We start from the raw sequence: 144,179 nt of genomic DNA on the forward strand, positions 1-144,179 counted from the left end.
GCAGTCTGGTTCCTTATGTCGATGTTAGATTTTTTTTTTTCTAATATCAGAGCTGTGTCCATGGTAAGCTCGTAAAAATAGTATTTATTTGAATGGGATTTATTTGCTGAAATGTGTGCTGATGCCCGGCTATTAAAAGGGACAGTTTGCTATTTGAGACTGTGTTTGATTTAGGTTTTACGGTACTCTAAAATGCACAAAATGTTTTAATGCATCAAATGTCTCTTGACTACCCAAGTGGAAATGCTTGGCATCTCTTCTTTTTTAACATAACTTTGTCGCCCAAAAATGATTTCACCTAATTTGAACATTTTGTCATAAAGACCACATGTTCAACTTAAGAAAAACATGTTTTCCCACCTCAAGAAGTTAAATTTAAAAAAGAATATAGTAGGTGTCTATTAAGTGCCAAATAAAGTAACAGGGTTGACGACTTCATCTTAAATCAGACATAAATACCATTGTGACAGTGAGAGTGGAAGCTTGTTGTGTGCAACAAGGAGTGGCAATAGAATGCAATCTTCACAAAATTGCAACCCCCTCTTCGTTTTTCCACCACAAAACACCAGAAAATTGCCAAAAAGAGTAGAACCAGCTCTCCTGCTTTTATACTATGACACTTTGACTATAAGATGCTCAATGTTTCTTTAGAATAAAAAAAGGAATAGTTTAACCATATTAAAATGAGAGTCCAGTTCACATAACAGGATTAATCTTAAAATGAAAGACAGACATTTCATGTGATTAAATCACTAATCACAATTAAATAAATAATCATCTTCAGAAATGACTTTGTCAGTGAAAGAAAAATAACTAGGGCTTTACAACGATAGTAAAAACTTGGAGAAAGTTAATGTTAAGTGGGTTAAAATCTTTCTAAAAGTCACAGAGGGTACGCAGAGGGACGTGTCAAATCCATGACATTTGGCACTTTAGAAAGTCCTTATTCATATAAAACAATCAGATGAATTGAATTTCTCATGTATTCTCTATTAAAGGGCACTTTATTTAATTTAACAGGATTTTAAAATTCAATATTGGTGGACAATTTCTACTTAAAATATCAGGTATTCTTTTCATGGAACAACCCATTTGCCTTGTGCTTTTGTGGTCTGATTTAAACAATCTGAGACTTTGGGGTTAGTATGTAAGACCAAATAAATGTAGTGCAGTATGTAGCCTAACAATTCTTTAAATATATTCTGGCATTTCATATCTTCTTCTTCTTCACACATTTGTTCAGTGACTATATTCATTAGGGAGGTCAGGTGTGTGTGTTTGTGTTGGACTATCATCTCGATTTCTGTACATATCTGCGATTGCCCTTAATAATTCATTGCAACTCCATGTTTCCAACCCAGCGGATTAAAGCCAAAATACAAAGATCATGTATAGCTCCAAGGCCAGTGAATTCGGTGTCAGTGAGTCATGTGTGGTGGCTAGGGTCTGTTTCACATACAGAATGCCAGTCCTCCTGAATCCCATGGCCCTCTCTGGCAGGGCAATACATTTCAGACTTGGCATACATATTGACAGCGATTGAATATTTGAAGATATTTATGAGTTGGAGGGGAGAAGTCAAAGTAGTGAGGGGTAATGAAAGTTGATGCTGCTTCTCTGTCAGAACAGAAAACTGTTGAGGTGAATAATGTTACTGACTTACTTGAAGTAGCCTAATCTAGTTTTATGAAATAGAATACATATGGATAAAAAACAAAAACAGGATAAATATGGTAGATATATTATCTATTACGCTTTGTGATAGATATCCATCTTAGGGGGAAGTTAATTCAATTCTCCAGAGGTCAAGTCTTGATGATGTGAAATGAAAAAGGGTAGACAGGCTGGAGGCTGGAGATCTGGAGACTAGAGATCTTATCCTTACTGGCAGCCAAGGAAGAGAGCTTCCAGAGGACAGAACCACACAATGGCTTGGATAAATCCCAGGACTCGGTATCTCTCCTGGACATAGGACAAGCATGTGCTGAACAGATTCTGGATGTATGTTTGTCTGTCTGAAACAAACATCACAAATTGTGTACACAGCATCAAGTCAAATGTTCATAGCATTGGTACAATTAATTTTCCTTGCTGATTTTCCATCGTGGAAATATTTTAGATTTTTAGCAACCCGGTGTCACAGGTAGAGTGCAATAATGTATAATGTACACTGAATTATGATAAAACCAACATGTTAGAATTCAATCATAGTTACACTGATGTACAACTGAAAATCAATGTGGTATTTGTCTCATTTTAGAAGTTTCCCACAACTTGTATAATATAAGAATCCCAGAGCATAAAATCAATTGTAACCTTCATTAGTGTGCAGCAAAGACATTTGTGACACTTTCCTAGTAAATGTAGATCACACTGTATTGGATTGGAGATGGATATGAACAGGCTCCATATTATATCTGTGTGGGGGTGTCTGCCTCCCACAACATGCCAATAGTAGAGACTCGTGTTTCTAACTAATGAGATTAGAGCATATCTGCTTCAGACATGCTGCTCTCACCCTTCTACCTCCACAGGGCTCTCAGAGCAATCCTGATAAGGTGTAGTAGGATAGATAACATTCTCTCCATCACACATACTCTCATTCTCTCACTCTCCCTCCTCCCCGCTTTGTATCTCCGTCTCTTGTGTAATGCACACACAAACGTACACTCATTCATTTGCAGTAACTTCCTTTCAAACCACAGCACTTACAATATCAAGCAGCAAAGTGATACAGATAGCTACTCTTACAAATGATGTGTCACGTTCTGACCTTAGTTCCTTTATTATGTCTTTGTGTTAGTTTGGTCAGGGCGTGAGTTGGGGTGGGTAGTCTGTTCTTTTTTCTTTGTTGTATTTCTGTGTTTGGCCTGGTATGGTTCTCAATCAGAGGCAGCTGTCGATCGTTGTCTCTGATTGAGAATCATACTTAGGTAGCCTGTTTTCCCCATTTTAGTTGTGGGTGATTATTTTCTGTTTAGTGTTTTTTGTCACCTTACAGGACTGTTCGTTTGACGTTTTGTTCAGTGTTCAGTTGTTTTATTAAAACAATGGACACTTACCACGCTGCGCATTGGTCCGATCTGTCATACTCCTCATCAGAGGAAGACAAATTTTGTTACATGATGTTACTACATGATGAGCGCTATATCAAATCAAATTTTATTGGTCACATACACATATTTAGCAGATGTTATTGCAGGCGTAGTGAAATGCTATTGAGCAAACAACTAGACCTGCATGAACACATATTGTGGAGCTTCAATCTAAGAAATGATAACCATGACCTGTTTGGAACCTCTTAATGTGTATTGTAATGGAAGCACTCTAAATGCTACGTAACTTAATGCTACAAAATAACATCCATCCAGTACACATGTAATACATGGAGCAAACAGCAACTGGTGGCAAGTAGCCAACACTATCTCCACAATACGGATATGAGCTGGGTCTGTCAAGGTCTGGTGCTTCTTTTATACTTCTACCTTTAGTCTTAGCAGTCTGGTATCTGTTGTGGGCTTTGTTGGCAGTAGATTGGTGTTTGTGTGGGCATGTGAACTTGGCAGGGCAGGGGGTGAGAGAATGCACAGCTACATTCCATTTTCTTTTCAGTCCCAAGACTGTGCTAGGCAGTTCAGCTTGGGTGGTATGTGTTTCTAAGCTCTGCTGTGTACTTATCATCCAAAGGCAGGATTAGAGAAGTACATGCAACAGGATTTGGATTTCCTTTGAATGGCTCAATTTTCCTATCTCTTAGACCAAGACGTCAGTCTCAGGGTTCAAGACAAGGCACAGATCACAAATGCACACATTGATTTCTGGGAACTTGTCTATCCCATGGTGATTGTGTTCAAAATATATATTTATTTTGCACTGTAGCCTACTTAGGCTACTTAAGCTTGACAACAATGTTTTCAAAGAAAAGTGTATTTTCAAGATGCCGATACTCTATAGCCATTGATTTATGACCTACTAGAAAAATCCCTGAAATTAATTCGCACCTATAGAAATATGACAGGGATATAAAACATGCATAGACAAGAAACAACACAGAGGACAGAACATGGGTTCATTACCCCCATCATGTCTCCTGTTGTTTTTTTCTCACAAGGGCGTGTCAGCCAGCTAACTACACCGACGTAACCTACGTACTGCATGACAACTCGCTGGTCTAACCTACCTCTGGGATAGACCATGGGCAAGGGGATGGGATCAGCTGATGCTGCACGAGGCTCCTTTATGTCTCCATAATTCACATTGTCAGCTGAACCCAGCGCCAACCCATAGCTGTGTCATCATCACACACAGTCAAGGGCCTGGCCTGTCGCTGCAGATGAAGCCACCAGCTCACCACTGTCCAGGAACATTGAGACCTATTTCGCGTTCACATGTAGACAGTGCTCACTAAAGCCTTGTTCACATTGGCAGTTTGAAATATTTTTTCCCCATATCTGATTCTAATCTGTTATTTTTCCTGCAGTCTGAAAAGCCAAACCATATGGAATTTGATATTTCAAGCCACATTTATGATGTCAGATACAAATCTGATTCCTGGCCATGCAAACGGTCAAATCTGATTTATTTGCCCTCAAGTGGTTTTTAGACTGTTAATTGGCATATCTTGTTCCTTGCCAACTTCTCTGTTAACAATCTGACAACAACATGTGGTAACTAACTGGCTTGTTAATTGTTTACAAACAAATGAGTGAATGGCTAGAAAGCTAAACAACTACCTTGCTGGCTAGTTGACTGCTGTGGCAAGATAAAAAATGATCTCGTTTTGAAAGATGGATCATCTTATCATCTTAACTTATCCTTTGATGCTTTAATAAAAGTTAAATGTTCTTAAACTATGATTTCTTTACACTATAATGTTGAACATTCAAAGCAACTGAGAAATGTTTATGGCAGGCATTGTTGTCACCTTAGCTTGCTTCATACAGTACCAGTCAAACGTTTGGACACACCTACTCATTCAAGGATTTTTTTTTATTTTACTATTTTCTACATAGTAGAATAATAGTGAAGACATCAACACTACCAAATACCACATTTGAAATCATGAAGTAACAAAATAATTGTTCAACACATTCAACAAGATTCTTCAAAACTGCTACCCTTTTCCTTGAAGACAGCTATGCACACTCTTGGCATTCTCTCAACCAGCTTCACCTGAAATTCGTATCCAACAGTCTTGAAGGAGTTACCACATATGCTGAGCACTTGTTGGCTGCTTTTTCTTCACTCTGCGGTCCAACTCATCGCAAACCATCTCAATTGGGTTGAGGTCAGGTGATTGTGGAGGTCAGGTCATCTGATACAGCACTATATCACTCTCCTTCTTGGTCAAATAACCCTTACACACCATGGAGGTGTGTTCGGTCATTGTACTGTAGAAAAATAAATGATAGTCCCACTAAGCACAAACATGATGGGATAGCTTATCACTGCATCTCAAAAACCAAAAATCTCAAATTTGGACTCATCAGGCCAAAGGACATATTTCCACCAGTCTAATGTCCATTGCTCGTGATTCTTGGCTCAAGCAAGTCTCTTCTTCTTATTGGTGTCCTTAGTAGAGGTTTCTTTGTTACTTCAACTCCATGAAGCATTTATTTGGGCTGCAATTTCTGAGGCTGGTAACTCTAATGAACTTATCCTCTGCAGCAGAGGTAACTCTTGGTCTTCCTTTCCTGTGGTGGTCCTCATGAGAACCAGTTTCATCATAGCGCTTGATGGTTTATGTGACTGCACTTGAAGAAACGTTCAACATTTTTTAAATGTTCCGGCTTGACTGACCTTCATGTCTTAAAATAAATGATTGACTGTCATGTCTCTTTGCTTATTTGAGCTGTTCTTAACATGATATGGACTTTCGTCTGTATACCACCCCTACCGTGTCACAACACAACTGATCAAACGCATTAAGAAGGAAAGAAATTCCACATATTAACACAAGACACACCTGTTCATTGAAATGCATTCCAGGTGACTACCTCGTGAAGCTGTTTGAGAGAATGCCAAGAGTGTGCAAATCTGTCATCAGGCAAAGGGTGGCTACTTTGAAGAATCTGAAATATAAAATACATTTTGATTTGTTTTTTGGTTACTAAATGAGATGTTTCTCCAACTTGATTGGAGTCCACCTGTGCTAAACTGACTTGATTGGACATGATTTAGAAAGGCACATACCTGTCTATATAAGCTCCCACAGTAAGAGCAAAAACCAAGCCATCAGGTCAGAGGAATTGTCCATAGAGTTCCGAGACAGGATTGTGTCAAGACACAGATCTGGGAAAGGGTACCAAAACATTTCTGCAGTATTGAAGGTCCCCAAGAACACAGTGGCCTCCATCATTCTAAAAATGAAGAAGCCTCAATAAAGTACTGAGTAAAGTACTGAATACTTCTGTAAATGTATTGCAAAGATGTAAAAACATAATCGATGACCTATGATCAAGATTATCCTACCAAAGGGACATTAAAAACTGTAATATCTTGTCTTTCACTGAGTCGTGGCTGAACTACGACAAGGTTAATATAAAGCTGACAGGATGTTCCATGCACCGGCAGAGCAGAGAAGCTATGACTGGTAAGATGAGGGGTGGGGTTGTGTGTCCAATTGTCAATAACAGCTGGTGCGCGATGTCTAATGTTAAAGAAGTCTTGAGGTATTGCCGGCCTGAGGTAGAGTACCTTATGATAAGCCACACTATCTACCAAGAGAGTTCTCATCTATATTATTCGTAGCCGTCTATTACTAGTACAGAACAATGCTGGCACTAAGACAGCAGTCAACCAACTCTGTAAGGCCATAAGCAAACAAGAAAACGTTCATCCAGAAGCGGCACTCCCAGTTCCCAGGGACTTCACTGCAGGCAAACATAAATCAGTTTTACCAAATATCTACCAGCATGTCACATGTGCAACCAGAGAGAAAAAACTCTAGATCACCTTTACTCCACACACAGACATGCAAATAAAGATCCCCCCGGCCTCCATTTGGCAAATCTGACCATGATTCTATCGTCTTGATTCCTGCTTAAAAGCAAAAACTAAAGCAGGGAGTACCAGTGACTCGCTCAATACGGAAGGGGTCAGATGATGCGGATGTTACACTACAGGACTGTTTTGCTAGCACAGACTGGAATATGTTCTGGGATTCATCCAATGCATTGAGGAGTATACCACCCCAGTCATCTGCTTCATCAATAAGTGCATCAATGACTTCGTCCCCACAGTGACCGTACATACATATCCCAACCATAAGCTATGGATTAGAGGCAACATCCGCATCGAGCTAAAGGCTAGAGCTGCCACTTTCAAGGAGCGGGACACTAATCCGGACACCTATAAGAAATCCCGCTCTGCCCTCAGATGAACCATCAAACAAGCAGCGCGTCAATACAGGATTAAGATTGAATCTCACTTTACCTTCTCTGATGCTGGTCGGATGTGGCAGGGCTTGAAAAGTATTATGGACTACAAAGGGAAACTCAGACGTGAGCTGCCGAGTGACGCGTGCCTACCAGACGAGCTAAATGCCTTTTATGCTCACTTCGATGCAAGCAACACTGAAGCATGCATGAGAGCACCAGCTGTCTGGACGACTGTGTGATCACGCTCTCGGTAGCCGATGTTAGCAAGGCCTTTAAACAAGTCAACATTCACAAAGCCGCGGGGCCAGACAGATTACCAGGATGTGTATTCAAAGCATGCGCAGACCAACTGGCAAGTGTCTTCACTGACATGTTCAACCTCTCCCTGATCGAGTCTGTAATACCTGCATGTTTCAAGCAGAACACCATAGCCCCTGTCCCCAAGGAAGCGAAGGTACTAAACACCTACCTCTGCAACTAGATACTGGACTTCCTGACGGGTCGCCCCCAGGTGGTATGGGTAGGCAACCACATGTCTGCCACGCTGATCCTCAACACTAGGGCCCCTCAGGGGTGTTTACTTAGTCCCCTCCCGTACTCCGTGTTCACCCACAACTGTGTTGCCAAACACGAATCCAACACCTGACAACACAAGTGATGGGCCTGATCACCGACAACGATGAAACAGCCTATAGGGAAGCAGTGTGGTGCCAGGACAACAACCTCTCCCTCAATGTGAGCAAGACAAAGGAGTTGATCGTGGACTACAGGAAAAGGCGGACCGAACGGGACCCCATTCAAAACCGACGGGGCTGTAGTGGAGCGGGTCGAGAGTTTCAAGTTCCTTGGTGTCCACATCACCAACAAACTGTGGTCCAAACACACAGACAGTCGTGAAGAGGGCACGACAACACCTTTTCCCCCTCAAGAAACTGAAAAGATCCTCAAAAAGTTCTACAGCTGCACCATCGAGAGCATCCTGACCGGTTGCATCACTGCCTGGTATGGCAACTACTCGGCATTGGACTGTAAGGCGCTACAGAGGGTAGTGCGTATGGCCCAGTACATCACTGGGGCCAACCTTCCTGCCATCCAGGACCTATATAATAGGCTGTGTCAGAGGGAAGCCCAAAAATTTGTCAGAAACTCCAGTCACACAAGTCATAGACCGTTTTCTCGGCAAGCTGTACCAGAGCACCGAGTCTAGGACCAAAAGGCTCGTTGTACACTGCTGCTACTCGCTGTTTATTATCTATGCATAGTCAATTCACCCTAAAGAACAAGAGGTGGGAGGTTGATCATTAGATTTTGGAGCATTAGATTTTTTTGAGCTATTTTAGAAGTTTTAGATTAACTGTCTTCAAAGTAATGACTCGGGACGTCGGGTTTGATATGAAAGCTTCTTTTAGTAATAATACTTGTTCACGTTACATTTAACAACTTTAGATTCTACAGAGCAATGCAGGTAAGATGCTAGCGGAAAGGTCAGCTTAACCACTTTGCACCTGCACATAACTGGCGCGTTATCTCTCTCATTCCTGTCGCAAGGCATTCTGGAACTTGCAGACAAATGCGTAGTTCAATACTAACCAATACAATTACATATGTAAATAACTGTAAAGAAATATCTTTAGATACCTCTCAATTAATTAACTTGAACATTAACTCTGTAACACATTAAAGTTACAACAATAAGTAATAATGCGAATTCATGGAAATACATATTTTCTCTTGGACATCACCAAGTTCCTCTAATTCTTAATTAACTGCCTGCAATACCATAGTGATGTATGAGAATGACCCTGAAAGGCCATTAAAAAAACACATCTCCCCAGTTGCAAAAGCGTAAAATAGATTGTTAGGAATGGCAGATTTTTAAAAATCACAACTCGCTATTAGAGGGGAGAGAACAGCTGGTGTTGCTAACACTGAAGTCCTGCCTACATACATGTCACATTCTCCTGCCCAGGAGATGCTGACACCTGTCAGATCTTACAATGCCTGAATAGGTATTTTACGTATCAGATAACCACATCATATGTTAGAGCAATCTGTCAGTCGATGACACAGTCGATGACGTGGCACGCAACCATTGGATGATGCATGCAACGTCTGAGCAGGGGAATGTGACCATAGCCTCCACTGGGACTGAAACAAAAAGGGAGCCTTTTAACAGAATATTTAAAAGCTTGTGCTAAGCAATCTAAAATGCAAGCAGCTAAGCCAAATTTGTTTGGTTGAAATTTAATTCAAGATATTGGTTTGTGGTGTTTGAATGACAAGTTTGAAGATTATGTCAAATTGAGGATAATTAACTGTATCAACACAACTGTTGTTGTACAAGTCAAGGAAATCATGCTGCTTGCTTAGTGAGTACCGCTTCTTCCTGATTCTTCTCATACCGACGCTTGAACCCAGGATCTCTTCCTCGCAAACACGTGACCGCCTTACTGAAGGTCTATACCCAGTCACGCCACCTAAATGCTAGCAATTATGGCAACGCAAATGGAGAGAAAGAAGGCTGAAGAGTGAGTTTCACCTTTCCCCATCACCGCTACCCGTAAGGTCATCAGCTGAGGTTCAACATAAAGCTGGTAGATTGTTTTACATAAGCTCACAAATATATAAAGTATTTGTTTTGGAGTGTCTTCAAATAAAAAACTATCAGTGAACAAAAGCTTTGAAGAAGTCATATTGAAAGAGTTGCATCTGTTGAAAAGGTTGGTCTTTGATGATACCCCATGACTATGCCTGTTGTAACTTGTGGTAAATGGTGTTATTATTATTGAATGATCCCAGACACAACACTTCAAAGCAGCCAGATAAATACCAACTGCTGTGAAGAAGGTGATACTACCTTCTACTAAGCAAACTTCTTTTCAATTCCCAACTCAACAGCTACTGTATATTATATAGGCTGATTCTATCAACAATAATCAAATTTGATTGGTCACAAACACGTGTTTAGCAGATGTTATTTTGGGTGTAGTGAAATGCTTGTAATATTATATTGTAATTTTTATATTGCTGAAGTAATCACATTGTTTATTCTTAAACCATTGTTAACTGGCAGAAGACGTTCATAATATCAATGATTCAAGAAGTCTTAACGTGAACACATTAACCAATTAAGAAAAACTGTGTTGCAAATCATTATTTGTAAAGAGATGATTGATTTGAGAGACCCATCTCCCCTTTGGCTTGACACAGAGAGGGATACTGCTCTTTGCAACGAGAGGCACAGGTGCATTTGAAATAAGTCACTGTAAAAAACAAATAGCAAAACAATTATGAAGTTGGCAAACATGGCCACTCCTGAGGGCTCTTGAATTTATGAGGCCGATCCAATTTGTGGCTTATCGATGTACAAGTTCCCTCTCTGCCACAATGCTCTCATTTTTATTGATCCAAGAGCTAGAAACTATTCCCTTAAGGTCATATAAATGTAAAATATTGCCATAGTTTGACCTGTAGCCCACAACTCAGTGCCAAGGGCTCAATATTCATTGTCGAAAGCTTATTTGTTACAGATTACATTTCACTCCTTGTTCAAGTCACCATGATCTGCAACACCTATTTGCCTGACAACAATGGCTTTGTTGAAGAGAAGCAGTACAAATTAATGCTAATGCTAGTATAGAGCCAACATAAAACAGTCATGAATTTGTCTCGTCATAGAGGACCAGAGAAATCTGTGTAATCCTGCACCTCAAAAGCAAACTTGTTTTATATCTTATAATATAATACATTATAACACAAGAACAAGCTGTGTAGGGCTGTCAACGAGCTGCATAACGCCATAAGCAAACAACAAAATTCAAACAGAACCATGGATTAAAGGCAACGTCCGCGATCCTACCAGGTGAGCAAAATGCCTTCTATGCTGGTTTCGAGGCAAGTAACACTGAGCCATGCATGAGAGCACTAGCTGTTCAGGACAACTGTATGATCTTGCTCTCAGTAGCCAATGTGAGTAAGACCTTTAAATAGGTTAACATATACAAGGCCGTGAGGCCAGATGAATTACCAGGACGCGCTGACCACCTGGCAAGTGTCTTCAGTGACATTTTCAGCCTGTCCCTGACCCAGTCTGTAATACCTACATGCTTCAAGAAGACCACCATAGTCCCTGTGCCCAAAGAAAGCAAAGGTAACCTGTCTAAAAGACTATCGCTCAACACGGGGGCCCCTCAGTGGTGCATGCTTAATCTCCTCCTGTACTCCTTGTTTAACCACGGCAGCGTGGCTGCCTTCGACTCCAACATCATAAGTATGCAGACAACATGACGGTGGTAGGCTTGATCACTTTCGATGATGAGACAGCCTATAGGGAGTAGGTCAGTGACCAGGCAGTGTGATGCCAGGACACCAACCACTCCCTCAACGTCAGCAAGACAAATAAGCTGATCGTGGACTACAGGAAATGGAGGGTCGAGCATGCCCCCATCCATATTGACGGGGTTGAAAAGTTTGGGCCTGGGTCCTGAGATCCTCAAAAAGTTATGCACCTGCGCAAATTGAGAGCATATTGACTGGCTGCATCACCACTTGGTATGGCAACTGCCTGGCATCTGATCGCAAGGTGCTACAGAGGGTAATGTGTGTGGAACAGTACAACAATGGAGCCAAGCTCCCTGCCATCCATGACCTGAGGCGGTGTCAGAGGAAGGCCCTACAAATTGTAAAAGACTCCGGCCATCCAAGTCATAGACTGCTCTCTCTGCTGCCGCACGGCAAGCGGTACCAATGTACCAAGTCTGGAACCAATAGGAGGCTGAACAGCTTCTACCCCCAAGCCATAAGACCCCTAAATAGTTAACCAAATAGCTATCTGGACAATCTGTATTGACCCCCTTTTGCACTAACTCTTTCGAATGATGAAGTAGGCTGCTGCTACTGCTTATTGTCCATCCTGTTGCCTCATCACTTTACCCCTACCTATATATACATATCTACCTCAATTATCTCATACCCCTGCACATCGACTCGGTACTGTACCCCGTGTACAATGCCTTCAGAAAGTATTCATACCCCTGCACATCGACTCGGTACTGTACCCAGTGTACAATGCCTTCAGAAAGTATTCATACCCCTCCATATCGACTCGGTACTGTACCCAGTGTACAATGCCTTCAGAAAGTATTCATACCCCTGCACATCGACTCGGTACTGTACCCCGTGTACAATGCCTTCAGAAAGTGTTCATACCCCTGCACATCGACTCGGTACTGTACCCCGTGTACAATGCCTTCAGAAAGTATTCATGCCCCTTGACTATTCCACATTTTGTTGCGTTACTGCCTGAATTCAAAATGGATTACATGTATTTTTTCTCACCCATCGACACTGTACAGGCTTCCTTCTTTTCACTCTGTCATTTAGGTTAGTATTGCGAAGTAACTACAATGTTATTGATCCATCCTCAGTTCTCTCATCACAGCCATTAAACTCTGTAACTGTTTTGAAGTCACCATTTGCCGCATGGAGAAATCGCTGAGGGGTTTCCTTCCTTTCCGACAACTGAGTTAGGAAGGACGCCTGTATCTTTGTAGTGACTGGAGAAATGATACACCATCCAAAGTGTAATTGCCCGGCTTTGCATTGGAAAATCTCCCTGGTGTTTGTAGTTTAATCTTTGTCTGAAATACACTTCTCGACTGAGGGACCATACAGATAATTGTAGGTGAGGGGTACAGAGATGAGGTAGTCATTAAAAATTATGTTAAACACCATTATTGCACATGGATACGAGTCCATGCAACTTATTATGTGACTTGTTAAGCAAATGTTTACTCTGAACTTATTTAGGCTTGCCATAACAAAGGGGTTGAATAGTTATTGACTAAAGACATTTCAGCTTTTCATTAGTATTAATTTGTCAAATAAAAATGTAAAAATAAAACATAATAGCACTTTTTCCACATTTTGTTGTGGTACAGCTTGGATTTAAATTGGGATTTTGTGTCACTGGCCTACAACCAATACCACATAATGTCAAAGTCAAGGGCTGTAAATACTTTAAGGGAAAGAATTGTTACTCACTGTGTATTTCTTCTTCATTATTGTTTTTCTATTATTTTTCTATTTTTCTCTCTGCATTTTTGGTAGGTAAGGAAGCATTTCACGGTTTGTTTATTAACAACAAATGTAGACTATGTGACAAATAAAATTTGAATTGATTTAAACAATACTATTAGGTTTAGATTTGTAGCGATTCTTATGGTCTACATGACCCAAAGGCCTTTGCTCAACATGGGATTAACTTTTACAGTCACACTATGAAACACATCATTCATAATGACTTATACAGTTGGAATACCAGCTTCAAAAATAATTGTTTGTTGAGCGTGGTCATATCTATCAGTTTTGACATGCCCCTCAAGAGCTGTGTTTAACTTATTACCCATGGGACTACGGCACCTGAACAATCAAACACATTCATCATGGGTTTACTGGAAGACCCACAACACTACCTTAGAGGAGAATGCTAAAGACAATAATATATAGGCCTCTATGATTCCTGTCAAAATTCCACTAAACCTAGTCACAAGGAAAAGCGTAGAAAAAGACTGGGCTTACAAGAGACATGGATAAGATCACTGAGACATAGTAGCTCAGAGCTACTTACTGTATATCTGTTAGAATAATTGATGTATTCAGTCCCTTACACACACACTACCTATTAAGCTTAGACATGTCCTTGGACTGTTTTATTGAGTTAGGTCTTTGCATGTCATTGTTCTGCAGATGGCGCCAACAGAAATGGTCGCCTCCCTTCGCGTTCTTAGGAAACTATGCAGTCTTTAGTTTTTTTATGTATTATTTCTTACATTGTTACCCCAGCAAATCTTAAGTCTTATTACATACAGCCGGGAAGAACTATTGGATATAAGAGCAACGTCAACTTACCAACATTACGACCAGGTATACGACTTTCCCGAAGCGGATCCTCTGTTTGGACCACCACCCAGGACAATGGATTTCATCCCAGTAACAGACCCAAACCAACAGCGCCGCAGAAGGGACAGACGGAGCGGCCTCCTGGTCAGGCTCCATAGACATGCACATCGCTCACCTCTCTACTCGCCAATGTCCAGTCTCTTGACAACAAGGTAGATGAAATTTGAGCAAGGGTTGGCTTCCAGAGAGACATCAGAGATTGTAACATTCTCTGTTTCACGGAAACATGGCTCACTCTGGAAATGTTATCAGAGTCGGTACAGCCACCCGGTTTCGTCATGCATCGCGCCGACAGAAATAAACATCTCTCTGGTAAAAAGAAGGGCAGGGGTGTATGCCTTATGATTAACAATTTGTGGTGTAATCATAACAACATACAGGAACTCAAGTCCTTTTGTTCACATGACCTGGAATTCCATACAATCAAATACCGACCGCATTATATACCAAGAGAATTCTCTTCGATTATAATCACAGCGGTGTATATCTCCCCCAAGCAGACACCTCAACGGCCCTGAAAGAACTTCATTGGACTCTATGTAAACTGGAAACCACATATCCTGAGGCTGCATTTATTGTAGCTGGGGATTTTAACAAAGCTAAACTGAAAACAAGGCTCCCTAAATTTTATCAGCATATCGAATGCGCGACTTGAGCTGGCAGCATTCTGGATCATTGCTACTCTAACTTCCACGATGCATACAAAACACACCCCTGCCCTCCTTTCGGCAAATCTGACTACGACTCCATTTTGTTGCTCCCTGCCTATAGACAGAGACTAAAACAGGAAACGCCCGTGCTCAGGTCTGTTCAACGCTGGTCCGACCAATCGGATTCCACGCTTCAAGATTGCTTCGATCACGTGGACTGGGATATAGCCTCAGACAACAACATTGATGTATACGCTGACTCGGTGAGCGTTTTTATTAGAAAGTGCATCGGTGATGTTCCGGCGGTGACTATTTAAAACTTTCCTTAACCAGAAACCATAGATTGATGGCAGCATTTGCGCAAAACTGAAAGCGCGAACCACTTCTTTTAATCATGGCAAGGCGACTGGAAACATGACCGAATACAAACAGTGTAGCTATTCTCTCCGCAAGGCAATCAAACAAGCTAAGCGTCAGTATAGAGACAAAGTAGAGTCGCAATTCAACGGCTCAAAACATGAGACGTATGTGGCAGGGTCTACAGTCAATCACAAATTACAAAAAGATAACCAGCCCTGTCACGGACACCAACGTCTTGCTCCCAGACAAATTTATCGACTTCTTTGCTCACTTTGAGGACAATACAGTGGCACTGACACTGCCCTCTACCAAAACCTGTGGGCTCTCCTTCACCGTGGCCAACGTGAGTAAAACATTTAATCGTGTTAGACCTCGCAAGGCTGCCGGCCCAGACGGTATCCCTAGCCGTGTCCTAAGAGCATGCAAAGACCAGCTGGTTGATGTGTTTATGGACATATTCAATCAATCTCTATCCCAGTCTGCTGTTCCCACATGCTTCAAGAGAGCCATCATTTTTCCTGTTCCCAAGAAAGCTAAGATAACTGAGCTAAACGACTACCACCCCGTAGCACTCACTTCCGTCATCATGAAGTGCTTTGAGAGACTAGTCAAGGATCATATCACCTCCACCCTACCTGATACCCTAGACCCACTCCACAGATGACACAATTGCAATCACACTGCACACTGCCCTAACCCATCTAGACAAGAGGAATACCTTTGTAAGAATGCTGTTCATCGACTACAGCTCAGCACTTAACACCATAGTACCCTCCAAACTCATAATTAAGCTTGAGACCCTGGGTCTCGACCCCGCCCTGTGCAACTGCGTCCTGGACTTCCTGACAGTCTGCCCCCAGGTGGTGAGGGTAGGAAATAATATCTCCATCCGCTGATCCTCAACACTGGGGCCCCACAAGGGTGCGTTCTCAGCCCTCTCCCATACTCCCTGTTCACCCATGACTGAGTGGCCATGCACACCTCCAACTCAATCATGTTTGCAGATGACACTACAGTGGTAGGCATGATTACCAACAATGACGAGACGGCCTACAGGGACATGGTGAGGGCCCTCAGTGTGGTGTCAGGAAAATAACCTCACACTCAACGTCAACAAACAAAGAAGATGATTGTGGACTTCAGGAAACAGCCGAGGGATCACCCCCCTATCCACATTGACGGGACAGTAGTTGAGAAGGTGGAAAGTTTTAAGTTGTTCGGTGTGCACATCACGGACAAACTGAAATTGTCCACCCTCAGGAGGTTGAAGAAATGTTGCTTGTCACCGAAAACGTTCAAACCTTTCCAGATGCACAATCGAGAGCATCCTGTCGGGCTGTATCACAGCCTGGTTTGGCAACTTCTCCGCCCACAACTGTAAGGCTCTCCAGAGGATAGTGTGGTCTGCACAATGCATCACCGGGGGAAAACGTCCTGCTCTCCAGGACACCTACATCACCCAATGTCACAGGAAGGCCAAAAAGATTGTCAAGGACAACAACCACCCGAGCCACTGCCTGTTCTCCCCGCTATCATCCAGAAGGTGGTCAGTACAAGTGCATCAAAGCTGGGACCGAGAGACTGAAAATCAGCTTCTATCTCAAGGCCATCAGACTGTTAAACATCAACATACAGACTCAAATCTCTAGCCACTTTAATAATTGGATGTAATAAATGTATCACTAGTCACTTTAAACAATGCCAATTTATATAATGTTTACATACCCTACATTACTCATCTCATATGTATATACTGTGCTCTATACCATCTACTGCATCTTGCCTATGCTGCACGGCCATCGCTCATCTATATATTCTTATTCATCCCTTTACACTTGTGTGTATAAGGTAGTTGTTGTGAAATTGTTAGATTACTTGTTAGATATCACTGCACTGTCGGAACTAGAATCATAAGCATTTAGCTACACTCGCATTAATAACATCCAATCACATGTGACCAATCACATTTGATTTGATTTGACTTCAAGACGGGAGATTCAAGGCAATCCACTTGTACCCATATTCAAGGTGCTGCGAAGTTATTATTTTCTCTGCCACCAAGCTGCAGTTGGTTCAGATGAAGAAAAATAACCATTTTATTTTAGATTATAACATTATCGATGTAGTTATGGTGTAAATTAAATTCATACTGCATTGATTTATCGAGACCCAGGGCCTGGATGTTGTAGGCGGGCATTGGAATCAGGAGTCTTGTGGCAATCTCAAACATAATTATCCCGGTGGGTAGTTACATCCTTCTCAGTATGGTAAACTGTCTACGCACGTCAAGAGAAATCACAAGCCTATGCACAGAAAAAGTGTTTACTCCTTGATGATAGTATTCAAGGAGGGACACACATGCTCATTCTGTATGTCAGAATCATACCACTGGCTGTGGAGCTCTTTTACATGGCATTATTATTTTTTAAGGATCTTCAACCTAGCTAGGCCTATGTTTAATTCAACAACTAGTTTACGTTTGTAGTGCGTCACGTATACATTTGGTGAAAGTTAGTTTGCATGAAAATATAGTTGATGTTGCCTATAGATGGGTTAGCTGACAACGTCACGAAAACAATGCATTTGCTTCAATGGGGCAGATGTCTGTTCCTGTGATTCTAGATATCCAGATAGCTAGCAACAATGACAAGAAGCTGCCTTGTGGGGAATTGTAAGTGACTCGTTTTAGCTTGTTGTATCTTGTAATTGACATCATGTCTTGTTTTGAGGTGTTTTGATTGATGTCATGTTTATGCTAATATGGCTGAAATTCACTAGCTAAACAACAACTGTAACAATGTATTTGAGAAACAACAAGTGCTCATTGTGCAAATGTATTTGTTTTCAATAAACATTGGAGACGAAAACTATACTTAATTAAAAATAGAAACGCACCATGCAACAATTTCATAGATTTGACTGAGTTACAGTTCATAGACATCAGTCGGATAAGACCCTAATCTATGGATTTCACATGACTGGGAATACAGATATGCATCTATTGGTCAAATATACCTTAAAAAAAATGTAGGGGCGTGGATCAGAAACCAGTCAGAATCTGGTGTGACCAACATTTGCCACATGCTGTGCGACACATCTCCTTGGTCAGGCAGTTGATCAGGGCCTGTGGAATGTTGTCCTACTCCTCTTCAATGGCTGTGAGAAGTTGCTGGATATTATCAGGAACTGGAACACGCTGTCATACACGTAATTCCAGGGCATCCCAAACAGGCTCAATGGGTGACGTCTGCTGAGTATGCAGGCCATGGAAGAATTGGGACATTTTCAGCTTCTAGAAATTGTGTACAGATCCTTGCGACATTACCATGCTGAAACATGAGGTGTGTTCGTTGTCCATAGTTTATGCCTGCCCATACCATAACCCCCACCATCGGGCACTCTGTTCACAACATTGACATCTGCAAACCGTTCACTCACACGACGCCATATACGCTGTCTGCCATCTGCCCGGTACAGTTGAAACCGGGATTCATCTGTGAAGAACACACTTCGACAGCATGCCAGTGGCCATCGAAAGCGAGCATTTGCCCATTGAAGTTGGTTACGAAGCCGAACTGCAGTCAAGTCAAAATCCTGGTGAGGATGATGAGTACGCAGATGAGCTTCCCTGGGATGAAATGCTTTCATTCTTTCATCAGCTGTCCGAGTGGCTGGTCTCAGACGATCCCACAGGTGAAGAAGCCGGATGTAGAGGTCCTGGGCTGGCGTGGTTAAACGTGGTCTGCGGTTGTGAGGCCAGTTGGGCATACTGCCAAATTCTCTATAATAACGTTGGAGGCGGCTTATGGTAGAGAAATAAACATCTGTAGTCAGCATGCCAATTGCAAGCTCTCAAACTTGAGACATCGGTTGCATTGTGTTGTGTGACAAAACTGCACATTTTAGAGTGGACTTTTATTGTCCCCAGCACAAAGTGCACCTGTGTAATGGCCATGCTGTTTAATCAGCTTCTTGATATACCACACCTCAGGTGGATGAATTATCTTGGCAAAGGATAAATGCTACCATAGACTGCTAAGCAGTTGCTAAGCAACAAACCAGTCTATGGTAAATTTGAATATTGTGATGAAAAGAAACATGTTATTGTTCTTATAACAGTGTAATCTCATGACTCACATCCCTAACGAGCAGACCACTTCAACCTCCACCCCTCTTCATTAACATAATTGTATTACCATTACCTGCCAGTGTAGCGTGAACAGATTGATGCCTTTTTATTATAAGATTTATGTCATTCAATCTCGTTGGGTTTCATATCTGTTTTAGGCATACCTAATTTAGGCATACCTAATTGAGTTCCTTAACAAACTTCCATGTCTATTCCGTTCTTCAATTCCCACAAATAAAGATGGTTTCCAAAAGCTGGGCCCAATTGATGTCTACAGTTTAGTGATTGATGAAGCTAACCTCTGATAGTTCACGTCTCATAATGTTGTCTGGCGATACAGAGCAGATACCCTATTAATAAACCTGAGTGATTAATTTCAAAACCTCCCTCCTGTCTCCCCTCCCTTGTAATGTGTTGAAAAGGTGCCCTCCTAATTAGTCAAGCCTGATTGAGTGTCCGTCCTCCCAGAGTCAAAATTCATATTCAGCCTTTTGTGTTGTGAAAATTGGATATTCACACTAGAGGAGAAATGCAGTAAACTCAGAAGCCAAACTGAAATAGAGGATGAATTTGTTCTTCAGGAACAATAATGTCCTTGCACATGGACTCCCACAGATTGGATGATTTCATATGTAGAGGGATCATAACATGTCTTTATCCATATATTTTTATGTATTTATTTATTTTATTTAACCAGGATAGTCTTTATCCATGTATGACTAGCTAGGGATGCTGGAAAATGTCATACTTCCATGTCCACTGAGACTTCATTCTCAATCATGCATAAACCATATTTGTGATATACTGTAGCTAGTTTAAGTTATAACTAGTATAATACCTGCTAGTTAGTGTTTTAACAATCTAGTAATATGCTGGTAAAGTCCTGCCTGGGCTTAAATATTATTTTATCAAATTCATGAAGACTATAATCGTATTTGTGGATTAGTTTCCTTCTACCTGATGCCTTGCATGAAGGTTTTTGATTGAATTTCCTTTTTGTTAATCGAAAACCTTCATAAAAGGCATTGAGTAGAAGTAAATTAAACCATGAATAGGAATATCATTTTTTACCTGCAGTGCAAATTTTGTTGTGTTACGGCCTGAATGAAAAATTACCAAAATTGATCAACACATAATACTCCATAATGTCAAAATTGATTTTTTTTTGTCGAAAATCTTCTAAATTAATCAAAATGAAAACCTGAAATGTATTTTAAGTCGATAAGGATTCAAACCCCTTTGTTATGGCAAGCCTACAAAAGTTCAGGAATAAAAATGTGCTTAACAAGTCACATAATAAGTTGAATGGACTCATTATGTGTTCAATAATACTGGTAACATGATTTTTTTAATGACTACCCCTTCTCTGTACCCCACACATGTCCCTCAGTCAAGTAGTGAATTCTAAGCACAGATTCAGCCACAAAGACCAGTTTTTTTTCTATGCCTCGCAAAGAAGTGCACCGATTGGTAGATGTGTAAAATAAAAAAATAAAAAAAGCAAATACTGAATATTACTTTGAGCATGGTGAAGTTATTAAAAATCTTTTGATAGTGTATCAATTCGCCCAGTCACTACAAAGTTACAGGTGTCCTTCCCAACTCAGTTGCATTAGAGAAAGGAAACTGTTCAGGCATTTCACTATACGGCCAATGCTACTTTTATAAACAGTTGCAGAGTTGAATGGTTGTGAAATGAGAAAACTGAGGATGTATCAACAACATTGTAGTTACTCCACAATAATAGTCTAAATGACAGAGTAAAAAGAAGGAAGCCGGTGTCATGCTGTTGGTCTGGGGGTAGGTTTATGACAGTCAAAAATACCTCTTCCCCCCTTTTTCCTCTCTCTACCCTACTGATGTGACATTTGAAAATCCCTTGGTTAACATAGAGATTCTGGGAACATCAGAAGGTGGGGGGTAAATGAACTATATTCTGGTAATCCGACCAATTGAACATATATGCGGTGGTCCTAATGAATATGATGTCAGTTCGGTTGTCATCGGAGACATTCTCATCGATGATAGGATGACAAACTCTACAGTGGAAAGTCTACACATCAGAGTTATCGGATTCACATGGAATTGTTGTTCAACTTAAATGTTTGAATATAAAATTATTGGTGAAAAGATTAAATGTCATTTTAGCTTCCAAATGAGAGATTTGGGTTTTCATAAGGTTAGGGCTCTGCTCAATCAGTGGCCCGCCCCTGTGAAGAGACATGGGTTATAAAACTTTTCAAACACACCCTTCTCGCTCCACAATGTAAAGCCTTGACGAAAATGTAACCTCCTGTTCCAAGTACGTGAGGTCTGCAGCCTCTGCGTTAAAAGGACTAACATGTCAACTACAGAACTAAGCCAACCTCAGCGTGAGCTTGGGTTGCGACTGGTATGAACTTTGAACTCTTATTCCCTACAGAAGTGATACCTCCTAGCCGTTGAGTTAGCAACAGCAGCTGCAAACGTGGTCTAGGAAAGAACAGACAGAGTATCCCGTCTACCACACAACGACGTTACTACAACGTATTCAATTGACCACCAGAGACATTCATCAAAGGACAAAGGACTTGGTTTGGCAACACGGCCTTCCATCTACCACCAACCTACCGAAGAGCAGCTCAGAGTAAATATTTGTTGCATTTTCCTTTTCCAAATGGGCGGTAATTTAGAATGCATAAGATACTGTATTTACGATAGCACAGCTTCTCCCTTTGTCCCTCAGTCTTCCCGCTCTTTCACTAACACCCAGCCCCTTTTCTTTTGTGTAACCAGCTGTCATATAATTAAACCCAATTTTGTATTGCTGATTCAACTTGTTAGCCAGGGTTCGTGAAGATAACCAAGAAATTACAACTTTCAGATGAGACTGATTAAAGTGACGATTAATATTGACTGCTATTGATGTAAAATATTTCTAGGTCTTTAAGAGTTTATTCGGAAGATAACAGCTCTATAAATATTATTTTGTGGTGCCCCGACTCTCTAGTTAATTACATTTACATGATTAGCTCAATCAGGTAATATTAATTACGGAGAAAGGATTGTATAGAAGAGCATGTCATATAATTTAATCCGGCATAGCCAAAGACACGACACTGGTACAGAATAATAAATATTCCAAACATGCGTCCTGTTTGCAAAAAGGCACATGCGTAATACTTTTTAATAATAATTTTTTAAAAAAGTAATATTTTTTGTCCGGAATACAAGCATTATGTTTGGGGCAAATCCAAAACATCACATCATTGAGTACCACTCTTCTTATTTTCAAGCATGGTGGTGCCTGCATCATGTTATTTTGTGCTTGTCATCGGCAAAGATTAGTGAGTTTTTTAGGATAAAAAGAAATGGAATACAGCTAAACACAGCCAAATTCCTAGAAGAAAACTCGGTTCAGTCTGCTTTCCAACAAACACTAGGAGACAAATTCACCTTTCAGCAGAACAATAACCTTAACTTATTGAGTAGCTTGAATGAATAAATTTCCCAAACTAAACGGCTTGCTCCTCAGTCTCAGTTGCTAATATATGCATATTATTATTAGTATTGGAAAGAAAACTCTAAAGTTTCCAAAACTGTCAAAATATTGTCTGATATTGCAGGCGAAACCCTGAGGAAAATCAAACCAGGAAGTGGCTTCTATTTTGAAATCTCCATGTTCCATAGCCTGCCTTTGCTCCATTTAAAGCAATATCAACCAGATTCCTTTTCCTATCACTTCCTCAAGGTGTCAACTGTCTTTAGACATAGTTTTAGGCTTTTATTTTGAAAAAATGAGCGAGAAAGATAACATCGCGCCATTGTATGGCCGGGTGCCAGTAGCGTTTTGTATGAGTAACAGAGTTTTGGCAGCCATTGACTTTCCCTCTGCGACTGAAAAAGACAGTTGCAGTTGATATAGTATCGATAAATAATTTTAAAAACAACCTGAGGATTGATTATAAAAAACGTTTGACATGTTTCTGTGGACATTACGGATACTATTTGGAATTTGTCTGCGTTGTCGTGACCGCTCTTTCCTGTGGATTTCTGAACATAACGCGCCAAACAAACTGAGGTATTTTGGATATTAAAATAAACTTTATGGGACAAAAGGAACATTTATTGTGTAACTGGTAGTCTCGTGAGTGAAAACATCCGAAGATTATCAAAGGTAAACGATTAATTTGATTGCTTTTCTACTTAATGCTAGGTGTACATAATGTTTTTCAGAGCGATCGATAAACTTACACAAACGCTTGGATTGCTTTCGCTGTAAAGCATATTTTCAAAATCTGACACGACAGGTGGATTAACAAAAGGCTAAGCTGTGTTTTGCTACGTTGCACTTGTGATTTCATGAATATAAATATTTGTAGTAATATTATTTGAATGTGGCGCTATGCAATTCAGCGGTTGTTGATGACAATTATCCTGTTAACAGGATGGCAGCCAAAAGAAGTTAAACACAAGGCCAAATCTACACTGGAGTTGCTTACCAAGATGACATTGAGTGTTCCTGAGTGGTCTAGTTCCAGTTTTGACTGAAACCAGCTTCAAATCTATGGTAAGACTTGAAAATGGGTTTCTAACAATGATAAACAGCCAACTTGACAGAGCTTGAAGAATATTAAAAAGAATAATGTGCAAAATATTGTACATTCCAGGTGTACAAAACTCTAAACCACTCTGGGCTGGATGGAACGGTACGTCCCACCTGGCCAACATCTGGTGAAATTGCAAAATAATATTAAACATTCATGAAAATACAAGTGTCTTACATTGTTTAAAAGCTTAACTTCTTGTTAATCCAGCTGCTGTGTCAGATTTCAAAAAGGCTTTACGGCGAATGCACACCATGCAATTATCTGAGGACAGTACACAGCATACAAAAGCATTACAAACATTTTCCAACCAAGCACAGAAAGTCAGAAATAGCGATAAAATAAATCACTTACTTTTGAAGATCTTCCTCTGGTTGCAATCACAAGGGTCCCAGCTACATAACAAATGGTCCCTTTGTTCGATAAAGTCCTTCATTATATCCCAAAAAAGTCAGTTTATTTGGCGTGCTTGACTCAGTAATCCACCGGTTTCCCTCGTTCAAAATGCATACAAATGAATCCCGAAAGGTACCAATAAACTTAGTCTAAACAAGTCAAACAAAGTTTCTAATCAATCCTCAGGTACCCTAATATGTAAATAAACGATAACATTTAAGATGGAGAATAGTATGTACCGGAGATAAATAACGAAGTGTGCGCCCTCACCGACTCACCACAACAATACAGCCAAAATGGGAGCCACTTAGAAAAAATACAAATTATAGCAAAGTTTTTCAAAAAACAAGGTTGAACTCTTTCTAAAGACTGTTGACATTACTGGAAGCCATATGAACTACAATCTGGGAGGTATTCCATTGATTTCCCCATAGACAGGCATTTTAAATGGTGTCAACTCCCCAAAAAATTATTCAGGATCGATTATCCTTGGGTTTTCTCCTGCTATATCAGTTCTGTTATACTCACATACATTATTTTAACAGTTGTGGAAACTTACAAGTGTTTTCTATCCAATACTACCAATTATATGCATATCCTAGCTTCTGGTCCTGAGTAACAGGCAGTTTACTTTGGGCAACTCATTCATCCAAACTTCCGAATACTGCCCCCTAGCCAAAAAGAGGATTTATCCAGAAAGACTGGAGGTGTTTCTAACATGTATTTTGTCTCAGGGGGGTGAATACTTATCTAATCAAGATATTAGTGTTTTATTTTCCATTATCTTTAATAAATCTTATAATTTTTCTTCCACTTTGACATTAGAGTATTTTGTGCAGATTGTTGACCAAAAATGACAATTAAATCCATTTTAATACCACTTTGTAACACTAAAAAAATGGGGAAAAGGTCAAAGGGTGTGAATACTTTATGAATGCACTGTATATCTTAAAAGGACTTTCCCAACATATTACTCTTAGATCATTTAAGCTTACCTGTGATCTATAAGAAAATGTTACAAACAACTTTGTTAGAAAGCTATATTAAGATGCTAAAAACAACTAGCTAGCTAAGTTAAGTTAGTCTGCTACCAAATCATGTAAAAATGTGTCAAATGACTCACCTCAGCAAGCCAAAAATACTTGAGTCAGCTTTCTAATTCTTGGTTTGTTAGTTGACAGTTCATCCATTGCACAATCATCTCTTTTTGCACCAAAATCTAAATTACCTTTGAAGCGTTGGAGCCCCCATTGTCTTGCGTCAAGATGAGCATTAGGTAGAAGTGAAGCCATCTGACATAAGACAATGTCGAGCTCCCTCAGAAGGTGAGTGATGATGTCACAGCTCCATATTATTGGTTGATAGACCAATCAATCAAGCATAAAGAGCAGATGATGGTAGCCTACCTTATACGCATGTAGCCTAAAAAGTATCATGGGAGATCATATGTGTCTGAGATCATACCTCTGAAGGTACATTATGTGTACCTTCAACCCGGGGAACAAAACTGTGACCTAATTTTTGAATGTGTAAGAGCAAACTATTTCAACCTTTTGGGCAGGCTACTACTTTTAAGTATTACTTCATGCCCAAATAAGAATCAATCATAAGTGAGTTTTTTCACCACACTAAATGTTATGCATTTAGTTAAGCGAAATGCATAACAATAAGTTTAGCTAAAACAGAAAAATTCTAAATAAATTGCTTGTGCAATAAGCAAAAGCTAAAGTGAAAGCTGTGAACGTGTATTTCTGGAGTAAGGACAGGCCCACTTTACTGACACTTTATTTACAAATAGCTTCAGTGGTTGGCATTCAAACGCTGCGTTGGCCACTGTCTGACGAGCTTGGCATTTCTATTTAATTAGGAAAATGCTCAGTGCTGCTCAACCCCTAATTACACACTATTCAGAGCATTGGGCTGGTGTGAGTGGCAAGGCGATAGCAACCGACTGTAGACGAAAGTCTCTGAGTGAAGTCGGGGGAGGTGCATCTGCGACAGCCGAAAGTCAGACAATGATGTGGTTTTCCAACAGAAAGGCTCAGTGCAACATGGTAGTGTTGCCATCGTTTATAAAAGTTGTTCTTTATAATGTAGAAATAAACTCCAACCCTATATCACACACTCCCAAACTGAAGATACATGTGTGTACATTGTACAATCAATAAATTGCATCGAAGTTGGTTCCTGTTTCAGTTACTTCTTTGGTCACGTTCGCGTGGGTTAATCAAAAACATCCTAATGATTGGTTGCTAATAGTACCTTCCACAAAGCAGGTGATGGCTAGAGGATGAAGTTGGTGAAGAGCAACTGCAGAAACTTGCAGTCCATGGCAATCAAAACTTCATGACCTTTGATCACATGATTGTTTTGTAAAGTTCATGCAGTTGACATGTAGGCTCAAGTCGGACAATTTTTATCCTCATAATGAAACACACTTTGAAAGGCGGTGAGCAAAGATGGTCAATAACTATACAAAAGTGATCTGCTCAAAATTATCTGTAATCTCCCAAAGCCCTCCAAATGTCACAGGGTAAAACGATGCACCAACCTTAAAGCAATGTTCAGAATCCACCTGTTTTTCTTATGTTGTTTAAAGTGAAACCAACAAGAAAATGTGCAATTACGTGAAGAGATTCAAATGTAATGACGCTATATATACTGTAGCTTCTCTACATACTGTACAGGTAACTGCCAAAATAATGAAAACAGTTGAGTAAATGAGGGATAAAATGTATATTGATGTCAGGTGCTTCCACACAGGTGTGGTACCTGAGTTAATTAAGCAATTAACATCACATCATGCTTAGTTATGTATAAAAATGCTGGGCAGGCCATTATTTTGGCTACCATAGCTATGCCCACATAGGATGATAATGCGCCCATCCACCTGGTACAAGTGATCACTGAATGGTTTGATGAGCATGAAAATGATGTAAATCATATGCCATGGCCGTCTCAGTCACCAGATCTCAACTCAATTGAACACTTATGGGAGATTCTGTAGAGCCGCCTGAGACCGTGTTTTCCACCATAATCAACAATTGGGTTGAGAAATGTATCATGGAAGAATGGTATCACATCCCTCCAATAGAGTTCCAGACACTTGAAAAATCTATGCCATGGTGCATTATAGTTGTTCTGGATTGTGGTGGTCCAATGCTCTATTAAGATACTTCCCACTGGGCACAGACTTCAATTCAATGTTAATTCTGCATTGGTTCAATGTCATTTCATTAAAATGATGTGGAAACATCGTTAATTCAACCAGTATGTGCCCAGTGGGCTTACGTTGGTGTTCCTTTATTTTGGCAGTTACCTGTATGTCTGCATAGATTTTATTCCACTCGTCCGTATCGGACTGTCATGCCCTGACCATTGAGAGCCATTGTTTCTCTATGGTGAAGTGGGTCAGGGCGTGACTGGGGGTGATCTAGTTTGTGTATTTCTATGTGGTGTTCTAGTTTGTTTTCTATGTTGGTGATTTGTATGATTCCCAATTAGAGGCAGCTGGTATCGTTGTCTCTAATTGGGAATCATATTTAAGTCGCTGTTTTTCCCACTTGTGTTTATGGGATATTGTTTTGAGTTAGTGCACGTAGCATCTCTGTAGTCACGGTTCGTTGTTAGTTTGTTTATTTGTTTTTGTCTTTGCTAAGTTTCACATTATTATTAAAATGATGTGGAAACCATATCGCGCTGCAGCTTGGTCCGACATTGGTCCGATCGTGACAGCCACGTTATGTTCATTAGGTTAGGAATGTCTAAAAATAAGGCTTGAGCATGCATACAGTAGGCTGCATGAATTGCATGCACTGGTTTATAGTTATAATTCAAACTAATTAAGATGAAGGAATATATTGGGCCTGTGTGTGTGTGGTCTTCTAGTTAATATGAGCAGCAGTGAAAGCTCTTGAACACTACTCTCTCTCTGATGTTGAAAAGTGATTACACGCAGCAGCAGTGCTTTGTTCTACAAACTGATATGGCAAAAAGTAATCCTTTCTGGATCCCACTGACTAAAAAGCCTTGCTTATCATTGACGTGTGAATCCCGGGAGCACAGCTTTCCCAAGACGTATTGAACTTTGCAATCCCTGCATGAGATTACATGAGGGAACTGTCTTCGACCCAATTAGGCATTACTATGTGTTACCCATGCATGTAAAAAAATCAACTGCATAATACAGCACTTACATATCTGTAATTCTGTCACCCCTCTCTGAAATTTGGCCAAGTTGTCAAAATGATTTACAATAGCTGTGTTGACAACACTCTCAGAGTGGGGATGCTGAAAACCATCAAAGCTCAAATGGGTGTCAAGAATAAATCCCAGCCTGTAGGCTGCTTTTATATACTAGATGTGCCTTATTATGAATATTAAAAGGTCAAATGGTGCTGGGAAACCTTTATCTGTCTGATGTGGCAGTTGAAAAGACCATACTGTAGGTCACATATTGTATGTGTGAAGAGAGAAAAAAAAGTGTCTCTTTAAAGCAAACAACTTGCTGCAGTTAACATTTTATTAAGTTAGTTTTAGAAAATCCAACACAAAAGCACCAGACAATGATTCACATGCACAATTTTAGTATACAAGACAAAACAGTTACTTTTCAATATGAAACGCAGTTCTATAGGTCAGTTATCTCATGGAGATCATGGATTAATACATCAGTATTAAAATCAAGGGCCACAAGTTGTATAAAATATCAGTAAATTGTCTTTGTAGGCCATCTTTAAAAATATATATGCAAGCTATTTACATTTGACCAAGCACATTTGTCAGAACTAAAGCGCACTCTAAGTAACCAACATCAGAGTTTATCATGTCATGTTGTAAAAATGTAAACTCAAACGCAACTGACCTGATGGCTACAATAATTTTCTTGGATTGCATTTTGTACTAATTCACAAAGTACAATCCCAAAAAAGGTACATTATTTCTCCTATATATTACAGTCAGCAGTGTGTAACATACATGTATATAGCTATGTAAATTATAGGATAGTCTGGCCAAATTTGACAAAGGACTTATTTGTAAATCCACATACTCTAGCGCTGCGTGATGTGAAGGTGAACTGGTAAGTATATACTATTCTACTAACCAGCATACAGAAATAATGAGCAGGGAATTGGGCATAGGAATTAGGAAAAAGGTCTAAGAGTTATACTATTTCAATTAGACACTGTTACTGTGTTGTATCCTTACACTTTTTGGACACCTCGCTGTACTTTTGTTTTACAGTAGTATTATTACACAGGCTAAGTCCCCAGACAGTTTGACACCTAAAAAGCCATTGTTCATCATTTGTAGAAAAAGAAAAGATTAGAGTTTTTCAAAAAAGAGCTCAACAGTCAAAAATACATTACAAAAAAGGAACATGACAATTTTCCTCTCTTAACCAACTCATAACCTTTAATGATGCTGTTAATTTTCATATGAATTTCAGTAAGGGAATTTATAAATGTGCAGCACTTCAAATCCATTAAAGGTAGTCGGAACTAGTAGGGGGATGTTACCTAAAACATCAGTTTGTCACCGTAGCTCTTGTAAAAAAAAACATGTAATGTATATTACATTGTATTATTATGATTTTGACTTGTCTCCTCTGGATGGGGTGGACACACAGACAGAGAAAGACTAGGGGAGGACATCTCAAATAGTAACCAACAAAAAAATGTGCAATAGGAAGCCCCAGCATCAGTCAATCAAGCAGCCCAATTGTGACAGCTGCAATAATGGGACAGGGGAAATCAATATCCCATTGACTGGGCTGCAGCAGTCTAATCAATGAGCACAGGCCGTTATGAAACCACTGTAGGAGCAGATAGGACAGGCTGATTGCGTCCACTGTTTGAGCTTTACGGGCCTCTGGGGCCTGCACACCTCTTCTGGTGGCTAAGCAGGGACAGAGTCACAGTTACCTTGGATCACTTCCTTCTGCTTTCATTGGACGTTGCAGATGACGGGAACAGTCCCACAACCACCTGATCCTAGGTCAGCCAGCCCTAATCAGTAACAAAGTTCAGTGAAGGCACAATACCTTATAGCAGTAATCAGTGGACCCATGATGATGGACCCATCGTACAAGAACATGAACAGGAAACAGTTTCTCCCTCACCATAAGGCTTGTCACAGTTCTTTAAAAGAGTACTGTAGCAGTTCTCTAGTCTTGTACTTTATACACTCTTAAAAAATAATGTGCCATCTAGAACCTAAAATGCTTATTTGGCTGTCCCCATGGGATAACCCTTTGAAGAACCCTTTTGGGTTCTGTGTAAAACCCTTTCCACAGAGGGTTCTACATGGAACCCAAAATATTTCTACCTTGAACCAAAAAGGGTTCTCCTATGGGGACTGCCGAAGAACCCTTTTTTCTCAGAGTGAAGTTTGAGAAATGACATGACAGCAGCCAACTTTTCCCTTATTAATTTCCAGTCATGGCTCCATTGACATGACATCATTTATTTAGATGCTTTAATAACTGCTAAATTATGCTGCAGATTCAATCATACATTTATTATGCCCGGGATCTCTCAGGAATTAGGAAAAGTATAGACCCCCCCCCCCCCCCCAATTAATTTTCCAAAAACTGATCCAGAAAGAGTGGATATGTCCGTCAACTGGTAAGACATTCCAGTGAAGGCACTTATATATGTCCTTTACTTAAACATGTATGATTTATATATATTTTGCCGACTGATGGTCGGAATTCTGAATAATCAGGAGGTCAAATGATAGACGTATTTAGCATTTAGAGATCATTTAAATGCAGAACATTACAAGTGGGATTTGTTTGACACAATAACTCTACATGATTCTATTCTCGAGAACGTTAACATTTCACTGTGTGCTGAATGCAGAGTGTGATATGCATCAATTATTAAGAGGAGCATGAGATACAGAACAAAATGTCAAGTCCCATCAGATTGTTTTAAATAGGGGTCTAAAGCTCAGGAGCCAACAGCTCTGTAAGGCGCCTAATACTATTTCACTATGCAGAGATGAGTGGCTTAGAGGGACAGGTGACCAAACTGGTATTCAGTTAACACAGCTCAAACACAAATCATTCAAGGTAATGGTTTAGCTACAGCTATAAAATCACTTGATCAAATTATTATGATTGAAACAGTTATCATGTAAAACTGGTTTTATCTGCTATAGTGGCCAATTTGACATTAGTTTGGGCATGTTGTCAGTTAGATAATTAGTTGTACTTCTTCAACCTCATAATAATAACTCAAGATGCCATGTACAGTTAGTTATATCAAAGGACGTCCAACCCATATAAACCACAACACAACTCTCCATTGAGCAGCTGACACCACAATTATCTAACATACCTTCATTAAAAACTCACATTACTTTGAAAACACAAGATAACTAAATCTTTTTTTTGTCAACTACTTTGGTATGTAAATGGGTTTAAGGCATTAGTAATCTTCAAGGATCAGTGTCAAACATATATACAGTTGATGTCGGACGTTTACGTACACAGGTTGGAGTCATTAAAACTCGTTTTTCAACCACTCCACACATTTTTTGTTAACAAACTATAGTTTTGGCAAGTCGGTTAGGACATCTACTTTGTGCATGACAAGTAATTGTTTACAGACAGATTATTTCACTTAATCACAATTCCAGTGGGTCAGAAGTTTACATACACTAAGTTGACTGTGCCTTTAGACAGCGTGGTTTTAGAAACTTCTGATAGGCAAATTGACATCATTTGAGTCAATTGGAGGTGTACATGTGGATGGATTTCAAGGCCTACCTTCAAACCCAGTGCCTCTTTGCATGAAATCATGGGGGAAAAAAAAAAATAATAATAATTTGTTTTTAAATCACCCAATATTTTTTTTGTAGTCCTCCACATGTCTGGTTCATCCTTGGAAGCAATTTCCAAACACCTGAAGGTACCACCTTCATCGGTACAAACAATAGTACGCAAGTATAAACTCCATGGGACCACGCAGCCATCATACCGCTCAGGAAGGTGACGCGTTCTGTCTCCTAGAGATGAACGTACATTGGTGCGAAAAGTGCGAATCAATCCCAGAACAACAGCAAAGGACCTTGTGAAGATGCTGGAGGAAACAGGTTCAAAGGTATTTATATCCACAGTAAAATAAGTCCTATATCGACATAACCTGAAAGGCCGCTCAGCAAGGAAGAAGCCACTGCTCCAAAACCGCCATAAAAAAAGACAGACTACGGTTTGCAACTGCACATGGGGACAAAGATCGTACTTTTTGGAGAAATGTCCTCTGGTCTGATAAAACAAAAATAGAACTGTTTGGCCATAATGACCATCGTTATGTTTGGAGAGAAAAGGGGAAGGCATGCAAGCCGAATAACACCATCCCAACCGTGAAGCACGGCAGCGTCATGTTGTGGAGGTGCTTTGCTGCAGGAGGGACTGGTGCACTTCACAAAACCGATGATATCATGAGGAAGGAAAATTATGTGGATATATTGAAGCAACATCTCAAGACATCAGTCAGGAAGTTGAAGCTTGGTCGCAAATGGGTCTTCCAAATGGACAATGACCCCAAGCATACTTCCAAAGTTGTGGCAAAATTGCTTAAGGACAACAAAGTCAAGGTACTGTAGTGGCCATCACAAAGCCCTGACCTCAATCCTATGGAAAATGTGTGGGCAGAACTGAAAATGTGTGTTCGAGCAAGGAGGCCTACAAACCTGACTCAGTTACACCAGCTCTGTCAGGAGGAATGGGCCAAAACTCACCCAATTTAATGTGAGAAGCTTGTGGAAGGCTACCCAAAAACGTTTGACCCAAGTTAAAAATTTTAAAGGCAATGCTAACAAATACTAATTGAGTGTATGTAAACTTCTGACCTACTGGGAATGTGATGAAATAAATAAAAGCTGAAATAAAGAATTCTCTCTACTATTATTCTGACATTTCACATTCTTAAAATAAAGTGGTGATCCTAACTGACTTAAGACAGGGAATTTTTACTCTGATTAAAAGTCAGGAATTGTGAAAAACTATATTTGGCTAAACTTCCGACTTCAACCGTACATATATAATGTAGACATCAGTACTCCCAAATAGAAGTACATTCCATTGGAAAAAAAAGATTTCCAAAATAGTTTTACAGCATGACAGCACTTATGATATGAGAGGAAACTGTTAAATATCATGCACACAAATTCATGTTTTCTACAGAACATAATTTATATCCTCAATGCATGGCCCCTTCAAAATTCCTGTTCTGTCCAGCACTGCCACAGAGGGTTGCATCCATGCCTATCTGAATGCAGGAGCAGGCTGCTAGAGGAGAGGGAGTGAGGAGGGCCACTAGGAGGGCTGTGACTGTGTCCAGACATCACCAGGAGGAGTTGAGGAGGAGGAGAGCGCTGATGAGGAATGCGGAGAGATGAGACAGAGATAGCGGATTGAGACTAGATGCTCCCGAACCTCGTGCGCCCATGCCTGAAACCACAAACCAGCAGTCAAAGAAGCTCTTCAAGAACTGAAAATTCCACTTTTCAAAAAAAGCAAAAAAACGAAGTCGGGGCAGTTTCTGTCTCTATCTGCTAAATTTGATGACAAGTCGTTGTAAATCAAAGGGCAACTGTGAATTACATAGTGCTTTCCATATCTCTGTTTTAATGGCTTTCAACAGGATAGACCAAGTACACAGAGATGATGAGGCTTATATCACATCAGAGAGCAGATCTCTTTGGGGGAGGGGGGGGCATTGTACTATTTTATATGCCGCAGAGCTGGAAAGTCAACAAGGAATAATAACCCAATGGCAGAGATGGATTGCACCACACATGCATTTCTAAAAAGGTTGCATTTCTTGCACCCGAAAGAAGTCTATTACACATGGTTGAAGAGGGATGCAAGAGCCCAAAATAAATGTTCTGTTTGGCTGATTTAATCATCATTAAAGCTTCATCAAGGAGAGAGAGAGGAAATGGCAAACATACTTAATTTGTGGATGTGGATGGGTTCGCTGCCTACACCTTCACCACCCTCACTCAGGGCCTTGATCTGGATCAGGTAGTTGTCGTTGGGAGACAGCGTCAGCTCCATCCTGGTTTTGTTTGTTATGATGCTGTTTACGTCATTGTACCGGTGTCTTCTCAACAGCACCTAGAAACGGCAATGCAAAACACACAATCAAAAATGAAAGATCGCCTGAAATGAGCAGTGAGGAGTGAGGGAATTTAAACTTGATTTGCTGATTGGATGATAAAATGGCTCCTAATGCTTGGTGACAGTACAGTGAGGTTTGCTGGTTGGAACTATGGATGTTTTGTCCCTGTGGAAAACCTTACCAAAATGATGGAAAGAGTGGGTTGGAGATGGTTGTGTTGTGCTTGACAAAAGAATAGAGCCACAGTGACATGAGACATACAAGATATCCGATGACCTCTGCCTCTGTCTCCATGGCTATCACAGGACCCCAGTGTAGAGTGAGCAGAGAGCCAATCATGGTCCACTCTACATTCAAAGGAGGCTGGCCTGGTGCTAAGAGAGAGAAGTGATGATGAAAGAGAGATGTTCATATAATACTTGTATACTTTTACAAAAGAATGAGTTTCTGTTCCCCCTAATTGTTTAAGTAAAAATGTATATACAGTACAATCCTCCAAACAGCTGAAGGAAAATGTACTTACTACGACTGTGATAATTGTAGATTCTCACCTAGCCATCTTAAGATAATTGTAAGTCGTTCTGGATAAGAGCAACTGCTAAATGACTAAAACGTACATGGAAATGAGATTCACTCACCTGGCTTCTTGGTGGTGGCGTTGATGTGTGTAGACTGTGGCCCTGTCCCTGCAGTGTTAAAGGCGCACACAGCTAGATAATACTGTGTGTTAGCGCTCAGTCCAGTCACATTAACCGCCGAGTAGTTTCCAGAGGTTCTGACTTTGCCTAACTGTGTCAGGCTTGGTGTCATCTTCCCAGTACACCACCTGTTAACCAATGGAAAGAAAACAACAAGAGGTTGAGATATCAGACACAAGCAATTTAATTCTAGCCAAAGGGAGTTTTTTTAAACTCACATTATTAGAACAGCCTCATCATTAAATCTGTAATGCCATTTGGTGTGCAGTGGAGGACTGGCTTCCCAATCAATGATATATGGCTCTTCAATTTTTTGATACAAATCATCTCTAGCCCATGGTCATTCTACAAAGGCACCCAAGAGTAACCTCAATAAGTCAAATGACAAAGGGCTTGTTTAACACAGTATAGGGATATTCTTGTCACAATAACGTCTTTAAGATCCACTGTTTTTGGTTCAATAAAATGTATTCCCCTTACAAATCTGTATTTTCAATGATAAAAGTACAGTTTCTGTACTTAGAAATGAACACATCCAGCTACAGCATGGAGGAATATCGTATTCTCTTTAACACTCGACAGAGCAATTCATTACTTTCCTTGGGGGTATTAGCTTTCAATTAACGGTGCAGGTGAAGAGATATTTGATGAAGCAAATTAAATAATCCAATGCTAGCTTAGGGTCATTTTCAATATTTATGTTTCGGGTATTAAGTGACATAAGAGTAAAGTAAATAATGTGAAGAAGAAAATGTGAAGTCTGCTCTTGGGATAGGCACATCTATATTCCTGTTATTGGCCATGCAACTAAATTAACCTATCAGATACAAATTTTTCAAATTTAACCTATCAGATACAAAACTTAACAATATACCATACTGGAGTAAAAAACTAGATCCATACTGTAGATCTAGATCCATACTCAGTCTGGAACGAATTGCAAAAATTGCTAAATTGCTGGAGACTTACATTTCCCTAAGTTTAAACATCAGCTATCTGAGCAGCTAACAGATTGCTGCAGCTGTACATAGTCCATCTGTAAATAGCCCACCCAATCTACCTACCTCATCCCCATATTGTTATTATTTACTTTGCTGCTCTTTTGCACACCAGTATCACTACTTACAAACCATCATCTGCTCATCTATCACTCCAGTGTTAATCTGCTAAATTGTAATTACTTTGCTACTATGTCCTATTTATTGCCATACCTCCTCATGCCATTTGCACACACTGTATATAGACTTTCTTTTTTTCTAATGTGTTATTGACTGTACGCTTGCTTATTCCATGTGTAACTCTGTGTTGTTGTTTCTGTTGCACTGCTCTGCTTTATCTTGGTCAGGTCAGTTGTAAATGAGAACTTGTTCTCAACTAGCTTACCTGGTTAAATAAAGGTTAAATAATATATATATATATATATATATATATATTTTTAAATTAGATGATGGGCATATTATCAGTTTAGACCTATCCTGCCAGTTTGGCTACTAACACAAACAATACTAATGCATCTGTCTGTGAAAGGTGTCATCTCTTTCAGAATCCTATGACCTCCACTGTACCCAACCTCTAAGGCTCAAGATGCATACTAACAGCTTACCCCCTTAAAAGCCCCTCTCTCTCCAATCCTGTTTGCTGACCTGATAGCACTATTGTATCAACACAATAAAGCCAGTGCCATGGCAACCAAAGGGTTTTGTTCCAGGGGGCAGAGGTGAGCAGGATTGAAAGAGCACTGGGAGAAAAGGAAAATCTCTTCTTGCGTACTTAAATGGATGGATGAGAGCTTTTCTCAACCGGCTTTAAAAGCTGCTGCAGCTAAATGGTGGTGGTCGTTAGACACAGCTACTCTAAGCAGTGCTGGGACAAATACAGAACGTATAGGAATCAACATATTAACAAAATGTTGTCAAGGTTACAGAACCCCTCATGATATCTTATAACGTGAGATGTTACAGTACACAGCACCCCAGGTGATATTTCAAGAACTGTGTGTTCAAATAGAATAAATTAAGCTACTGCTTTATATATAAACACTAGAAATGGCAATGTGCATGTGTTGTTTTATTGAGGAAATTGAGTGAATCCTACCTCATAACCCAGCACTCTTTCAGGGGTGACGGGGAGGGCTTCCCAAATCACTTCAACTGTAGCTGCAGATACACTCCTGCCCCAAACCCTCTTAGGAGCCTCACTGGGGACTGCAGAAATAGAGAGCTGGTGAGCACCCCACAGACTCATTCAACACCATCAAACAAACCAATAGGAAAGAGAGGAAAGCAGAGAATAGACCTGTAGATTCACTGGATAGAGCTTTAGCCTCCGCTTGGTTGTTAATGGGATCTGACTTGCATGGCAAATTCAAATAACACAGTACCTCACTGACAGCCCAGTGTAGTAAGTGTCTGCTAGGATTTCCTGTAATCTACCCCTGCAATAACTAATATCAAGTTGACACTCCCAGCTTGAGGGGGAATATGTCTGAACCAACATATTTCATCTTTACTATGGAAGGTTGTGCCTCCAGAATGAAAAGATTAGGCGCGGTTTCAGCGTGACTTCCACTGGCATCCGTTTCCTTTACCTTCCTCTGCTGAGAACACTGTGGCTATGGAACTGAAGGGGCCTTCCCCACGGTTGTTGTACGCCCCAACCTTCACATCGAACGGCGAGAAAGGCGGGATGGTGTCGTTGCGGAAGATGTATCGGGCCACCCCGGGCGTGGAGATGACCACTCGTGTCCAGGTGATGGCACCCAGTGGCCGGAAGGCGATGATGTAACCGAAGCCCTCTCCATTCTGCAGTTCCTCAGGCACGGGCTGGGAGCGAAACACAAAACTATAGTGATATTAAAACGCATACAGACAAATACACTGACACCCCTGCGTTTGTCATCAAGCACCTGCCAAAGAGGTCTTCAACCTTGGTTGCAATGATTAGATGTAGTGTTTAAACAATGGTTCCCCAAATGGCTGTGATTTTATTTGGCCCCCTAGTTTTCTGAGCAAAAAATTATGAAATGTATTTTTATTTATAAAAAAGACTAAAAACACTAGCAAATCAGCTCCAAGTGATTTTAATTTAGGAAATCTGTTCTAAAGTACTCCCACGCATAATAGAGAGATATATGTGATCATATACAAATCTAAGCAAGGTTTGAAATGATTATGTTTTAGTCAAATATGATATCTGTTTGGGCTTCTTGCTGTCAATTTGCAGTCCACAAATGATTTGTAATGATGTTCAGGCCCCCTGACCATTGGCCGGCAGCTGAATGTAGTTGATGATCCGAAATCACTGATTGTTTCATTTTTTCTCTCCCTGCATTAGCACATAATTGTGGATGAAGTGGGCTTCAAAGAAACAATCGCTGTCCCTCAGTTGAATCACATTGGAAGGGAGAAATGGCACTCCATGGCCAGCACAGAAGAGAGGGCTGGCTCTAGTGCCGATCATAATATTGCTCCATTCAATTCTGCACAATTAAGCAAAACCATTACCTGGCTGTGGAGAGAACAGTAAAACCATTACCTGGCTATAGAGAGAACAGTAAAACCATTACCTGGCTATGGAGAGAACAGTAAAACCATTACATGGCTATGGAGAGAACAGTAAAACCATTACATGGCTATGGAGAGAACAGTAAAACCATTACCTGGCTATGGAGAGAACAGTAAAACCATTACATGGCTATGGAGAGAACAGTAAAACCATTACATGGCTATGGAGAGAACAGTAAAACCATTACCTGGCTATGGAGAGAACAGTAAAACCATTACCTGGCTATGGAGAGAACAGTAAAACCATTACCTGGCTATGGAGAGAACAGTAAAACCATTACCTGGCTATGAAGAGAACAGTAAAACCATTATCCAGCTATGGAGAGAACAGTAAAACCATTACCTGGCTATGGAGAGAACAGTAAAACCATTACCTGGCTATGGAGAGAACAGTAAAACCATTACCTGGTTATGGAGAGAACAGTAAAACCATTATCCAGCTATGGAGAGAACAGTAAAACCATTACCTGGTTATGGAGAGAACAGTAAAACCATTATCCAGCTATGGAGAGAACAGTAAAACCATTACCTGGCTATGGAGAGAACAGTAAAACCATTACCTGGCTATGGAGAGAACAGTAAAACCATTACCTGGTTATGGAGAGAACAGTAAAACCATTATCCAGCTATGGAGAGAACAGTAAAACCATTACCTGGTTATGGAGAGAACAGTAAAACCATTACCTGGCTATGGAGAGAACAGTAAAACCATTACCTGGCTATGGAGAGAACAGTACAACCATTATCCAGCTATGGAGAGAACAGTAAAACCTGACAGATAACTTACCTCCCAAGTTATCACTAATTCAGATTTTGTGCCTCCTCCGCCTCCAACATCAGTGGGAGCTGTATCAGGCACTGTAAGGCAAATCCCAGAAGAGAGCAATTTTAAGGCTTTTAACATAGCTGAAATACAGGACTATATGCCATACGTCTAGTCTCATGACACAGCTTTACAGATTTTCCCAATTGTTTACACACTAAAACTGGCCCATGAGGCACAATGACCCAAACCTGTAACTAATTTAGTTGAACCAGACACCAGATCTGCAATACTATTGGCACATGTTTTGCTTTACACACAGATTGCATTTCCATAACATTTGACAAAACACAACACACAATTCTCTACCTTTGACACAATATTCACAACTAAAATGTCTTGTGTGCAGATGAAATGCAACAATGTTCAACAAGCTAAGCTCAATTACCAATTGATCTCTTTCTCTTTTCAAACACTAATTGCGAAATGTGTCACTTTGCAATCAGACCTCTGGCATGGATAAAAAGGCCACAGGTGAGTACTCATGTATTTGGTGAACAATGGAAGCAAACTTGGCAGAGAAAAGTAGAGGTAGAGGTGGAGGTGGAGGTAGAGGTGGAGGAAGACCAAGAACAAGTAGAATAATCTCTGATGAAATTCGGGCAACTATGGTGGACCATGTGGAGTGGCTGACCTTGAGAGAGGCTGGGCAGAGAGTGCAGCCCAATCTGAGCCACTTCACCGTAGCATCAATCATCCGGACATTCCAAAATGAGAATAGTTATGTACTGCAGACATTGGACCTATCTACGACTTTTACTATTTGACAGTAGTACCACATAAAGCCCAGTAAAGACTGTACATTCCAATACATACTGTAAGGGGAAACAAAGTACATGTTTGGCGTATTAATGTATGTATGAAATTGAGAGCTATACTACTTTGTAACATGTTTATATTGTGTACTGTACTACTGTAGTGTTTACTGTACTGCATGCTATTTTGTTTTTGTAGAACTGAAAGACGACTATTTACAGACGAATAGGAGGCTGCCATTGTGCAAATGGTAGTTAAAAATTATGCCATAAGACTGCAGGAAATGTAGCAACAGATTATTGAAAACCCTACCATCTTCCACAACAACAGTGAGCTTATCAACCATAGCCCGCATCCTTCAGAAACACCATCTCCGTATAAAGAGTCAATCACCCCGGAGACATCCTTTCAGGAATACCTAGGATAGGATAAAGTAAACTTAAAAGATTTAGATGCACATTGTAAAGTGGCTGTTCCACTGGATGTCTTAAGGTGAATGCATAAAGCAAATCAACTTAAATGTAAATGTAAAAAACCCAGAAACCCATTCGAAAGGAATTCCCAAAGAGTAAAGGATAAATGGTACGAATATGTGCAAGTAAGTAATGTAGTAGTATTACACTCTTGAAACATTAGAGACTCACTGATGTTGACAGTGAACTTTACTATACAGCAATTACAGTATTTACTGTCATATCAGAGAACAATGGAGTTGAATGCAAGTCCCATGCCCCCTGAACTCATATTCATAGATGAGGCTGGATTACACCTGCATTGCTTGCTGTTTGGGGTTTTAGGCTGGGTTTCTGTACAGCACTTTGAGATATCAGCTGATGTACGAAGGGCTAAATAAATACATTTGATTTGATTTGATTACATTTAGCAAAGAAGAGGAGGAGAGGAAGGAACATCCATGGTCTACGCGCCATCATTGAGGTATTGTACCTGGCCAGCGCGGGGAAAATGTCGCCATATGTTCAGCTATGAGCCACAATGGGGTCCTCCACAGAACACTGCCTATCTCCTTAATTTCCTGAACACCTTACATGACAATCTTTTTCAGCTAGAGCAAAGAGGGCCAGGTGATCCTGAGCGGCAAATGTATGTTCTAGTTTGGGACAACGTGCGTTTCCATCTGGCAGCTCTGGTCCGCAACTGCTTCCATGAGTACCTGAGATGTAGTATCAGCAAACGTGTGTTAACAATTGGGAAAAATTGTCAAATCCATTCACAATATTATTTTATTTTACACCCAAGAAACTTCTCCCTTGATATTATCGACCCGGCATGTTTTGGACTACATTGTCCAACTCAAATGCCAAATGTCACAAAGAATAAAACACTTTTTTTTAGATTTAGCTGTTCAGTTTCATATTCAGAAAATGCCATTTTACTTGACAACTGTTTCGTGCATAACACTGCAGACCGCGCATGTGCATCCTGATTCCAGCCCAAACTAAATGGTCCATCACAAGACATCTGGTTCAAGCAGCCTTTCATGTAAGATGTCAGGGGTCTGTGTATACTGTATCTACAGTATTTATGTGCATGTGTGTGTTAGTGTATGTTAGTGTGTGTGTGTATGTGTGTTAGTGTGTGTATGTGTATGTTAGTGTGTGTATGTGTGTGTTAGTGTATGTTAGTGTGTGTGTGTATGTGTGTTAGTGTGTGTATGTGTTTGTTAGTGTGTGTGTGTATGTGTGTTAGTGTGTGTATGTGTTTGTTAGTGTGTGTGTCTGCGTATGTATTTTAGAAAGACTAGAGGAGAAACACTCACTGGTATCCTCTGTCCTGGTCTTGGCTGAGGCTGGACTGGGCTCTCCCATGCCCACACTGTTGCGGGCCACCACCCTGAACTCATACTCCACCCAGGCGTTCAGGCCCACCACAGTGGCTGTCAGCGTGTTGCCATTGATCACCTCAGGAACTGGAAGTGGAAAGTAGACCAGTATTATCATGATGGATAAACATAGTTATGGTGTGCTTTGTTATGTACTGTATGGTAGATGTATAAACTACCTGTGTCCACAGCCTGCCAGCCCACAGTGAAGGGGGTCCGGGCCTGGATGATGTAGCCTGTGATAGGACTGCCGTTGTCCCTGCCGGGGCTCCAAGAGAGCTGGGCCGTGCTATCTGTGATCTCCTCCACTGCTACTGTGTCCGGGAGCCCGGGGGGACCTGACTCAATCAGACAATTAGCAAAGTGAGCCTCCACACCGCACCACCACTCCCACCACCACCATAAACACCACGCCCCCATTAACAACTCATCACCCTCTTGCCTTTACAGCTGGTCCAATGCCATCACACTCCCTCTTATTAAGCTCTATGTCCTTTATCCGGCTTCACAGGGACATTTAATGCAGACATGGGATATGTGAGGCTGAGAAGTGATTAAGAGCATGGGATCACTAACGCCAGACAGGAACATGGGAGGGGACAATTTGTGAAACATATGCGTGTGTTAGAAAGATGGACAGTGAGAGGAAGTGATAGAGAAAGAGCGATAGAGAGCGAGAGACAGATTGAGTGAGAGAGACCGCAACACTAAGAGGCAAAGAATGACAGACAGTGTTCATGGATATCTACTCCAAAGATGGTTGCATGCCATGATGTTGTTGTTTGCTCCACTCTTCCATTATTCAGATGTTTCTATGGTATTTTGTCGGTATGTAAATGAGCCAATTAAAGTTCTATGTAATAAACAATGGCTTTCCAAAACACCTGGGACTGCTATTACAGGGTGTTATGGGTGTGCATACCAATGTAAATCACTACAGATAAGCTACAATAATGAGAGATGATACACTACTCCAAACACATATCAACTACCACTGTGGAAGCTGCGTTCACAAAATGTGTGCCTTTTTCAAATTCAGAGATGTCAAATATTGTCTTTCCATTATTTCAAAAATATGTCATAAAAATGTTGTTTTCATTACACAAATACAACATGCCATGTCATGAAATGTAAAAAGAAATATGTAAGATATTTATAGATATTATATACATGTACATTTGTCTGCACAGTTCTCACCAAAATATGAATACAGCATCATATTTGTAATAAAGGTAGCTTGACAGCAAGTTTAATTAACCATAATTCTTCATATAGGCCTATAAAATTAAGTATGCCTTCTAGATTCCAATTTCAGCTCCAATTTATTGCGTGAATCAATTTTAATTCTGCCCAAGTTCTTACAAGATTTTTCATTGCAAGCTCTAAGGTCAAGTATTCACAGCCGACACTATATTGTATTTCAACATTCAGACTTTTCTAAAGAACTTAAAATGTCATCACTTCGGAGAAATTAGTCACTGTACAAATGTGAATCTCATAGCCAGAGTGAATTGAACAGGAATTCCATAAAGGAACCCTTCCAACCTTTACAGTCGGTTCTCTTACCTTTCACAACCAAGATGGCCGAAGCGGACAAGCTCTCTACGTCGGTGTCGATAACACAGACATATTTCCCCCCGTGATTCAGCTGGATGTTACGAATCATCAGATCTCCTGAAATGCTCTACAAGGGATAACAAAAACACAATAACAATAATATCTGGTGTAAGATCAATAAATCTAAAGGAAATACACTCTGAACTGTTTCATCATTCTCTCTGAGCAATTGCATGTGTGATCCTACTGTAGGTTGACTAATAAATAGATGTATTACATCAGAACAATAGGGGGTGGCGCCCCTACCTTATTTTTCTTTCTAAGTGTGACTGTAGCTTTAACATTGAGGAAGCTCTGTGCACAGAGCTGCATGTGGTCCTCAGGCCACTGAGTCTTGTGACACACAGGAACCAACAAGAATGTCAGCTGTGTTCTAATCAAACAATCCTGTCGGCTACCCTTCAGGCACTGCATGTTCCCCTACTCAGCCTCGCACAGGACCCACAAAACAAACAAACACATTTCGGCTAATTGGCAAGATGATCCTAATTATTCCATAATTACATAAACCAGATTAGATAAGAAATTAGTATTTCTCACAGACTAGGAGCTAATATTGTTCTATATAAAACTGTGTGCTCTTTGAGATCCTAAAACTGATAAACTGTTGAAAAACCCAAAGATGAGCAAGATGTGATGAAACAGCTTCTGTACATTTTCCCGTCTGCCATGGAGGTTTAGTATAGTTACATAACTTAATGTGGAAGAGTGATACAAGTAATAGTATTCATATTTTAAAGTGAGTGATATGGATCATATTTACAGTGTCTTCAGAATGTATTCATAACTCTTGACTTATTCCACATTTTGCTGTTACAGACGGAATAAAAAATGTATTAAATATATATATTTTTATCCATCTACACATAATACCCCATAATGACAAAGTGAAAACATGTTTTTAGAAATGATAGCTAATTTATTGAAAACATATCTCATTTACATAAGCATTCACACCCCTTTACTATGACACTTCAAATTCAGCTCAGGTACATCCAATATCCTTGAGATGTCATTACAACAACAAAAAATCCAAGATGGCGTAGCAGTCAGACGTCTTTGTCTTTGTCCTGTCGTGTCCCTTGTATATATATTTTTATTCGCATATCTTTAAAAAACAACAACTTTTAAATGCTATCCTGCAACCTGCCTCACCCAATGCGGCATGGATCTATTTTTTTTCTAAAGTATTTCTACTTACTTCAGATCAGGAATCCCTCAACTGAAGCTAGCCAGCTAACTACCTACCAGCTATCAGTCAGGAAACCATTGCTAGTGGTCATCAGCTAACCTTTAGCTCGGAAAGCTCTCGCCAGTTTCGTACAACGTGACTCAAACCAGAGCATAACGGACCTATTTTTTTTCTCGCCATATCCCCGGATTCCTACCGCAAACTCTGAACATTTTCATCTGGATTTTCACAACTACCTAACTGCAATCCCGGGTGACTACTCCTGGCCAGCGTCTCCATCCCGGAGCAAGCAAAGGTTAGCTTGAAGCTAGACGGGCTAGGGCTCTTAGGCTACCACTGAAGACCACTCCTGGGCTACAATATCCGGACCCCTTCTACTGCTGGTTCGGGGCACGGAACCCCGCCGATCCTCTACGACTGAAATATCGACAATCTGCCAGGGGATTCCAACAGGCCCCTCGGGCACGACGTCCGCTGAAGGCCCATTCTGCTAGCTACCTAGAGCTACTTGGAACCCTACTAATCCACAACTGGTCTATCGACGTCACCGCACAAAGAGGCAAAAACGGACTTACCTCCATCGCTACGTCCCCCAAAGGCCCTTCTGTTAACTTGCTTGCCCCGGTCTGCTAACTGCTAGCTTGCTTGCCCCAGTCTGCTAACTGCTAGCTTGCTTGCCCCAGTCTGCTAACTGCTAGCTTGCTTGCCCCAGTCTGCTAACTGCTAGCTTGCTTGCCCCGGTCTGCTAACTGCTTGCTTGCCCCGGTCTGCTAACTGCTAGCTTGTTAGCTCCGGCCTGCTAACTGTCAGAATCGCCATGTCCCCAGCCAGCCCAACCACTCACTGGACCCATATGTTCACTTGGCTATGCATGCCTCTCTCTAATATCAATATGCTTCGTCCATTACTGTCCTGGTTAGTGATTACTGTCTTATTTCCCTGTAGAGCCTCTAGCCCTGCTCAATATGCCTTAACCAACCATGTTGTTCCACCTCCTACATTTGATGACATCACCTGGTTTAAATGTCTCTAGGGACAATATCGCTCTCATCAATGCCTAGGTCTACCTCTAATGTACTCACATCCTACCATACCTTTGTCTGTACACTATGCCTTGAATCTATGCTATCGTTCCCAGAAACCTGCTTCTTTAACTCTCTGTTCTGATCCGGCTAGGCGGCCAGTTCGTATAGCCTTTTGCCGTACCCTTATCCTACTTCTCCTCTGTTCTTCTGGTGATGTAGAAGTTAATCCAGGACCTGCAGTGCCTTGCTCCACTCCCACTCCCCAGGTGCTCTCATTTGTTGACTTCTGTAACCGTAAAAGCCTTCGTTTCATGCATGTTAACATTAGAAGCTTGTTTTAATCACTGCTTTAGCACACTCTGCCAACCCGGGTGTCTTAGCCATGTCTGAATCCTGGCTTAGGAAAACCACCAAAAACCCTGAAATCTCCATTCCTAACTAACATTTTCCACCAAGATAGAACTCCCAAAGGGGGCGGTGTTGCAATCTACTGCAAAGATAGCCTGCAGAGTTCTGTCTTACTATCCAGGTCTGTACCCAAACTATTTGAGTTTCTACTTCTAAAAATTCACCTTTCCAGAAACAAGTCTCTCACCGTTGCCGCTTGCTATAGACCACCCTCTGTCCCCAGCTGTGCCCTTTACACCATATGTGAACTGATTGCCCGCCATCTATCTTCTGAGCTTGTGCTACTAGGTGACCTAAACTGGGACATGTCTAACACCCCGGCCATCCTACAATCTAAGCTTAATGCCCTCAATCTCACACAAATTATCAATGAACCGACCAGGTACAACCCCAAATCCGTAAACACGGGCACCCTCATAAATATCAACTAACTCCCACTCCAAATACACCTCTGCTGTTTTCAATCAAGATCTCAGCGATCACTGCCTCATTGCCTGCATCAGTAATGGGTCTGCGACCAAACGACCACCTCTCTTCACTGTCAAATGCTCCCTAAAACACTTCTACGAGCAGGCCTTTCTAATCGACCTGCCTGGGGTATCCTGGAATGACATTGACCTCATCCCATCAGTAGAGGATGCCTGGTTATTCTTTAAAAGTGTCTTCCTCACTATCTTAAATAAGCATGCCCCGTTAAAAAATGTAGAACTAGGAATAGATATAGTCCTTGGTTCACTCCAGACCTGTCTGCCCTTGACCAGCACAAAAACTTCCTATGGCATTCTGCATTAGCACCTCCTCCCAGCTGCCCAGTGCTCTGAGGCTAGGAAACACTTACCACCGATAAACCCACTATAATTGAGAATTTCAATAATCATTTCTCTACGGCTGGCCATGCTTTCTACCCCTACCTCGGTCAACTGCCCAGGACACTCCAGAGCAACCCGCCAAAGCCCCCACCATTTCTCCTTCACCCACATCCAGATAGCAGATGTTCTAAAAGAGCTGAAAAATCTGGACCCCTACAAATCAGCCGGGCTAGACAATCTGGACCTTCTCTTTCTAAAATCATCTGCCAAAATTGTTGCAACCCCTATTACTAGCCTGTTCAACCTCTCTTTTGTATCGTCTGAGATTCCCAAAGATTGGAAAGCTGCTGCGGTCATCCTACTCTTCAAAGGGGGTGACACTAGACCCAAACTGCTACAGACCTATATATATCCTACCATGCCTTTCTAAGGTCTTTGAAAGCCAAGTTAACAAACAGATTACCGACCATTTCGAATCCCACCGTACCTTCTCCGCTATGCAATCTGGTTTCAGAGCTGGTCATGGGTGCACCTCAGCCACACTCAAGGTCCTAAGCGACATCATAACTGCCATCGATAAGAGACATTACTGTGCAGCCATATTCATCGACCTGGCAAAGGCTTTCGACTCTGTCAATCACCACATTCTTATTGGCAGACTCAACAGCCTTGGTTTCTCAAATGATTGCCTCGCCTGGTTTACCAACTACTTCTCTGATAGAGTTCAGTGTCAAATCGGAGGGCCTCTTGTCCGGGCCTCTGGCAGTCTCTATGGGGGTGCCACAGGGTTCAATTCTCAGGCCGATTCTCTTCTCTGTATACATCAATGATGTCGCTCTTGCTGCTGGTGATTCTCTGAACCACCTCTACGCAGACGACACCATTCTGTATACTTCTGGCCCCTCTTTGGACACTGTGTTAACTAACCTCCAGATGAGCTTCAATGCCATACAACTCTCCTTCCGTGGCCTCCAACTGCTCTTAAATGCAAGTAAAACAAAATGCATGCTATTCAATCGATCACTGCCCGCAGCTGCCCGCCTGTCCAGCATCACTACTCTGGACGGCTCTGACTTAGAATACGTGGACAACTACAAATACCTAGGTGTCTGGCTAGACTGTAAACTCTCCTTCCAGACTCACATTAAGCATCTCCAATCCAAAATTAAATCTAGAATCGGCTTGCTACATCGCAACAAAGCATCCTTCACTCATGCTGCCAAACATACCCTCGTAAAACTGACCATCCTACCGTTCCGCGACTTCGGCGATGTCATCTATAGAATAGCCTCCAACACCCTACTTAATAAATTGGATGCAGTCTATCACAGTGCCATCCGTTTTTTTACCAAAGCCCCATACACTACCCACCACTGCGACCTGTCTGCTCTCTTTGGTTGGCCCTCGCTTCATACTCGTCGCCAAACCCACTGGCTACAGGTAATCTACGAGTCTCTGCTAGGTAAAGCCCTGCCTTATCTCAGCTCACTGGTCACCAAAGCAGCACCCACTCGTAGCACGCGTTCCAGCAGGTATATCTCACTGGTCACCCCCAAAGCCAATTTCTCCTTTGGTCGCCTTTCCTTCCAGTTCTCTGCAGTTCTCTGACTGGAATGAACTGCAAAAATCACTGAAGCTGGAGACTCACATCTCCCTCACTAGCTTTAAGCACCAGCTGTCAGTGCAGCTTACAGATCACTGCACCTGTTGTGACGGCCCTGAACAGTCTCAGTGCAGCTCCTTCCAATAGGGCGCTTTCCCTTTAATTCCCAATTAAATAGCCAGCATCAGCTGCGCACAAGTGGGGTTGTGATGGAGACGTGACTGAGGATGTGTTCAACCCTCAGTTCCCGAAGCTTCTCTATTCCATTGTTTTGTTGCCGTGAAACGTGTGTTTTGTTGCCTAATAGAGTTTACCCAGGATCGGATCCACTCTTTGCGTCTCTGGACTACACCTCTCTGTTCTTCGCGGATTGGATTGTCTGACTGACCGACTGACTACCACCTTTTTGTATACGGTATTTCATTTGTTTTGATGTGATGTATACTGTGATTTATGTAGTTAGTTGTAGTTGAGGACTTAGTAAGAGTCGATACGCTTTAAAGTTCTGTCTTAAAATAATTGTTATATTGATTGTATGTTTAATACTGGGTTTACGCTACACGGAATGAACGGACAAACATTGCGTGACAAAAGTCACTTGAGTTCACGGAACTCCTTTACCGGGCTGGACTCTTTTTAGGCCCGAGGTACAGGACATTTCTGGAGGAACCAGAACTCATTGTGTTATATTATTATATGTGTGTGTAATCATTGATGTTGTTAATACAACCCACGCAAAAGAATATAGTTGTTTTTGAAGTTCTTTCCAATGTTTTAAGGGTTTATGAAAAGTTTATTTCCATCCTGACTTTTACATAAGTCCTTTGTATTGGTGTAGACTTGACGGACCAGATGGGACTCATTCCCACCCAAACTAAAAGGAGAAACCAATGTTTTCTCTGGTAGGCACAACCTACCTGGCACCCCTATAAATAATAACCTCAAGTCAAAACCGTTACATAAAAAAATGGCACCCCAGATGGGACAGCTCAACATTGAGAACTAACCAAAGCAAATCTTTTGTGTGGAATTAAAACAATGGATTCACCCCAAGATAATGTGCTCATCCATGTAATACCTGTCAATGGGAATACACAGGGCCATTCTGACCATCAAGCTGACAATACAAATCATAATGTGAATGGAGATAATGGAGTTGATTTGGGCCAGAGCCCTAGGAATCTGAATGCTTGGTCTGGACCACAGGCCACAGGAGGTCTAACCAGTTACTCACTTATTGACATGGATCTGCGTGGAAGTACTGAGCTAGCCCTCCCTCTGACACCCAACCTTCCTCCATTGTCTGGTTTATCTCCAGAGGTTGTAGTCTTACAACTTCAAGGTGACATCCTTGATATTCGTCGGACTCAACAACATCTCCATCTCTTATCCACCATAAATTCAAATGTCTGAGAGAAGAGCAACAACAGAGTGCCATGGAATTTAAAAACTCACTGAGCACTCTAACCCACACGCTGACAGAGCTCAGTGAGAATGGAAGACGGGAAATTACTGGTGCCATGGACAGGCAGTTTGACTACCAACGAGACCAACTCACTGCCACTCTCCAATGGCGCCTGCAACATCATCACACTGAGGTCCTCAAGGACGTTAATTCTGTTTTTTCTCCCATGGTTAACACTATAGACCACTTGCAGACAGAACTCTCTAATTGTGTTAAAATGTTGGATGACGTGTCGGTGGACATGGCCTCCATTAGGCACAACTCCTTACACAGAGTTTCTCTGGTGCTCACTTCTGTTCAGACCACTGAGGGCCAAGCTGGCATCTCCGAACAGCCAAGACAAGGCCATGCTGCAACCACCCCTTGCAGGATGCAATCCACCCTGCATCCTGGTGTTCATTTTCATTGTCCGATAACGCCCTCCCCCTCTACTTCCTCAATCCCTCCTAGCTCGTTTGTTCATGGTGATTTGAGTAGACGTCATGTGGGGGCGATGCCCATTAAATTGCAATTTCCAACCTTTGGGAAAAAAGACGACAGTCCTGATCCGCTAATGTATCTAGAAAGATGTCGTGACTTTCTTGTCCTCAATCCCCTGGCTGACGAAGAACTCCTTGCCACATTGAGAAATGTGTTGCATGGGACAGCTCGAGACTGGTGGGATGTGGCACGTCTCACCACTACCTCCTGGGCTGACTTTGAGGCCAAGTTTTCCTCTGCATTTATGTCTGAGGACTACACAGATGAATTGGCAGACAGAGTCAGAAATCGAGTACAAAGAGAGAAAGAGTATCCGTGACTTTGCATACGGTTACCACTCCCTGTGCAGAAGGTGGAAACCTGGGATTGAGGAGGAAGAGGTCATTAAATTGATCTTGAAGAACATCAACCCACTACTAGCCAGTCAACTCCGAGAACGAGTCACCACTGTCGATGGACTGGTTCGCTTAGGACAGCAGTTTGAAAAGGACAGAGAATGTCAACAGCAATATGACCAGAGAAAGAAACAGACACCCAAACAGTTACCCAAGACAGACCATCAACAACAGCCAGAGTCTCCAGTCAAGACCCCTCTCATGTTCTGTTGGAGATGTAGCCAAAAGGGACATTCTTCAGCTACATGTCCAAGACCGTATCAAGTAAACCCTTCCAGAAACCACAAATCACAACCGGCCAACACACCTAACTCTCTTCGCAGGAATGACCATCCTTCTCTGGGTGCTTTAACCAGAGCTGAAACCCCAAGTCCCTGCCTACGCCCCCCCATCGACATCCCCTTCCTTTCAGTTAATACCGCACCAACTGGTGTTACCCCTGTCCATAGGCCCATGGACAGGAAGAGCCATCTTGGATACCGGGTCATCCTACACACTGCTCAATGAGAAACTGTGGAAGGAGGTTAAAGGTCCACAATACAACTTGAAGCCGTGGACAGAAGGTCCACTCTATCTGGCTGATGGTGAGGCTAGACGACCACTTGGATGGAGTGAGGTAGAGTTCCGCCTGTGTAACCGCTCCTATATGATTCCTTCTGTTATCCTACAAACCAAGAACCTTGCTTTTCCTGTCGTGTTGGGAATTGATTTCATGTACTTCAGTGGTGTCCAGATTGATATCGCACACAATTGCTACTGGTTTCCATACAATCCGAGCAAGAAGCATTACTTCCAATCAGAAGCTATGAAATTACATGATTGGGGTTCAAATGGGGCAGTCTTTTCTGCCATTGCTCCGGTACCACTAACCCTTCATAATCCTTCTGACGATCTCCTTTTACAGGCTGTGAGAAGAGCTCAGCTGGAACAGCCAGAGGAGTTAAGGCTGTTGGAACAGCTGCAGAATAATGCTGATGTATGTACTTCAAAGCTAGGACGCACCGGGCTCCTGAAGCACAAAATATTCCTTACACAGGAAATGCCGATCAAGCAAAAGCCATATCGTTTGTCCCCAGCGAAGCTAATCATCCAAAAGGGACTCATTAATGATATGTTAACACAAGATATAATAGAACGTTCCTCCTCTCCCTGGGCTGCTCCTGTTGTCCTCATCCCAAAAAAGACTGGTGGTCTTAGGTTTTGCGTGGACTATAGGAAGACCAACAATGTTTCCCAGACTGATGCCTATCCTCTTCCCACCATCCATGAGATCCTGGAGTCATTGTCTGGCGCTGTTGTGTTCACTACCCTTGACCTCAATAGTGGTTATTGGCAGGTTGAGATAGACCAGGAAAGCAAGGACAAGACTGCTTTTGTCTGTGCTGAGGGCTTGTTTTCCTTTAAGGTGATGCCCTTTGGATTAAAGAATGCCCCTGCCACTTTCCAAAGACTCATGGAGATTGCGTTAGGTGAGCTCAAAGGGAAGATCTGTTTCGTCTACCTGGACGATATAATTATCTACTCTCAGAACAGAGAACAACACTTTCGAGATCTTCAAGCAGTGTTGGACAAGCTAAGAGAAGCTGGTCTGACCTTGAATATGAAGAAGAGCAACTTCTGCCAAACCTCCCTGAAGTTCCTTGGCCATATTGTGTCTTTCGACGGCATTCATGTGGATCCTGAAAAGACAAAGGCTGTACAAGACTTCCCTGTGCCAACCACACTCAAGGCCCTTCAACGGTTCCTTGGTATGGCTGGATGGTACCATCGGTTTGTGTCGAACTTCTCCCAGGTGGCAGAACCCCTCAACGCGTTGAAGCGAAAAGGAGCGAAATTCCAATGGACGGCAGAGTGCCAGACCTCCTTTGAAACCCTGAAACGACACCTCGTCACACCTCCCATTTTAGGTCATCCCAACTTTGATTGCCCTTTTGTTGTTTACACTGATGCAAGTGATGTTGGACTTGGTGCTGTCCTAGTCCAACAGACTGGACTTGGCACTGAAGAAGTGCTAGCGTTCGCCAGTCGGACATTGAATGGAGCAGAACGGAACTACTCCACAACCGAGCAAGAGTGCCTTGCAGTTGTTTGGGCTTTGGAAAAGTGGAGGTACTACCTGGAGGGTAGACACTTCACTGTGGTCACTGACCATTCCTCCCTTGTGTGGGTGTTCAAGACTAACAAACCAACTACCAGACTCATAAGATGGGCTCTACGGTTGCAAGAGTTCACCTTTGCAGTGGAATACAGGAAAGGAAAATACAACACTGTTCCAGATGCCTTGTCCAGAGCTCCTGCTTGTGATAACGGTGGCCCTCATCTTACATGTGCTACTGTCCTGTCAAGCAGTCGAGACTCGCCCAAAACGGACTTTCCCATCTCTGATGAGGCCATATGGAAAGCCCAACAGGATGATCCAGAAGTACAGGCTTTGTACCAGACTATCCTGGAAGATGGAGAAAAGATGGTCAATCCTACCACAAAGCTGACCATCATTGAAGATAAAGTCTACCGAGTTGTACAACTACCTCACAGAACACTCTACCAAATGTACATACCTGAAACTCTACGCCTTCAACTGCTTCAACATTTCCATGAAGACCCATTAGCTGGTCATTTGGGCAGGTTCAAAACCTACAAGCGGTTGCAAGCATTACTGTACTGGCCACATCTGAGCATGGATGTGAAGTCACACATCCAAAATTGTCAGGTTTGTCAAATGTACAAACCAGAAGGTAGAAAGCCTGCTGGCAAGTTGCAGCAAACAGTGGTTACCCGACCTTGGGAAATGTTAGGAGTGGATTTGATGGGTCCATTTCCTAGAAGCTCCAATCAGAATGTGTATATGCTTGTTTTTGTTGATTATTATTCAAAGTGGGTGGAGCTCTTTTCCCTGCGTCAGGCCACAGCAAGGACCGTCTCTAACATCCTTACGAAAGAGATCCTGACTCGCTGGGGAGTGCCTGATTACATCCTGTCTGATCGAGGTTCCCAATTTGTCTCTGATCTCTTTGAGGAGACCTGCCAAAGATGGAACCTGAGACAGAAGTTGACCACGGCCTATCACCCACAGACCAATCTCACTGAGAGAGTAAATCGAACCTTGAAGACAATGATTGCTTCCTATGTAGGGACCCAGCACAAACACTGGGACAAGCACCTTCACGAGTTTCGATTTGCCCTGAATTCTGCTGTGCAAGAGTCCACTGGAGTCACACCTGCAGAGCTGAACCTAAGTAGTCCTCTCCGAGGACCCTTGGATATGGTGCTACAGCCCCAGCAGCTTACTCCAGACGCTGCTTGCTATGACCAGGTAGTCCATCTCCATGACTTGAGAGCTCTTGTCTCAAAGAACATGATCCAGGCTCGACTCAAGCAGAAGAGAAATTATGATAAGAACAGACGAGACATGCAGTTCCAGCTTCGTGATCGGGTGTGGCTTCGCTCTCATCCTTACTCGAAAGCTGAACAATTCTTCTCGGCCAAGCTCGCTCCTAAATGGCAAGGACCATATAGGATTGTGGAGCAGATGGGCCCTTTGAACTACCGAGTGGTGAAAGAGGACACAGGTGAAGATATGCGCATTGTCCATGTCTCACGCCTTAAGGCCTGTTACCCCTCGGCTGAGGAATTGGAGGCGATTGAGCGCCGCAAGGTCCTGGATATCTTTGAAGAGGAAAGTGAGGAGACTTTTCTCAGATTCGAGGACCCAGAAGTCTCACACCTTAAGGCCTGTGACCCCTCAGCTGAGGAGCGTGAGCTCCAAAAAGTCACAAATATTTTTGTAGAGGAAAGCGATGAGGAGACCTTTCTCGGTTTCCCCGACCAAGATGTGCCTTCCAGGGCAATGGTCGGCTTTTTCCAGGGGAGGGGGTGTGTGACGGCCCTGAATTTTCTGAACCGTCTCAGTGCAGCTCCTTCCAATAGGGCGCTTTCCCTTTAATTCCCAATTAAATAGCCAGCATCAGCTGCGCACAAGTGGGGTTGTGATGGAGACGTGACTGAGGATGTGTTCAACCCTCAGTTCCCGAAGCTTCTCTATTCCGTTGTTTTGTTGCCGTGAAACGTGTGTTTTGTTGCCTAATAGAGTTTACCCAGGATCGGATCCACTCTTTGCGTCCCTGGACTACACCTCTCTGTTCTTCGCGGATTGGATTGTCTGACTGACCGACTGACTACCACCTTTTTGTATACGGTATTTCATTTGTTTTGATGTGATGTATACTGTGATTTATGTAGTTAGTTGTAGTTGAGGACTTAGTAAGAGTCGATACGCTTTAAAGTTCTGTCTTAAAATAATTGTTATATTGATTGTATGTTTAATACTGGGTTTACGCTACACGGAATGAACGGACAAACATTGCGTGACAAAAGTCACTTGAGTTCACGGAACTCCTTTACCGGGCTGGACTCTTTTTAGGCCCGAGGTACAGGACATTTCTGGAGGAACCAGAACTCATTGTGTTATATTATTATATGTGTGTGTAATCATTGATGTTGTTAATACAACCCACGCAAAAGAATATAGTTGTTTTTGAAGGTCTTTCCAATGTTTTAAGGGTTTATGAAAAGTTTATTTCCATCCTGACTTTTACATAAGTCCTTTGTATTGGTGTAGACTTGACGGACCAGATGGGACTCATTCCCACCCAAACTAAAAGGAGAAACCAATGTTTTCTCTGGTAGGCACAATCTACCTGGCACCCCTATAAATAATAACCTCAAGTCAAAACCGTTACACTGTACATAGCCCATCTATCTACCTCATCCCCAAACTGTGTTTATTTATTTATCTTGCTCTTTTGCACCCCAGTATCTCTACTTGCACATTCATCTTCTGCACATCTACCATTCCAGTGTTTAATTGCTCTATTGTAATTACTTCGCCACCATGGCCTATTTATTGCCTTAACTCCCTTATCTTACCTCATTTGCACTCACGGTATATAGACTTTTGTTTTCTTTTTTCTACTGTATTATTGACTGTATGTTTTGTTTATTCCATGTGTAACACTGTGTTGTTGTATGTGTCAAATAGCTATGCTTTATCTTGGCCAGGTCGCAGTTGCAATGAGAACTTGTTCTCAACTAACCTACCTGGCTAAATAAAGGTGAAATAAAAATGAAAAACTTGTTTGTAGTCCACCTGTTGCCAATTCAATTGTTTAGAAAGAAACACAACTATCCACACAAGGTCCCGTAGATAACAGTTGAAGTCAGAGCCGAAACTGTACCATGAAGTCCAAGGAACTGTCTGTATATCTCTGAGATATAATTCCGATGAGGCACATGTCTCTGGAAGGTTATAAAACCATTTCTAGAGTGTTGAAAGTTTCCAAGAGCATAGTGGTTTCCAACATCGGGAAATGGAAAAAATATGGAACTACCCAGACTCTGCCTAGAGCTGGCCGTCCGACCAAACTGAGCAACCGGCAAGAAGGACCACTGACAGAAAATCTGAGTTCCTTGGCTGAAATAGGAGAACCTGCCAGAAGGACAAAAGTCTCTACAACACTTCACCACTCTGGGCTTTATTGGAGAGTGGCCATACAGAGACCACTCCTGAGAAAAAGGCACATGAAAGACTATGAGAGCATAAGGCAATTGATTCAGTGGTCTGATGAGCTAAACATGTTACTCTTTGGCCTGTATGCAGCTCATCACCTGTCTAACACCATCCCAACCGTGAAGCATGGCAGTGGCAGCATCATGCTATGGGGATGCTTTTCAGCGACAGGGACTGGGAGACTGGTAGGGATAGAGGGAACAATGAAAGGAGTCAAATACAGGCAAATGCTTGAAGAGAACCTGCTTCAGAGTGCAAAAATGTATGTTCCCAACAGGACAATGACCCCAAGCATACAGTCAAAGCAAGACTTACATGGCTTCAGAACAAGAATGTGAAAGTCCTTGAGTGGCCCATACAAAGCCCACACTTGCATCTCACTGAAAATCTGTGGAAAGACTTGAAGACATCTAACTTAACAGAGCTTGAGAAAATCTGCAAGGAAGAATGGGAGAAAATCCCCAAATCCAAAATCCCCAAATCCAGATGTGTAAAGCTGATACAGACATACACAAGATGACTCAAAGCTGTATTCGCAGTCAAAGGTGCTTCTACAAAGTATTGACTCAGGAGTGTGAATACTTATGGAAATGAGATATTTCTGTATTTCATTTTCAATACATTTGCAAAAATGTCTAAAAACATGTTTTCACTTTGTCATTATGGAGTATTGTGTGTAGACGGGTGAGAGAAAAAAGAGAGGTTCTACCTGGACCACTGTATCTGCAGTTAATTATTAGGCACATATCAAGGCTACCATCACTCTGGGGAGTTGGAACTCACATTCCAAAAATCCAGGGCCAATGTTCACTTGGTGAAGTGGTCTGTTACACATACACAGCATGTCATCCTTTAGGACATGGAGTGTGCTTGTGCAGAGATGATTCACCTGAGGGCTAGCCAGGTTAGACACACTCAAGTCATGCCAGATTTCATCAACTCACTGGGCAGTGACCACAACTTGGCTTGGCTGCAATTGGGTATGAACACTAGAGGTCTTCATAGGTCCAAAAAGTTAGACCTGTTCCGAAATGGACCTGGGGCTTTCCCACCCGGACCCGATATGCATAAATATTTGTTTATATATAGAGAACCATTCTAAAAGGACCTGAAGACACATACCTGAGACCCGTATCAGATCCGACCTAGACCCGGTTCTCGGGTATTCGGGTACAGGTGGATCTGTGAAGACCCTCTAATGAACGGCCTGAGGATCCTCACGTTTCAGAGTCAAAGACCAAGCGGAGCAGAGTGGCACTTATGTGAAGCTAAGGGATGGCATGGCACTACTCTCCTCTGAGAGGTTAACATGCTTATGCCATGTCTACGTCTGACATACCAGCCAGCAGATGTCTGACCGGAGTACGAGGGGTTAAATCCCATGCTTTGGCAGGCAGGAAGCTATGAGGCAGATCTGGTTTAATTATGTTAATTCATTCATTAGAAGCTGTTGAGAGGAGCTGGTAATCTCCTTGGGCATTGGGATATGGACTCTGTGAAAACTCTTTCTCATTATGTGTGTGTCCACATGTCAATGCCATTTGTAATTTCCACGCAGGAGTGAACTTAGCATGACCACAACATTGGAGGGGTTCAACTCCAATACCAACCTCAACTTTTATCCATTCATTAAGTTTTTTTCCAACTATATCCATACAATGAACCTGGGGTGAGGAATGATTCCATAAAACAGTGAAAACATTTCCCTAAAACTATTTGGCAGAGACAAGTGCAGAACAAATGAATATCAAAACTGAACACATATTTTCAACAAAGAGTAGTCTCTTATCGTTAATTCAAGGAATGAGGAATTTTACAGGTGCCAAGGCTTGCCCTTGGTTAATGCCAGCCAACTCATTATAAAACTCTTTCAGGGCACAAGATTCATAAATAGGTATGCAAATTAAATTACAGCAAAGAGAGATAACAAAATGTTCTCCCTTGAGGTGGATGGATGAAAAGTAAAAATACTTTTAATTAATCAGGCTTATTCCACCATAGAAACATTTTATGGATTAGCATGATCTCCTACGAAATACTATGGCTTTTCACCTTTATATTGTCTTATGGATAACATTGCAATTGATATGAGCTGTCCAATAGACAGGGAGACGAAATATGCATGGCAGATTCATTGAAAAAGAGAAACTATCGCTTGAAACAATGGAAATTAAATACAGCCTATTGAAGCAACACTTCAATGAGACTGCTGCGAAGATTTGATCCCAACGCATCCTTCATTTGTACTCTTCTTGAATACACATTTAATAAAGTAGCCTACTGTGTGACAATAGGGCTTTTAGATGTTTTTAAGATGTAGCCAACCTATTATACAGAGATTATACAGTTTCCAAATAAGCCATATTGTTTTGCATAGTCTGCCACACTGTGTGAAAAAAATATCCCACACTCTTATAAACAAGGGTACTATCTAGAACCTAAAAGGGTTCTTCAGCTTTCCCAGTAGGAGAACCTTTGAAAAAGCCTTTTGGGTTCCATGTAGAACCATTTCTACAGAGGGTTCTACATGGATCCCAAAATGGTTCTACCTGGAACCAAAAAGGGTTCTCCTATGGGGACAGCCGAATAACCCTTTTTTCTAAGAGTGTAGAATAGCCTCACAGCGGTTGTCCAATGCTGCTGATGACTTACCCCTCCTACTCTGTCAAAATGGTCGGCATCCCCGTGGAAGTCTATGAGCTGCCCGTTGAATTCCCAGGAGAAAGACACATCCAAGGCTGGATCGCTGGCTATCTGGCAGGGCAGCACGATGCTCTCGCCAACAATGATCTCCATGTTAGCAGGCCTCTGGGTGATTCTGGTGGGCTCTGTCCAGGCAACGACCGTTTAGTATGCATCTTAATACTCTCTGGGTGGGAACCACTAAATTCAAACAACTCTAGTGTTTAAGATTATAACTATATCAAACTGTTATTATGACAAGGATCACCATAGCTACATGTATCTAGCTTCTAGAACTTAACTTTCAAACTATTGTTGCCTAACTAACATTTAACCTTTTTGGGATAGGGGGCAGCATTTTCACTTTTGGATGAATAGCATGCCCAAAGTGAACTGCCTCCCATGTCCCAGATGCTAATATACGCATATTATTATTAGTCATTCAAACAGTTTCTAAAACTGTTTGAATGATGTCTGTGAGTATAACAGAACTCATATGGCAGGCAAAAACCTGAGAAGAAAATCCAACCAGGAAGTGGGAAATCTGAGGTTTGTAGTTTTTTTTAGATTTTTGTTGTTTTGAATTTGCCGCCCTGCACTTTCACTGGCTGTTGCTAGCGGAACCCCAGTCCTAGACAGGTTAACAACATTTCTGGTTAACACTTCATATTTGCATGGTCAAATTGGGGGAAAATGTTTGAAGTAGGATTATGCAAGCAGAATACATTCCCAATGGTGGCTGCAGTGGAGTATGGGCATTGTAAGAGAAAGGTCATGATAATTAAATTCCATTACATTTACATTTAAGTCATTTAGCAGACGCTCTTATCCAGAGCGACTTACAAATTGAACCCATTAGATTAAAGGGTTCAGCTGTTGCGTATGACCTAAAAAAGCTAATGAGAAAAACAATGGAGGTAGTGATGGACGCTTACAATACATGTACCCGATAACTGCACCAACACACTACGTCACCACACCCATAAATAAAGACCTTCACTTAATTGCTGTATAATAACTTGTCTATTTCACCACTCTCTCTAGTGAAATCAATTCCAATTGCTTTAATTGCAAAATTACAACCTTGTCTATGTACAGACAAAATAGTAATGACCAATCGAAGTAGTACGGACAAAATTATAACGATCACTTTCATTAAATGTTAGGCTGGAATTATTGGTACAATAATCAGTACAAGACAGTAGATAAAAATGTCTGACAGTAATGACAGCGGTTGATGTTAAAAATGGCAATTACGTTAAAATCATGAACCAAAATGAATAGTTTTTGGGAGATGCATCGGGCTTATTATGAGAACACGTTATGATATCATACCTGTGATAAGGAGTCTTCCGGTGGCGCTTGCAGTCCCAAACTGATTTTTAGCGATGCATGTGTAGCTCCCCGCATCCCTTCTGGTTGCGTTGACAATCTTCAGTGTCCCGTTGGCAAGCAGAGTAATCCTAGGAGATAAATAACACAGGTTCTGAGCTGTTGCTTGGGTAGAGAATAGAAGAGCCATTTTTGAATACAGTCCAAGTGCTAGGATGCATAATAGCCTTCCGTTTCAACATCATTTCCATTATTCCTTGTATTCTAACAGAGAAAACTGAAAATTTACTTTGCATTTAGCAATTTCCTGTGAAATTGGTGTCCTAATGCCAATCCTTCTACCCAGGCTTGCCATCCAAGAGATGGTTATCTGCATGTGAATTTTTGAATTTAAACAAAATAAGCCTGACTGAAACCTGAATGACTGAAATGTAGGTATTTGCATATGCTAAGCATTCAATAATGCACAGACTCCGCATACAACATTTACTATCTATATCTACATTTTTCCAGGGGTTTGTTTTCTTCTCATAGGCCCCTGTTCATCCACACATCTGCAAATATTCTAATCACACATAGCTGCCCTTTGTTCATGCTGGGTTTCACTCTACCTCTCGTTTTTCTGCACAATCTCATTGCTTTTCTTCCACAGGCTAATTGCCCGGGGCGAGGCTTGGGGCTTGCACTCCAGAACCACTTCACTGCCTGAGCGAGCTTTCAGCAGGGGCTTCAGTGGATTCTTGGAGAAACTGGGAGGTGATGCTTTAGGAGACACAGGGGGGAAGTGAAGAAGACAACTTGAACCAACTCACAGATCAACTGTGCTGAGCTGAGATTGACTGTCATTCCCTCCCTCCTTCCCCTATCCAATGGCATCAAAACCAGGATCTCCATAGGAACTGCTCCAGAGCTTCAGTGATGAAGCCATGTCAGTGATGAAGCCATTTCTCCCCTCCCCCATAGAGACCAGTCCTCACTACACACTATGGGCTTCTCTAAACGTTGGGCTTTGTCTGTCATCATCACATTTTGTCAGTCATCATCTGAGACCCCCAGTGTCATTAAATATCAAGACAGAATTGGATTTCTCATCCAGTCAGTCAGATAGAACTCAGCAAAGCTCTTTGAATAAATCGATATGTAATCTACATGAGAAAGCCCTCTGATACCACTGTGCAATGCGTTTGTAGTATCAAAATCAATATGGTGAAATGATTGAAAGTAAAATGAGACACTCCATCAGATTCATATTTTCTTCTCTGGAGCCGAAGTGGCATTAAATGAGGCTGCGAGTGAATGTTGAAAAGGGCAACGGCAGGGTGCTAGTTTTATCTTTAAGAATATGATCAAACACACAGCAATCTAGACACACATAAAAGCAGAGAGGAAAGCTATCTTACCTAACACCATTAGCTCAGCGCTGGAATAAATAATGCCATGTTTGTTTTCAGCCACACACTGATACATTCCGGCGTCTGACAGGTTTAATGCTGCTATGGAGAGAGCCCCGTTTTCGATTTGCACCCGGCCCTGTGGACGAGAAAGCAAGCAGATCTGCATATGTATTGCTGGAGCAGTCTATTATGTCCACAGGCGCAAATGCAATTACTTGTACACTATGAAGAGACAGGAGAGGGGAAGAAATAACACTTTATAGCACCCTGTTCTGGTATGTATGCTCAGGTTGGGACTGGGAAAGGGTGAGGGACTAGAAAATGCTGACCTGCTGCTTCAACAAAAAGAAAGAAAGTGATATTGTCAATAGCAGTAGACCACTAATAAGCTATGTATTTCCCATGGCCATCAAGTTGGAAAAGCCACTAAAACATTTAGCTGCTGATGTATTACTCAGACTGAATTTGGACCCCATCAGCTGTTCAGAGATCCTGAAGCACAGCACACTATGTGGAGATGCTGATGTGGTTTAACATGCAAAACTCCATACATACCTCTGCCATTAAGTTGTCTCCATTCCTCAGCCAACTGTAGGAGGGCTTGGGTTTTCCGTTTGCCTTACACTCCCAGAACAGGTTCTCCTCAATGGACAGGGCCCCGTCGATCATTGTTTGCAGCCAATGGGGTTTTGCTATGAAAAGAGGGAATATGCAGATGTCAGGGACATGATGTGTCAAAGAAATAATGATGATAACAAGGACAACAGAGCCAAGACTGAAAATAAATTGTTATTGTGGACCGCTGACATAATATCAGAATTGTGCCTTAACAGTTTGAATGAATATTCCATCATTGGATTCTCCATTCACCGAGCTGCCAGGACAGTAGACTCAGGGAAATCGAGAGGGGGAGGGGTATGCCTCTTCATCAACAGCAAATTGTGTGCTGACTTGAGTACAGTGAAAGTCTCGACACATTGTTCACCCATCTTGGAATGTCTGATGGTCAAATGCCGACCCTTCTACCTCCCAAGGGAGCTTTCAGCTGCTATCGTGACTGCTGTATACATCCCACCTCAAGACAAGAAATATAACAAGTTGGCAATTAATGAATTGTTATATACAAGCAGGAAACGGACATCCGGGGTCATTAAGACACAACTTGCCCAACATCCATCAACACGTCAGCTTCACCACTAGGGGCAATTAAGTCCTGTGCAACTGGGTCCTGGACCTCCTGATGGGCCGCCCCCCAGGTGGTGAAGGTAGGAAACAACACCTCCACCTCACTGATCCTCAACACAGGGGCCCCACAAGGGTGCATACTCAGCCCACTCCTGTAATCCCTGTTCACTCATGATTGCATTGCCACAAATGCCTCCAACTCAATCATCAAGTTTGCAGACAACACAACCATAGTAGGCCCGAGCAACAATGACAAGACAGAGTACAGGAAGTAGGTGAGGGACCTGGCAGAGTGGTGCAAGGAAAATAACCTCTCCCTTAACATTAACAAAACGAAGTAGCTAATCGAGGACTTCAGGAAAAAGCACACCCCTATCCACATTGATGGGACTGCAGTGGAGAAGGTGGAAAGCTTAATGTTCCTCTGCGTACACATCACTGATGATCTGAAATGGTCCACCCACACAGACAGTGTTGTGAGGAGGCAGAAGAAATTTGGCTTGGCCCCTAAGACATTTATAGATGCACAATTAAGAACATCCTGTCGGGCTGTATCACTGCCTTGTACGGCAACTGCACCACCCGCAACCGCAGAGCTCTCCAAAGGGTGGTGCGGTCTGCCCAATGCATCACCGGCACACTGCCTGCCCTCCAGAACACCTACAGCACCCGATGTCACAAGAAGGCCAAAAAGATCATCAAGGACATCAACCACCGAGCCCTGGCCTGTTCACCCCACTATCATCCAGAAGGCAAAGTCAGCACAGGTGCATCAAAGTTGGGACCAAGAGACTGAAAAACAGCTTCTATCTATAGGCCATCAGACTGTTAAATAGCCTTCACTAGCCGGCTACCACCCGGTTACTGAACCCTGCACCTTAGAGAATCACTGGTCACTTTAATAATGGAACACTAGTCATTTGAATAATGTTTAGATACTGCTTTACTCATTTCAAATGTATATACTGTATTCTATTGTACTGTATTTTAGTCAATGCCACTCCGACATTGCTCATCCTAATATTTATATATTTCTTAATTCCATTGTTTTACTTTTAGATTAGTTGTTGTGGATTTTTAGATATTACTGCACTGTTGAGCTAGGAACACAAGCATTTAGCTACACCCGCAATAACAACTGCTAAATATGCGTATGTGACCGATACAATTTGAACAGATCCATATACGATGGAATCTCAATTGCACTCCACACTGCCCTCACCCACCTAGATAAGAGTGTCATGACTGTCCTGACCAGGTCAGGTTACAGGAGACCACAACCCTACAGATTATCTCTCAACTCCAACAGAGGAGGAGAGATCTAGGGGTCTGAAGATGTGGGGTGTTTTATGACCCCTCACACCCTAGTAAATCTTAGGCCACAGACAAATTCCTTTGTCCTGTTACTATGGAGAACCAGCCTCAGAACATAAAACATGAAATAAAGGGACTTTGGAACAATGGTTACCCATCAGCTACAATGGTGGTCATGACGATAGATGGAATATGAAAATGTATGTCATTTTTGTTTTGTTATTAAAGGTTAATAGATGACGTTATTACGAAAACATTGTAACGTAAAGAGTTTTCCTAGTATATGTTTGATGTTTATACATTGTACTTTGTGTGAAAAATGTCCAAATCAAAGGGAATGTTTTGGTAACGATGAAATGTTAAGTTAGTTGTCTAAAATTGGATTTGAGTGAAATCTAGACCTTGCCCTCATTAACTTGGTATGCCCAGAGAATTGCCCTAAAGGCGGTTACGCCCACTTCTGACCCAAGGGTATAAAACCTGTGAGTATAGAATTTACATAGAGGACGACGTGACCCAAGCTGCAGCAAAAGTCTAAAAAGTCAACGAACCCAGAACGCAACGCAAGTTTGAAGACAAAGAAATCCTTTTCTACCCAAGCTATGGATGAGTAGCTGTGTCTAAGCGGGTGAATTCAAGTCGAACCACCTAGCCTCCATCTCCCATCGAATCGTGGTATCTAAAGGGTTTCATTCCTATGCTGTGAGCTCTAAGCTACAGAGCTGTCTGTCCACAGAAGACCCCTTCCAGAGCAAAGGGTGAGGGAACAGACTCCTAAGCCCAAAAGGACACTGACATCGGGAGGACGATCAGAGAGGTGCGCCGGAGTAGTGCGTCATCGAGCAGCCTGGACGGTCCATGCAGAGAATAGGTCCATCCCCACGTAATACATCATTATATTCTGACCCATAAGAGCGGCAGTTTGGGGCAAGGCTAGGGTTAGAATAGCATAGCTGACAAATTCACCCAAATGTATATTTCTCTCGTGTATTTTATTTTTTCTCTCTCTCTTTGAAATCCCCCTTTTGGGGAACACGCACCATAGTGTGTTGGCCCGTTATACTAAGTTCTAATCAATAGCCTATAATGTGTTTTTTCTATGTGTATCTTCTATCATCATTTTACCTTTTTAGTAAATAAATATTCAACTAAGATTGGTGTGGTTTGGCTTGGGAATATGGCATTGGAGCTAACCCGGGTTCTTACTTTCTTGTGTTCTTCTTATTTTTTTCTTGTGTGTTTTTGTTCTATCTTATGTTATTTTTAGTGGTATATTGATATTGATTACTGCATTGTTGGGTTTGGAGCTTGCAAGAAAGGCATTTCACTGTACTTTTGCACGTGACATTAAAACTTGAAATTTCACACAGCCAAGTTTTCTAACAGATAACCAAGGCCAAAGCCAGTATTCTGACTCATTGGTGAGACCCGGGTCCGTGCAGATTCACGGGCTATATGACGTTCAGAACGAGATTGGTAGAGGTAACTGGTTAATTAGTGGCTGTTGTAAAATCGATATTCTGATATTCTGAGTTAATTTGGGAAATAGAAACTCAATAAAAACTAGTTTTCCCATGGTGCCCCAGGTTAATGAGTTAATAATTGCTTGATTCAGTTAATCACGCAATTAGAAACTTGTAATCATTCGATGGGCAACAGTCATCACATTAACTAATACAACGTCACGACAAGAGGAATACTTATATCAGAATGCTGTTCATTTACTACAGCTCAGAGTTCAACACCATTGTTCCCTCCAAGCTTGTCACCAAGTTTAGGACCCTGGGACTGAACATATTCCCTCTTCTACTAGATCCTGGACTACCTGATGGGCCGATCCCAGGTGGTAAGAGTATCACCTCTGCCACGTTGACCTTCAACACGGGAGCCCCACAGGGGTGTGTGCTTAGTCCCCTCCTGTACTCCTTGTTCACCCACGACTGCGTGGTAACGTACAACTTCAACACCATCATCAAGCTTGCTGACGCCACGACGGTGGTAGGCCTGATCACCGGAGACAATGAGAGGAGGTCAGCCTACAGGGAGGAGGTCAGTGATCTGGCAGTGTGGTGCTGGAACAACAACCTCTTAGTAAGACCAAGGAGCTGATAGTGGATTACAGGAAACTGGGGGGCGAGCATGCCCCCATCCACAGCGACAGGGCTGCAGTGGAGCGGGTCAAGAGCTTCAAGTACCTCTGTGTCCAAATCACTAAGGACTTAAAATGGTCCACTCACATGTGCACACTCATGAAGACGGTGCGACAGCACCTCTTCCTCCTCAGGAAGTTGAAAAGGTTTGGCTTGGGAATATGGCATTGGAGCTAACCCAGCTTCTTACTTTCTTGTGTTCTTCTTCTTTTTTTTTCTTGTGTGTTTTTGTTCTATCTTATGTTATTTTTAGTGGTATATTGATATTGATTACTGCATTGTTGGGTTTGGAGCTTGCAAGAAAGGCATTTCACTGTACTTTTGCACGTGACATTAAAACTTGAAATTTCACACAGCCAAGTTTTCTAACAGATAACCAAGGCCAAAGCCAGTATTCTGACTCCAAGCCTACATTTACAAATGTGGGTATCTATTACAACAGCACATTGACTCATAAGTGTCCCTGGATTCCTTCAATGTAAAATGGATCACTTACCCTGGAAGGCGATACGACCTCGTGCAGCGTTTTTTCCCCGGCTATTTTCTGCCACGCACTCATACATCCCTGTGTCTTCCTGCTGGAAATGTGGAATTTCAAGAACAGCGTTGGAGTTCTTCATCTTCACCTTACTGGGAAATGGGACACCGCTGGTTCTCCTCCAACTTATTTCTGGGACTGGGCTGCAACACAATGAGGAGAAAAAATCCCTTATGACGACTCTCTGTCAGTCTGAGGTGAAAAAATGTTGATTAACTGTACAGAAGCTTCTTCTGTGTAATGGAATTCAATTTTTCTCTAAAGAGGAGGCTGCCAAAGCCTTTAGAATTAATGTAACCATACAAATCTGGAAATCTGGCTTTCATCCATTTTCACTATATCAAATTTCAACAGCTTTGCCTTCCTGGACATATGAAAGGATGTTTGATTTTCACATCCTCACAATGTGCTACTGCTTTCTTTACTCCTCTGTAAGTCTGTGATACTTGACTTCAAGACGATGAGTGATATCACTAATATTCCAGCATCCTATGAACAGCAAACCTCCTAATTACAAAGACCTGCATAACAAATAAACCTGCACTCTCACAAACACATGCACATTCACTTACTTTCCCAGTGCGAAGCATTCTAGTTTTACCGTGGATCCCTTCGCAGCTGGAACAGTGTCAGGGAAATTAACTTCTATTTTCGGTTCATATTCACCCATTGCTCCTATGAAAGGGAGACAATACACAAACAGCATTTTGGCATCAATGATTAATGGCATACACACTTTACGCCTTGGAAGACATGGCTCAACAATAACATGGGCCCAGAAACACAAAGGTCTTTGTGTGTGGAACAGAAACAATCACTGAGAGGTTGGTAAGAGGGAGAGAAACGGAAAAGGTTTATTAAAGATTCAAAGAAGAATACACCTGGGGGAGGGGATGGTATGTATTCATCTCCTGTGGACACTTCTTTTCAGACTGAATCTAATATTCAAGCTGCTAGGAGGGCAGCAACTCCACCCAATGACTTTTCCCTTTGAGGAGGTAAGGTTACTCAGTCTTTTACCAAGTACAATTAGCATTATAGACTATCAGGAAAGAATGGTCTATTGTAGACTGTGTATAGTCTGCCAATGCTATACACGTTGAGCGAGGTAGACTATTGATGTTTTAGCCTGTGTAGCGCCTATCTCTTTACAAGGGGCTTAATCTGGGCAGCTTGTGCAGTCTGATCAGCGTGTATGTTTACATAAAGGATGGGATCTTACCGTCATTCCTCAGGACCAGTGGTGTAGGAAAGCTGAGGACTTTGCCCTTAGTGATGCTATTGTTGACCACACAGGTGTAGTTGCCCACATCAGAAGGCTCCACTTTAGCGATGTACAGACTTCCTGTCTCCTGGGAGATGAATCGACGACTATCTTGCTGGACAAAGTAGGGGTACTCATTGAAGATCCATGCAAACGTCAGCTCTAGGAGGGAGAGGAATGTGACAGCGGTAAATACAGTTGTAGTACTGAACAGTAACATACATGTATGTAGATGTAGTAATCAACATTGAAAAATGCCCTTTTGAAAATATAATTGAGCATGTATGTGAAATGTTTGTGTAGATATTTCCTATTGTTGAAATACTGTACTAGAAATCAAAATACATTTTCTTCTCTATATTTAAAGTTTAAAGATACCAGGCGAATGCAGTAGAACAGCTATTGCTGCACAAGAAAGAGCGTCCAAAGGAAAGAGAGCACACCAAAATGGATTACAGCACCGCACTGGCACTCTCATGACACATGCCCTGTTCTCTACTCTGAGTGACTCAGGACAGGGCTTTCTTCCAGGCTTGTCTCATGCATGCCATGCTTCTCCTCAGCCAACGGGCCTACCATAATTAAGAACACAGAACACAGCATTACTGACTCATCTTGAAGAGAGCACAGATTCACAGACGTGAGGTACTGTAGCAGTAGCCTATCCAATGTGGTGTGGAGGCGAGAGTGTGTAGGGAGCTACAAGGTGTGTAAGTACTGTCACTCATTTCCTGTCCCCCTGGGAGCAGCAACCTTGGCTGCTGGGATCACGCTTTGGCAGTCGGTTCAATGAAGCCAAAACTAATTCATTCTGATGAAGCAAAGCAAGAACGGGTGTCCCTGACTCTAAGCTATGTGGCCAGTGATGAACAGTGATAGCATTTGTCATGCAAATACAAGTATAGAGGAAAATGAAAATATAGTGCAACAACCTCTTTTCTTATTGAACACAATAGCCATTTATGTAACATGCACAACGTTACAAACATGCCATAGCTGCAACACAAAGGAAACCATCCCATAATTGAGCCCTCGAGAATAAACAAATATTTATGATGGAGCCCTAATGCAGTCACTTTAGCTAGCAACAATATTTAATTTGTGGCCATGTCTATGTAACATGAGATATAATGTGTCATTTGAGAAAACATCTATTCCAACATTTGAAGCCGCTGAGGCAGAATAAAAACCTGCAGGGATGTCTTATAGTCAGTGGGTAACAATGGGCCCAACGAGTTCAAGGTTGTGCGTCACATTCATGCTTCACAATGCAATGAGAGCAGTGCTACGCTTACTGGGTCGTATTCTCTTGTTCAAATAGGAAAACCAAACAAAACACAATACTGCTATGGTGACAACAACATGCCTGGCATAAGATATTTCTGAGCAAGAGGCTGTCGCAGTGTGTTTCAAACTGGCTACACAAGGCCATTATCACCTCCTCCAGCTGTACAGTCCTGTACACACACACACACACACACACACACACACACACACACACACACACACACACACACAATGTGTACTATACAAAATAGAGGAACCTTTTTGGCAATGAGGCCCTTTATCTACTTCTCCAGAGTCATAGGAACCATGTATACCATTTTTTTTGTCTCTCTAGTATGAAGGAAGTTAGAGTTGGTTCACGAGCCGTTAGCGCCATGATACCCATAGACTTCCAGTCATGGAGCTAACGCTAGTAAGCAATTACGCTAGAGTTAGTTAGCAACTTCCTTAAACTGCACACAGACATAAAAATGATATCCACAAGTTCAAATCAAATTATATTGGTCACATACACATATTTAGCAGATGTTATTGCAGGTGTAGCGAAATGCTTGTGTTCCTATCTCCAACAGTGCAGTAGTATCTAACAATTCACAACAATACACACACATCTAAAAGTAAAAGAATGCAATTAAGAAATATATACATCTTAGGACGAGCAATGTCTGCGTGGCATGGACTAAAATACAGTAGAATAGAATAGAGTATATACATATGAAATGAGTAAAGCAGTATGTAAACATTATTCAAGTGAATAGTGTTCCATTATGAAAGTCCATTTCTATGTGCAGTGGCAAGACAAAGTATGTGAACCCTTTGGAATTACCAGGATTTCTGCATAAATTGGTCATAAAATTTGATCTGATCTTCATCTAAGTCACAACAATAGACAAACACAGTGTGCCTAAACTAATAACACACAAATTATTGTATTTTTCATACCTATATTGAATATATCATTTAAACATTAATAGTGTAGGTTGGAAAAAGTATGGAGTCAGAAGTCAGCAAACGTGGAGTCCAATCAATGAGACGAGATTGGAGATGTTGGTTAGAGCTGCCCTGACCTATAAAAAAAAACTCACAAAATTAGAGTTTGCTATTCACAAGAAGCATTGCCTGATGTGAACCATGCCTCTAACAAAAGAGATCTCAGAAGACCTAAGATTAAGAATTGTTGACTTGCATTAAGCTGGAAAGGGTTACAAAAGAATCTCTAAAAGCCTTTATGTTCATCAGTCCACGGTGAACAAATTGTCTACACATGGAGAAAGCTAAGCACTGTTTCTACTCTCCCTAGGAGTGTCCATCCTGCAAAGATGACTGCAAGAGCACAGCACATAATTCTCAATGAGGTTAAGAAGAATCCTAGAGTGCCAGCTAAAGAGATACAGAAATCTATGGAACATCCTAACATCTCTGTTGACGAGTCTACGATACGTGAAACACTAAACAAGAATGGTGTTAATGGGACGACACCACAGAAGAAGCCACTGCTGTCCCCAAAAAACATTGCTGCAAGTCTGAAGTTCATATAAGAGCACCTGGATGTTCCACAGCGCTACTGGCAAAATATTCTGTGGATAGATGAAACTAAAGTTGAGTTGTTTGGAAGGAACACAACACTACGTGGGGAGAAAAAAAGGCACAGCACACCAACATCAAAACCTCATCCCAACTGTAAAGTATGGTTTGGGGCTGCTTTGCTGTCACAGGGCCTGGACAGCTTGCCATCATCGACAGAAAAATGAATTCCCAAGTTTATCAACACATTTTGCAGGAGAACGTAAGGCTATCTGTCCGCCAACTGAGCTCGTCAGAAGTTGGGTGATGCAACAGGACAATGACCTAAAACACAGAAGTAAATCAACAACAGAATGGCTTCAACAGAAGAAAATATGCCTTCTGGAGAGCCCCAGTCAGTCCTGACCTCAACCCGATTGAGATGCTGTGGCATGACCTCAAGAGAGAAGCCTCCTCCCTAAGTTATTTTTACTCACTGCTTTAGCACACTCCACCAACCCTGATGTCCTTGCCGTGTCTGAATCCTGGCTTAGGAAGGCCACCAACAATTCTGAGATTTCCATACCCAGCTACAACCTTTTCCATCAAGATAGAACTGCCAAAGGGGGAGGAGTTGCAATCTACTGCAGAGAAAGCCTCCAAAGTTCTGTCATACTTTCCAGGTCTATAGCCAAACAGTTTGAACTTCTAATTTAGAAAATGAACCTCTCCAGAAATAAGTATCTCACTGTTGCCGCCTGCTATCGACCCCCCTCCGCTCCCAGCTGTGCCCTGGACACCATTTGTGAATTTATCGCCCTGCATCTAGCTTCAGAGTTTGTTCTGTTAGGTGACCTAAACTGGGATATGCTTAACACCCCGGCAGTCCTACAATCTAAGCTAGATGCCCTCATTCTCACACAAATCATCAAGGAACCAACCAGGTACAACCCTAAATCTGTAAACATGGGCACCCTCATAGACATTATCCTGACCAACTTTCCCTCCAAATACACCTCCGCTGTTTTCAATCAGGATCTCAGTGATCACTGCCTCATTGCCTGTATCCGCGGTCAAATGACCACCCCTCATCACTGTCAAACGCTCCCTAAAACACTTCTGCGAGCAGGCCTTTCTAATCGACCAGGCCGGGTATCCTGGAAGGATATTGACTTCATCCCGTCAGTCGAGGATCCCTGGTCATTCTTTAAAAGTAATTTCCTCACCATCTTAGATAAGCATGTCCGTTCAAAAAATGCAGAACAAAGATATAGCCCTTGGTTCACTCCAGACCTGACTGCACTTGACCAGCACAAAAACACCCTGTGGCGGACTGCAATAGCATCGAATAGTCCCCACGATATGCAACTGTTCAGGGAAGTCAGGAACCAATACACGCAGTCAGTTAGGAAAGCGAAGGCTAGCTTTTTCAAGCAGAAATTCGCATCCTGTAACTCCAAAATGTTTTGGGACACTAAAGTCCATGGAGAACAAGAGCACTTCCTCCCAGCTGCCCACTGCACTGAGGCTAGGTAACACGGTCACCACTGATAAGTCCATGATAATCAAACATTTCAGTAAGCATTTCTCAACGGATGGCCATGCCTTCTTCCTGGCTACTCCAACCCTCGCCAACAGCTCCACATCCCCCGCAGCTACTCGCCCCAAGCCTCCCCAGCTTCTCCTTCACCCAAATCCAGACAGCAGATGTTCTGAAAGAGCTGCAAAACCTGGACCCGTACAAATCAGCTGGGCTAGACAATCTGGACCCTCTCTTTCTAAAACTATCCACCGCCATTGTTGCAAACTCTATTACCAGCCTGTTCAACCTCTCTTTCCTATCGTCCGAGATCCCTAAAGATTGGAAAGCTGCCGTGGTCATCCCCCTCTTCAAACGGGGTGACACCCTAGACCCAAACTGTTACAGACCTATATCCATCCTGCCCTGCCTATCTAAAGTCTTCGAAAACCAAGTTATTAAACAGATCACTGACCATTTCGAATCCCACCGTACCTTCTCGGCTGTGCAATCCGGGTTCCGAGCCGGTCACGGATGCACCTCAGCCACGCTCAAGGTACTAAATGATATCATAACTGCCATCGATAAAATATATACCGTCTTCACCGACGTGGCCAAGGCTTTCGACTCTGTCAATCACCGTATTCTTATCGGCAGACTCAATAGCCTTGGTATTTTCTAATGACTGCCTCGCCTGCTTCATCAGTGTGTGAAATCGGAAGGCATGTTGTCCGGACCTCTGGCAGTCTCTAAGGGGGTACCACAGGGTTCAATTCTCGGGCCGACTCTTTGCTCTGTTTATATCAACGATGTCGCTCTTGCTCTGGGCGATTCCCTGATCCACCTCTACGCAGATGACACCATTCTGTATACTTCTGGCCCTTCCTTGGACACTGTGCTAACTAACCTCCAAACGAGCTTCAATGCCATACAACACTCCTTCCGTGGCCTCCAACTGCTCTTAAACGCTAGTAAAACCAAATGCATGCTTTTCAACCATTTGCTGCTCGCACCCGCCCGCCCGACTAGCATCACCACCCTGGACGGTTCTGACCTAGAATATGTGGACAACTATAAATACCTAGGTGTCTGGCGAGACTGTAAACTCTCCTTCCAGACTCATATTAAACATCTCCAATCCAAAATAAAATCTAGAATCGTCTTTCTATTTCGCAACAAAGCCTCCTTCACTCACGCCACCAAACTTACCCTAGTAAAACTGACTATCCTACTGATCCTCGACTTCGGCGATGTCATCTACAAAATAGCTTCCAACACTCTACTCTGCAAACTGGATGCAGTCTATCACAGTGCAATCCATTTTGTTACCAAATCACCTTATACCACCCGCCACTGCGACCTGTATGCTCTAGTCGGCTGGCCCTCGCTGCATATTAGTCGCCAGACCCACTGGCTCCAGGTCATCTACAAGTCCATGCTAGGTAAAGCTCCGCCTTATCTCAGTTCACTGGTCACGATAACAACACCCACCCGTAGCACACGTTCCAGCAGGTTTATCTCACTGATCATCCCCAAAGTCAACACCTCATTTGGCCGCCTTTCCTTCCAGTTCTCTGCTGCCAGTGACTGGAACGAATTGCAAAAATCGCTGAAGTTGGAGACTTTTATTTCCCTCACCAACTTTAAACATCAACTATCTGAGCAGCTAACCAATCGCTGCAGCTGTACATAGTCCATGTGTAAATAGCCCAGCCAATCTACCTACCTCATCCCCATACTGTTTTCATTTTATTAACTTTTCTTCTCTTTTGCACACCAGTATCTCTACTTGCACATCATCATCTGCTCATTTATCACTCTAGTATTGACTTGTTGATGCTACCCATCCCGGTAGCGGGATAATTGTCATCAGCAACTGCTGAATAGCATAGCGCCACAGTCAAATAATATTACAAAAAAATATTAATATTCATGAAATCACAAGTGCAATATAGGAAGTTTAGCCTTTTGTTAATCCACCTGTCATCTCAGATTTTGAAATTATGCTTTACCGCTAAAGCAATCCAAGCGTTTGTGTAAGTTTATCGATAGCACAACATAACATTATGTACACTAAGCATTAGGTAGCTAGGTCACGGAAATCAGAAAAGCAATCAAAAAAATAGTTTACCTTTGATGATCTTCGGATGTTTTCACTCACGAGACTCCCAGTTACACAACAAATGTTCCTTTTGTTCCATAAAGATTATTTTTATACCCAAAATACCAACGTTTGTTTGTCGCGTTATGTTCAGAAATCCACAGGAAAGAGCGGTCACGACAACGCAGACGTATATTCCAAATAATATCCATAATGTCCACAGAAACATGTCAAATAGTTTTTATAATCAATCTTCAGGTTGTTTTTAAAATACATATTCGATAATATAATCAACCGAGTGTGTAGCTTTTTCAATAACAGCGGGAGGAACAATGGCGGCTTTACTCAATTGCGCAAAACTCACTCTGAGAGCCCCCACCTATCCACTTACGCAATGTGATCTTTCATGCTCATTTTTCAAAATAAAAGCCTGAAACTATGTCTAAAGTTGACACCTTAGGGAAGCCATAGAAAAAGGAATCTGGTTGATATCCCTTTAAATGGAGGATAGGCATGCATTGGGGCGGCAGCGTAGCCTAGTGGTTAGAGCGTTGGACTAGTAACCGGAAGGTTGCGAGTTCAAACCCCCGAGCTGACAAGGTACAAATCTGTCGTTCTGCCCCAGAACAGGCAGTTAACCCACTGTTCCCAGGCTGTCATTGAAAATAAGAATGTGTTCTTAACTGACTTGCCTGGTTAAATAAAGGTAAAATTAAAAAAAAAAAAATAGGAACAGAGATGTTTCAAAATAAGAGGCACTTCCTGATTGGATTTTAATCAGGCTTTCGCCTTCAATATCAGTTCAGTTATACAGTTTTGGAAACTTTAGAGCGTTTTCTATCCTAATCTGACAATTATATGCATATTCTAGTTTCTGGGGCTGAGAAATAGGCAGTTTCAAATGAGTACGTTTTTTTTGTGGCCAAAAACGAAAACACTGCCCCCTACACTCAACAAGTTAATCTGCTAAATTGTAATTATTCGCTCTTATGGACTATTTATTGCCTAACTCCTCATGCCTTTTGCACACACTGCATATAGACTTTATGTTTTTCTACTGTGTCATTGACTTGTTTATTGTGTTATTGGCTTGTTTATTGTTTACTCCACGTGTAACTCTGTGTTGTTGTCTGTGTCACACTGCTTCACTTTACCTTGGCCAGGTTGCAGTTGCAAATGAGAACTTGTTCTCAACTAGCCTACCTGGTTAAATAAAGGTTAAATAAAATAAATAAATAAATAAATAAAGTTCACCCCCAAGAATATTGTTTAACTGAAACAGTTTTGTTAACATTGGACATTGTGCAGGTCTGATCCACAACTACAGAAAACATTTGGTTTAGTGCTGCCAAAGGAGGGTCAGCCAGTTATTAAATCCAAGGGTTCACATACTTTTTACACCCTGCACTGTGAATGTTTACACTGTGTTCCACAAAGACATAAAAATATATAATTTGTCATGTGTTATTAGTTTAAGGAGACTGTGTTTGTCTATTGTTGTGACTTAGATGAAGATCAGATCAAATGTTATGACCAATTTTTGCATAAATCCAGGTAATTCCAAAGGGTTCACAGACTTTCTTTCCAATGCATATGGGGCAGCAGCCTCTAAGGTGTAGGGTTAAGTGGATGGATATTTAACAGTCTGATGGCCTTGAGATAGAAGCTGTTTTTCAGTCTCTCGGTCGGTCCCAGCTGTGATGTGCCTGTACAGACTTCGCATCTGGATGGTAGCGGGGTGAACAGGCCGTGGCTTGGGTGGTTGATGTCCTTGATGATCTTTTTGGCCTTTCTGTGACATCGGGTGTTGATTGTCAGTGATGTGTACGCCGTGGAACTTGAAGCTTTTCAACTTCTTCATCTGACTCTGAAGTAGATAAAGGGCGTCCTTGCCAAAATCTCGAATTTTCCCTTTAAAGTGAGTGGTGGTCCTTTGTAGCTCAGTTGGTAGAGCATGGCGCTTGTAATGCAAGGGTAGTGGGTTTGATTCCTGGGACCATCCATACGTAAAATGTATGCACGCATGACTTAGTCGCTTTGGATAAAAGCGTTTGCTAAATTGCAAAGTCCATTATTCAATTCCAAGGAAAGTTGAACTGAGTAGGGTTGCGATCACACACACTTCAATAGCAATCTCAAATGTGCAGAGTCATTCATCTGTACAAGTTGAAAATAGCATGAAAGATAAACAAGATATCCCAGAAAGTTTTTTTGTTTGTTTTTCCTCTAGGGTATAGAATAAATGAGTTTGAAAAATCACTTTGAATTCTACATTCCATTTGAGTTGGGATAAGTTACAATTGATTATGTGATCCAGGTTTTAAAATCACTTTGCTGGGAACGTATTGCCTAAGGATCAGGTTAAGCCTCCAATTTGAGGAACATCTTTTCATTTGCCCCCAGATTTGTCTCTAATTGAAGGAAATAGTTCAGAATGAAAAACAAACAGAGGCCAATCACGCACGGCTTTATTCTGCAGACATCTGTGTGCAATAAGTTTCATTTGAGGTTGCTAGCTGGAATGATTGCTTTGAGGGCTAACAAATACGGTGTTATGAATAAACATATTGTGAACCCCCCGAATAACTTCTGTATATAATACTTAATCAAAGATTTTAATGGGATACAGAAGAGCGGTACCTTTCCAGTTATGCATAGATATCTCTGATAAGGAAAAAACATACCTCCAGAATGCATGGGTGGTCCACATAGCAAAACCACTCCTTGGCTCTCTCGGACATTCACAGCACTCCGTGCAGTTTGGGTCTTGAAGTTATCTAGGTCTAATCAACACAAAAATCAAGCTTTAGTGTTACTACAGAATGGATGAATATGCATAATAAAGCATAATGGACAGTAAGCACTAACATGAGTATGCCTAAATACAGCTGACAACTCAATCAGTATCAGCCAATGTGTTTCCCACTGTGGTTTGAGTTTCACCAATACATGCATCCATTATATTGGTTTCTTCAAAGCTCTAAAATCCATGTGGTGCAGGAAACCATTCACAGGTACAGTGATTGATTGCTTTAGAACACACCCAATGCTATACAATACTTTGAAAGGCAACTGTAACATTGAACATTATTGATGGACTTGAGTATGTGATGTATACCTCACAACACACCGTTGTTATGATAGCAGCAGGAGATTAACTTGCAAAGGGATAATAGAGAGAGGAGGAAACTTGGAAGAACTTAACAAACACAGAGCACATGACGAAAAACAGGATTCAGTGCCAAGAGCAATAACCAACATCATTATTAAATGCAGTGTAATCTTGCACTTAGCTTCCCCATTGATACTCTGGGCGGCATTCATCCCTGCAAATGAAAGGGGAAAAAGCTGACAGACTTGTACCTGGGATGATGAAACGTTACTCTGTTTCAGTGAGTGATGGGCAAACCACTGTACCCCTGTGCCTAATGACTCCGCACCCTTGGGCTGGCAGCCCTGCAGTCAGGCCCCGAACACAAACAAAAGAAAGTCAATGTGACCGTTAAGACAAATTGGGAAAAGAGAAGGATTATAGAGGGGAGTGGGAGAGCGAAGGGAAGATTAATGAGCCAGTCTCTGATGACCGTGGTGAAATCCAACACGGCCAAGTCATAGCAGGATTCTGTCCAGGCCACGCGGTGGGTGGCCATCTTCCAACAGAGCAGTGGAGAATTAGAACTCTCAGCCAAGGTGCTGATTCTAAAGCAGGAGGAGGTAGGCTAGCTAGGCTATCTACAGACAGGTGGTGCAGGCTGGTTGGAAAGCATAAATCACACAGCTGCAGCTGATCATGACGGTAATATTAATTTCAAACAGTGGGGGTTGGTACTGAAATGTAGTAATCAGTTAAGGTAGGGAGAGGAGGCCCTCCTATTCTCCTCTCTCCTCACACAGAAAGTCACAGCAGGGAATGGTGCTAAAATGCAGCACTCTGCAGGCTGGCTCTACCCTGTCTGTAGTAGAATGAGTGCTTCCTCTAGGCTAATGTGTCTCCTCTGCACAGACTCCAACTCTGAGAGCCAACAAGAATGTGTCGGGAGGGAAGACAGAAAAATATATATAGAGAGGTATCTTATCCAACTTATTCAGTTGTGTTACAGTTGTTCAGAAATTCTATGTAAATAGGATGAAGTTGATGGCCATAACACATCACAAAAAAGAAACACATCATTGTGGAGACAGGAAATGGAGGAAGCAAGCCATCCTTGTCTATGGCAGCTTCTTCATTACAAGGAAAAGCTAGCAGCCTATGCAGCAACCTTCATGTATCGCCAATACCTCCTCTGTGCATTCCCCTACTAGACAATAAATATCAAGCAGCTTCCCTCCTCACCTAGGACCCACAAGTGAGATTCATTATCCAGCCCATGAGGGTAAAGGCAGTCAATCTCTTAGGGGGAAGGAAAGGCTCTCTATCTCATGATCAATAGTGAGACGGCATGATCAGTGAGAGGGGAGAGGTGTCTCTACACTGTCTGTCTGTTGGCTCTCTATATGGTAGAGAATCATGCCAAAGCTTCATATTCATATAAATGATTGTGTCTGGTTTGCAAAGTCTTAAGCTTTATTTGTGTTGTTTTCCTTTCAAGTCCAGAACGCAGACGCTGGCATAGATTTGCAAAGTATCAGTCAATACCGAGTGAGCTCAGATGCTGTCAAACCTGGAAACACTGAAACTAATGAGAATCAATGGAGTCAGAAGCTGCCTTACCCATTTTGTTGCATCTGACATTTCATTCAATTAACCCTTAAAAATATATACTTGAAGCAAACCAAACAAGAAATCAGAATGCTAAGGCCACAGCAACAATACTCACACAGACACACACAGATGTGTTAAAAATAGTCCAATCACTTACATGCAAATTGTAGAGTGGCTCGGCAGCTGAGGATGATCCCCCATGTGTTGAAGGCAGTGCACTGGTATATCCCTGTGTCTTGGTCCCTGTCCAGACTGTTAATGATCAGGTTGCCTCCAGACATGTGACGCCGGTAGTCACTCCCCAGATCAATGAGTGTTCCGTTAAGCGACCATCTGGAAAGACGCAAACACAATCAGCAGCCGGGCCTCTGGAGATGCACACTCACAAACATGTATCATATGAATCGATTTGATGGGTGCAGGTGACCATCATTCTGTGAACACCACGAGATAGGAAATATCAAAACATTAGTTTGAATCTTTATGATTCCCTCATGATAAAGACAATTGAATCAAATGAAAGATATTGGTTATAATCACCCTGTAATTGTTGGTGTGTTTAGCATGAGACTTTTCATAGTGTATTGGGTTAGCCTAGCTAGCTGCCTTGGCATTTCAAAGACTGGCCTATTTGTTTCTATTGTACATAATTGTATTATGGGAAAAAATGTACTTCACATCTCACATTAATGATATAAAATAATTATGATATAAAATTATGTAAAATATATTCTTTGTTTTGAGTCATAGCTCAAAACAAATAATATTTTCAAGTTGTCCAAAAACACCAATCACCAGCTAATATAAATACAGGGATATACACTGAGTGAGGTCAAATAAAGTAAAATATAAAATGTTTTGGATGGTTTAGTACTAATGATTTGCTGCAATAAACAATTTACAAATAGGAAAACTAATTTTTGTTTTTCCAAAGTGAGACAGAAACCTAAAAAGGAAAAAGGAAAATGAACGAAGCTGAGAGGCATGATAAGTATGGATTATTTTCCACTTAAGAAAGCAAGTAATTGTGAATGATTAGGATGAGACTTTGAGCCAGCTAGCTTGAACAATGCCATTCTGGGACAGTGAAATGCCAATTCCAATGATGAGCAAAAAAAATCTATATTGTTTTCCCCCTTTTCTGTAAACTAACGAGCAGAGAAAATGATTCCTCACACAGCCTTAAAACCAGCCATGACTCTCCCCAGACTCCCGCCTGACAGACTACAAAAGATATAGCTGTCTTTCATGTTGTTGACTGCATTATTCATCTATCACAGTGTGGTTTTCACTTAATCAGACATATGTTGTCATCATTCCAGATACCAAAATTATTTTCTAAATGTTTGAAGTTACAGTGTGTGATGAAGCCTATGTTTCATGGGCGCACAAATATGAATGCAAAAAACTAGGGAGTTTGATGACTTATTGAATCTCAATTGCTTTAAAAAAAACTGCTTGTTTCTACATGTTCCAAACTGCTCTGTTGATACAGTATGATACATCATGCTACCATAGATATACAGTCTATAGAAGGAGGATCTCACGTGTAATCTTGTCCTAATATTTATATATTTCTTAATTCCATTCTTTTACTTTTAGATTTGTGTGTATTGTTGTAAATTGATACTACTGCACTGTTGGAGCTAGGAACCCAAGCATTTTGCTACACCTTCAATAACATCTACTAAATATGTGTATGTGACCAATAAGATTTGATTTGATTTATAATAAAGTGGAGAGGGGGAGAGGTGGTCTGGTGGCTAATTATATTTGCAGCCACCCCAGAATATCTGAAGTTAATGGGAGAGGACAGTAGACAGGCTGAGCAGATCAGACACCCCTGGAGCAGATGGCTGAGCTCTGCCTCTGCTGGGTGTGATGGTGTCTATGCACGACACAGCCAGTCACATTGCCAGCCACCCAATCTAGCAGCAGTAGCAGCAACACCTTAAACGGCAAGCCTGAACAGTGGGACAAGTTGTCAGAGAGACCCCTCACCTGCCACCACTAAGTAGCCACCAGAAAAGGCCTGGTATGAAACCCCCCTGAGGGTGAAGGCTAGGTGACAGAGCATGAAACTCCCATCACATATAGAGCACCCATTCCATGAGAGTAAGAGTAAAGAACAAGGATAGACCACAGTGCTGCAGCTAGTGTAATTTCACTACAAAACAAGCAGATGTGGAGTTATTTAACCTGAACCAATATAATTGAAATCACACAAATTACCAAGCAGTCATCACACTGAGATGTTATTATCACTCCACCGCTTAAACCCCATGCGGACATAACTATCCTTTGCCATCCACTATCCAAAACATGAATTATCCATGTTAGCATAGTCATATTGTATTTGAGTCGTCACCATCATCATCATATGCAGTGATGTGTATCTCTCTAACAGTCAGTAAAATGGTTCTCATCACCTGTGAGGTTGTGAGCAAAACCTCAAATATAGCAAAAACATTAAATTAGACATATTTTTACTGTGAGAGTATAAGATTGTTGCAAGCAGCATGCTGTGACCTGTATAGAAGTCTGTGCCCTCAAACCTGTTGCCAGCTCCGGACTAATGAGGACTAGGGTTGCAAAGGGTAGGAAACTTTTTGGTAAATTCCCGGAATTCTTCCATGGGAAGTTAAACCCTGGAATTTGGGGTATTTTGCTTAAATTCTTCAAAAAAGTTAGCTTATAACAGTGAACCTTTTTTGTGGGATACACAAGGCAATTCTAGATCTTGTGGCATATTTTGGTTAAACTATCCACAATTCAATGGAATTGCAACCCTCTGCAAGGCACAGTGTATTCTTCCATCACATGTACGGCTGATTCTCAAGATCTTGCACACTAATGAGATGCTATTGAGCCCACACTACTACACTGTCTGAGCCAATGACTACATGCTTTCTGGTAAGTTCACAACAAGCAACCTCTGACAAAAGTCCCTCTACTTCTCTTCGAGGTGAAGATGATGAATCAGACACCTTATCGATAGCAATAGCTCATCGTCCTCCTGCAATCAGATTTGTTTTTACTCAATGTAGGAACGTAGTCAGAGAAATGCTGATGAATGTCTTGCTCAAGCTGTGTATGCAACTGGTTCACAGATTCAGAGTTCAAGTGAAGGTCAAGCAAATCATAGCGGTCAAGGTCAAGCAAATCATCTCTGATGGGTGGTCGAATGTTCGTTGGCAAGGAATAACTAACTACATAATCTCCACCCCTCAACCTGTATTATACACAAGCACAGACACAAGGGACAGACACACCATTCTCTACATTGCATATGAGCTGAAGGCAGTCATCAATGACCTTGGACCCAGAAGGTATTTGCACTGGTGAATGACAATGCTGTGAACATGAAGGCTACTTGGTCTAAAGTGGAGGAGTTCTACCTCACATCACACCCATTGGCTGTGCTGCTCATGCATTGAATCTGCTCCTCAAGGACATCATGGCACTGAAAGAATGAATACACTCTACAAGAGAGCCAAGGAAATGGTTAGGTATGTGAAGAGTCATCAAGTTATAGCTGCAATCTACCTCATCAAGCAAAGTGAGAAGAATAAGAGCAGCACATTGAAGCTGTCCAGCAACACCCATTGGGATGGTGTTGTCATCATGTTTGAGAGGCTCCTGGAGGGGAAGGAGTCCCTCCAAGAAATGGCCATATCACAGTCTGCCGATATGGACTCCCCCATCAAGAGGATCTTTCTGGATTATGTATTTTGGGAGAGAGTGATAAACAGCCTGAAAATCCTGAAACCTATAGCCGAAGAGGATGGCTGACGTTTTACATGCCCGTAATAAATTGTGATATTATGTTCATTTTTTTTGCGTTGTTTGTAACTTGTCTTTTTACTTATTTTGTACATAATGTTGCTGCTATCATCTATTATGACCAAATATAACTTCTGGACATCAGAACTGGGATTACTCACCACGGACTGGAAGAATCTTTTTCCTCAAATCAAATCAAAGTTTATTTGTCGCGTGCGCCGAATACAACAGGTGTAAACCTTACAGTGAAATGCTTACTTACAGGCTCTAACCAATGGTGCCAAAAAAAAGGTATGTGTGTGTGTGTGTGTGTGTGTGTGTGTGTGTGTATACAGGCCTGTACAGCTGGAGGAGGTGATAAAGAAATAAAACAACAGTAGAAAGACATTTGAAAAAAGAGTAGCAAAGCTATATACAGACACCTGTTAGTCAGGCTTATTGAGGTAGTATGTACATGTAGGTATCGTTAAAGTGACTGTGCATACATGATGAACAGAGAGTAGCAGAAGAGTAAAAAGAGGGGTTGGTGGGTGGTGGGACACAATGCAAATAGTCCGGGTAACCATTGGTTACCTGTTCAGGAGTCTTATGGCTTGGGGGTAAAACTGTTGAGAAGCCTTTTTGTCCTAGACTTTAGGGCCTTCCTCTGACACCGCCTGGTTTAGAGGTCCTGGATTCCAGGCAGCTTTGCCCCAGTGATGTACTGGGCCGTATGCACTACCCTCTGAAGTGCCTTGCGGTCGGAGGCCAAGCAATTGCCGTACCAGGCAGTGATGCAACCGGTCAGGATGCTCTCGATGTTGCAGCTGTAGAACCTTTTGAGGATCTCAGGACCCATGCCAAATCTTTTTAGGTTTCTGAGGGGGAATAGGCTTTGTCGTGCCCTCTTCACGACTGTCTTGGTGTGTTTGCAACAATCTAGTTTGTTGTTGATATGGACACCAAGGTACTTGAAGCTCTCAACCTGCTCCACTACAGCCCCATCGATGAGAATGGGGACGTGCTCGGTGCTCCTTTTCCTGTAGTCCACAATCATCTCCTTAGTCTTGGTTACATTGAGGGATAGGTTGTTATTCTGGAACCACCCGGCCAGGTCTCTGACCTCCTCCCTATCTCGTCGTTGGGGCTGTCTCGTCGTAGTCGGTGATCAAGCCTACCACTGTTGTGTCGTCAGCAAACTTAATGATGGTGTTGGAGACGTGCCTGGCCATGCAGTCGTGGGTGAACAGGGAGTACAGGAGGGGACTGAGCACGCATCCCTGGGGAGCTCCAGTGTTGAGGATCAGCGTGGCAGATGTGTTGCTACCTACCCTCACCACCTGGGGGCGGCCTGTCAGGAAGTCCAGGATCCAGTTGCAGAGGGAGGTGTTTAGTCCCAGGATCCTTAGCTTGGTGATGAGCTTTGAGGGTACTATGGTGTTGAACGCTGAGCTGTAGTCAATGAACAGCATTCTCACATAGGTGTGTATAATAATTAATAATAATTACAGAGAACTGATTTGATAAATTAACAGTCTTCAAAGACAAAACAACCTACACCACTTTTAACAGCACATTACTCAACACTAGTGAGACTCATGTCGCCTACGGTAGGCCTACAGTATATCGAAAAACATGATGTGACTCTCCGCAAATAATTACATTTTGAGGATTCTAAATTAAAACCAAAAGCCACCTCATGGGTCTCCCGGTGTCGGCCGGCAAGGGTATCGAACCTGCATCTGTAGCACCATATTTTGCACTGTGGGAGCCCTCATCCACTCCGGAGCCTCCCATCCAAAGTATCAAAATACAGAGAGTTGTTGGTAAAGGTAAATTGTTCTGCTAATAGCCCATAATGGGTCCAGGTCAGGATAACCAAAACATTTATTTATTAAAGAAAGAATGTTGCTAATTATTTATTTTGATCCAAATCCATGAATGTGTGAGTCACTCAGCTTTATGTAGGTGCCGGCTATATGACTGATAATATATAATGATATTTTGGAGGTTATTTCATTTTCCAAAAAATGAAAGAGCGATTGTAATCTGAATGAAGGCCAAAATAATATTTGTAAAGGCAAAAACATTCTGTTTTTAGAGGGAGAGAACCGCTGGGCCAATTGTGCACCGCCCATAAAGGCCAAAATATAGCCCTGCTAATAGCAATAATGGCGCTGTACAACGTGACCATGTGTTTGAAAGAGTATTTTCCAGTAAGCAACAATCTGTTTCATTCCGTGATATTTATTCCCACAGTAATTCGTTATGGATCCATAACTAAATAAACATCAGCATTTTGAAAGAGTATTTTTATTATTAATTTATTAATGAAAGCATAAAGATGCCATTATTAGTTGCATTGTTTTAGTTTGAACCTGCCGACTGTCACTAAGAACAGAACAGAGGGAATGTTTCCCTAGTCAGCGCCATTGTTAGCACAATGTCCCTTATTAAAGTGTTGCCAGTTTGGCGGGGTGGGGGTCCACCCCCCTCCTCCCTTCCCAATGGGCTAGGTTGGTCTTCTGCGCGTGGCTTTGCGGCCCATCCCATGCCCCCTGACCTTGTGCCTTGAACCTTGCGTGCTTTCAGTGGATACACCTGGAGAACTGCAAGGCAGTCCCATTGTGCTTCACTCGGGAGCCATGACCAATATATATTGTCCTGCTAATAACAAGGTTAACAATATATCCTGTGAGAATATCCAACAGGCTTTTATATAATTCTAAATTAATAATAATAATCGCTTTCTTTAGAAAATAACAATATTTTGGAGATGTAAAATGAGCGAGATAAAGGCCATTGTTGAACATGTGTTGAGACAATGTTACTAATTTGTAAATAAAGCCAAAGTTTGTTACTTTGAATTATTTATTTCTGTTTTTAGAGGGAGAAAAACCAAACACCTACAGTCATCTCAGACCTACGGTCTTGCAGCCGAGGCTGGCACGGGTATTGAACCAGCATCTGTAGCAACAGAGATTTTAGACTGCTGCCCACTCAGGCGCTATACAACATGACTGGTCAGGAGTGGCCTACAGTACTACAGTAAGGGCAAAATAATCCTAACAAAATAAAATAATAAAAACCTTTGTGTAACAACAGTTTTAGTAAGTAATACTGAAGTCGTGCACAATTATCAGTTTCTAATTAGGTTTATATCGCCCATTCATTGTCAGTTAGAGACACAGTAGGACCCAAAAGCATAATCAGTGCTCTAACTACCCTTGTGCTGGTCTGGAGAAATTAAGTGGTGATGAAGGGTACCGTACTAAACCTCAAATGACCTATAAGTCCCCCGGCGTAAGCTCACAACTTTTAAAGGAGGAACCACTGTACCTACAGTTTCAAGCAGACCACCACAGTCCCTGTGCCCAAGAAAGCGAAAGTAACCTGCCTAAATGATGACCGTAGCACTCATGTCGGTAGCCATTAAGCCATTAAGTGCTTTGAAAGCTGGTCATGGCTCACATCAACAGCATCCTCCAGGATACCCTAGACTCACTCCAATTCGCATACCGCCCCAACAGATCCACAGATGACGCAATCCCAATCGCACTCCACACTGCCCTTTCCCACCTGACAAAAGGAACACCTATGTGAGAATGCTGTTCATTGACTACAGCTCAGCGTTCAACACCATAGTGCCCACAAAGCTCATCACTAAGCCTGGGACTAGGACCATGGGACTAACACCTCCCTCTGCAACTGGATCCTGGACTTCCTGACGGGCCGCTCCAGGTGTTAAGGGTAGGCAACAACACGTCTGTCATGCTGATCCTCAACACTGGGGCACCTCAGGGGTGTGTACTTAGTCTCTTACTGTACTCCCTGTTCACTCATGACTGAACGGCCAGACACGACTCTAACACCATCATTCAATTTGCCAATCACACAACAGTGGTAGGCTTGATCACCGACAACAACGAGACAGCCCATAGGGAAGAGATCAGAGACCTGGCCGTGTGGTGCTAGGACAACCACCTCTCCCTCAACTTGATCAAGACAAAGGAGATAATTGTGGACTACAGGAAAAAGAGGACTGAACACGCCCCCATTCTCATCGACGGGGCTGCAGTGGAGCAGGTCGAGAGCTTCAAGTACCTTGGTGTCCACATCACCAACAAACTAACATGGTCCAAGCACATCAAGACAGTCGTGAAAAGGGCACGACAAAACCCATTCCCCCTCAGGAGACTGAACATATTTTTCCATGGGTCCTCAGATCCTCAAAAGGTTCTACAGGTGCACCATCGAGAGCACTGGTTGCATCACTGCCTGTTACGGCAACTGCTCGGCCTCCGACCACGAGGCACTACAGAGGGTAGTACAAACGGCCCAGTACATCAACGGCCAAGCTTCCTGCCTTCCAGGACCTCTATACCAGGCGGTGTCAGAGGAAGGCCCTACAAATTGTCAGACTCCTGTCAGACTCCTGTCAGACTCCTGAACCTCTAATCAAATGGCTACCCAGACTATTTGCATTGCCCTGCCACCCTCTCCCTCTCCCCCTCTTTTACACAGCTGGTACTCTCTGTTGTTATCATCTATGCATAGACACTTTAATAACTCTACCTACATATACATATTACCTCAACTAACCGGTGCCCCCGCACATTGACTCTGTACCGGTACCCCCCATATATAGTCTCGCTATTGTTATTTTACTGCTGCTCTTTAATTACTTTTATTTCTAATTCTTATCCGTATTTTTAAAACTGCATTGTTGATTCGATGCCCGTATGTAAGCATTTCACTGTATGGTCTATGCCGGTTGTATTCGGCGCATGTGACTAATAACATTTGATTTGATGAACTCTGGTTGACCTTAAGGTTTACATCAATGTTGCATGAGGCCTCTTCATCAAATACAGGCAGGGAATGGAGCCACGCTCAGAGCTGTCTCCAGCTGCAGACCTCACCTGGTTTCCCCTGAGGCCACACACACAGGCAAAAGTAGGCCTACACACTCACAAGCACACTCACACACACATACACTATATGACCAAAAGTATGTGAACTGGTAACCTGCTCGTCTAACATGTCATTCCAAAATCATGGGCATTAATGTGGAGATGGTTCCCCCCTGCACTTCTATAACAGCCTTGACTCTTCTGGGAAGGATTTCCAATTGATGTTGGAACATGGCTGCAGAGACTTGCTTCCATTATTCGCATTAGTGAGGTCGGGCACTGATGTTGGGCGATTAGGCCATGCTCGCAGTCGGTGTTCCAATTCATCCCAAAGGTGTTTGATGGGGTTGAGGTCAGGGCTCTGTGCAGGCCAGTCAAGTTCTTCCACACCGATCTTGACAAACCATTTCTGTATGGACCTTGCTTTGTGCATGGGGGCATTGTCATGCTTAAACAGGAAAGGGACTTCCCCAAACTGTTGCCACAAATTGGAAGCACAGAATCATCTAGAATGTCATTGTATGCTGTAGCATTAAGATTTCCCTTCATTGTGTTTCCCTTCACTGTGTTATGACATGTGGGGTGCGATGGAGTGACATGTGGGGTGGTGGGGAGTGGAGTGGGGTGGCGTGACATGTGGGGTGGAGAGGTGTGACATGTGGGATGGAGTGGAGTGACACGTGGGGTGGAGTGACATGTGGAGTGGAGTGGCATGTGGGGTGGTGTGGAGTGGAATGGCATGTGGTGTGGAGTGGCATGTGGGGTGGTGTGGAGTGGAGTGACATGTGGGGCGGAGTGGAGTGACATGTGGGGCGGAGTGGAGTGACATGTGGGGCGGAGTGGAGTGACATGTGGGGCGGAGTGGAGTGACATGTGGGGCGGAGTGGAGTGACATGTGGGGCGGAGTGGAGTGACATGTGGGGCGGAGTGGAGTGACATGTGGGGCGGAGTGGAGTGACATGTTGGGAGGAGTGGAGTGACATGTGGGGCGGAGTGGAGTGACATGTTGGGAGGAGTGGAGTGACATGTGGGGAGGAGTGGAGTGACATGTGGGGCGGAGTGGAGTGACATGTGGGGCGGAGTGGAGTGACATGTGGGGCGGAGTGGAGTGACATGTGGGGAGGAGTGGAGTGACATGTTGGGAGGAGTGGAGTGACATGTGGGGAGGAGTGGAGTGACATGTGGGGGCGGAGTGGAGTGACATGTGGGGGGCGGAGTGGAGTGACATGTGGGGCGGAGTGGGTGACATGTGGGGCGGAGTGGAGTGACATGTGGGGCGGAGTGGAGTGACATGTGGGGCGGAGTGGGTGACATGTGGGGTGGAGTGGAGTGACATGTGGGGCGGAGTGGAGTGACATGTGGGGCGGAGTGGAGTGACATTTGGGGCGGAGTGGAGTGACATGTGGGGCGGAGTGGAGTGACATGTGGGGCGGAGTGGAGTGACATGTGGGGCGGAGTGGAGTGACATGTGGGTGGAGTGGAGTTACATGTGGAGTGGAGTTGCATGTGGAATGGAGTGGGGTGGAGTGAAGTGTGGGGTTGGGTGGAGTGACATGTGGGGTTGGGTGGAGTGACATGTGGGGTGGGGTGGAGTGACATGTGGAGTGGGGTGGAGTTACATGTGGAGTGGAGTGGAGTTGCATGTGGAGTGGGGTTACATGTGGGGTGGGGTGGAGTGACATGTGGAGTGGAGTGGAGTTACATGTGGAGTGGGGTTACATGTGGGGTGGAGTGACATGTGGGGTTGGGTAGAGTGACATGTGGGGTGGGGTGGAGTGACATGTGGAGTGGGGTTACATGTGGGGTGGAGTGGAGTGACATGTGCGGTGGAGAGTAGTGGTGTGACTTGGGGTGGAGTGGAGAGACATGTGGAGTGGGGTTACATGTGGGGTGGAGTGGAGTGACATGTGCGGTGGAAAATAGTGGTGTGACTTGGGGTGGAGTGGAGTGACATGTGGGGTGGAGTGGAGTGACATGTGGGGTGGAGTGGAGTGACATGTGGGGTGGAGTGGAGTGACATGTCAGGTGGAGTGGTGTGACTTAGGGTGGGGTGAAGTGACATTTGAGGTGGAGTGGAGTAGTGTGACGTGGGGTTATGTGCGGTGGAGTGACATGAGGTGTGGTGGAGTAACATGTGGGGTGGAGTGAAATATTGGGTGGAGTGGAGTGATGTAGGGTGTGGTGGAGTGGAGTGACATGTAGGGTAGTGTGGAGTGACATGTGGGTTGGAATGACATGTGGTGTGGATTGGAGTTGTGTGACGTTGAGATGGGGTGGAGTGACATAGGGGGTGGTGTGGGTTGGACTGACATGTGGGGTGACATGTGGGGTGGAGTGACATGTGGGGTGACATGTGGGGTGGGGTGGAGTGACATGTGGGGTGGAGTGGAGCGGTGTGATGTGGGTTGTAGTGGAGCGGTGTGATGTAGGGTGTCGGGTGGAGTGACATGTTGGGTGGGGTGGAGTGGAGTGACGTTGGTTAGAGTGGAGTGGAGCGATGTGATGTGGGTTGTAGTGGAGCGGTGTGATGTGGGGTGTGGGGTGGAGTGACATGTTTGGTGAGGTGGAGTGGAGTGATGTGGTGTGGAGTGGAGCGGTGTGACGTGGGTTGTAGTGGCGCAGAGTGACAAGTGAGGTGGGGTGGAGTGACATGTGGGGTGGAGTGGAGTTGTGTGACTGACGTGTGGGGTGGGTTGGACTGACGTGTGGGGTGGGTTGGAGTGACATGTGGTGGAGTGGTGTGACGTGTGGAGTGATGTGTGGAGTGGGGTGGAGTGGGGTAGAGTGTAGAGTGACGTAAGGAGTGGTGTGGCGTGTGGTGTGGGGTGGAGTGACGTGTGGGGTGGTATGGAGGACGTGTGGGGTGGTGTGGTGTGGGGTGACGTGTGGTGTGACATGTGGGGTGGGGTGGAGTGGAGTGACGTGGTGTGGAGTGGAGCGGTGTGACGTGGGTTGTTGTGGATCGGTGTGATGTGGGGTGTGGGGTGGAGTGAAGTGTGGGGTGGTGTGGGGACGTGTGGGGTGGTGTGGAGTGACGTGTGGTGTGGGGTGGAGTGACGTGTGGGGTGGTGTGGAGTGACGTGTGGGGTGGTGTGGTGTGATGTGGTGTGGAGGACGTGTGGTGTGTGGGGTGGTGTGGAGGACGTGTGGGGTGGTGTGGGTGACGTGTGGGGTGGTGTGGAGTGACGTGTGGGGTGGTGTGGAGTGACGTGTGGTGTGGGGTGGTGTGGAGTGACGTGTGGGGTGGGGTGGTGTGGAGTGACGTGTGGGGTGGTGTGGAGTGACGTGGTGTGGTGTGGAGTGATGTGTGGGGTGGTGTGGTGTGGAGTGACGTGTGGTGTGGTGTGGAGTGACGTGTGGTGTGGTGTGGAGTGACGTGTGGTGTGGAGTGATTTGTGGGGTGGTGTGGAGTGACGTGTGGGGTGGTGTGGAGTGACGTGTGGGGTGGTGTGGAGTGACGTGTGGGGTGGTGTGGTGTGATGTGTGGGGTGGTGTGGAGGACGTGTGGTGTGGCGTGTGGGGTGGTGTGGAGGACGTGTGGGGTGGTGTGGAGTGACGTGTGGGGTGGTGTGGAGTGACGTGTGGTGTGGGGTGGTGTGGAGTGACGTGTGGGGTGGTGTGGAGTGATGTGTGGGGTGGTGTGGAGTGACGTGTGGGGTGGTGTGGAGTGACGTGTGGTGTGGGGTGGTGTGGAGTGACGTGTGGGGTGGTGTGTGGGGTGGTGTGGAGGACGTGTGGGGTGGTGTGGGGACGTGTGGGGTGGTGTGGAGTGACGTGTGGTGTGGGGTGGTGTGGAGTGACGTGTGGGGTGGTGTGGAGTGATGTGTGGGGTGGTGTGGAGGACGTGTGGGGTGGTGTGGAGTGACGTGTGGTGTGGGGTGGTGTGGAGTGACGTGTGGGGTGGTGTGGAGTGACGTGTGGTGTGGGGTGGTGTGGAGTGACGTGTGGGGTGGTGTGGAGTGATGTGTGGGGTGGTGTGGAGTGACGTGTGGGGTGGTGTGGGTGACGTGTGGTGTGGGGTGGTGTGGAGTGACGTGTGGGGTGGTGTGGAGTGACGTGTGGGGTGGTGTGGAGTGACGTGTGGTGTGGGGTGGTGTGGAGTGGGGTGGTGTGGATTGACGTGTGGGGTGGTGTGGAGGACGTGTGGGGTGGTGTGGAGTGATTTGTGGGGTGGTGTGGAGTGATTTGTGGGGTGGTGTGGAGTGACGTGTGGGGTGGGGTGGCGTGGAGTGACGTGTGGGGTGGTGTGGGTGACGTGTGGGGTGGTGTGGAGTGACGTGTGGGGTGGTGTGGGTGACGTGTGGGGTGGTGTGGAGTGACGTGTGGTGTGGGGTGGTGTGGAGTGACGTGTGGGGTGGGGTGGTGTGGAGTGACGTGTGGGGTGGTGTGGAGTGACGTGGTGTGGTGTGGAGTGATGTGTGGGGTGGTGTGGTGTGGAGTGACGTGTGGTGTGGTGTGGGTGACGTGTGGTGTGGTGTGGAGTGATGTGTGGTGTGGTGTGGAGTGATGTGTGGTGTGGTGTGGAGTGATGTGTGGTGTGGTGTGGAGGACGTGTGGGGTGGTGTGGAGGACGTGTGGGGTGGTGTGGAGTGACGTGTGGGGTGGTGTGGAGTGACGTGTGGGGTGGTGTGGTGTTGATTGATGTGTGGGGTGGTGTGGTGTGGAGTGACGTGTGGTGTGGTGTGGAGTGACGTGTGGTGTGGTGTGGAGTGACGTGTGGTGTGGTGTGGTGTGGAGTGATGTGTGGTGTGGTGTGGAGTGACGTGTGGTGTGGAGTGACGTGTGGTGTGGAGTGACGTGTGGTGTGGTGTGGAGTGACGTGTGGTGTGGAGTGACGTGTGGTGTGGTGTGGAGTGACATGTGGTGTGGTGTGGTGTGGAGTGACGTGTGGTGTGGTGTGGAGTGACGTGTGGTGTGGTGTGGAGTGACGTGTGGTGTGGTGTGGATTGACGTGTGGGGTGGAGTGGTGTCGTGTGACGTTGTGGGGTGGGCGGGGTGAGACTGGTAATGAAATATACAAAATAAAGACTGTACTAAAGAGCATCACTTTAATGGTAAAAAATGAATTGGAACAGACAAAATATCAATTCTTAGATCTTGTGATTCCAGTATTATTTGACAAGAAACTGAGTAATATTAGTTGATGCGTTCCTGCAGAATCGTGGAGGTCAAAGCTTGTCCATTTGCAGCTCTGAGGGACAGCTAGGGCAGTTCATTGGGGGTATTTGAGGTCTTGAGTATTTTGTGTTATGAAACGTAGGCCTATCGCTAAACATTATTGTTTCGCTTTTAATCATCAAGACAAAATTCCTTTCCTTGCCGGAGGGGACACAAGTCAAGAACAGTCAGTGTCAAACATACACTCTGGTGCAAACCAAATAAAGCCACAAATGATCCCTTCTCTCGCAGTGAGTCCAAGGTCTAAACGATGCAGGCTTGGGGGTTTGCTTCATTATTAATAAAGTGACTCACTTCTATTCTAAGACCTGTGCTCTGTATTCATTTTGTTTTATTACAAATAGCTTACGTAAAATGTGGGCTTGAAGTCCTGCTTTTCAATTGATTGACTTGGGTTCTGTCTATGTTCACAACGAAAGCGTGGACTGTCTTTCATTTGTCTTGGATTGGATTTTAGAACTGACATTAATCATGTGAAATAGCTCATTTAGACACACTTGGAGTAAGTTATTAGCCTGCATAAAAAACAATCATAATATGTTTTATTGCTTATGATGACTAATGTTTTATCCATCCAATATTAAACCAGCGATAACATATCGATGTTACTTTACTAATGCAGGAAACTTTTGAGCTGCACTTAAACATCTAAAGAGTATTTTACTCACAGCATGCAAGAGCTATTCCACTTTATGTGTCACAGTTGACTATGGCATAATTTAACAACATATTCATAACCACAATATATGCTTGTACCTGTGCAGAAACATTTAAGCCTGAATAGTCAGAGCAGTACTAAAAGTCACAATTGTTTAGCTTGATGGTGGGAACGCATCCACTCAATTTATTTTTCAAACAGTTCAAGTTGTAATGGTTCAGCTCATCCTTGGATCGCTCAGCTTGCACAACAAGTATAATGATAACCCCTGCTGCTGCTCTAAGACCATGTTTTCAGCACAGACGCATTAGAGGAAATGTAAGCATTTAAGAAGGGAATGTCACTCACAAGGTTATTGCCTCTCTCAACTGCTTGCTGTGCATTTACATGATGCTGACCAAGCTATGAAACACAATCTACCACCAAACCAGTGCGGGCTGCCATTTACAGGCACACTCACCACCGGGGAATAACCGGAGGGATATTAGAGAATCTAGTCATTGAAATCTCCCTACATTACTAATGATTTCAGTGCAGCACACGTTAGCTTCAATCCAAGAGCAACCTAAATCAAATCTGTAATAAAGATAACTACACTCACATATCTGAAGTAGTTATAAGCTAATGGTTGGCGACTTCCCTTCTAAATCATAGCTAAACGCGTTCGTTATTTTAAAGTTCCTGTGGGTTTTGGAATGAGCATGCCCTACGAATCATTTTCTCTGTCTGGTTAACTGTCTGGCTTGGATGTTATGTTCTTCATGTTAAATGAATGCCAATGTCAGTTCCACACTGACTTGTGGAATTATAATGTAAATAGATGGAATCCATTACCTGTATTGTGGGGAGGGTTTCCCCTCTGCCTCACATGTAATGGTGGCTTCCTGGTCAGGGGAGTTGTTGGGGAGAATGAGGTCACTGGGCTCTGTTCTCCATCTTGGCCCTTGGAACAGGACATCTTGTGCATGAGCTGGAGAACATAAGAAACACAGGCTGTGATACTCAGGCGTTAAACAATTGGCTTTCGTCAATGTGTGACATTTCAGTCATCTAACATCTAAGGATAACAAATTAGTCTGAACAAACAGGTAGAGGGTGAAAACTTGCGAATCCTGACACGCCAGCACTCACCAACAGAGGTGACAAAAATTGATGACACATTTGAAAACCATGTTTTTGATTACAAGATGGTAATACACTGTACAAGAGCGACAGGGCCATTAAAATATTTGATTTTGACGAGAGATAAGGAAACCATTATTTTATGAAATAGTATGCTACTAACCCCGATGATTCTAATAATTCTAATCCATGAAAAACCTTCTTGTTGGCAGAACTAATTCAATGTTGGCACCACAAAAAAGCATCTGAGCAGTGCAAAAACCATGGAGACTTTATGTGCCGTTGAAACGTCAGTCACATGCTTGCAGCCGTGTGAATCCATTTGGAAGCAAGACGATTTATGATAAGCAACAAATCTCTCCCGCTTTGTTAGTGTTACATCACTCTGCAAACCTCAAAATATGTTGGACGTTTTTATTTGTAATCTAAGACCTTATGTTTCGGATACTTGTGTTGATTGTTGAGACCCTTAAAGCCTACACATTCAATGTTGGAATGCTGCATCATTCGGAAGAGTGCAGTCCATCAAAAGTGGCCCATCAATAACTCAACACTTTTTGGCCATCCGATTTCGATGTCTCCAAACCCTGCTGCATCAATCTCTCCTATAGGACAGTATACTTATTGAAGAACATTGGAATCCCAGTGTGCAGCGGCTCTTACATTTTAAAAAGTAAGGAACGGTTTCAACATGATTTACACATGTAATACCTAGTGAGGCTGATTGATCTCAATATCCTCTGGACCTTTTCACATACAACCCCAGTGCCTGCAGTGCTGCCTTCCCCAGGAACCATTTGACTGAGGTCATAGATATTAAAGTCACATGCTAAGTTTGATGGTTATATTAGCTATGCTGATTTAGTCTACACCACCTTCCTTTGAGAAATAGCTGTGAATTAGCTATAAGCTATGTCAAAACTGTCACACCCTGACCATAGTTTGCTTTGTATATGTTCTATGTTTTGTTTGGTCAGGGTGTGATCTGAGTGGGCAGTCTATGTTGGATGTCTTGTTGGTCTGTTTCTGTGTTTGGGCCTGATATGGTTCTCAATCAGAGGCAGGTGTTAGTCATTGTCTCTGATTGGGAACCATATTTAGGTAGCCTGTTTGGTGTTGGGTTTTGTGGGTGATTGTTCCTGTCTTTGTGTTTGTTACACCAGATAGGGCTGTTTTCGGTTTTGCACGTTTCTTGTTTTTGTATATTGTTAATTTATCATCTTCATTAAAGATGTATCAAAATAACCACGCTGCATTTTGGTCCGCCTCTCCTTCAACGGAAGAATCCCGTTACAGAATCACCCACCACAACAGGACCAAGCGGCGTGGTGAGAAGCAGCCAGCATCACAAGACGCATGGACTTGGGAGGACGAGTTGGATGGAAAAGGACCCTGGGCAGAGCCAGGGGAATATCGCCGCCCCTTAGCAGAGCTGGAGGCAGCGAAAGCAGAGAGGCGGCATTACGAGGAGCAGGAGAGGCAGCGATGTCAGGATTTCGGGACATGGGAGCAGAATCTGGACTACACAACTTGGGAAGAGATAGACAGGTGAGCGGTCGACCCAGGGAGAGTGCCGAAGCCCGCCTGGGATTCGATGGAGCAGTGCGAGGAAGGTTACAGGAGAATGAGGTTGGCGAAGCGAGCACGGCGGCGCGATAGTAAGCCCGAGAGTCAGCCCCAAAAATGTATTGGGGGGTGGCACACAGGGAGTATGGCGAAGCAAGGTAGGAGACCTGCGCCAACTTCCTGTGCTTACCGGCGAGAGAGACCGGGCAGGCACCGTGTTATGCTGTGGAGCGCACGGGGTCTCCAGTGCGGGTGCATAGCCCGGTGCGGTATATACCAGCTCCTCTTATCGTCCGGGCTAGAGTGGGCATCGAGCCAGGTAAGGTTGGGCAGGCTCGGTGCTCAAGAGCTCCAGTGCACCTGCACAGCCCGGTGTATCCAGTGCCACCTACACGCACCAGCCCTCCGGTGGCAGCCTCCCGCACCAGGCTTCCTGTGCGTGTCCAGAGCCCAGTACTCCCCGTTTCTCCTCCCTGCACTCGCCCTGAGGTGCGTGTCCTCGGCCCAGTACCACCAGTGCCGGCACCACGCATCAGGCCTATAGTGCGTCCCGCCTGTCCAGCACTGCTAGAGCCTTCCTCCTCTCCAGCGCAGCCGGAGTCTCCCGCCAGTCCAGCGCTGCCAGAGCCTTCCTCTCCAGCGTTGCCGGAGCTGCCCGTCTGCCCAGCGCCATCAGAGTCGGCAGTCTGCACAGCGCCGCCTGAGCTACCCGTCTGCCCAGAGCCATCAGAGTCGCCAGTCTGCCCAGCGCCGCCTGAGCCACCCGTCTGCCCAGCGCCGCCAGTGCCGCCAGTCTGCAAGGAGCCGCCAGTGCCGCCAGACAGCCAGGAGCCGCCAGTGCCGCCAGTCAGCCAGGAGCCGCCAGTGCCGCCAGTCAGCCAGGAGCCGCCAGTGCCGCCAGTCAGCCAGGATCCGCCAGAGCCGCCAGTCAGCCAGGATCTGCCAGAGCCCCTCTGTCCCGAGCTGCCCCTCTGTCCCGAGCTGCCCCTCAGTCCAGTGGGTTCATTTAGAAGGGTCGCCGTGGTTAGGAGGCCACGGAAGCGGACAATGGGGCGGACTAAGACTATGGTGAAGTGGGGGCCACGTCCAGCACCAGAGCCGCCACCGCGGACACATGCCCACCCAGACCCTCCCCAATAGGTTCAGGTTTTGCGGCCGGAGTCTGCACCTTGGGGGGGGGGGGGGTACTATCACACCCTGACCATAGTTTGCTTTATATGTTCTATGTTTTGTTTGGTCAGGATGTGATCTGAGTGGGCAGTCTATGTTGGATGTCTTGTTGGTCTGTTTCTGTGTTTGGGCCTGATATGGTTCTCAGTCAGAGGCAGGTGTTAGTCATTGTCTCTGATTGGGAACCATATTTAGGTAGCCTGTTTGGTGTTGGGTTTTGTGGGTGATTGTTCCTGTCTCTGTGTTTGTTACACCAGATAGGGCTGTTTTCGGTTTTGCACGTTTCTTGTTTTTGTATATTGTTCATTTATCATCTTCATTAAAGATGTATCAAAATAACCACGCTGCATTTTGGTCCGCCTCTCCTTCAACGGAAGAATCCCGTTACGAAAACAATCAAAATGACATACATTTGGATTTGCAATGTCATTTGCACACACTAAAACAATTCAACCTCCTATTTGTTATAGCACTTTGATATTTATTTAATGTAATGAATAGCACTATACAAGTTTAATATATTATTATTATTATTTATAATTATTATTTGCTGTGGTTGTCTTTCAGTGGAAAAAGAGAGAAAGAGAAAGAGAGAGAGATTTTCATCCCAATCCCAGTTGACCACAGGGTCAGTGTGGCAAGTGGTTTGGGATGAAATACAGGCGTAGTTCCATCCCAAGGATTCTGATAAGGATCTCTGACATCTCATACACAGGAATAGGAATGGAATCCCAGATGTCCCTGGAGGTGCAAATGCAGTAGGCTGCCCAAGAGATGGCTGAAGGGCAACAGGGGAAGTAGCCTAGCGTAAATGAAAAACTGCATTTTAATCAATTTAACCTTGTCTGTATAAAATATAACATGGTTGGTTGCAAATACTAGGCTTGGAATCTGCCTGCCATCCAAAGTAATGCAATACAGAATCTGTAAAATTGTGTAGTCAGTGCTAGAATGGTTCCTTTTAGTTCATAGCACGCTGTCAAGCCGAATACGGAGAATGCATATAGCACTTTAAGATGATGTAGGCAACACCATAAGCATGAGATCTCTTACATTTCCATATGAGACCAAATAGACAACATAGGGCACACACATCAGTGTCATACTGTCAACTTCAAACAGTGCTCCATTCAGCGGTATTGCAGTAAACTTGCCAAAAATGTATACCAGTTTCTCATTTGTAACAAAAAGAGCAATAAGGCCTACTTACATTTTGCAAGTAACAACGTTAATATAAACATGAATCATTCCACTGATGGAAAATCATAAAGGATTAGGAACTTGTAGAATGATAACTGTAAATACCTCTTCCTGAATAAAATGTGTAGTAGAACATCTTACCGGCAAGGCAACCAATGATTGATAGCAGCAGAAGTCGTTTCCATAGTAACATCATCTTCAGTTGCCAAGGGCAAATACGACTCTCATCCAATTGCTTGTGAATGGAATGTTCTCCCTTGATTACGAGAATCTTAATCTAAGGGGAAAGTAATTATAGAAATAATTAAAATAAGACATTTTGAGCCAAATATGACAAGCATTCAACAACAGAACATGATTCCAGTATTGCAAAAGTTGCACTATTCATGTTCTTTATTCTTCAATAGTTTTTAGAAGACTTGAAGTAAAAAACAAACAGTGAAAGCAGTGTAAATTAAATCCACTCACTAAGGACAACACATGCACATTACAACATTACTGTATGCAATGGTTGATTAATTACATTATTAATTATAGTGTATGCCCTTTGATGACTAAATGTAATGTAAAATACAAGTGTTGACAAATTGAGGGTAAGTAAGAAAGGACATATATATGTATAAAAAAAAGCAAATAGGCACGCATCACGTTTCAATACCAGATGGATGCATAGCCAGCCATCATGGGGCGGCAGGGTAGCCTACTGGTTAGAGCGTTAGACTAATAACCGGAAGGTTGCAAGTTCAAACCCCCGAGCTGACAAGGTACAAAATCTGTCGTTCTGCCCCTGAACCCACTGTTCCTAGGCCGTCATTCTAAATAAGAATTTGTTCTTAACTGACTTGCCTAGTCAAATAAAAGAAATCAATAAAAATATGTGACACTTTAAAATGTTCTCCATAATACCTGGTCTAGACAAACTCTATGGAAGATAATATGTATCAAACTTGGAAAAAGTGTGGATATGATTCAGCTGCAATGAATCAAAGCTTAAAAAAACAGTACCTATTCTATGGAACTACTGTTTATCTTGGGCAAAGTAATGGAATAGTGACACAAATAATTGCCAAGTGGGCTTGTTTTTTCATGACTAAACCATCTCAGTGGATTTCTTGTGAATCTGATCAACAAGCACAAATATGCTAAACATCACAGGAAAGAGGGGGTTGGAAATGATTGACCTCAAAATGGACTTTCCTCAGCCTATTAATAGAAACTGGCAGACACCAGATACTAACATATAGCCTAATATGTGGCACATACTGTAGCTGGTACAGCATACAATGAGATAAACTTACGCATTTGTGAATAAATACTATAGATAAATGTTCCTTTCAAAACACTACCGGTCTTCTGTATCTCCTTTGACTAGCAGAAAAAAAGTTTATTCTCTCAATATGCATCCCATTTTTGCAGAGGTGGGATATATATATATTTTTTAATTGAACAATACGTTTATAGATTTTTATTTAACAAGACATATATAAGCAGAGATATTACAGGGGAAAAAATTATAGCAAAACCACATCAAAAGTTAACAGATACAAAAAATGTAAATAAATAAATGATGAAACAACTAAGACAAAACAAAAGTGTTACAGAAGCATGAAACCACCAAAATCACATTTTACAGTGGTCTGATCCAATAGGATAGAACATAATTGGGACAAATTTCAGATGAAACACAGCGCCACAAGCCAAATCGGATATCTCTCACCACCACCCCACATGCAAAAAAACTAAACCTAACAGAACCCCTTCTGTCCACTTTACAAAAATACGATCTCAACCTATTGTAATGATAATTTCAGCTCTATACAATATGCTAGAGTCTGGCTCAACTGAATCCTCTGTGCACAAACTGAACTCTTGGAAGGAATAGTACACTACCCAGAGTTCCCTTCATTAGCCAATATTTCACACACATCGCTCTGCTCAACAAAATCCAAAAATGGCCCCCAAATCTCTTCAAAAGTGTCTTGTTTACCTTTAACCGTATATGTTATCTTTTCCATAGTTAGGCAATACATTTCCCTAAGCCATTGGGCAATGCTAGGCCTGTTCACACTTTTCCAGGCAAGAGCTATCAAGCGTTTTTCTTGCAACAAGCACATATCTATAAGTGTTTGAACTTGATCCTTTAGATGATGACTGATTGGGTACAACCCCAGGATAAACACTTTGGGATGGAGAGGCAATTTTACGGACACTATTTGGGATATCATATGTGATACATCCTTCTAAAAATCTTGGATTTTCTCACAGTCCCACAGACAATGAAACAGTCCCTTTAGACTGATTACACTTGTAGCATATATCTGGAATTGTACTATTAAACGTATTTAACTTAGCAGGGGTTACATATGTTCACAAAAACCAATTGTACTGCAATAGTTTTAGCCGAGCATTCACAGTTTGTGTCTGAGCCTTAGTACATACATGTATACTACTCCATTCGTCCAAGTCTATGTCCTTCCAAATATCTTCATTCCAAGAGTTTGGTGTGTGCGCAGAGGATTTGGTTGAGCATATTGTGTAGAGCTGAAATTCTACCCTTACCATTACAATGGGTTGAGATCGTATTTTCTAAAGTGGACAGAAGGGGTTATGTTAGGTTTTGGATTTAGGCAGCTGTGAGGAAGCTCCTTTGCTGTAAATATTTTTAAAAATGTTTTCTAGGAATGTCATACTTTGCTATGAGTACTTCAAGTGACATAAAAATATCGTCTTTATACAGGTCTCAAACTTTCCTTAAAACCTGTTTGGGATAGGGGGCAGCATTTTCACATTCGGATGAAAAGCATGCCCAGAATAAACTTTCTGCTACTCAGGCCCAGAAGCTGATATATGCATATTATAAGTAGTATTGGACAGGAAACCGGCTGAAGTTTCTAAAACTGTTTGAATGATGTCTGTGAGTATAACAGAACTCATATGGCAGGTGAAAACCTGAGAAAAATCCAACCAGGAAGTGGGAAATCTGAGGTTTGTAGTTTTTCAACTCATTGCCTATCGAATATACAGTCTCTATGGGGTCATATTGCACTTCCTAAGGCTTCCACTAGATGTCAACAGTCTTTAGAACATTGTTTGAGGCTTCTACTGTGAAGTGGGGGCGAATGAGAGCTGTTTCAACCATGAGCTGATCATGCGCACACCCGTGAGAGCGACCTGCATTCCATTGCATTTCTAAAGACAAAGGAACTCTCCAGTTGGAACATTATCGAAGATTTATGTTAAAAACATCCTAAAGATTGATTCTATACATCGTTTGACATGTTTCTATGAACTGTAATATAACTTTTTGAACTTGTCGTCTGAACTTTCGCCTGGACTTGGCTGCGCCTCGTGAGTTTGGATTTGTTTACTAAGCTCGCTAACAAAAAGGGTGTATTTGGACATAAATGATGGACGTTATCGAACAAAACAAAAATGTATTGTGGAACTGGGATGCCTGGTAGTGCATTCTGATGAAGATTTTTTAAAATCTGACACAGCGGTTGCATTAAGGAGAAGTATATCTACAATTCTGTGCATAATCTTTTATCAAAGTTTATGATGAGTATTTCTGTAAATTGATGTGGCTCTTTGAAAATCCGCCGGATGTTTTCGACCATAATGCGCCAATGTAAACTGAGATTTTTGGATATAAATATGAACTTTATCGAACAAAACATACATGTATTGTGTAACATGAAGTCCTGAGTGCCATCTGATGAAGATCAAAGGTTAGTGATTAATTTTCTCTATTTCTGCTTTTTGTGACTCTTCTCTTTGGCTGGAAAATGGCTGTATGTGTTTTGGTGACGAGGCTCTAACCTAAACATAATTATATGGTGTGCTTTCGCTGTAAAGCCTTTTTGAAATCGGACACGATGGGTAGATTAACAAGAATGTAAGCTTTAATTTGATGTATTGCACTTGTGAATGTATGAAAGCTAAATACTTCTAAAGAATATTTTTTAATTTCACGCTCTGCCTTTTCTGCTAGTGGAACCCCTAGCCCTAACAAGATTATTAAACGCTTGCTGGCCCATAGTTGGAAACCTGGATCAGCTCTCCCAGGAGGGAAACTGTGGTTTCACCAGATAGGACTAAAATGTGAGGCTGGACGGGCGGGCAGGTGCGGGCAATGATCGGTTGAAGAGCATGCATTAGTTTTACTTGCATTTAAGAGCAGTTGGAGGCCACGGAAGGAGAGTTGTATGGCATTAAAGCTCGTCTGGAGGTTAGTTAACACAGTGTCCAAAGAGGGGCCAGAAGTATAAAGAATGGTGTCGTGTGCGTGGAGGTGGATCAGAGACTCACTGGCAGCAAGAGCGACATGATTGATGTATACAGAGAAGAGTGTCGGCCCAAGAATTGATCCCTGTGGCACCCGCATAGAGACCGCCAGAGGCCCGGACAACAGGCCGTCCGATTCGACACATTGAACTCTATCAGAGAAGTAGTTGGTGAACCATGCGAGGCAATCATTTGAGAAACCAAGGCTGTTGAGTCTGCTGATGAGGATGTGGTGATTGACAGAGGATGAAGCTTTCCAGGTTTTAGGAGCAGATTGATCAGAACTGCAGGAAACCATTTTCATAAGATTCCTAAAACATATCCAGGAGGAGAGTGCACAGTTTGTTTTTAAATCTTTTGTAGATGTATGGGCCAGATGCCCTTCCCACCCTCATACTATCAATTGCATTGGAAATTTCCGACAGTCAGCTCAGCATTAAAAATATCCTTAGATTCATCAGAAATGTTGGGAAACTCCAATCTATCTAAAAAAGCTAGCCTGGGTATCAATTTCAGGAGGATACTCTGATGCATATCATTTTTCATAAAAGGATTTAAAGGTATTATCTGCCAAGGGTCTACCGTCACAGCTCCCACTGCATCCTGAATTGAATTGATTGCTCTCTCGGTTTAGTGCTGTTTGAATCGCCAGGCCAACAGCTTCCCAGCTTTTTCACCCTGGTCATAATAAAATTGGTTTAGTCTCAATAAGCTTGCTGCAGCTCTACCCATAGAAATTCTGTTATATTGAGCCCTGAACAAGAGAAACTTCTTGTGTGCACCTGTGGAACTGGTGAGGAAAATTTCTCTCTCCAGAGTTTTAATTTTAGTTTCAAGTCATTTCCTTTTTTGACGAGTATTTTTTGATTTGGAGTTGGTGAAATGTATAATTTGACCCCTTATGAAACCTTTAGAGGCTTCCCATCTAGTACAAGTTTAAGTCTGTTGTATTAAATTGAAAAGTATACGTCAATTTGCTGTCCAATGTTTTCTGTAAAACTTGTATCTTGCAGCCATTTAGGTTGGAAGCGCCGTTTAGGTGGGTCACCTACTAAATTAGAAAATATAACAATGCTATCATTAAAGCAATTGTAGAGCGTAGAGCGTAATGCTGCTGAGATCAAACAATTATCGATTCAGGAATAGGTCTGGTGAGTGCTAGAGTAACAGGAGTATTCCACATCATCTGGTTTCATTTCTCACCAAATCGTTGTTAAGTTTAAATCCTTCATAAAGCGTAATTGTGGGAGTAGTTCGAACCTGAGGTGCGATCTTTAACAGGATCCAAAGTGCAATTAAAGTCTCCTGCAACAATACAATTACCTGGAAGTGTGGAAAGGTTTAAAAACAAATCATTAAAGAATTCAGAGACATCTTCGTTGGGAACAGAGTGATCTTCGTGAACTGCTGGGACAGCAAGGTACATAATAATAATAACATATCTGCCGGCGGGATCACAAATTGTTTGCAATATCTGATATGGAATGGACTTATGGGTAAGAATAATAACTCCCCTTACATGGGAACTAAGTGAGGCTGCAATGATTTGCCCAGGCCACCCAGGCATATCTTAGGAATGTCGCCAGATAATAGATGTGATTCTTGCAAAAATATGATCTTCGCCTGAAGTTGTTTTGATCTACTTATTACCTGTTTTATTTTGGCGATTTTATTTAATCCCATTCAGTTCCAGGATGTAAATTTAACCTTAACACTATGAGTCATCGACTTTACCAGGTACACATGAAATAGAACATTGCCCCATAAGAGCACATTGGATCAGCCTAATATACCAATAGACCTCTGTTACCACCATAAACAAAAACACAAAGGACGCTTTAAAGCACGTCAACGTACAAAAACACATGCCTAACAATCAAGCACAAACGTGTGATTAACCATCTTACCTCAGTCTCTAACAGACCTCCCCCTCACAGTGACACTCTGTATAAGGTGCTCAACAGATCCACACACAGGTGAGTAACGTCGTCCATTGCAGACAGTACATTTTCGAATTTGATAGAGAATTCTGCATATCTTTGATGGCCTTGAAGATATCTTTGGAGCTAACGGCACTGCACATGTTTGTCGCCTCAGTCCTGCTTCCACCTCTAGCACATGAAGCTAGCACGACGCCTTCGTCCTCAGACGTTAAACTTTCACTTATTAAGTCTGCCTTTTTGGTATGACTTTTCTTTGTCGGCATTGTGGGTTTACGAAGCTAATAAACTATCACTGCCTTTCCTGGTACATTAAGCTTAAGAGTGAACTTATTTCAGGATGTATTTCAAATTTGTAGCGGAGCTGAAAAAGATACGACTGATCAGCTCTGCGCAATACTGGAAGCCCCTTGCTTGTCATTTTAATTTATAATCCATCCCTGCTCTGATGAAGGTCTCATGACAGAAATCTTAGCCCAATTAAATGAAATGTGTGCTGAGTCCTGAGTTTGTGGATATTTATTCCATTACCTCATAATCCATTGAAATGATACATCATACATATATTATTACATGAAATCACTCCTAAATTATTTGATTCTTTTTGCATTGGGTTACTTACTAAGGTTTTCAATATTCCCTTTCAAAAGCTTTCGAACCTGGTTTCACAGTCAGAAGCTAGAGAGAAGTCTTTCCATTGAGCCTATGCCATGCTCACGAAGTCTGAACTAAGCATCAATACAGGACTAAGATCAAGTCGTACTACACCGGCTCTGACGCTGGTCGGATGTGGCAGGGCCTGCAAAACTTTACAGACTACAAAGGGAAGCACAGCTGAGAGCTGCCCAGTGACACTAGCCTACCGGACAAGCTAAACTACTTCTATGTTCGCTTCGAGGCAAATAACACTGAAACATGCATGAGAACACCAGCTGTACCGGAAGGCTGTGTGATCACGCTCTCCGCAGCCAATGTGAGTAAGACCTTTAGACAGGTCTACACTCACAAGGCCGCAGGGCTAGACGGATTACCAGGACATGTACTGCGAGCATGCGCAGGCCAACTAGCAAGTGTCTTCACTGATATTTTCAAACTCTCCCTGTCCGAGTCTGTAATACCAACATGTTTTAAGTAGACCACCATAGTGCCTGTGCCCAAGAACACTAAAGTAACCTGCCTAAATGACTAACGACCCGTAGCACTCACGTCTGTAGCCATGAAGTGCTTTGAAGGGCTGGTCATGGCTCACATCAACACCATCATCCCAGAAACACTAGACCCACTCCAATTTGCATACCACCCCAACAGATCCATAGATGATGCAGTCTCTATTGCACTCCACACTGCCCTTTCCCACCTGGACAAAAGGAATACCTATGTGAGAATGCTATTCAGACTACAGCTCAGCGTTCAACACCATAGTGCCCTCAAAGCTCATCAATAAGATAAGGACCCTGGGACTAAACACCTTCGTCTGCAACTGGATCCTGGACTTCCTGATGGGCCGCACCCATCCTGATGGGCCGTAAGGGTGGGTAACAATACATCCGCCACGCTGATCCTCAACACTGGGGCCCCTCAGGGGTGCGTGCTCAGCCCCATCCTGTAATCCCTTTTCACTCATGACTGTACGGCCAGGCACGACTCCAACACCACCATTCAATTTGCCGATGACACAACAGGGGTAGGCCTGATCACCGACAACAACAAGACAGCCTTTAGGGAGATGGTCAGAGACCTGGCCATGTGGTGCCAGGACAACAACCTCTCCCTCAACGTGATCAAGACAAAAGAGATGATTGTGGACTACAGGAAAAAGAGGACCGAGCACACCCCTATTCTCATCAACAGGGCTACAGTGGACCAGGTTGAGAGCTTCAAGTTTCTTGGTGGACCACATCACCAACAAACTAACATGGCCCAAGCACACCATGGCAGTCATGATACGGGCACGACAAAACCTATTCCCCTCGGGAGACTGAAAAGACTTGGCATGGGTCCTCAGATCCTCAAAATGTTTGACAGCTGCACCATCGAGAGCACCCTGATTGCTACCCAGACTCTTCGCATTGCCACCCCCCCTCTCCACACCAGTCCTGTTGTCATCTATGCATAGTCACTTTAATTAACTCTACCTACATGTACATACTACCTCAACTAACCAGTGCCTCCACACATTGACTTTGTACCAGCACCCCCCTGTATATATTGTTATTTTACTGCTGCTCTTTAATTACTTGTTACTTTTATCTCTTATTCTTATCCGTATTTTTTGGTTAGGTGTTCAGTTAGGGGCTCGTACGTAAGCGTTTCACTATAAGGTCTACCTGTTGTATTCGGCGCATGTGGCTAATAACATTTGATTTGAATGCACATGCACCACACATAATATTGTCTGACAAGTTTAAAGCATTTCTGATCTGGAACTTGTGCCTAATTTCTACAATTCCAATTCAAGCAATATTCCAATGGTAAAAGCTTTCTTTCCTAAAGCTTTGACCGACAATACATCCCTATTACCACAGGTAACTGATATTCCTCTCAGGATTAAGCACCCTATCCCTTCTCCACATTTTTAGAACGTGACACTTTTGTGGATTAACCCAATAGGGTACTACTATCTTTTGCATTCTTAATATAGCAGTAACATGGCATATAAAACTATGGTTTCATAGTCTTAAAATGTTTTACAAACCAAGACAGAATTGTGTATGCAGTTTAAAGGGAACAGTATAGTCACTGAGTCACATTTTGCAAGAAGCACCAGCCTCCTGAAGCCACCTACACTGTCACCTAGAACACACTCTTCAGGGGGGTGATCTCATTTGGTTATAGATTACATAATCTTCCGGCCAGTGCTGGTTTAGCACCATGGTCCTAGTGCCAGCAATTGTTCCTCATCTGCTGTAATTACGGGGCACAGTGTGTCTCAGAGTGTATTTCCTGGTGTCTTTCAAGTTTTAGGGGGCATTTTGCCACTGTAAAATTGTGTCACATTGGATTACACGCTTTGAGATCATACTGGGTAGAGATGTGTGCCACATTCCTCAGTGTGTCTGGTTTGCTCTGCTCCCTCCCAGTCATCCCATCCTATCCTTCCCGGTCTAATGCAGGGACCCATGGAGGACAGACTGTACCTCTAGTATTTTCAAGATGAGCTCTTTATTTTGACTACCTCAGTGGAGACCAGAGTATGTGAGCGGAGTTAAGCTGTTGGAAATCCCGCTCATTGCTCATGGAACGGTGCTTGGGCTCCATGTCCTTTCCTACCACTCTGCTAAAAGCCGCTCCATGCTCACAGGAAAAACAACTCCCGCTCCAAATTCAATCCATTCATTAAAATCCCAATTTAACCAACACCCATCTATTTGTGTGACTACCTGGATCTACAAATAGTTAAAGTATTGAAACCAAACCATATGGATTTGAATGAAAAGCATTTGAAGGTGAAGGTGAAAGGTGAATTTAAGAAGCTCACATAATTTCAAATAGGTTACATGTCATATTAAACAGCATATAAACACTCTAAATAGGTCAGGAGGCCGGACAAGGAGCCTAAGAAGGGGGAAAACTGAATTATTTAGGCTAAATTATTTCAATTATTTCAAGGCTATAGCCTACAAAGAAATACATTGTATTTATAATTGCGACACAATAGGCTGGTAGGGACATAAACGCGCAGCATTTAAACAACATTTCATTGTATTAAATCATTATAGTCTATAAATTGTGCATATAGTCTGTGACTTACTTAGAATTAAATACAAATTAAACGAAAAATGACTTATTAGTGACTTTGAATTCATTTTTAGAATTCATTTTTAGAAACACGAGTTTGGCCAGTCTGTGGCTTCAGGCTCATGCGATGGTACCTGGAGAGCCGGTCAGCAGTGGAGAATATCCTCTCCACATTTAGCCACTGGGGATGCTAAACACCCTTTTGGCCACTCTTTCCAGGCTGAGCAGAGAGGTTGGCCTAAATGGTTTTCGCTCACATACTCTGGTGAAGACTTTGCTTGACATGTTGGAACCCCTGCTTGTGGGAGAAATCAAGTTGGGCAGTCAACATGTCAAGCAAAATATCTCCACTGAGTTCATCAAAAATGAAGAGCTCATACTGCAAATACAAAACATTAAAGACACCTGCTCTGTCCATGACAGGTAAAACCGGGTGAAAGCTATGACCCTTTATTAACGCTACTTGTTTTAAAACATTTAAAAAATAAAAATGTATTTAACTAGGCAAGTCAGTTAAGAACAAATATTATTTACATTGACAGCCAACACTGGCCAAACCCGGACGACACTGGGCTAATTGTGCGCCGCCCTATGGGACTCCCATTCACAGCCGGTTGTCATACAGCCTGGATTCAAACCAGGGTGTCTGTAGTGACACCTCATGCACTGAGATGCTGTGCCCACTCGGGAGGCCCAAGTGAATCCACTTCAGTCAGTGTAGATGAAGGACAGGAGACAGGTTAAGAAGCATTTTTAAGCTTCGAGACAATTGAGAAATCGATTGTGTATGGGTGCCATTCAGAGGGTCAAGACAACAAATGTAAGTGCCTTTGAACAGGGTATGGTAGTAGGTGCAAGGCGCACCAGTTTGTGTCAAGAACTGCAACGCTGCTGGGCTTTTCATGCTCAACAGTTTCCTGTGTCTCAAGAATGGTCCACCACCAAAAGGACATCTAGCCAACTTGACACAACTGTGGGAAGCATTGGAGTCAACATGGGCATTGGCACAACTGTGGGAAGCATTGAAGTTCACATGGGCCAGTATCCTTGTGGAACGCTTTCGACACCTTGTAGTGTCCATGCTCTGATGAATTAAGGCTGTTCTGAGTGCAAAAGGGGGGTGCATCTCAATTAGGAAGGTGTCCTTAATGTTTTGTACACTCAGTGTAGGTATGCATTATAATGACAGTCTGTCTTCTATTTGGCCATGTACTATAATGGTAAGGATGGCTGGATATCATTATGCACTGGCGGAGGTGAAGTGAAATTATGAATACGAGATTGCTCTGCCAAATGTAATGAGGCATCACAGTTTCACCTTCACAATAGCTAAGCCTAATGAAAGTCAATGGCTAAACGTATTCCAGAGTAAATTAGATGACTTCTTGGTTAGAGGGGCTGTTGTTTGGTGCATAAATGATAGGAGAGGTGGTTAAAGGCATTCGTTCTCCCCTGAGGGGATGCATAACTCCAAAGAATCTAATAATGGCAGGAGTAAAGGAGAGAGGTTCCATCACAACATGAGAGAGAGGGTGAGTTGTTTTCTGATGCAACATGACCTATGGCAAACAAAGCTGGACCAGCATATACTGTAGTGTACACCTCAAAAGGAGACACTGTTAAACAGTTAGATTAGAAAAACAGATCATAGGTAGGCTATTCACTGTATGACAAGACAAGCCCCATCTAAAACCTCATTCATATTGAAGATTGTCTCTTTTTAGAACAGGATACATATAATTGTGCTGTAATCACTATTATTGCACTCCGTTGGAAAATCTCTAAGGCCAGCATCGACCAGAGACATGATTTCTGTTCTAAGTTCCACCATGCGCTGTGATTAAGATAATGAGCTCATCTTCATCTGAGTGTGCCTCACTGTTTAGTTTATCCAGCGATCCGGCTACTGAGTAGACTTCATTTCATATGGGCCAATGAGGATGAATAAATGTTGCATTGCACATGGTTAGGATATCAAAGTTGGGTATTAAAGAACGGAACAAGGGCATTGAAAGAAGTCTTTGAGATTGTTACACAATGATGTTCTAAATGCACTGAGTAACTGAATGGTGTTTGTCCAAGACCATTTCAATGTAGTGACTTGGAATATATTTTGTAACCTCTTACTTTACTGCCTCTCTTGCTCTCCTTAAAACTTTGTTCCATTTCCATCCAATTAAATAATGGTTTTACATAATCATATGAATGCCTCTCCTGAGATGTCTCTGTCTGCTGTTTTAAGTGCAGCTGCCATGGAAGCTCATCACATAATGCAGAACACTGAGACGCTCCATAAAGATGACTGATTGACATGTCGTTAGATACATGCGCGCATAAGATAACATATGATTAGAACGGACAAACTGGCTGTGACTAAGACCAATAATGCACAGATCACATCGATGAGTAATATAGACAGAGCCCAAAAAGAGGCGAATGTTATTACGTTTCTCACTTCTGTCACTCAGAGAAACATTATAGTGACGTTGAGTCACAATTGTTTTATGTAGCTACAGTACAGTATAACAGATGAATGGTTAACTGAAAATGAGAAAGTAACGCCAAACCTCAAAATTTAAAATTATTTGTAAAGATTAAGGTTTTTAATCAACAATATTGCATTTGAAGACAATCAATATGTCACAAATGTAATCCATTAAACTACATTTTATGTAGCAAGATATTTTCAGGGGAAGAAATTAAATGTTTTCACACATTAAGTGAGAGAATTTGTTTAACACCCCAATAACAGCTGTGCACAAAGGGTGGGGTGATTGACAGTTATCTGGTGAAAAAATGTTGCCAAAGAAGGAAGGTTCTTATAACTGTGAAAAACAAAATAATTCCTGGAAGGCCACACTGTTCAAAAGACAACAAACAGTATAATCCAGCCATTCCCTCAGATGTTAACAAAGGGTCCAATGCATTGGTGAACCCAGCAGCTGCTGCAAACCATGGGGCCAGGCAGAAGAGTAAATGCACTTAAAGAGGCAGTCTGGGATCTTAAGCACTTACAAATGTGTAACATATCGTACGAATAGCAACGACATAACATATCATATGAATGGACAAATGACGTAGTACACAACTGTGCACAATTTTCGAGGACCTGTTTTGGCTCGTGAGCACTGCTTTCAAGACTGCTGGCTGAAATTATACAAAACCTCTGTAGCATCACTTTATCAGACAGTGAGAAGTGATCCGTTCCACAACCCCATCATTGTGGTCGCATATCTCCAGACCCACATCCCAATAGCCATAGATACATCACTGTGTTGGAGGTGTGGGATGTGTGGAATGAAGAGGTAGAGGGACAGATTATCTCTAGACTAGAGCTAGATCTCTGTGCATCCATGTACAGCACTATATTCAAAACAGAAATGCACTTACTGTAAGAAGATTGCCTCTCTGATGTTCTTCAGAAGGGATTTCAAAACCAATTGAGCTCAAATAAAGGGACACAACCCTTTCCTCTGTAGTAATAGATGTCAGGGTTATATTGCAGTGTTCAGGAATAACTCAGCACCATAGGCGCTTATGATGTTTTCACCTCTCATTTGGCTGTTCTTGTTAGCCACAAAATGAGATGAGCAAATCATGCTAAAGAAATCTATAAATAAACATGAATAGAGGAGAGGGATCAAAATCCCCCATGAATAGCTCATACTTTGAAGACGTGTATTGGCTGAGCATATGCAATTCTGCTGCAGCTGGTGTTCTATCTTTTTTAAGGGGTCCACTATATGGTCAAAACAGAAGAGACAGAGTTTTGAGACATTCATATATGCATTTAGCTAGAGAAAATAGAACAAACGTGACACGGTTTTGGTCACAAAGGTCCCCCAGAGGGCAGCCTGTAGACAATCATTCCACACAGTTAGAGGAGTCAAAGTACTTATCAGGAAAAATACAATACAAAATACAATGCCAGCAACATAATTAAAAGCATAACAACATAATTAAAAGCATAATTGAATTATGTGTTGGATGACTAATCACAGTTTAATATGGAAAAGATTGTGTTCAAGAGACACAAGGTGCATCTGACTATGTGGAGAAAAGGGGCTCTGTTGCAACCAACCTCAGCATTATAGCCTATCTGCAGTCAAGAGTTATGAAGACTACTGTACCTTCCCTGGCCGCACCGCACAAAGCAAAGCAGCCCCTTGTGCCCTAGATGAGTTAACAGAGCTGCCTGAGCACCAAGACAGATCTCAGTAGCCTGAAGCAGCCATTCACGGCTCAATTATGCATGAGATGATCATGCACAACCATTATATATCCCGTCTGATGGTTCCCCCTTACACACTTCAATATATTTTGTTTTTAACATGAAATAGCTTTTTCTACAATTCAGAAGACAGGAAGTGTAATAAATTATTGAATCAGGGGGTTGTTTCTGTTTCACCTTTGCCACTGCCCATAAGTGAAAATGTGAAGCAAGAAAAAGATTGCCACTCTTCAGAAGGGATTTCAAAACCAATTGAGCTCAAATAAAATGGACACAATCCTTTCCTATATGTCAGGGGTATATTGCAGTGTTCAGGAATAATTCAGCCCCCTAGGTGTTTTTACCTCTCATTTGGCTATTCTTGCTAGCCACAAAACCAACCATAACAATGGACCGTGTGATTTACGTTGCAGTTGCCATAACATTGCTAACTATAAAATAATTCGGATATTTCTCACTGCCTTTTCATTTATTGAAAATTAAAAATAAACTTCCCAGCATTTCGAAAAATACTTGTAGTCTAATAGCCTATGAGGAGCGATTGTGGAATGCATAGACACTCATACTGACATGCACTGTATCCACTATTATGAGAGACATTTAAAGTAGCCTTTTGACATATGTAGAAGCTTATCAAGTCAACTAATAAATACTTACTGAGTTGTTAAACAGAATGTTTTTTCCTCCTCATGAAATTGTATGATCAGAGAAATGAGCCGGACATAAGTGGTGGTATTTATCGAGTGTCTCTATGTCCTTTAAAAATATATATACATTTTCGTAGCAGCTTTGGCTCTCTCATTCAGAATCCCATCGAGAGGTTGCGCGTAAACGCTGGTCCACAGAATCCCAGTCCGTGCACACTACATTCGTAAAAGGTCCCGCATATGCCTCTCTCCTCTTGGTTTGGTGGAGATGCTCCTCGATGTAATCCCGAGGCACCCAAACAATTAGCTCAGCAGTGACAGAGCTTCAACTCCGACGTCGCCTTCTCACTCACAGGTGCTTTGGTTTAGTCTTTCAACAACCAAGACACTCAAAAAATGCTGCCAGTCTGGAGGAATACTGTGACAGAGTGATCTCTGAGTCGAGATGTATTAACATTCTGCGCATCCCCGGGCTTCAGCGGTAGTGCAGAGGTGGTGAAGCGCTCACTGATGACACGTGAAAACGCGTGCAAATCAAATGCAGCACCGGTCAGGCTCTCAATACACACCCTGCATGCTCTAATTTCCACATTCAAAGCCAAATAGATCGTTTTTTTTATTACATGGCACACGGTCATTTATATGCGTTGGCCATTTGGAATTAGTCACAGCCATCCAAATGGAGGGAGTTACAGCTGTAGTTTAATTTCACGACTGTCAGGGTAATTTGTGTAATACCTCATGGTAATTGCATAGTGAATGTTATGAGCATATCTTCCTGAGATGATTATTCAATTAGGACCAGTATTCAAAGTCAACAAACCAATTCAAATATATTCCACTGTAGGTCTGGTGCATCTAGTTATATCTACTACATCTATTTATCTCTAGGCCTAAATGCAATATCCTACAGAAAATGTATCACAAATTGTGTTGAAAGCTCAATGTTTTATAAAGCTGTAGGCAAGGCTTCTAACCAATAAACAGGACATCTTCATTAAATAGTACATGCAAAACACCAGTCTCAATGTCAACAGAGTAGAGGCGACACCGGGAGTTGCAAAGTTGCAAAGAAAAAGCCCCATCTCAGACTGGCCAATAAAAATAAAAGATTAAGATAGGCAAAAGAACACAGACACTCAAAAGAGGAACTCTGCCTAGAAAGCCAGCATCCTGGAGTCGTCTCTTCACTGTTCACGTTGAGACTGGTGTTTTGTCAGTACTATTTAATGAAGCTGTCAGTTGAGGACTTGTGAAGCGTCTGTTTCTCAAACTAGATACTCCAATGTACTTGTGCTCTTGCTCAGTTGTGCACCGGGGCCTCCCACTCCCCTTTCTATTCTGCTTAGAGCCAGTTTGTTCTGTGAAGGGAGCAGTACACAACGTTTTGAGCCTATAATCAAACCCACAAGTGCTGATGCTCTAGATACTAGTCTAAAGAAGTCCAGTTTTATTGCTTCTTTAATCAGTTTTCAGATGTGCTAACATTGTTGCAAAAGGAGTTTCTAATGATCAATTAGCCTTTTAAAATGATAAACTTGGATTAGCTAGCACAACGTGCCATTGGAACACAGGAGTGATGGTTTCTGACAATGGGCCTCTGTACGCCTATGTAGATATTCCAATAAAAATCAGCTGTTTCCAGCTACAATAGTCATTTACAATTTAAGCAATGTCTACACTGTATTTCTGATCTATTTTATTTTAATGAACAAAAATTGTGTTTTTCTTTTAAAAACAAGGACTTTTCTAAGTGACTCCAAACTTTTTAACGGTGGTGTATGTGTGCGCATTTTATATGTGTGTGGGCATATGTAGTGCATGTGTGTATGTGTGTGTTATGGTGTCAGTGTACATATGTGTGAGTGTGTGGGTAGAGTCAAGTGTATGTGCATAGAGTCAGTGCATAAATGGGTCACTGTAGGTAGCCCAGGTAGCCATTTGATTAGCTATTTAGCAGGTTTATGCCTTGGGGGTAGATGCTGTTCAGGGTACTGTTGGTTCCAGACTTGGTGCATTGCTCCACTTGCCTTGCAGTGGCAGAGAGAACAGTCTATGAGTTGGGTGGTTGGAGTCTTGGAAAAATGTTTGGGCCTTCTCCTGACACCGCCTGGTATAGAGGTCCTACATGGCAGGGAGCTCAGCCCTAGTGATGTACTCATCACCCTCTGTTGCACTTTGCGGCAGGGTGCCTTGCAGTTGCCGTACAAAGCAGTGATGCAGCCAGTCAAGATGACCTCAATGGTGCAGCTGTAGAATATTTTGAGGATCTGAGTGCCCATGCCAAACCTTTTCAGCCTCCTGAGTGGGAGAGGTACTGCCGTGCCCTATTTACAACTGTGTTGCTGTGTGTGGACCATGTTAATTCCTTAGTGATGTTAACAGTGAGGAATTTGAAGCTCACGACCCGCTTCACTTCGGTGGGGCGAGCTCACCCTTCTTTCCTTTGGTCCACAATCAGCTCCTTTGTCTTGCTGACGTTGAGGGACTGCCAGGTCACAATGCCAGGTCACACTCCTCCTCCCTATAGGCTGCCTCATCATCTTTGGTGATCATTCCTGCCACCATTGTTTCGTGAGCAAAGTTGATGATGCTGTTGAAGTCGTGTGCAGCCACGCAGTTGTGGATGAACATGGAATAGGGGGAGGGGACTAAGGGGACTAAGGGGACTAATCGCACACCCCTAAGGGGCCACTTTGTTGATGTTCTGTGTGTTGGATATGTTGTTGCCTACCTTCACTGCCTGGGAGCGGCCCGTCAGGAAGTCCAGGATCTAATTGCTGAGGGAGGTGTTCAGTCCCAGAGTCCTGAGCTTGGTGATGAGCTTGGAGGGGACTATGGTGTTGAATGCTGAGCTGTAGTCAATCAACAGCATTTTTACATAGGTATTCATTTTGTTCAGGTGGGTCCAGGGTGACTGGGATGATGGTCTTGATGTGAGCCTTGACCAGCCTTTCAAAACATATAATGGCTATAGATGTCAGTGAAATGGGGACTATGGTGGTCTGCTTGAAACCAGTTGGTATTATAGACCGGGTCAGTGATCGGTTAAAAATGTCAGTGAAGACACTTGCCAGCTAGTCAGCGCATGCTCTGAGTTCGCGTCCTGGTATTCAGTCTTGCCCCATGGCCTTGCGGATGTTAACCTTTTTAAAGGTCTTACTCACATAGGAACAGCTGGTGCTCTCATGCATGGTTCAGTGTTGCTTGTCTCAAAGCAAGCATAGAAAGAAATTAGCTTGTACGGTAGGCTTGTGTTGCTGGACAGTTAGTGGCTGGGTTTCCCGTTGTAAACCATGATAGTTTGCAAGCCCTGCCACATCCGTCAAGTATCAGAGACAGTGTAGTAGGATCTGATTTTAGTTCTGTATTGATGCTTTGGAGGTCGTAGCAGGATTTCTTATAAGCGTCCAGATTAGTGTCCCACTCCTGACAGTGACAGTTCTAGCCTTTAGCTAAGTGCACATGTTGCCTGTAATCCATGGCTTTTGGTTGGGGTATGTACGTACGTACATACAATCACCGTGGGGATGACGTCGTCGATGCACTTAATGAAGATGGTGACTGATATGGTAAACTCCCAAATGTTATTGGAGAAATCCCGGAACATATTCCAGTATGTGCTAGCGAACCAGTCCTGTAGCTTATCATCCGCTTGATTGGGTCACTTCTGTATTGAGCGTGTCACTGGTATTCCTGTTTGAGTTCTCACTTGAAAGCAAGAAGCAGGAGGATAGAGTTATGGTCAGATTTGCCAAAAGGAGGGTGAAGGAGGCATTTCTGTATGTGGAGCATATGTGATTTAGAGTTTTGTCACCTCTTGTAGCGCAGGTGACATGCTTGTAAAAATGAAGTAAAATGTATTGAAATTTTCCCTGCATTAAAATCACCGGCCACGAGTAATGCTGCCTCTGAATCTGCATTTTCTTGTTTGCGTATGGCCCAATACAGCTTGTTGATTCCAATCTTAGTGCCAACATCAGTTTGGGATGGATATACAGTTACTAAAAATATAGATAAAAACTCAGTAAATAGTATGGTCTGCAGCTTATCATGAGCTATTCTAACTCAGGCGAGCAAAAACTAGAGACTTCCTTAACATTAGAGATTGTGCACCAGCTATTGTTAACAAAGAGACACACACCCTCCTCCCTTCATCTTACCTGAGTTTGCCTTCCGGTCTTAAGGATGCATAGAAAAACATGCGAGATGTTCAGTATGTTATCCATGTCTCCGTTCAGCCACGGCTCAGAGAAACATGGGATATTAAAAATGTTCAGGTCCCGTGGATAGAATAGTCTCTAATGGAGCTCATCCAGTTTGATCTCAAGTGACTGGACGTTCGCCAATAGAACAGAAGGCCATGGTGATCTATTTGCTCGCCTACGTAGTATCGTCAGGATGTTGCCTCGCTGGCCTCTCTTTTGACGCTGCTTCCTTTTTCGAGACCCAGGGATTAGGGCCTGGTCCAAAATAAGCATAATTTCAAGAGCTTCGGACTTGTTGAAGTAGAAATGTTGATCCAATTTGAGGTTATTGATTGCTGTTCTGATGTCCAGAAGCTGTTTTCGGTCATAGGTGTCAGGACCCGGTTACGAACCCGCGTCTCCGGAGTGAGAAACAGTCACTTAACCAACTGAGCCACGAATAGTCGGCAGAACCCAGAAGATGAGGCAGACACAGCAGTACTTGAGACGGTGTATTTAATGAAGTAAAAAGTGAAGTCCTTCAAGAACACATGAAACTCCACAACCTCAAAAGGAATTCCACAAGAACAAAGGTAATCCTCCAAGACAAAAAAGGTAAATCCACAAGGTGGTAGGTATAGCACAAAAAGCCTCAAAAGATACTCAAAAATAAATAAACAAGAACAAAAAACAGAATTCCACAAGAGCGTCCACCGGGATCAACAAGAGTTAACAGAATACTAGGGCTGGGTGCTAACATACAAACACAGAGCAAAGGACTGAGGAAAACAAAGGGTTTGAATACAATCAGGGGAAACGAGGCACAGGTGCAAATAATAATGGGGATCAAGGGAAAACAAAAGGTCAAAAGGCACAATGGGGGCATCTAGTGACCAAAAACCGGAACAACCCTGGCCAAATCCTGACAGAATCCCCCCCCTAGGAACGGCTCCTGACGTTCCTACCAGCTCTCTCAGGGTGGAGAGCCCTGAACTGACGAATGAGGTCAGGGTCCAGTATGTCTTTGGCAGGAACCCAGGAGCGCTCCTCGGGACCGTAGCCTTCCCAGTCCACCAGATACTGCCAGGACCGCTGCACCCGGCGGGAATCCAGTATCCGATGGACGGTATAAGCCGGCTGGCCTCCAATGACACGAGGCGGAGGGGGAAGTCTGTCTGCCGGGACAAGGGGAGAAAAAACAACAGGTTTTAATAAGGAAATGTGAAATGTGGGATTAATCTTAAGGGATCTGGGTAAGTGTAGGCGATAAGAAACTGGGTTAACTCTCCTGGCAACCTTAAAGGGACCGATGTATTTTTGGGACAGCTTGCGATACTCCACCCGTAGTGGTAAGTCTCTTGTGGAGAGCCAGACTCTCTGGCCGGGGCGCAGGGTAGGCCCGGGACGGCGACGTCTGTTGGCTTGTTGTTGGTACCTCTGTGAGGAACGCATAAGATTAAGACGGGTCTTCCTCCACATAAGCCGACAGCGTCTGACGAACTTCAAGGCTGAAGGCACTCTGACTTCTGCCTCCTGGTCCGGGAACAATGGAGGGGCATAACCAAACTGACACTCGTGCGGGGACATACCAGTGGAGGAGGAGCGCAAGGTGTTGTGTGCGTATTCGGCCCAAACAATGAAGGACGACCATGTGGACGGGTTGTTACGAGTCATACATCGGAGGGTGGCTTCCAGCTCTTGATTCATCCTCTCTGTTTGGCCGTTGGACTCCGGATGGTACCCTGAAGATAGACTGGCAGAAGCACCCATGAGTTGGCAGAAGGCCTTCCAAAACCTTGAGGCGAACTGGGGACCTCTGTCAGAAACCATATCTTGAGGAATGCCGAAGACTCGGAACACATGATTAATTACCAACTCAGCCGTCTCCTTGGCAGAAGGTAACTTAGTCAGAGGGACGAACCTGGCCGCCTTTGAAAACCTGTCGATTATGACTAGGATAGTAGTATTGCCATGGGATGGAGGAAGGCCAGTAATAAAGTCCAACGAGATATGGGACCAGGGTCTGTGGGGAATAGGTAAAGGGTGAAGGAGTCCTTGAGGGCGGAGGTGAGAAGATTTGCCCTGGCAGCACACGGGGCAGGCATTGACGAAAGAGGCAACGTCTTCTCTTATGGTAGGCCACCAGAACTTACGCTGGATGAACTCCAAGGTGCGACCTACGCCCGGGTGACAGGTGAGGCGAGAGGAGTGCCCCCACAGAAGGACCTGAGTCCTCACTGCCTTGGGGACAAACAACCGATTGGCAGGACCCCCTTTCGGGTCCGGTTCGATAGCTTGAGCTCGTCTCACGGTATCCTCAACTTGCCACGAAATCGGAGCCACGATCTTAGCAGCAGGAAGGACAGGCATGTCCGTGTCATCTCGAATGGCAGGAGCGTAGACTCGGGACAGGGCATCCGGTTTGAGATTCTTCGACCCGGGCCGATAGGTGAGGATAAACTGGAATCGATTGAAGAAAAGAGACCATCTAGCTTGTCTAGAGTTCAACCGCTTCGCCTGCTGGATATACTCCAGATTTTTGTGGTCCATAAGCACTTGAAACGGGTGAGAAGCCCCCTCGAGCCAGTGTCTCCATTCCTTCAATGCCATCTTAACCGCTAGGAGTTCACGATCCCCCACATCGTAGTTCCTCTCAGCCGGGGTAAGCCGGTGTGAGAAGAAAGCGCACGGATGAAGCTTCTTGTCTTCACCCCTCTGAGACAGGACAGCTCCAACACCAACCTCTGAGGCGTCTACCTCCACCACAAACGGTTCATCCGTAGTCGGTAGTATCAGGATGGGGGCTCTGTGTTTCTGTCAGGACCCGGTTACGAACCCGGGTCTCCGGAGTGAGAAACAGTCACTTAACCAACTGAGCCACGAATAGTCGGCAGAACCCAGAAGATGAGGCAGACACAGCAGTACTTGAGACGGTGTATTTAATGAAGTAAAAAGTGAAGTCCTTCAGGAACACATGAAACTCCACAACCTCAAAAGGAATTCCACAAGAACAAAGGTAATCCTCCAAGACAAAAAAGGTAAATCCACAAGGTGGTAGGTATAGCACAAAAAGCCTCAAAAGATACTCAAAAATAAATAAATAAGAACAAAAAACAGAATTCCACAAGAGCGTCCACCGGGATCAACAAGAGTTAACAGAATACTAGGGCTGGGTGCTAACATACAAACACAGAGCAAAGGACTGTGGAAAACAAAGGGTTTAAATACAATCAGGGGAAACGAGGCACAGGTGCAAATAATAATGGGGATCAAGGGAAAACAAAAGGTCAAAAGGCACAATGGGGGCATCTAGTGACCAAAAACCGGAACAACCCTGGCCAAATCCTGACAATAGGAAATGATGCCGGAGACATTATGTGCAAAAATAGTTGAGATCAGTGTAAAAAAAACACAAAATAGCATAATTGGTCAGGAGCCCATAAGACAGCTGCTATCCACTGCAGCACTACTACTGAGGTATAATAAGAACTGGGGACTGCGTCTAAAATGGCCAACAGTTGTTTCCAAGATAATCTACTCACTTTCGCATACCCCAATTCACGGACCATCTATATTGCATCCGGTTTATTCGGACCAACATCACATGCACACAAGCACTCAGTGCGCAAAGGGAGCAGTGCAAGCAGCGATGACGTCAAAAAAAAGCACGGCAGACATGGTGGAATATAACATTTTTACATCTTCGGCTGTGAGTGATGGAAAAAAATGTGTTCTCAGCTACAATTATTTGAGTATTTCAATGAATGTTCTGTGCACAAAGGTGATGACTAAAGTGTCTTATTAGGAATTTTGTCTTTCTGGACCAGGCGTCAGTTGAACTGCAGTACTGAAGCAAAACTGTAGGAGTATTCGAAACTGTGCTTCTTGACAGGAACTCTGGCCCCTTAGTAGAATTCAAAGGACTGAAACCAAATGAATTAAATACCCTCTATGTCAGGAAGCCGGTGTTAGTGGAATATACTACCACCATATTATTAACATCAGGTAATAGGCCTATGTTGTTATCACAGCATTCCTTTTAGGCCTACATGTTGGAATAAAACAACTAAATGCATGAACATGTACCTGACAAATGATAAAGGCTATGAATAAGGAAGGAAATACATGACAATAAACACTGTTATGAGAATTACACACTTTTCTCAAAAGTAAACACCCTGTTTCAGGTCGACAATAGATAGGCCTACGCCTCTTCCCAAACTTTTACCCACTCTCCCGTTTCTTACCTGATACAGGTAAGATTGATTATTGGAATTATATCTAACTCAAATTACTCAAAGGTAGATAAAATAAAGACCTTGACAAAAATGTTACTGTGATTAGCTACAATCAGGGGATATGGCTGACATGAATGTTGCTAAACCGCGGTTTGCTCTCGCAAACAACGTTTGTGATGTAATAAACTAGGCATTATTGTCACACCCTGGCCATAGAGAGGCTTTTATTCTCAATTTTGGTTAGGCCAGGGTGTGACTAGGGTGGGCATTCTAGTTTCTTCATTTCTTTGTGTTTGGTCGGGTGTGGTTCTCAATCAGAGGCAGCTGTCTATCGTTGTCTCTGATTGAGAATCATACTTAGGTAGCCTTTTCCCCACCTGGGTTTGTGGGTAGTTATTTTCTGTTTAGTGTTTTCTGCACCTGACAGAACTGTTCGTTGTCGTTTCTCACTTTGTTATTTTGTTATAGTGTTCAGTGTTAATAAAATTCATGAACACTTACCACACTGCGCTTTGGTCCGATCCTTCTTCATCCGACGACCGTTACAGAACTACCCACCACAAGAAGACCAAGCAGCGTGGTAAGGTGGACTGGACATGGGAGGACATCCTGGACGGCAAAGATCCTACACGAGATCCTGGCCGGAAAAGATCGCCTGCCATGGGAGCAGGTTGAAGCAGCAAGGAAGGCAGAGGCAGCTGGTAAAAGGGCCAAGGATTACACGGGGACAAGAACGCGTACTGGAGACATCGTGAGCTCCACCGCATAACACGGTGCCTGACCAGTACGACACTCCCTCCGGTAAGCACGGAGAGTTGGCTCAGGTCTCCAACCTGGCTCAACCAATCTCCCCAGCTGTGCCGGGTGGAGATTATAACTGCACACGGCCAAACGCTCATGGATGACCAGCAGGGTCTAATAATAATAACACAGTGGTTGTAAAGGGTGCAACAGGTCCTCACCTCAGGAGTATACAGTATGTCAGTTGGTTTCTCATAGCCCAGATTAAGAGTTCGAGACAGCAGTTGCGGTAGAGAGAGAGAGTCAAAAACAGCAGGTCCGGGACCAGGTAGCATGTCCGGTGAACAGGTCAGGGTTCCATAGCCACAGGCAGAACAGAAATTGGAGCAGCAGCACGGACATGTGGACTGGGGACAGCAAGGAGTAATCAGGCCAGGTAGTCCTGAGGCATGGTCCCAGGACTCAGGTTCCGGGAGGGCAGGGAGAGAGAGCGAGAGAGAGAGAATTAGAGGGAGCATATTTAAATTCACACAGGACACTGGATAAGACAGGAGAAATACACCAGATAAAACAGACACCCTAGCCCCCCGACACATAAACTATTGCAGCATAGATACTGGAGGCTGAGACAGAGGGGGTCGGTAGACACTGTGGCCCTGTACGACTATACCCCTGGACAGGGCCAACCAGGCTAGATATAACCCCACCCACTTTGCCAAATCACAGCTCCCACACCACTAGAGGGATATCCGCAAACCACCAACTTACTACCCTGAGACAATGCTGAGTATAGCTCACGAAGATCTCCACCACGGCACAAACCCGAGGGGGCGGCATCCTAGGCAGGAAGATCACGTCAGTGCCAACACACTGTCATTGACACTGACCCAACTCCAGCCACTTTAATAATGGGAATTGATGGGAAATGATGTAAATATATCACTAGCCACTTTAAACAATGCTACCTTATATAATGTTACTTACCCTAAATTATTCATCTCATATGCATATGTATATACTGTACTCTAGATCATCGACTGCATTCTTATGTCACTAGCCACTTTAACTATGCCACTTTGTTTACTTTGTCTACATACTCATCTCATATGTATATACTGTACTCGATACCATCTACTGTATGCTGCTCTGTACCATCACTCATTCATATATCCTTATGTACATATTCCTTATCCCCTTACACTGTGTATAAGACAGTAGTTTTGGAATTGTTAGTTAGATTACTTGTTGGTTATCACTGCATTGTCGGAACTAGAAGCACAAGCATTTCGCTACACTCGCATTAACATCTGCTAACCATGTGTATGTGACAAATAAAATGTGATTTGATTGATTTGATTTGATTTGATGCACCCCTCCTAGAGATGGCACGGAACAGCACTAGTTAGCCAGTGACTCAGCCCATGTAATGGGGTCAGAGGCATGGCATCACAGTGGGGATTTACTTTAGATGTTTTGCTTTAGGCCTGAAATAGAGACCAGATTGTTGTGGTATAGGGGTACTCACAGACTAATATTGTCATAGTAGGCCTAGGTTCATTATTTAAAATCAGAAAAAGTGTTGCTTTTCACAATCACATGTTGTTATACCAGCACAGCAAATGTAAGAGCTTAACGTTCATGCAGATGCTACAGTTAGGCCTACTGGAGGAAATGTTGATGAATTTAGGTCAGAATTGTGGATTGAGCGTAAGATTCTATTTAGACGTGCAAGCTTCCATAGGCTGAGTAGTCTATCCTTTAACCTCAAGTCAGAGCAAGACAGCAGGCTAAATAACAGATACACCGTGTTTGTGAAAGGGAGCACTGGGTTTGTAAAAACAGGGTGGTCATCACCATGGCACATTTGACAGCCCAGGCCATTTGAGTGCCATCTTGTAATCCGGGTGAAAAGGTTGCATTCCAGGGCAACAATAAGGTTGTGAGCACTGCAGTGTACGTGGTTGCTGCTGCCATATATGATATCATTAAATCTAGAAACATTCTAACAGAATCACTAACGTACCAACAAGACACTAACACACTTAAGAAAGTAGTATGAATGACTAGACAGATTGCTGGATGACATGATGTCAACCTGAATGTGGTGTCATATTGCACCGGCAGGTCATAAGCAGGTGCATGGGTGGAGAGGAAAATATCAAGTTTGGTTATATGCAAGTCAGTGGCCAACCATAAAAGCATCTAAGTTCATTGTTTTATGTTGCAATGCAGTGAGAGAAGGCATCAAACAGAATTTGATCCCTCATTTGGGGGATTTCCTGCTGGGATTTCTCACTTCAAAGGCAGGAAGGTGTGAAAGATCCATATGGTTTATCTGCTGCTCCAGTAGACCTTTCTGAAATGAATGGCAATGTCATGTTATAATTTCCCATAACATATCTGTGTCACTCGATTCTTTGTTCATAGAATTTATAGTGATTCTACATTTTTACATTGACATTTTAGGAATTTCGCAGATGCTCTTACCAAGAGCGACTTACAGTTAATGCATTCGTCTTAAAGATAGCTTGGTGGGACAACCACATATCACAGTCATAGTAAGTACATTTTCCTCAACAAGGAAGCTATCAGCAACATCAGAGCTAGCAAGGGGGGAAAAGGAAAGGATTTAGCAAATCTGAGCTGAGCATGAATCTAAGTTCCTTCACTCCCTTTGCTGAGAGTTAACTAATAGCTACCCGGACTATCTGCATTGACCCTTTTTGCACTAACTATTTTGATTCATCATATATAATGCTGCTACTGTTTATTTTCAGTCACTTTATCCTTACCTATATTTACATACACTGCATGGCCAAAAGTATGTGGACAACTGCTCGTTGAACATCGCATTTCAAAATCATGGGCATTAATATGAAGTTGGTCCCCCCTTTGCTGCTATAACAGCCTCCACTCTTCTGGGAAGGCTTTCCACTAGATGTTGGAACATTGATGCGGGGACTTGCTTCAGCCACAAGAGCATTAGTAAGGTCAGGAATTGATGTTGAGTGATTAGGCCTGGCTCGCAGTCAGCGTTCCAATTCATCCCAAAGGTGTTTGATGGGGTTGAGGTCAGGGCTCTGTGCAGGCCAGTCAAGTTCTTCAAAACCGATCTTGACAAACAATTTCTGTATGGACCTTGCTTTTTGCACAGGGGCATTTTCATTCTGAAACAGGAAAGGACCTTAAGACCATTATTCCTCCTCCACCAAACTTTACAGTTGGCACTATGCATTCAGGCAGGTAGCATTCTCCTGGCATCCGCCAAACCCAGAACTGTCTGTCGGACTGACAGATGGTGAAACATGATTCATCACTCCAGAGAATGTGTTTCCACTGCTCCAGTCCAATAGCGGCGAGTATTACATCACTCCAGCCTATGCTTGGCTCTGTGCATTGTGGTCTTAAGCTTGGGTGCGGCTGCTCGGCCAGGGATACCCATTTCATGAAGCTCCCGACGAACAGTTATTGTGTTGACGTTGCTTCCAGAGATAGTTTGGATCTCGGTAGTGAGTGTTGCAACCGAGGACAGGTGCTTTTTACTCAGTACATGATTCAGCACTCGGCGGTTCTGTTCTGTGAGATTATGTAGCCTACTACTTTGCGGCTGAGCCGTTGTTACTCCTAGACGTTTCCACTTCACAATGTCAGCACTTAAAGCTCTAGCAGGGCAGAAATTTGACAAACTGACTTGCTGGAAAGGTGGCATCCTATGACGGTGCCACGTTGGAAGTCATTGAGCTCTTCAGTACAGGCCACTCTACTGCCAGTGTTTGTCTATGGAGATTGCATGGCTCTGTGCTCAATTTTATACACCTGTCAACAACGGGTGTTGCTGAAATTGAAGGTTGTCCACATACTTTTGCCCATGTACTGTATCTACCTCAATTACCTACATGTAGTACACCTGCACATCGACTCGATACTGGGACCCTGTGTTTATAGCCAAGTTATCGTTACTCATTGTGTATTTATTCCTTCTTTTATTATTTTTCTATTATTTCTTTATTTTATCTCTCTGCATTGTTGAGATGCGCCCTGAAGTAAGCATTTCACTGTTAGACTGTTACAGCTATTGTTTACGAAGCCTGTATCAAATCAAATGTGATTTGATTTGATTTAATAGTCAGGTGCTGAGTTGCTTATTGTTGAGCATTGTAAAGACATAATAGACCATTTTCCCTGTAATTATCTTGAGAGATGCTTTTGAATGTAACAAACGGTATTGCCTAGAAACCCAGTGAAGTAGCCTAACATTTCTTCTGAAGCATCATTAATTAACAGCTCTTCATTCAACCATAATAGATAGAACATTACTGTGGAAATGTATTCATGCAATTTTAACAGAGCCACTTCGAGAGGAACTGCTGCCTCTAGGAATTTTGGCCTAGACCCTCTACACTGACAGGTTAACAACAGCTGCAAGATACAGCCATGGGCATCAACAATGGCGGGGTAGTAAATTCACACATTGAATGGTATTATACCATGGTACGTCAAAGGTGTTGCTATCATTATTTGTCTGTGGAGAAATATGCTGTAAGTTAAAGCCCATCATTGTGATCCATTGTTAATGTTGCTGCTCCTTATCCAATAAAATGCATAATTGCATAATTATATCATCTAAACAAATAATCAACATAAATAATAGTGTTTTATGTATGTATTAGGCGTATGTGTAGATAAAGGTAAATCTGAATGAAAGACTTGTAATACCCATATTGAACTATGTACAGTTCAATTTTCCTTTAGACATTCAGCAATTTCATTACTGTGGCTATTCTAGTCACAGATGCAGAGATGCACAGATGCAGAGGAAAAATTAGAATCTGAGGATCTGAGGACAGGTTAGATAGGGATAAAGACATGAGCTACAGATAAAATATGACAATACAAATTAGACTGCCTTGGAAACATGAACCATTAGACACCTCCAGCAGTGTCTAACAAACTAATTCACTGCAGGCACCCATCAGAGATGGATGCAGAAAAAGCCCAGACAGGACTTCCTCTAAAGTCAGGAAATTAGCTTAGCTGTTTGTTTAGAGGTCTGGATGACTAGATATCCCACATGGGCATCTCAATAAATACTGACGCTTGCAAGAACAAAAAAGATACAGTCAGTTAATAATGTCACTAACAATGCCACAAGATGCAATGAGTTTGTAGAATTTCTGATATCCTATACTGCTTGTTTTATCGTTACAACAATTCTGATGCAGTGAATGACAATATACAGTATGCCGTGTTGCATCGACTTCACTCAGCACGAAGACCTTTAAAGAGCAAAGCAGATCATTTATCATATCTCTAGCCTAGAGCTTGTAAGATAGATTGCAGTTCACTTAATGAAGAGATGGGCTGAAACAGTTCAAACAAGTCAGTAGTCATCACACATCCAAAATTAAACCACAATAAAGAAAGGTGCAGACTTTTATTCATTAAAGCTCAGAGATTCCAAATCCTGTCAACAATAAGACATCAAGATAACATGAAGTGATCAGATTCACTTCGGTGCTAAAACTGTAAACTGCTGTGGTTTCACACCCAGTCGATTCTGAAAGAATTGCTATCTCCTACTAAGCAGTGTTCTCATCCACCTGTACCATTCTAAAGCATATGCCAGGTGATAAAGGCATTCTGAGTGCTCCATAACATGCATGGGTCCATGCAAGTCAAGGATTCCATTCGCTAGCTGGCAATGTACCAACCTACAACCCAATGCCGGAGAGAGAAGTAGTATCAAACTCCAATCAGTTTGTTCTTCAGTCAGAGAAGGCACCCACTGGGCACACCACGTCATTTGAATGTGGATAACTGGGTAATATTTGGTTGTGACGTTGATCAATGAGATTAAAACCTATATTCACTCACTCAAAAAGACAGCCAAAAGTTAGTTGAATTTCCAGTATGTTATCACTATGCTTTCCACAATCTAAAAGCACAACCAAATTCCAATGGAAAAACAATGACTGATATTCAGTTTAGTTTGTCACCCAAATGTCTATCACTGAGCTTTCAACCATTTAAAAGCACAGCAAAATTGAAACGGGAATACAATGTCAGAATTATGTACATTTATTCAACAGATTAATGTAATTTCACTGTGCTTCATCTAATATCACAACCAAATGACATTAATTGCAGTTGAGATTACATACATAAATGGTGCAAGTGATCAATGCTGCTCGAGATTCTGCACAGATTATTACAGGAATTGTGAAGATCTCCACTGACTTACGATAACCTATGCATGCTATGTTGAACATGATTACATAAGAAGAAAATGTATAGCTACAGTAAGCTCAAAATGTGGCCATGGGATGTTACACTCATTTTCAGGTTGAATGTTACATTAATTAGATAGCTTTAACTTTAAGCTATTTACTATATTCAGCTTTTAACACCATATTTCCCTCCAAACTCGTCACTAAGCTAGGGGCCTTGGGTTTGAACTCCTCCCTGTGCAACTGGATCCTAGATTTCCTGACAGGCCAACCCCAGGTGGCGAGAGTAGGCAACAACATCTCTGCAACGCTGATCCTCAACGCCCCGTTAAAGCGACTTAGTGTTTAAAAAATGAACTAATCCTTGGTTCTCCTGTGATTTGAAAATCCTTTTTCTGCCAAAGAATCAAGCATGGGCCTTGGCGAGGACAACTGGTGAAACAGCTGATTGGCTGATTTTTAGGCAATTGATAAATAAATGGACCGGAGGAATAAAGAAGGCAAAATCTAGGTATTTTCTTGTTGCTATGACAGAGTCTGCTGAAACTCCTTGACTCTCCCTGCCGAAGCAAATTACATCGGAATCTGTGATCATCAGTGACCAAACTGAAATTTGTGATGTTTTTATTTATGCTGGTTTTCTTTTTGAAAGATCCTGACCGGTCTATTGTTTCAGCCCCTCGGCCTTCAGCTGATGTGAAAAACAGTAAGCCGTTTTTTAAATTTCAAAAAGTCACAGAAGATGAGGACTTATATGCATGATCTGCTATAGATTCTAAGAAATCATTAGGCGCTGACAATCTGGATCCATATTTACTCAAGTGTGCGGCACCTATTATTGCTGGTTTTGTGACGCATATCTTTAATCAAACATTTGTCATAGGAAATATTCCTAAATCTTGGAAAACATATTTTGTTTTACCACTCCTCAAGGGAGGTGATGGTAGTGAATTGGATAATTACCTGCCCATCTCTAAGCTCTCCTGTTTGGCTAAAATTCTAGAGTCATTGGTGAATAGGCAACTACAATCTTTTTTAAGTGTTAACAATACTCTTTCTAGTAATCAATCTGGCTTCAGACCTAAACACAATACTATTATGGCCACTGTACGTGTTGTAAATGATATTACTAATGGCCTAGATAATAGAAGGTACTGTGATGCCTTGTTCATAGATTTATCGAAAGCTTTTGACACTGTAGACCATACAATACTTTTGGGTAAACTGCCATCAATAGGACTGGGATTGGATGCCTGTCGTTGGTTTCATGACTATCTAAAGGATAGAAGTCAGGCTGTTAGAGTCGACGGAATCCAGTCCGAGCCATTGGAGTTGGTTAAAGGGGTCCCACAAGGTCCATTACTGTTCACTCTCTACATAAACAATACCAGTGATGAGATAAGAAAGTGTCAAATTCATTTATATGCTGATGACACTGTCATGTACTCTATCGCTTCAACGGCTGACCAAGCATTATTATTATTGGAGACAGATTTTAAGATATTACAAGGGTCTTTTATACAGCTGAAACGTGTTTTAAGTGCAAAGAAAACACATTTTATGATTTTTAATAGGTTCAAAAAGTTGGTTGAAAATACACTTGCACTTACGAGCAAATTAATCAGGTCTCTGCATATAAATACTTAGGGATATGATTGGATGATAAACAGCCTTTTAAAATGCATATTGACGAACTTTGTATATGGCTCAAAATCAAGCTAGGCGTCCTCTATAGAAACAGGACATGTTTGTCCTCTACAAATACAAGACAAATTGTGCAAGCTACTTTTATGTCTGTTACATATTATGGGGATATTATTTACATGCATGCTACGGCATCAACACTTAAATCGCTGGACGCTACTTATCATTGCGCACTTAGGCTTATTACGGGTGCTAGTTACAGAACTCACCACTGTGTTTTATTTCAAAATGTGGGTTGGATTTCGCTGTCCGTTAGACGAGAACAACATGCTCTCGTGTTCGTCTATAAAATACTTCTGAATAAACTACCTTCTTATTTATCATCACTCATCAATATTATAATTATAATTCCTAAAACCAGGTCTCAAGCATGGATTACACTTGAGGCCCATGTGATTTACACAGAGTTGGGTATGGCTGCCTTTTCCTGTTACGCTCCTTGCCTATGGAATAGCCTGCAGACTAAACTTAAACTTGAGACTCTTGTCCCCCTGTCGCCCATTTTATATATTTATTGGAGGATTTTATTTTTGTATTGCTTGTAACTGTTTCGGGTAATGCAAGTTCTAGTGCTGTTAGGGGAAGAACCTGTGTGTAAATGTAATCTAATGCTGTATTTTTTGTATTATATGAGATCGTTTTGTTTGTCTTGTGTAGTTTCTTAATCATCGTACCTAAACTGTGTGTAAACATGTATATGCAGGGCCCAGCTGGAAAAGATACCTTGGTCTCAGTCTGTGTTCCTTGTTGAAACAAAGGTATAATAATAAAAAAATACACGGGACGAGACCCGTAATAACAATACACGGGGTGAGACCCGTAATAACAATACACGGGGTGAGACCCGTAATAACAATACACAGGACGAGACCCGTAATAACAATACACGGGACGAGACCCGTAATAACAATACACGGGACGAGACCCGTAATAACAATACACGGGGTGAGACCCGTAATAACAATACACGGGACGAGACCTGTAATAACAATACACGGGGTGAGACCCGTAATAACAATACACGGGACGAGACCCGTAATAACAATACACGGGGTGAGACCCGTAATAACAATACACGGGACGAGACCCATAATAAGAATACACGGGGTGAGACCCGTAATAACAATACACGGGACGAGACCCGTAATAACAATACACGGGGTGAGACCCATAATAACAATACACGGGACGAGACCCGTAATAACAATACACGGGGTGAGACCCGTAATAACAATACACAGGGTGAGACCCGTAATAACAATACACGGGACGAGACCTGTAATAACAGTACACGGGACGAGACCCGTAATAACAATACACGGGGTGAGACCCGTAATAACAATACACGGGACGAGACCCGTAATAACAATACACGGGACGAGACCCGTAATAACAATACACGGGACGAGACCCGTAATAACAATACACGGGGTGAGACCCGTAATAACAATACACGGGGTGAGACCCGTAATAACAATACACGGGGTGAGACCCGTAATAACAATACACGGGGTGAGACCCGTAATAACAATACACGGGACGAGACCCGTAATAACAGTACTCGGGACGAGACCCGTAATAACAATACACGGGACGAGACCCGTAATAACAATACACGGGGTGAGACCCGTAATAACAATACACGGGGTGAGACCCGTAATAACAATACACGGGGTGAGACCCGTAATAACAATACACAGGGTGAGACCCGTAATAACAATACACGGGACGAGACCCGTAATAACAGTACTCGGGACGAGACCCGTAATAACAATACACGGGGTGGGACCCGTAATAACAAGTGCACACTAATATGGTAACATGCAAGCCGATACAACAGAACACAGGTACTCACAAGACCAATGGACATGGAGCAATAATCAACAAGGACAATGGGGAACAGAGAGCATATATATACACATACTAATCAGGTTGAATGGGAATCAAGTGTACGTAATGAGACAAGACAGTCCGGATTTGGTGGTAATGCGGTGCCGGACGGCCTGTTCCTTGTGTCGACAAGAGTGTGCACAGCATTCCAGATCCCCTCAGCATGACGAAACCACTCGTCTACGGCAGGGGTCTCGGTCTGGCTCAGATGCCAAGGTGCCAGGGCTGGCTGATACCCCAACACGCACTGGAAAGGAGTGAGGTTAGTGGAGGAGTGCCGAAGGGAATTCTGCGCATATTCAGCCCAAGGTAGAAAATCTGCCCCCTTGCCCGGCCGGTCCTGACAGTAACACCTCAGGAACCTGCCCACTTCCTGATTGACCCTCTCCACCTGCCCATTTTCTGGAGGATGGTACCCAGAGGTGAGACTGACCGTGACCCCCAGGTGTTCCATGAACCCCTTCCATATGCGTGAGGTGAACTGAGGGCCACGGTCTGAAACACTGTCCTCCGGGATCCCGTAGTGGCGGAAGACGTGGGTAAAAAGATCCCAGGCAGAGGAAGGAGGTGACAAGCTTTGGAAAAACGGTTCACAACAATGAGAACGGCGGTGTTCCCCTGGGAGGGGGGAAGGTCAGTGACAAAGCCCACCAAGAGGTGAGACCAGGGTCATTGTGGATCCAGCAGGGGAAGAAGCTTTCCATAAGGGAGGTGTCTGGGTGTCTTAGACTGGGCACAAATGGAGCAGTTCTCCGGGAACTGTGCAGGTGCGGGTTCCGTACCCAGGGCCTGATGTCTGTCGGCATCCACATCCCACACCACTGGCGCGATAATACGGAATGGAGGGATGATGTGGGTCTCCTCTCCCTGCCTCTCCTCTACATCATAGAGGTGAGACAGGGCATCCGCCTTCACATTCTTTGAACCTGGCCTATAGGAAAGTATGAATTGGAACCCGGCGAAGAATAGAGCCCACCTGGCCTGTCTCGGGTTTAGCATCTTCACTGCCCTGATGTACTCCAGGTTGTGGTGGTCCATCCACACCAGGAAAGGGTGTTTAGACCCATCCAACCAGTGCCTACACACCTTCAGAGCATCAGCAGAACAGACCAAAATGTTGTATATACACTACCATTCAAAAGTTTGGGGTCACTTAAAAATGTCCTTGTTTTTGAAAAAAAACATCAAATTGATCAGAATATAGTGTAGAGATTGTTAATGTTGTAAATGATTATTGTAGATGGAAAAGGCTGATTTATAATGGAATATCTAAACAGGCGTACAGATCTTCAGTTTATTGGCAATTTTTTGCATGGAATAGCCTTCATTTCGTAGAACAAGAATAGACTGACGAGTTTCAGAATTTTTTTTTTTGTTTGAGCCTGTAATCAAACCCACAAATTCTGATGCTCCAGATACTCAACTAGTCTAGAGGCCAGTTTTAAGCTGTGCTAATATAATTGCAAAAAGGGTTTTGTAATGATCAATTAGCCTTTAAACTTGGATTAGCTAACACAACGCGCTATTGGAATACAGGAGTGATGGTTGCTCATAATGGGTCTATGTAGATATTCCATTAAAGAATCAGCTGTTTCCAGCTACAATAGTCATTTACAACATTGACAAGGAAATTTGTGACTTCAAAGTTTTGAACGGTAGTGTTAATTAGTAGTGTTCCATTAGATGGGTTGATTATCCTGTCACGTTGTATAATGATTGGCGCATGAATATGAAAATAGTTTTTTACATTTCTCTATCCAAAATAGCGCACGTCATTAACATGACGGGTATGAAGCCCAAAACAAACACGTATATATTTAACACATGGCTGTAACCCAAACAAAGAGCGAGGTGTAAACCTCTACTAAACACATGGGACGAGACCCATAATAACAATACACGGGATGAGACCCGTAATAACAATTGTACACTAATACGGTAACACACAAACCGATACAACAGAGCACAGGACATGAAACAATAATCAACAAGGAGCAGCGGTCCTGGAGGAATCAGTGACAACGATTCAACGACTGGCTGAAGAATTTTGGCATGGCCCCTAAGACCCTTACAAGCTTCTATAGATACACCATTTAATGCATTCTGGTGGGCTGTGTACGACAACTGCTCCGCCCTCAACCACTTGGCTCTCCAGAGGGTGGTACGGGCAACCAAACCAGGGGAACAGCACCCGTATCAAAGGAAGGCCAAGAAGATAATTAAATCAGCATCATGGAATCGACTCTTCACTGTTGACGTTGAGACTGGTGTTTTGCGGGTACTATTTAATGAAGCTGCCAGTTGAGGACTTGGTCATTTACAACATTAACAATGTCTACACTGCATTTCTGATCAATTTTCTGTTTGTTAAATTCACCATTTAAAAAATAAATATTTAAAAAACAAGGAAATTTGTAAGTGACATCAAATGTTTGAACGGTGGCGTATATACATTTACATTTAAGTCATTTGGCAGACGCTCTTATCCAGAGCGACTTATACAGTATATATATATATATATATGTGTGTATATATATTTTATTTTATTTGATTTGGGGGGGTCAAATTAAACCACCCGCAGGCCACCAGTTAGGAAACCCTGCTATATAGTCTACATGTGGGCACATGTTTTGACTCAGCTTTGAGTATTTACGTTGCTCAGACAATACTAAAGAACAATTCGTAAGTTCCAAAGCACTCACCTTTAACACATCATAAACATGTGTCAGGAATGTGTTAGTAATCTCAATGTAAACTGGGCAGTAAATTGCTAGAAATATATTGTGTTGGCCTATACATTGCACAGAAAGATAAATACAAACATTTGGCTGATGCTTGTGGATTCCACCTTGTCAGAACAATGTGGTTGACTGAGCTTTCACCTTTCATGACTTCTCACTCAGAGGCCTTTGGAGGTCCACTGGTATTAATTAAAAAGTGAAAGCACCTCCCAACACAACCCTGACCTGCCACAGACTTCCCCTCCAATTAGCTGCACTACTAGAGGCAGTCTCAGAGGTTTGAGGCAATACAATTTTGTGATGGATAACAGTGTTGAACAACTTTCTTTCATCTCAACTGATTCCAACCCTACAGTATTCTTTAGTTTGAAGTGAATTTAGACCTATTATGATAATGCTTTATGTAGGTCAAATGACACCTCTGCTAGTGACCTGATCCTCTGGCAACCACAGCATGGTACCAGCAGAAGGGGCAGGCCAGAGATCGCATGGACCAGCTCAGGAGAGACACTGGACTGGAAGATGAGGAGATTGCATCTGCGATGGAGTACAGGCAGCTCTGGAGAATCCACTTTTCATCCCTGTTGATCCCAGATTAGGATAAGATGATGGGAGGGTGAGGGACAACATGTTCAAATTATGTAAAATAATGATACCTCACTCCTCTCCCCGTGTGCCTATTCAAAAACATGAATATTGTCTACAAAGGCAACATCACCAAATGAAAACATATACAATTGAGACAGCAACTGTGCAGCTCTGAGAAGTTTGTGGCTTTTCTTATCTTTACAATGTGTTTTAGTTTAGCCAAAAGAGTTCTAATTTCAGAAGGGGTCTTACAACTCATTTTGAATACTCAGTTAATTTGCAATTTCTGTTCAGAGCCTGTTTAAGTCAAACAAAACATGTTACAGTTTATACCTCCTATTCCAAATGCATTGAGAGCCTGGACCATAATGCATCTGGGTGTGTTAGATTTACCTTTCTCACAACCAGGAAGTCCATAGCCAAGTGTAGTGAGGGGAGGTGCATGCATGCTGTTGTTAATCCTCCTTATGGGTCCATTGAAATGGTTTTGTTTAGAAAGGGAAAATTAAAGAGAGGACCAGATCTGATCCCTCTTCACCTATTTCTATAAGAAATTACAGCAGGGTCTGCTCTGATCTCTGTGACCTGTGCTTGTGCACATGGTATGTATGTTTTGTATGGATTGAAACATGCCACGTGTCGATGGGTCTATTTGACGCCATGGCACCAGCTTATCTTGGAACATATTTACATGTTTCAAATCATCTTTTGAAGCATATTCTTTGAAATACCCTGAACAGTCAAACTGAACAAGTCCTACCTCAGTGGATCTCTGAGTTATTGAGAGTGCAAGCTGAGTTGTGCTCATCAATAGAGCCATCCTGACACATGCTAGCTATTTCGTGGATGTAGAGTTATCCTCCCTCATGTATAACACTCTCACATGCTGACAATTTTAATTGCTGATTATGTTTGACTCATTTTAGATGTCCTCCGCTCAGCGGGTTGGCCCTGTTCAGAATATCACTGCATCTTCTTAGCAGAACAAAGCTTTTTCAGCCTGCTGGTTTCATACACAGGCTCATAGCAAGGGTTGAAACAGAGGTTCAGGTACAGTACAAATACTTTCCATTCAGAAACTTTGGAAATAGAAAAAACTATGGATGTTCATGCACAATTTTACAGACTTTAAATGAGTTGGTGGATGAATAGAGTTTAATTGGTGATAAGTGAAGATGGGCCTCCTGCGTGGCAGGTGAGAAATGATATCACTGGCCATACTGACATGTCCTTTTATGTTCAGAAATTATTCAGAGGAAAGTAAATTAACATGATGTTGACTTTCAACCTGAAAGTGGTAGACTGAACCACGCAAAACAACTTCCCTTTCCAGTTTTTAACCTGCGCCTCCAAGTAAAGTTAGGTAGGTCATCCTTGTCAATGTAACTTCTTCCACTCATGAGAAATGTTACCTACTTTGCCTTGGGAGGCTAAACCAAAATTCTACACTGAACTATGAATGACCTTTGACTCAAATGTGTTGCCATTTGCAGAGGTCACAGGCTCTCAGGCGGTGGTAATTTCAAAAGAAGAATTTGTAAATATGTTTGTGAAATATTAATGCAAGCCAAAATCAATATTCTCAGGTATGCTTATGTGTGTGACATATTCTCCCCACTAGTTTTTCTGTGTACCTCTCCGGCTCTCTGAAGCTACAGTGTGCCATTTACTCTGAGGCTGATTCCGCTCTGTGAGAATGAGAAGATACTGTGATGAGTCGACTCTCATATCTGGACACTGGTAGGTTCATTACCCCCCCTCCCGCCTCCCAGGACACCACACCCATCATCCCTGTAGCTGCTCTTCTCACTTACCCAGGCATCCCCCTCTCCCCGTTAAATATTTAATTTGTAAACGTGCTGTGGAAGATCACACGCACGAGCACTCACAAAGGACCCTCAGCTGAATATGCAACGCTCCGATAAATATTTCAGCATTCCATTTCACCAGCCCCCTGTTGAGCCGCCATGAGCCTCGAGCTGACCCTTGCAAGAATTCAACATGTTTTCCTTTCAATGTTCATTCTTTGAATAAAATCAAGTCAACGTTTTTTGGTCGCATACACAGATTTGCAGATGTTATTGCAGGTGCAGTGAAATGCTTGTGTTTCTAGATCCAACAGTGCAGTAATAACTAACAACAACAAAATCGAATAATTAAACAACACACATATAATCCAGAAATATCAGAACGAGCAATGTCAGAGACTAGAATGTACAGTACCAGTCAAAAGTTTGGACACACCTACTCATTCAAGTGTTTTTCTTTATTTGTACTGTTTTCTACACTGTAATGTAGAATAATTGTGAAGACATCAAAATGATTAAATAACACATATGGAATCATGTAGTAACCAAAAAAGTGTTCAACAAATGAAAATAGCCACCCTTTGCCTTGATGACAGCTTTGCACACTCTTGGAATTCTCTCAAACAGCTTCACCTGTAATGCTTTTCCAACAGTCTTGAAGGAGTTCCCACATATGCTGAGCACTTAATGGCTGCTTATCATTCACTCGGTGATCCAACTCATCCCAAACTATCTCAATTAGGTTGAGGTCGGGTGATTGTGGAGGCCAGGTCATCAGATGCAGCACTCCAACACTCTCCTTCTTGGTCAAATAGCCCTTACATAGCCTGGAGGTGTGTTGGGTCATTACCCTGGGGCGGCAGGGTAGCCTAGTGGTTAGAGAGTTGGACTAGTAACCGGAAGGTTGCAAGTTCAAAACCCCGAGCTGACTAGGTACAAATCTGTCGTTCTGCCCCTGAACAGGCAGTTAACCCACTGTTCCTCGGCCGTCATTGAAAATAAGAATGTGTTTTTAACTGACTTGTCTAGTTAAATAAAGGTTTTAAAAAATAAGCGCAAACCAGATGGGATAGCGTATAGCTGCAGAATAATGTGGTAGCCATGCTGGTTAAGTGTGACTTGAATTCTAAATAAATCCCTGACTGTGTCGCCAGCAAAGCACCCCCACACCATCATACCTCCTCCTCCATGCTTCACAGTGGGAACCACACATGTAGAGATCATCTATCTTACAAATACACAGTGGTTGGAATCTCAAATCTCAAAAACTCATTTAAAGTCCAATCTCAAATCTCAAACTTCCACCAGTCTAATGTCCATTGCTCATGTTTCTTGGCCCAAGCAAGTCTCTTCTTATTATTGGTGTCATTTAGTATTGGTTTCTTTGCAGCAATTCAACCTCGAAGGCCTGATTCACGCAGTCTCCTCTGAACAGTTGATGTTGAGATGAGTCTATTACTTGAACTCTGTGAAGCATTTAATTGGGCTGCAATATCTAAGGCTGGTAACTCTAATGAACTTATCCTCTGCAGCAGAGGTAACTCTGGGTCTTCCTTTCCTGTGGCGGTCCTCATGAGAGCTAGTATCATCATGGTGCTTGATGTTTGTTCGAGTGCACTTTAGATTTTTTTTAACCTTTATTTAACTAAGCAAGTCAGTTAAGGACAAATTCTTATTTACAATGACGGACCTACCCCGGACAAACCCTAACCCGGACGATGCTGGGCCAATTGTGTGCCACCCTATGGGACTCACAATCATGGCAGGTTTTGATACAGCCTGGAATTCAACCATTATCAAATAGGGCTATCTTATGTATACCACCCATACTTTGTCACAACACAACTGATAAACTCAAACACATTAAGAAAAAAATGAATTCCACAAATGTACTTTTTCTGTTAATTGAAATGCATTCCAGGTGACTACCTCATAAAGCTAGTTAAGATAATGCCAAGAGTATGCAAAGCTGTCATCAAGGCAAAGGGTGGCTACTTTGAAGAATCTAAAATCTAAAATATATTTTGATTTGTTTTACACTTTTTTTGGTTACAACATGATTCCATATGTGTTATTTCATAGTGTTGATGTCTTCACTATTATTCTACAATGTAAAAAACAGTACAAATAAAGAAAAACCCTTGAATGAGTAGGTGTCCAAACTTTTGACTGGTACTGTAAATACAGTATATAATGTTGTGTATAGACAGTATGGACATTATATGAATATACTAGTGTGTACAGCAGTAGTTATATAAGATGAGCCATGAGTAGAATACAGTATATACATATAAAGTTGGTAAAACAGTACGTGAACAATATTAAACTGACCCCTGACCAATGGCTTTAATACAGACTATAGAGGCCTACACAACAAGATATTTGTTTTTCTACAAAAAAGTGACCAGGGTCCAGTTGACCCATAAATTCACATAATTTTTATATTGACATTTCTTAGGGTCAATCTGCAAGATTAGGGGGAAAAGATAGCAAAAAAGGTGTCCCATGTTGTATAGAAATCTCCTTCCTTGTTCGTAAATGTACCATTCCTTTTCTCCAGTGGCAATACCACTGATTTATTGTTGGTGGCTGGTCTTTTATCCAGTTAAGAAGAATGCATTTGTGGGCCAAAAATAGTATTGCTTTAAGGAGATTGAGCTGTGCTAAGGTAAGTGATGGCCTGTTCCCGATGACGCCTAGTACAAATAGCCATGGGTCCAATCTTATAGGACATATGACCATTATGTTCAGAAATCCACAGGCTCGTGCGGTCACGACGGGCAGATGAAAATTCCAAATAGTATCCGTAAAGTTCATAGAAACATGTCAAACGTTTTTTATAATCAATCCTCAGGTTGTTTTTCAAATAAATAATCGATAATATTTCAACCGGACGGTGGCCTTTTCAATAGAAGAGTGAAAGAAAAGGACTCGCTCCAGGCGCGCGTGCATGCACAAATCTGAGGACACTTGACTATCCATTGACGCGGTGTGATGATTCTCGCTAATTTTTCAGAATAAAAGCCTGAAACTATGTCTAAAGACTGTTCACATCTTGTGGAAGCCATCGGGAAAGGAATCTGGTTGATATCCCTTTAAATGGAGGATAGGCTTGCAATGGGAAAGAGTAGTTTCAGAAAAACAACACTTCCTGGATGGATTTTCCTCAGGTTTTCACCTGCAATATCAGTTCTGTTATACTCACAGACAATATTTTGACAATTTTGGAAACTTTTTGGAAACTGCCAATTATATGCATATTCTAGCTTCTGGGCCTGAGAAATAGGCAGTTTACTTTGGGAACGTTTTTCATTCAAACATCATGACAAAAGTGAATGCAACAGGGCGATAAGAATTTAGTTTGGTTACCTTTGCTTTCTTTGGTACAGCAACAATGGTTTACATCTTGAAGCAAGTGGGGACAAAAGACTACGATATGGAGAGATTGAATATTTCCGTAAACACTCCAGCCAGCTGATCTGCACATGCTCTGAGGACGCGGCTTGGGATGCCGTTTGGGATCAAATCAAATGTATTTGTCACATACACATGGTTAGCAGATGTTAATGCAAGTGTAGCGAAATGCTTGTGCTTCTAGTTCCGACAATGCAGTAATAACCAACGAGTAATCTAACCTAACAATTCCAAAACTACTACCTTATACACACAAGTGTAAAGGGATAAAGAATATGTACATAAAGATATATGAATGAGTGATGGTACAGAACGGCATAGGCAAGATGCAGTAGATGGTATAGAGTACAGTATATATATATATATATATATATGAGATGAGTAATGTAGGGTATGTAAACAAAGTGGCATAGTTTAAAGTGGCTAGTGATACATGTATTACATAAAGATGCAGTAGATGATATAGAGTACAGTATATACATATACATATGAGATGAGTAATGTAGGGCATGTAAACATTATATAAAGTAGCATTGTTTAAAGTGGCTAGTGATATATTTTTATATCAATGTCCATTAATTTCCATTATTAAAGTGGCTGGAGTTGAGTCAGTGTGTTGGCAGCAGCCACTCAATGTTAGTGGTGGCTGTTTAACAGTCTGATGGCCTTGAGATAGAAGCTGTTTTTCAGTCTCTCGGTCCCTGCTTTGATGCACCTGTACTGACCTCGCCTTCTGGATGATAGCGGGGTGAACAGGCAGTGGCTCGGGTGGTTGTAGTCCTTGATGATCTTTATGGCCTTCCTGTGACATCGGGTGGTATAGGTGTCCTGGAGGGTAGGTAGTTTGCCCCTGGTGATGTGTTGTGCAGACCTCACTACCCTCTGGAGAGCCTTACAGTTGTGGGCGGAGCAGTTGCCGTACCAGGCGGTGATACAGCCCGACAGGATGCTCTCAATTGTGCATCTGTAGAAGTTTGTGAGTGCTTTTGGTGATATGCCGAATTTCTTCAGCCTCCTGAGGTTGAAGAGGCGCTGCTGCGCCTTCTTCACGACGCTGTCTGTGTGGGTGGACCAATTCAGTTTGTCCGAGATGTGTACGCCGAGGAACTTAAAACTTACTACCCTCTCCACTACTGTCCAGTCGATGTGGATAGTGGGGTGCTCCCTCTGCTGTTTCCTGAAGTCCACAATCATCTCCTTTGTTTTGTTGACATTTGACATTGAGTGTGCGGTTATTTTCCTGACACCACACTCCGACGGCCCTCACCTCCTCCCTTTAGGCCGTCTCGTCGTCGTTGGTAATCAAGCCTACCACTGTAGTGTCGTCCGCAAACTTGATGATTGAGTTGGAGGCGTGCATGGCCACGCAGTCGTGGGTGAACAGGGAGTACAGGAGAGGGCTCAGAACGCACCCTGGTGGGGCCCCAGTGTTGAGGATCAGCGTGGTGGAGATGTTGTTACCTACCCTCACCACCTGGGGGCAGCCCATCAGGAAGTCCAGTACCCAGTTGCATAGGGCGGGGTCGAGACCCAGGGTACTATGGTGTTAAATGCTGAGCTATAGTTGATGAACAGCATTCTCACATAGGTATTCCTCTTGTCCAGATGGGTTAGGGCAGTGTACAGTGTGGTTGCGATTGCGTCGTCTGTGGACATATTTGGGCGGTAAGCAAATTGGAGTGGGTCTAGGGTGTCAGGTAGGGTGGAGGTGATATGGTCCTTGACTAGTCTCTCAAAGCACTTCATGATGACGGAAGTGAGTGCTACGGGGCGGTAGTCGTTTAGCTCAGTTACCTTAGCTTTCTTGTGAACAGGGACAATGTTGGCCCTCTTGAAGCACGTGGGAACAGCAGACTGGGATAAGGATTGATTGAATATGTCCGTAAACCCACCAGCCAGCTGCTCTGCGCATGCTCTGAGGACGCGGCTAGGGATGCCTTCTGGGCCTGCAGCCTTGCGAAGGTTAACACGTTTAAATGTTTTTCTCACGTCGGATGCAGTGAAGGAGAGTCTGCAGGTTTTGGTAGTGGGCCATGTCAGTGGCACTGTATTGTCCTCAAAGTGGACAAAAAAGTAATTTAGTCTGTCTGGGAGCAAGACACCCTGGTCCACGACGGGGCTGGTTTTCTTTTTGTAATCCATGATTGACTGTAGACCCTGCCACATACCTCTTGTGTCTGAGCCGTTGAATTCCGACTCTACTTTGTCTCTATACTGACGCTTAGCTTGTTTTATTGCCTTACGGAGGGAATAGCTACACTGTTTGTATTCAGTCATGTTTCCGGTCACCTTGCCCTGGTTAAAAGCAGTGGTTCATGCTTTCAGTTTCACGCGAATGCTGCCATCAATCCATGGTTTCTGGTTTTGGGAATGTTTTAATCGTTGCTATGGGTACGACATCGTCAATGCACTTTCTAATGAACTCGCT

The 144,179-nt window shown here is 42.8% G+C and overlaps 1 pseudogene; it reads right to left on the bottom strand.

Annotated features, from left to right (window-relative positions):
• Positions 1 to 31,025: 31,025 nt before the first annotated feature.
• Positions 31,026 to 99,644, bottom strand: LOC115143410 (contactin-3-like; annotated as a pseudogene).
• Between the last annotated feature and the right edge of the window lie 44,535 nt (positions 99,645 to 144,179).

Source organism: Oncorhynchus nerka, linkage group LG15, assembly GCF_034236695.1.
Source record: "Oncorhynchus nerka isolate Pitt River linkage group LG15, Oner_Uvic_2.0, whole genome shotgun sequence".
NCBI lineage: Eukaryota > Metazoa > Chordata > Actinopteri > Salmoniformes > Salmonidae > Oncorhynchus > Oncorhynchus nerka.